At 35.3% G+C, this 144,179-nt stretch overlaps 2 protein-coding genes across 3 annotated transcripts in view; both read right to left on the bottom strand.

Moving 5' to 3' along the window:
* Positions 1–26,886, bottom strand: part of LOC136038043 (structural maintenance of chromosomes protein 1A-like) — a 122,691-nt gene extending 95,805 nt beyond the window's left edge. Inside the window, exons 1-3 of the mRNA XM_065720992.1 lie at positions 26,697–26,886; positions 15,574–15,694; positions 4,922–5,170 (exon numbers count right to left, since the gene is read on the bottom strand). Of these exons, the coding sequence (XP_065577064.1) occupies positions 4,922–5,170; positions 15,574–15,694; positions 26,697–26,808 (482 nt within the window). The 5' untranslated portion in view covers positions 26,809–26,886. The remainder of the gene's footprint in view (positions 1–4,921; positions 5,171–15,573; positions 15,695–26,696) is intronic.
* A 6,167-nt stretch (positions 26,887–33,053) lies between these two features.
* LOC136038044 (homeobox protein orthopedia-like) lies at positions 33,054–127,597 on the bottom strand. Of its 2 annotated transcripts, none has more exons than XM_065720994.1 (7): positions 127,537–127,597; positions 66,055–66,269; positions 56,018–56,188; positions 49,408–49,576; positions 46,704–46,859; positions 42,746–42,900; positions 33,054–33,536 (listed from the first exon to the last, which is right to left on the bottom strand). In XM_065720994.1, exons 2-7 carry the CDS (start codon positions 66,202–66,204, stop codon positions 33,402–33,404), a joined length of 936 nt encoding a protein of 311 aa, XP_065577066.1. In that variant the 5' UTR covers positions 66,205–66,269; positions 127,537–127,597; the 3' UTR covers positions 33,054–33,401. The 2 variants fall into 2 exon arrangements, with proteins under 2 accessions (XP_065577066.1, XP_065577065.1); XM_065720993.1 differs by lacking the exon at positions 127,537–127,597 and adding an exon at positions 85,900–86,007.
* Between the last annotated feature and the right edge of the window lie 16,582 nt (positions 127,598–144,179).

Below are 144,179 nucleotides of genomic sequence, written 5' to 3'. Positions count from 1 at the left end.
TATCCTTTTTTTGTTCTATATATTAGGTTTAGTGCCTTATATATATTTTCTGCCATTTTTTTCCTTGACTGGATGTCAAAACTAGATCCACCTGGCCCCCTTCTGGAAGGGGGTCAATCCCTGGAAGGATGTAGCACATCCCTCCGATGATGAAGAAGCCACCATGATGACAACACAGTTACAATGATTGCTGTTGATGTCATATCCCCTGGTACCAGTAAGCAATCTGATCCCAATGATGGTTACCAGCTAGTTGAAAGCAGAAAAAGAAAGAAACTCTCCAATACCCCACATGAGATTAACTCTAAGCCAGAAAAGCTAAGATTAAACCGAAACAAACCACAAAATCCCCCCTTTTGAAAACCACTTGTGCATTTCACTCCTATTAACAATCCACAACTGGTCACAACTAAAGAAATTTGTAAGTTTAGGTTCCATCCTTACAAATCATTAAAATGCTGTTTTGCTACAAACATTACAAGGAATGGAGTCCTAGATGTTTTTTTTACTGGATGTTCAAATGCCAGAAAAGCCCTACAAATCACCAACATCAATAACATATGAGTTACAGCTAGTGTGAAGTCATTATTACCAGCAGAAAAAAAAATGTGATATATAATGTACCCTCTGAAATACCAATAGCAGATCTTAAAGAAGGCCTAATGAAGTGCGAGGCCCACCAAATTGGTAAGCCAAATGAAGCTAAATTTGTTCTGAGTGAAAGTGTCCTGTTATTTTGCCTGTCTCAATATTCGTGGAAAAAATATCCTTATTTGTCCAACCAAAACCATTTACATTGTACCAAGAAAAGTCAATGCAGTGCACTAAACACATGAAGCTAGGTCATGTCTCCAAAAACTGCAACTCCACAAAAGCCCCATTTAATGTCTGACTTGAAGAGCACTCACGCCCATCCTGTAGCTCTCAGCGTAAATGTGCCAATCGCGAAGAAAATCGTAATTCATTCAACAAAAAAGCTTGCCCCAAATACCTGGAAAGACAACAAGTGTTGAAAATTACCCGGAAAGAAAACCTTCCTGTTTGAATAGTTGCAAAATCATGCAGCAGTATTCTCAAGGAAAACATCCCCACTTTAAAGAATAACACTAAGACTACACCAAGAAAACGGGCCCCTAGTACAACTAGCACACCACAACAAAGATCATCTACAAACAGTATGGCATCTGTATTGACTAGCTCTAAATCACTTCTGGTTTATTTAAATTTCACCCCTTCAGGAGTAAGCTAAAAAACTAGTAAATCTAGTTCCAAAGCTCAAGAAATGAACTTTGTCCCTTCACCATATGTAATCCCCACTTCTGCAATATCTGCCAATGCTCAGATTTCATTATCCAAGCTGATCCGGCACTTGATCTCAGTCACCTTGTTTCCCAAACAGGCATTCCTCAGCATCTTAAGGCTACCATTCTGAGAAATAGCTGTATATTTCTTGAAATCATTTGTAGAAGAAACAGGGTGTGATATTATTAGTATCCTCAACCAATTTGAGGCACTCCATTACCTCATAGAAAATAATGACTACTGATATTTCTGTCCCCTTAAAGATACAATTAATGCAATCAAACTAATGTAGTGCAGCAACATTACATTGCTACATTATTAATGTAATGCAGTAATGTTTGTAGATGATACTATTACTCATTCCCTTTGCCTTCACTTTGTTATGATTTTGAAGTGGATGTAATCGGTGTATCTGTCAAGTTAAGTTCTGGAAAACATAGCAATACTTAAATCCTTTCATAACCCACAGGGTGAAACAGATATCCTTAATATTCTTAAGAAAGAAATAATTGGAGGTAATACCCCGGGAATTTTAATGCTCACAGGACATTATGGGAAATAATAACTTATGAAAATAAATCTGGAAAAAGTAAAGAGCAGCTTCTGGTGAATGAATTGCTTCCACAAGAGTACACAATACGTGTCCACAAATCCCAAACCAAAGTATTTTAACAAAAAAGCAAATTGGTCACTTTTCCAAAATATACTAGCTTCTGAAAATTGCTCAGAGGTATATAACAAGTTGGATATAAATGAAAAAAGGTAAAAAATTATCATCATGTTTGATTACTGCTGCAGATGCTGGTATTCCAAAATATAGAAAGAAGAAAAGGTTGACTGTCGAGAAATTGCCTAAGACATGGTGGAATGAAGACTGTGAAATTACAAAACAAAGTAGAAAAAAAAAGAAAAAATTTTCAGAAACACCCCTCTCCTATCTTAAAAGAATATGCAGAAAATCAGAAGAGACAGCATGGGAAACCTTTTGCTCCCAGATAGAACCCCAAACTGCTGCAACTAAGATCGACCAACATATTAGCAAACTCGACGGCTACAATAAATCTATTGATGATAGAAAATATGATATATGTATCAATAACATGTACATTCTTAGTGAGGGTCATAAAACTGAACTGTTTGCAGAGAAACATAAAAAAGAAATCATAAGACAGACCCCCAGACGACCTCCCTTTTGTGTTCTACCAAAATCTTGCTTACATAAACTTTCCCTTGAAAAATCTTTCCTTTTTGAAGAGACGGAGCGGAAAATTGCCCTTAACAACCCAAGGTCAACTCCTGGACATGATGACATCCATATAAAGTTGATTACACAGGCTCCAGAGATATTTAAATTTGCACTTCTGCATATTTATAATCATATATAGACCCATCATAAAATTCCAAGAGCATGGAAAATAGCCACTATTAACCCCATCCCTAAGTCTAACCAGCCGTCAAACAATATTCAATCTTACAGACCAATTTCGTGCTAACAACACTAGGTAAAATACTGGAACAAATGATTTTAACTAGGCTTGAATAGTTTGTAGAAATAAACCACCTCTATCCCCTTGAACAAAAAGGATTCCGAAAGGGACACTGCTCATACGGCAATATTGCTTGCCTAGAGCATGATATATCAACTTCCTTTAATCAAGGATATTCAATCATTCCCATACTTTTTGATTCAATTGATGCCTATAGTAATGTCATTCATCAGAAATTGCTGGAGGTACTAATGAATTTTGACTTTTCTGTTAGAGTTGTGGCCCTTATTTATGATTTTCTTAAGAACAGAACATTTACTGTGCAGATTGGTAATTCCAGGAGCCATAAAAACCCGATTGGAGAAGGTTTTCCCCCGAGGAGCAATCCTTAATCTCCTTCTGTTTAATATATATAGATATCTAAGGTCCAACTACACCATACGTCGTTTGGGCTTTATACAGATGACCAAGTAATATGGAAGTCAGGCAGGAACGTCCTTAAATTATTCCGAGATCTTCAAAAAGATGTCAACATAATCTCTTGCTTCTCAGAAGTACTAGGTTTTTCTATCTCCGCAGCTAAAACCAAAGCAATCCTATTTACTAGGCGAAAACATGCATCCATACCAAATATTGCCTTGAATAGTTATCCCCTAAATTATGAATATTCAGTGAATTTGTTGGGAATTGTTTTCTATTCCAAATTAAGATGGCAGGATCACATTAAATCACTCAGGAGTAATAGTATCCAGAAATTGACTCTCCTAAAACGGTTTGCTATTTCCAAATGGGATTTATCACCTAAAACAATGATTGATTTTTATAAAGTTTTATATTAGAGCCAAGATTTAATATGGCATCCAGTTTTCTGCTAATAGTTCCTTACACCAATAACCAATTCTTAAAATCAGTATAACGGATCAGCCCTCTACAGAAAAAGCGTTGCATCAGAGACGACGGTATTTTGCCAGAGTACAAGCATATTATAATCAGCATTTTATATATAAGAAAATATTTAATAAACCACCCCCCATGGGTTCTGTATCTTCGTCCTGGAATCTCTAACTGTAGTTTCCAGAGTGGTCTTCTCAGGTGGTGGATTATTTTCCCTTTGTGATTTCCCCACCATGGGAGATGGCCTATGTTGAGTTACATATGGGGATGAAGAATAAATCATGTATCAATAAATCTACCAAAGAATCATGAATCAATAAATCTACCAAAGAATAAATCATGGTACTTAGCCCAAGATGTTAATATAATCTTTGAAAATTACGTGAATACCCATTTTCCCAATTATGTACATGTCTACACGGACGGTTCTGTTAAAAGATTCAAAAACTGGGGCAGCTGCCTGTATCCCGGACCTAAACTTGAGTAATTATGCCCCCCTTCCGAGTAATTCATCAGTAATTTCTGCTAAAATATTTGCAGTACGACTTGTATTAGATGCCTTAAATGATATAAAGACCCCTTCAAGGAACATTCTGTTCCTGTCAGATTCCCTTTCTTCAATCCATCTTCTTAGCCAAATAAATTATCATGCTGATGATCATGACCCGAAAGGGATACGCCAAAAGATCAGTTATTATTTTCAACTGGATATTCTATTGCGTTTCTTCATATTCCTAGCCATAAAGAAATTAAATAAAATTAAATGACAGACAATTTTGCAAATAAGGCAGCAGATATCCCTACCCCAAGAAATGTCAGGACGTTCAATTTTAGAGAGGTCTTTGGAGCCCGAACAAAATTGCTTACCAATGTTTTGTGCACCCTCCTTTCAAATATAAGGACTTTAATTGCTCTACTATAAGCAAAAAGCTGTAACTACTTTACTTAGTGCTGATCTTTTTAAATGGGGGATTCACCCCACACCCTTAAGGGACAATCTGCCAGAAATAAAAACAAGCTGAATAGCCTGGAAAACACAAAATAAATCTTTGTACCAGATATTTTGATAACCAGTAAGCATTTAGGGTACGTAGGCTTCAGGAGAATATTTAGTTTTTGAAGGCAGCAAGTCTTCATTAATTTACCCATTTTTCTTACAGAAAAAGTTTGGTATTATACAAATGTTTCCTCGTCAAGCAACAGAAAAGTGGTTTACGAAACGCAAACAATAAAATTACCCGCTGATTTCTTCAAAAAGAGCAGTTCTTTCTTTAGGACTCTTCATAGCAATCGACTCAACAGCCCCTTGAAAAACTAAAAAATTCTTTGCTTTGGCATTGATGCCTAGCTTTTCCAACTCTTGAAGGTAGACTTGACTGGTTACTGTTTCTTCATCAATCCGATGCTCAGAAGAAGAGCTAGCAATTGATCTTGTAAATCGCTTGATTGTACCATCAGCTAACTCAAATTCGGCAGTAACTGCAGCTCTAAAGAATAAAATGGAAAATGAATGAGAAAAATTAACAGAGTCAAAGAGCCAAACCTTTTTGCTGCTTTATTAATGAACTACAGTCAATAATAATAATTTATTTTTGACCCGCTACAAAAAATCAAAGCGGAGTATCAATAAAAGAAATAAAACAAACACTAAACAAAACAGAAAGAACAAGAAACTAAAGCAAACGAGTAAGGCCACTGTGAGCAGGCAGATACTTATAAGTAGGCTGGGGTATTTTGCCAGCAAGCTCCATGAGTTTCGACCCAATATCCGGGAAACTGTAAACAGATATGAGGTTCCTATTTCTGTACCATGGAGGCAGATACAATAGAAAACGGGAAGACCGAAAATAATAAGAACGAATTGAACTGATATCTTTTTTATGAAAAATAGCGTAAATACCAGAAATAAGCAACACCGAATGATCTGTAAAAGCCGAATATAATTTAGCAAGAGACTTTCTATTGTATCTACCTAGGTTAGCAACAATTTTAGAGTAACTTAATTGGATTTTCTTCTTGCAATCAGCAACGACGAGAGTCCGTAAGGATTTTAGTGTTTTACTAATATTAATTCTCAGCCACCGAAATGAAGAAACTGACGGGATAGAAAAAGATCCACAGATTAGAGGAGTAGTGATATTACTATTAAATGAAAGATATTCACACTTTGTAAGATTAAGAGAAAGTCCAATCGCATGAAGTTTAGATGCTACTGTTGAAACAGACAAAGAAAGCCCTTTTTTAGTCCTACTGATCAAAAGAATATCATCCGCATAGGCAAGATAAGAAATATCTACAGAATTAAGGATGAAAGTAGGTGGGATAGAGGAAAGAACAGATGATATACAAAGTTTGAAAATAGAGGGGGAGAGGACAGCACCTTGCCGGACCCCACGTCGTACAGGAATTTTACTTTCCGAAACCCTCATATCCGTTTTAATCCGCAAGAAGGAATTTGAATACCAATATCTAAGAAGAAAAATTATCGATATGCTGATACCGTGAATAAAAAGGGAAAAGATAGCTTGGGAATGCGTAACGGTGTCAAAGGCTTTGGAGAGATCCAAAGCACATAAATTTAACTCGAATCCCTTTTTAGTAGCCTCAGTAAGAACATTAGCCAAAATTCGATGGGCCTACTGGCAACTTACCCCAGCTGAAAACCCAATCTAATTTTCACCAAAATATGCCGGAAAATTAAATGATCGGAGGAGAAGATACTCAAAAATGTTGCTGATATCGCAAGAAACCGTTGTTGGCCTGTAAGATGCGCAATCAGTCGGAATCTTTCCTTTTTTCAGGATCGAAGTAACTGTTCCGCACAAAAACTTTCAGGCACAACCGAGGTGCATAAGCACATTTGAAACAGAAGTTGTAAATGTTGGACTATAGCTGGACAATCAACATTTAGGTGTTTTGCACTTATACGATCACAATCAATACAGCTAGACTAATGCTTCTTTATAGCTTGTGCTACCGAAACTAAATTAACTGGGAGGATCCGGTTCTGGCGGAGTGATATGGGAAGCGCAGAAATAAGAAGCCTCATAAAAGTAGCATGAACAAAGTGGTTTATAGTGTGACAATCTGGTTGTAATATTTGCATCAAGCAGCAGGACTAATTGGGCTACTTGTTGACGGAGAATCATCGATTTTATCTGAATTTACCACTTTTTTCCAATCTAAATTACTTGACGGGAATTTGCAAATTTTAGATTTTGCAGACTGTAAATACTTTTTATACTCTAATTTAGTTTCCTGTTTAAGCTGAAATACTACACCGCTACGTGGTTGTTCGCAAGAAACCCAAATACGTAGCCAAAATTTGGCTTTATTTTTCACTGATTTTAGACCCGGATACCATGACCATTCAGGCTTCCGCGTATTTAATTTAACACGTTCTTCGGGAACCGCCACCCTCTCAGCTTCCTTCATGCATGATATAATATCAAAATAATATTTGTTCAGAAAATTCTTATCATTTACAAATTTAGATCCAACCTGAAATAGCTGAGAAGGAACTTTAATCCTAGACAGAAAAGCCGTAAAGGTAGAAATATAAAGAGCCCAATTAGCCTTATTCCAATTTCGCCTGGTAAACCATCTACGATTCCCACGTCTAGTAGAACTATCTTGCGACAGAGAAATACTAAGCATGAAGGAAATTGGTCGGTGGTCTATATCGCTTTCTGTTTTATGTACAAAAACAGTCGAAACAGATAAATTGGGGGAGCAAAGAAAAAACACATTGAACTACAGTCAATTTGACGCATACAAAGGCAACAACTAAAATCAAGTTAGTGGATAAGGGACAGGGACGGGGAGTCCTTAGTTATCGTAACAAAAGCAGTTCTTTATTAGTAGACTTGGCCTGAAGATGACCCATATATTCTATAAGAGCATCAAAACCAGTCTCAATCTTTAGCCCTGTAGAACTATTACCCAAAAAACCTGACAAGAAAAGAAACATTCCATTCAAAGATAAGAGCCCAAAACCTTAGAAAAATACGTTCTTAAATCGAATGTTCATATTTTTATAATTCGGTCGGGATTTTCCTATTTTTGAAATCAGGGAACATTTTTGAAAACTTCTTCGAAAATCAGTAGCAGATCTAAATTTAATAGTCAATTACAAATTTGAATTAAAATCAAGTTGCCTTCAAGCCATTGCTAATTGGAGAAAAAGCCAAGACAGATAGTCTGAGTGAGAGGCAAAGCTGGCATAAACCTTTTTCAGATTTATGTAAAAATGATCTCATTTCGCTTGTCGATAGATAGTCTATCTTCCATCCATCTTTCCTAGAGTAAAACCAAGGTAAATAGTCACGGAATAAGGGTAAGTTAAATAGTCTATGAATTTCTTTGAGCCATTTGAAGGCAATTTGAGACCCCAAACACAAAAAAATATCATAGATTTATGACTGACCATGTCCACAGAACTTTAAAGACCATTGTGTAACTGAGATTCTTCTCATTATATGAGCTTTGCATACTTAGAAAGTCTACTGGAATCGCAATGGGCACGATCGAGATTTTCTATTGACTCATGACGGACAATGTCTACTGAACTTGTACGCAAAACAGAGGGACTGAATTTGTTTGGACTAATAGGCGAACAAGTGACCTAAGCCTAATGGCTCGCCCACTTAGAGTCTAAGCTGGACTACCGTGTTTTGGGATTGACACATGACCGACAAGTCCTAACACACAACACAATTTGCTTGAAAAAATTGTCTAATTGTTACTATGTCCTGAGTTGACGCGTCTTTAATTGCCTGTATTAGATTAACAGCTACCTCCTTCCATCTCTTTCTTTTTCATTTTTTTGTTATATTTTGGGTCCTTATTTCATCTCAAGATTTGAAAAAAATTCAAGATTTGTAAATATATGATTCAATACAAATCACGACGGGGGCCAGACTGCCTTTGCATAATACAAATAACTCAAGGTATAACAACGAGGAATTATTTTAAAACATTCGATTTTTTTTCTATGAATATTTCACCTCTATGTCTACAAGAGTTGATAAGAACTCACATCAATTAGATCAAAGCGCATTAAAACTTAAAATTAAATATGTAATTATTAAAACTAAAAAAAAATTAATAAAGGGAGCATTCCATGAAACAGAGGACGTGACTACAAAAAAATAAGTGTGTCTAATTTCCTATTTTGCTAATTTTTTAATAACTAGACATACCATATTTTCATTGTTTAATGTTGCCAGCTTTCTTTTTTCGTGATATCTTAAAAAATCAATCACATAAGATAAGCGACCATTTTCCGTGTCACCAGAAAAATATTATACATTAAATAGTATAAGTAGCTGATGCATTAGTAATGAAAATATATTATAAAAATGCTTAAAAGGGCATTGCAGCAACATATTTTCTTACAAAATATACAAACTCATTTTAAAGTAATAATATGGATTTGATTTTATAGCCATTAACAAATCATATATAGAGAGAGATGGGAAAAAAAAGTTTATTTAACAATCATAGCTCAATTGGCTAATTTGACGTTGAACTACAAAACATGTTATTGCGCATTATTATATAATGACGTAAAAAGGGAAAAAAGAGTTCTAGTAGCGGTTTGTCCGAGCACCCACAGGCACAAGTTTAGCTTTTGTCTCGTACGGTTGACTTTCGAGGCTTCTGGGGGGTAAAATGTCACGGTGAGCAGGGTTAGACAGCAGCAGGATAAGATACGGTTACCCAAACGGAGTTCCAAACTTTGGAGTTCCAGAGTTGCTAGGGCATCGAGGTAGGAAGTCTCTATTACTCAGAATGATCCTGGTTATCCGTTTTTGGACTGACACCAGTTTCTGCATCAGATAGGCGGTTCTTAATACTGACAGGCCCCAGACAGGACAGGCGTATTCAAGTATGGGGCGTACGTAGCACAGGTATGCCCGAAGAAGACTGTGGGCGTTGCACCCGAAGTGACGCATTTTTGAAAGGATTTGCAGAGATGCGTTAGCTTTACAGGTCACACTATTAATATGGGTAGTAAAAGAGCAATCATGTGAGAAAATCACACCTAGTATTTTCATCTCACTCACAACAGGGAAAAAACTTCAGGAGGAACGAAATCTCTCTTTAGCGGGTATCGGAGTACTGTGAACTTAGTAGATCAAAAGTGATTCCAGGGAATTGCTTGGTAGGAGTAAGAGCGACAAAGAAGATAGAAAATAGGCAAGTAAAAGCGACAAATCGTCGACAAATTTGTATTTGTCGTTATGTTCAACCAGCAAGTAGTTGATGATGGCAAGAAACTTTATTCCTGTCAATTTCGTCCCTTGCGGGGCACCGCAATTTATTTTACTCCACTATGAGTCACAGTCCTCTTCGCGTAAAGCAAATACTTTTTGCGGTTTTTCAAACAGAAAATCGAGCACAATGGCTAGCATTTGGCGTTTAGTACCCATTCGTTTCAAGTTTTGAGAGGCCACTAGGTGTGATAAGAGATCAAAAGCTTTGCGAAAGTCAATGGCTGCTAGGTCGACAAAACAGCCTTGCTTTTCAAGCCACTTCAGGATCTGATCGTACATTCTGACTAAGTACATAGACGTCCCCCATTTTGGGAGTCCGTCATATTGGTATTTGTCGATAGTCTCACTAACTTGCTCTAGTAGCCGCCACAAGATAAACGGTTCTTTCACTTGTGCTAGGCATGGCGTTAGGGAGATTGGTCTTAAATCATCAAACGACTTGGGCGATTTCACTTTTGGAATTGCACGGATGTGGGTCATTTTCCACGATCTAGAGAAGGTCCCGGATGCAAAGAACTGGTTTATAAGAACCGAGAGTGGCAGGACTAGGAACAAAGCAAATCCACGCATCAGCTTTGCAGGGATTTCACCTGGGAAAGGAGAAACGTTTGTCTTTTCTTTCCTGATTACATTATACACCTTAAATTCACTGAGTGCTATTGTGCCTTCATTGGGGCAATCATCAAGAAGCGAGGCTTTCTCCTGGGAGGTAACGGCTGGAAAAGTGGTACAAATGGAGGTGAGAAATGCATTAATGTCACTGGATCCCATTGTTCGCATATTATCGTCACATATCTTGACAGTGGTTTTCGAAACATTTCCACTCATCGCTTTGACCGAGCGGTGCCACTTTTCAGGTTCAGTGTTACTGAACAGTGATACTGAAGTGGTAATGTACCGTACGAGACTTCAAACTTGAAAAAGTTCCATTGCACAAGAACTATAGACATAATTAACTTGTTATTTCATATTTTCTAAATTTATCCTATCTATATTCAATCGCTCAAGACTCATTACAGTAGCTTTAATTGGTCAAAAAAAAATATTAAAAATTTAAAGTTTTCCCGAACGAGACTATCGGGTCTTGAATGGGACATCTCGTACAGGACATTTCTTTAATTTCAGACAATAACTCAACAATGGAGCCACAAAAAGAAGAAGTCACGTGGAGAAAATTGTAAGGAATACAGAAAAGGCCTTAAAGAGAAAAATCCAGACTATTTGGCAAAAGAACGAAAGCGTGTAGCTGAATACAGAGCAAAGAAAAAAGAAACACTTACTAATGAAGATAAACAAAACTTACGTAAGAAAGAAGCAGAACGGAAAAGAAAATACAGACAATCGAAAACAGAAAATACTTCTACTGATGTTTCAGCTACACCAAATACAAACTTCCAAAGTTCTTATCAAAGAACACAATCATTTGGAAAAGCATTAGCTCGTATCTCAAGGAATTTACCTGTTTCCCCAAGAAAAAAGAAAGCTGTTGTTCATGGTTTAGCTAAAAGAGCAGGTATAGAGTTGCAGGAACAAAAGGAACACAACTTGTCTGGTACAAGTAGAAATTACCCCAAGAAATAATTCAAGCTGCAGAAGAGTTCTTTATTAGACATGGTATATGCTAGACATATGACAAAAAAAATATGAAATTCAAAGTGCACTATGGAGTAGGACAAGTGAACTCTGTTCACAGCTACTGCAACCTAAAATGGAGAGTGTAAGACTTATTTGACATGCTCAGATACAAAGAAAAAATCTAAGGACACAGTTGCTGCATTCATTGATCACCTTTACAGTAACTACTTGACGAAGGAAGGTATGCCTGGTATTAAGTGTGAAATTATTTGGACCAATGGCCCTTCTTCGGAATTCAAAAATAAATCCATAGTCCAATTTCTTAAAAAGCTATCAGATAAACCATAAAGTCTCATTTTGCCGGTAATATTTTGCCACATGTTATGGTTAGGGAGCAGTCGATGGGATCGGAGGTAATGCTAAATTACTTGTTAGGAGATCTGCAATGAGCAAGGGTTCTAATGCTACGGTTGTGCAATCATCTAATGATTTGGCATGTGCTGCTAATGGATTGATGAATAAAATAACTGTCTGGCATATTTCAAAGGAACATATTGATTAACATAGAGACAGTAATGACTTAAGGAGAGATAAGGCACAAGTGAATGGCATTCTGAAAATGCATGTTGCACAATGGTCTTATAATGGGGTGCATTTATATGAGAATGCCAAGAAGTCTAAGCCTTTCTAATCAATGCAGCAGCTAGATAATACAATCAGCATGGATACACCAAAGTCTGCTGAAGTCAATGGCAGTCTAGCCGTTGGAGAATGGCGTCTTATCAAGCATAATGATGAGGAATTTCTTGGGGAAGTTATTAGCAAGATTGGAGATGAATATGAAGCATAATTCTTATATAGAGCGGGAAAGAAAAACTTTCAAGTGACCAACTCTAGCAGATAAGCTTCTTTATAATGGATATGAAGTTACAAAGAAACTAGAAGGTCTTCCTGATGCTGTACAAATTGGATCTCATCTTCTGCGAAAATTTCCGGACTTTAAATAACCTGAAATGAAATCCAATTCCTTCATGTTTTAACAATTTTTACTATTACATTTCTAATAGATTTATCTATGTACATTATCAAGTAACATTCATTCAATCTGGTTCATTCAATTTTACATTGCTTACCTATTTGCTTACCTCCTGATGTTGTACAGATGGGCTCTTGTCTTCTGTAGAAATTTTCTTACTATGAATAAACTGTTTTATTACTTTGTGTACAAGACTCCACAACATATTTTGAGTAATATTATATATATATATATATATATATATATATATATATATATATATATATATATATATATATATATATATATATATATATATATATATATATATATATATATATATATATATATATGTATATACATATATATATATATATATATATATATATATATATATATATATATCATGAAAAGAGAAATCCCCAATGCAACAGCACAAACACAAAAAAAAGAAAAGAAGAGAGACAGAAGGAGAAAAGGGACTGTTTTCCTAAATTAGTGATTAATATAGACCAGCACTTGAATGAGGCCTTAACCCTACTCATCCATACAATCACATAGGTCAAACAGCATAGCCATACACAATCAACCATAATAATCCATGGACAGGCAGTCATGTCGTCAATAAGTATAAGTCGTCATTTACCAAACAATAGAAAAAATAATAAAGACAAATAATTCAGAGGCAACAACCCAACCCAAGGGCTCATCAGGAGAATACACTGGCCTATATAGGGTTTCGCCACTTTAAATTCTCTACCCAGCCAAGTGTTGTGGCTACCACAGAATATCCATGGCATCCCCGTGTCAGGTATCACCCCCAGAATACATACCTATGAAAGAAAAAAAAAAACAGCAAATGTAAAACAACCAAGTAACACCAAAACAAGCTTATCCAGTTAATATATCCCTCTTTTTAGCAACAATAGGTAAACTAAATATAATAAATTTTACCAAATCACAAATATTAACACATTGCAAAAAACCTGAATGAACTAAACAATTATAGAATTCATCTTTACAATGTGACTAATTTCTAAAAAAAAATATATACATATATATATATATATATATATATATATATATATATATATATATATATATATATATATATATATAGCCAACAATGAAAAAGTTAGGCCAACAAAGTGATTTGTTAGGTTATTCATAGTAAGAAAATTTCTACAGAAGACAAGAGCCCATCTGTACAACATCAGGAGGTAAGCAAATAGGTAAGCAATGTAAAATTGAATGAACCAGATTGAATGAATGTTACTTGACAATGTACATAGATAAATCTATTAGAAATGTAATAGTAAAAATTGTTAAAACATGAAGGAATTGGATTTCATTTCAGGTTGTACTTGAATATAGTGAAGGTATTTCCAAATATCACAACAAACTCAATTTCAGCTTTCATTGTTGGCTTTCATAGCCAACTGACATTTTTCACACATTTTGGATTTGAAATAAAGTACTGTAACCACTTTTTCTTTGCACGGATTTCCTATGGTATTCGGCTTCTCCTATGGTAAGCCTCCTAGTGGGGATGTGCTTTACAAGCTTATGTAGCAGATCCTTAACTGTTAGCTGACACTGGCTAAAATCATCAAAATGAGCAAAACATCCGCTGAAGAATGGGTAAATAGTAATTATCATATCAGAACATTCCTCCCAAGTTCCTGAAGTCCTTTTTGGAATGCATTATGGACTGTATGGATGTTGTAGGTACCCATATTTAAAAGAACTGTTGTGTCTTTGTTTTCCAAGTCAAAAATTGACCGAACTATCTTATTGACAGTTGGACCATCACTTGTAAGCATCAACAGTCTTTCAAGTGGAAGTCCTTCATCTTCTACACACTGGAGGAGTGTCTTGCTCAGATCCTCACAAGTAGCATGTCCTAGATAATATGTTCTAGGATGCAAATTGATAACCAGTTTTTGCTCCTTCAACCAGTACAAGAGCCTTATTTGGAGCTCCTTCACCCCAGCACTGTATGTGGTCTCATCATATGCCAGTACAAAGTTAGACATCTGGATGTCTTCAACCAAAATTTCCCTAAAATAAGGATAAATAGTCTTTGCCAACAAGTATGTCATTTTTTTGGCATTTAATGAGAAGCCTTCCAGGCTTCTATGTTCCTCCACTGGGAACATAGTTCAAAAGACATCAGCAATGTTATTGCACAGATATGCAGCAAAAAAGGGGCTATGGTCTTCAAGACCCATATTATTTCTACCTTCAAATCTGCATCTCTTATGCAGAACATTTCAAGCTTCAACTCTTGTAGAGCATTTCCAGCATGTAACTTGTTTTTGGTTGAATTTTATCCAGTGAGTCTGAGCTGACATAGGCTTAATATTTTTTTTTTTATTTATTTGTTTCAGATCCTTAAAATTAATCATGGAGAAAATGTCATCCAGCATACATGAATTGTACACTGTATGGGAACGTTTTAGTGGAAGAATTAATATTTAGATCTGATTATATTAATTGGCCACCTCGTTTTCCTGATCACATTGGCCCCGACTTTTTCTTAGGAAGATATCTAAAGGAGAACATTTTTGTTAATAAGACCTAATGTTTAATATAGCTAAACATCACTAGATAAATAAGAGAAATGAGGATGTAACAGGATACCTTCTATTTCCTGCTCCACAATTTGAGCTCTTTTGATTACCTCTGGAGTAGCCTTTTCCAAAGTTTCCGGCCTTGTTTCTCTTATTTCTCTAATGATATTTCTCTTTAGCCCCAATATTTAATACAGCTAAAGGGACATCTCACTAGAAAAATAAGGGAAGAAACTTTGGAAAAGGTTATGGCAGAGTTAATCAAAAGAGCTCAAATCTGAGAAGCAAAAAATGGAAGGCATATGCAAGATGTTATTTTCCGCATTTAACCATATATGCTTCTCAATCTTAATAAGGTAAATGTGTCAGAGAGGATAAATTTCATTGCCTTTATTTATGATACTATAATGTCATGCACGTAACAGTTAAAATAAAAAAAAATTATTTACCTGTTTGACACAGGCCTGTTTATCGAAGCTCCATGGATCAAATCACCTAACCGTTTTACTCGAAGACTAGAAGTTTTTTCTCCCATAACAAAACTGATAGCATCCATGAAATTTGATTTGCCTATAAAAGGAAATAGAGTTATGCTAAGTACCTAAGAGTTACATATCATAGATACGTATCTTGATATGTAATCAAGATTACATATCTCGAGAAGGCATGATAAGATGGAATTCTAAAAAATAATACTAAACTGAAGGGTCATATAAAACATTCATTATATGGATAGGTATGATAGGTCTAATTACGAACCATCTTTATTGGTTCATTATTGGTTACAGCTTTGCTCTTTATTTCCACAAGAAAAACACTTTTTAAAGAAATCAATAAAAAACAGCCAACTACTGTTGACCATTTGGACAAAATTCATAAGCTTTGTCCAATATTTTTTTTTCTATCTGTGTATTCTACCATCTTTGGAAGAGCCTTAAAATGTTTTAAAGTCTATAACAAAGCCTCAAACCTGAACTCTAAACTAGTGTAAAAACTAATGTAGACTTTTCCCAACTTATAAAATTCCAAAGTTTTATGAAGAAAGTTTGATCACCCATGACTCTTACAGAGTAACATTGCAAAGAATAACAACATACAGTACTTTAATTAATTCAAGGTTTGGATAATGGTCATTCAGTCAAAGCTTGACAAAAAAAAGAAAGGGGGACTAACACTTTTGGACATCAGTGTTGAAAAATATGTCTCCCTAAAACAACTTACAAAATTGTTGAATAGCAAATAAGAAAAAAAAAACAACTACTCACGAATATCAATAAGAAAAATCAGTAAAATAAAATGAGTTTATAAAATGAGCAAGACTGAATAATTTTTCAATTTCTTAAATTTTCCAAACTACCAAGAGGCACTCAAGAGCACAGGCAGATGAACTACGCAAGCCCAGTTACTACCTTATGATCATCATTGCCCTCTAAAAGCCTGTGGGGTTACAGAAAAGAAGGCAGGAAGTCTTATTTTATCTTTAATTAATTTATTTACTCATAGATAAAAAGAACTTTGATGAAAGAACAACTTTGATTAAGGTACAAGGAACAAACAAACTTAGTACAGCAGAACTTTTGAATGTTCACAAACAGGAATAAACCATACAATTGGCGTCTACGAGTAAGTGTAACCGTAACAAATCACTGGTAGAATTGCACTTAACATAATTAGCGTCATCATTTTGAAAGGCGATCAATCAATTCTGGTTTCCTCTTCAAAACAAGTACTTCCATAGATACAGCATCATTTGCCTTTGAGACGGGCTTTTAGTGCAGCTTCCAGCATACTTTGAGCCAGATCAATGGTTAAAAAGTCCTTCTTTTCAAATGCTTTCTTCCGACATTCTCCTGCTTCTTTTACAAGAGTATCAACAATTTCTTTCTTCTCTTTAGCCATCTCTTATTTTTAATAAAATGTCTGACTCTAGCTCTGTTATTTTCTGCTTCCCCTGGACCAGGTCCTGGACTGCCAATTCACCATCTTCCTTTTCAGCTTCAAGCTTTTCTTTTTCCAATTCATCCTTTTCTTGTCCAATAATGTAAAGTTCATAGCTAGCTCTAGCTGATCTGGTCAAACAGCAGCTTGTTTCTGATTGGCATAAGCTTGAGTTTATTCTCATAGTTGCACAGAGCATCAGCAACAAAAGCTTTAGCGTTTAGGGTCTGCTCCTCTGTATGGGCTTCATAAGCTGATCTGAACAAGAAAACCCTTGCTCCAGATCAGCACTTATACGGCAGAGTAAAAGAGCTGCTCTAACTACTCAACACAAGGCCTGATATTTTTATCACCACTGGTGACTTCAGATCTAGGATCTTGTGCCAATAGCTATTGATTTGTCTAATGTTTGTGGGTGGTGACAGAGGGCCCACTGTAGTAATAACCCTTCTCCCAGAACTTTTCCTATGTTTTTCTAAAATGAAAGTTCTTTTGCAATGTAGAGAGCATAACTGCAACCCAAAGGCTGGGAATTGAGCTTAGAAAGGCTGAAGCAGCTAGGGATTTCTCAATAAATACTGTACAGCAGCTTTGACGACCTTCCTAACTCCTAGGAAAAAAAAGTTTCCTATCTTTCCAAGTCACTTTTGAAGAAGCAAGAGGTGCCAGGATCCACTCATCACACAAAAATTGCTTTAGATGTACTTCTACAGCACTGTCTACACTTTCAAATTCCACTGCAAGGTGATAGTTGACATCATTGGCATGTACAATCTGTCTGAGAAGAACAGTGCATAAGCAACTCAACTCAAAATTCAGCACATAAATTGGCTCTTGTTTTTAACACCTTGTTATTGAAACACCAGTGAATATAGTGAAGGTATTTCCAAATATCACAACAAACTCAATTTCAGCTTTCATTGTTGGCTTTCTTAGCCAACTGACAACTTTCACACATTTTGGATTTGAAATAAAGTACTGTAACCACTTTTTCTTTGCACGGATTTCCTATGGTATTCGGCTTCTCCTATGGTAAGCCTCCTAGTGGGGATGTGCTTTACAAGCTTATGTAGCAGATCCTTAACTTTTAGCTGACACTGGCTAAAATCATCAAAATGAGCAGAACATCCGCTGAAGAATGGGTAAATAGTAATTATCATATCAGAACATTCCTCCCAAGTTCCTGAAGTCCTTTTTGGAATGCATTATGCACTGTATGGATGTTGTAGGTACCCATATTTAAAAGAACTGTTGTGTCTGTGTTTTCCAAGTCAAAAATTGACCGAACTATCTTATTGACAGTTGGACCATCACTTGTAAGCATCAACAGTCTTTCAAGTGGAAGTCCTTCATCTTCTACACAATGGAGGAGTGTCTTGCTCAGATCCTCACAAGTAGCATGTCCTAGATAATATGTTCTAGGATGCAAATTGATAACCAGTTTTTGCTCCTTCAACCAGTACAAGAGCCTTATTTGGAGCTCCTTCATTCCAGCACTGTATGTGGTCTCATCATATGCCAGTACAAAGTTAGACATCTGGATGTCTTCAACCAAAATTTCCCTAAAATAAGGATAAATTGTCTTTGCCAACAAGTATGTCATTTTTTTGGCATTTAACGAGAAGCCTTCCAGGCTTCTATGTTCCTCCACTGGGAACATAGTTCAAAAGACATCAGCAATGCTATTGCACAGATATGCAGCAAAAAAGGGGCTATGGTCTTCAAGGCCCATATTATTTCTACCTTCAAATCTGCATCTCTTATGCAGAACATTTCAAGCTTCAACTTTTGTAGAGCATTTCCAGCATGTAACTTGTTTTTGGTTGAATTTTATCCAGTGAGTCTGAGCTGACATTGGTTCAGCACAGTAGATTTGTTCAGCTTGTTTTTCCTTTTTGGTGTTATGTATAAGAACTTGAAATCCTTTTTGGATCTTTTTGCATATTTTCCAGTAAAATGAACTGTTAACATCACTACTTTTGGCACACCACTCATGCACTATGTGTCCAGTCCCATCTTCCCTACGAAATCAGTTATCTGAAAATTTTGCCATACCCATCACTCAAAGTGATCTTTATGCAACTCATATCTTTATGCACACAAGAATAAACTCATAAAGCTAATAAAAGACACTTATTCCTTCTTACATTTTGATGTCCCCTAAACTTATGGGTCTTAATTTTTTACCTTCTACAGGCAATAGCCAAACACAGTAGAAAAGCAAATACTGGGACCACAACTTTAGAATCTGTGCCAAAATGTCCATCTTCTAAGCAGCCGAATTGGGTGGATGCTTAATGAATTGAAGTCTATGAGCAGCTGTGGGAGGATTACCAATCAAGATTGAACTTAACTTTTCAAGGTATTTGAATGTCCAACCTTCTGTTAGGTCACTAAATTGTAGGGAAAAAACCTTAAATATGAGCAGAAAAAAGTGACTTTAGTGACAAATTCAGTGAACAAGAGCTAAGAGCTCATATGGCACTTGCAACAAGGACAGAAGAGCCAAGAGCTCATATGGCATGAACTCTAGCAAAATTCAAGGAATCAATAGATTGATTTAAAATGTAAATCAGAGGCTTAATACCAGTCGGGATTTAAAATAAGAGCTCTGAGACACAAGGTCCTTCTGAATATCAAAATTCATTAAGATCTGATTGCCCACTCATAGGTTAAAAATACCTCATTTTCCTCTCCCTTTAGCCCCCCCCCCCAGATGGTCAGATTGGGGAGAACAACTTTATCAAGTCAATTTATACAGGTCCCTGAAACACCCACCAATTTTCATTGTCCTAGCATCTCCAGAAGCACTGAAATCGCCAGAGCACTGACTCCCCCCTAACTCCCCTAAAGAGAGTGGATCCAGTCCAGTTATGTCAATCATGTATCAACAACATTTGTTTATTCTACCACCAAGTTTCATCCCAATCTCTCCACTCTAAGCGTTTTCCAAGAATTCCGATTTCCCTCTCCAACTCTCCCCAATGTCACCAGATCTAGTCAAGATTTAAAATAAGAGCTTTGAGACGTGAGTTTCTTCTAAATATCAAATTTCATCAAGATCCGGTCACCTGTTCTTAAGTTAAAAATACCTCAATTTTTCTAATTTTTCCAAATTAACACCCCCTCCCCAACTCCCCCAAAAAGAGTGGATTCAGTCTGGTTATGTCAATCACGTATCTAGGACTTGCGCTAATTCTTCCCACTAAGTTTCATCCCGATCTCTCCACTCGAAGCATTTTCCAAGATTTCCTGCTCCTCCCTCCAACTCCCCCAATATCCCCGAATACAGTCAAGAATTAAAATAAGAGCTCTGAGACACGAGGTCCTTCTAAATATCTAATTTCATTAAGATCCAATCACCCATTTGAAAGTAATTTTTTCAATTTTTCCTCTCCCTCCAGCCCCCCAGATGGTCAAATTGGGGTAACAACTTTTATCAAGTCAATTTGTGCAGGTCCCTGACACGCCTACCAATTTTCATTGTCCTAGCACGTCCAGAAGCACTGAACTTGTTAAAGCACAGGAAATCCCCCCAACTCCCCCAAAGAGAGTGGATCCGCTCCAAATATGTCAATCCTGTATCTAGAACGTGTGCTCATTCTTCCCATCAAGTTGCATCTCAATCTCTCCACCTTAAGAGTTTTCCAAGATTTCTAGTTTCCAAGTTATCTGTTTCACCCCTCCAACTCCCTATGTCCTCAGATCTGATTCGAATTGAAAATGGACCATCTGAGACATAAGATCTTTCTATATATCAAGTTTCATTCCAATCCAATCACCCATTCATAAGATAAAGATACCTCAATTTTCATATTTTCCAAGATTTCTGGTTGCCCCCTGATGTCACCAGATCTAGTCGGGATTTAAAATAAGAACTCTGGGGCACAAGATACTTCTAAATATTAAATTTCATTAAGATCCAATCACCCATTTGTAAGTTAAAAATACCTCATTTTTTCTAATTTTTCCAAATTAACCATCCCTCCACTCGCCCCCCCCCCAGATGGTCAAACCGGGGAAACGATTATTTCTAATTTAATCTGGTGTGGTCCCTGATATGCCTGCCAAATTTCATTGTCCTAGCTTATCTGGAAATACCTAAACTAGCAAAACCAGGACTGACAGACAGACCAACAAAATTTGCAATCACTATATGTCACTCGGTAAATACCAAGTGCCATAAAAAGTGAAACAACCTGAAAAGAAAAAAGTAAAAATAGAGACTGCTGCTAGTCCCTGAAAAGGGCATATGTTGTTAAAACGTGTTGAAACCTATCCTTCAACATAGAAATAGCAAGCCAAACTATGGATTCTTATAGAAAAAAAATTTAATATTATTCTTTTTCCATGAAAAAAACTATGTCAATAAAAAACAAATCAAAATTAATTTAAAAACTTTTTCTACAAAATAAGTTTTCCAGAGAAAAGTAAAGAGCTACATTAAACCAAAAATGAGCAGAAATAAATAAGCAGATACAAGCAGAAATTAACATGAGCAGAACTGACACAACCCATACCTTCTGAAGACCAGAACATAATTTTCAATGTGTAGAGCAGGGGTAAATTGGTTGTTCTTTAGTTCTTTTCAATGATTAAATACAAAAAACAAGTTTTTTTAACTGAAAGTAAGGAGCGACATTAAAACTTAAAACGACCAGAAATTACTTCGTATATGAAAGAGGCTGCTTCCTCATCAACGCCTCGCTCTTTACGCTAAAGTTTGACTCTTTCTCTCAATTCTTCTTTTTAAAACAGTAAAAAGCTTTAGCGTAAAGAGCGGGGCGTTGATGAGGAAGCAGCCTCTTTCATATACGAAGTAATTTCTGGTCGTTTTAAGTTTTAATGTCGCTCCTTACTTTCAGTTAAAAAAACTTGTTTTTTGTATTTAATTTCTGGACGTTTTTGAATTAATGCATGTTTTGATTTTGGCTCTCCGCAGAGGAATAATTAAAACAAAATTTGCATTTTTTTTGGCTAAATGGCTTTCTCATAATTTTGAGAAAAAAAGAGCGGGGGAGGAAGCCTAGTTGCCCTCCAATTTTTTGGTTAATTAAAAAGGCAACTAGAATTTTTAATTTTTTACGAATATTTTTATTAGTAAAAGATTTACGTAGCTTATAAATTAGCTTATGTAAAGAACTTTTGTATTCTCATATTTTTATTACATATATGAGGGGGTTCGCCCCCTTGTCAGATCCTCGCTCTTTACACTAAAGCTTAAATTTTGTCCCAATTCATTAAGAATGACCCAGAATCACAAAAGCCGTAGAATAAATAGTTGAAATTACTAAAAATACTTTAGCGTAAAGAGCGAGGTATTAGGAGGGGGTGAGCCCCTCAAATGGGTAATAATTTCTGTTTGTTTTAAGTTTTAATGCTGCTCCTTACTTCCAGCTGAAAGAACTTTTTCATTGTTTTTTTTCAATAAAGCTAGTAAATACTGCGCTCCCTTCATGGAGATTTTCTTCCCCCATGACAAACTATCGATGGAAAGTTCCCCCAGCATATCCCCCTCTTCTCAACCCCTCCCCCAACCAAAAAAATCCTCCTGAAAACGCCTGTACACTTCCCAATAACCATTACTATATGTAAGCACTGGTCAAAGTTTGTAACTTGTTGCCCCTCCCACGGGGACTGTGGGGGAGTAAGTCGTCCCCAAAGACATAGTTATAAGGTTTTTCGACTACGTTGAATAAAATGGCTATCTCAGAATTTTGATCCGTTGACTTTGGTAAAAAAAAAAAAAAAAAACAAATAAACATGCATAGGAGCTTGAAACTTCTACAGGAGGGTTCTCTGATATGCTGAATCTGATGGTGTGATTTTCGTCAAGATTCTATGACTTCTAGGGGGCGTTTCCCCCTATTTTCTAAATAACGCAAATTTTCTCAGGCTCGTAACTTTTGATGGGTAAGACTAAACTTGATGAAACTTATATATTTAAAATCATCATTAAAATGCGATTCTTTTGATGTAGGTATTGGTATCAAAATTCCATTTTTTAGAGTTTTGGTTACTATTGAGCCGGGTCGCTCCTTACTACAGTTCGTTACCACGAACTGTTTGAAAATACAAAAAGGCATATGATCTATTTATAATCTATAAGATAGATCTATCAGATTAATATGATGGATTTATGATTTATATATATATATATATATATATATATATATATATATATATATATATATATATATATATATATATATATATATATATATATATTGTGATATATCACATCTATTATGATTGATTGATGTTGCAACAGTAGAATGTTTACTGCCCAGTGTGTCTTTGCTAGAGTAGTAACAGCAAACAAACCACTCTCAGTCAAAAAAATGTCAGGTGCATCTCAGGACTTTGACCATGTAACAAACTATAGACCCACAGGCTAAATGATATTGCCTTCTGAAATTATTTTAGTGGAAAGATTATGTAAACTGTTCATTAACACAGAATAAATATCTGTAAATAAGGTGATATACTGTAAGATAAGAGCTATTCAAACACCAATTTAACACTCAATCACAGACATTTCACAACGAAATTAATCAGTACAATTAACAATTCTATTGCTGTCTTTTGCCCTCCTGTGTAACCAGTAAAAACTACTATAACAATATCATACCTATAGTAACAGCAAACAAACCACTCTCAGTCAAAAAAATGTCAGGTGCATCTCAGGACTTCGACCATGCAACAAACTATAGACCCACAGGCTAAATGATATTGCCTTCTGAAATTATTTTAGTGGAAAGATTATGTAAACTGTTCATTAACACAGAATAAACATCTGTAAATAAGGTGATATACTGTAAGATAAGAGCTATTCAAACACCAATTTAACACTCAATCACAGACATTTCACAACAAAATTAATCAGTACAATTAACAATTCTATTGCTGTCTTTTGCCCTCCTGTGTAACCAGTAAAAACTACTATATCTGTTTCTCCCAGCCTCTTGATAATTTTATGCAGTGAAAATTACAATGTGCCATAAAAATATGTCAATATGTAATATGTAAAATACTTGAATCATACAAAATGGGTAAAAATCCAATTTTACAGGGGGTCCATGAAATTACAGTTAAATACCCAATTTACCATTTACAATACTCCTTTTAGGGGAGTCAAATGCATCTCATCTGAGGTAGTTTGAGGTGTTCAAACTACCTACCTCAAAGTCCATCATTAGATGACTTAAGATCTATTAAACATAGACCTGCAATCTCATTGTGCCTTGGACTTTCAGTTTTTGTCAATGCTTCAAAATCTTGATTATCTTAGTTACCAGGCAGCACATGTAATGTATCTATTAAAGCCTAGAACCCTAGTTTTATAAGCTTTACATCAACTTTCTCCTTGAAGAGAATCCTTAAGCAGAAGTCTCTCTTGAAGTCTTCCATCTCTTCTTACTTATCCCTTCCTTAAATTTTTCCAAACAGTTGTCTTTTCTTTGGTATATATGTTCATTTTGTTCAATAATCATGTTTTGGATCCTTTATATAATTGTTTCCTGCAGAAGTCTAGCCATTACAAGTATAAAGGTCAGATAGCCCTCAAAACATAGGGAACATAAGGAAAGCAGTAAAAACTACAGTGCATGATAACAAAAACTATTGAAGGAGCTGCAGTCTCATTTGGCATCCAGAAATCAATACATGGTGACTACATGGAAGGAACAAGGGCATTCAGAAACAGAAGAGCAATATCTCCATAGTCCACCATGGAGAACAAGCAAATTGATTTAGCAGCTGGAATTCTCACCAGCCTTTCACTGAAGAGCAGGAAAGATCAATTGCCAAGTACTATAAAAACATGTTCAAGAATGAACCCCAGTTTGATGACAGCAAAAGGCAGGAAATTGATCTACATGTTTGTACAAGACAATAACATTAGAATTCCTGCTATCTCATCTACTTATATCATTGCTAAAAGCCCTTCACTTTACTTTACCCTAGCCCTCCCCCCTAATGTGTAAAAACATAGCCCAAATTATATGTTTGCCATGTATTTTCTGTTTCTTGATTTTGTCAATGTTGCTTCTTTGCCATTAAATTGATTTGAACAAAAAAAAATTACATAATAAACTTACTTGCTCTGCTTAATCCTCATGTTGCATGGTATAAAGAGTATTGTCAGCATTCTCTACATGGGGAGGTTAGCAGCAAGGGCCTCTACATCAGCAGATTTCTATCCTGGTCAAAGAATTCCCCAAGACTGTCAATCCACCAGAACTTGGGCTTTCTCTTTTGATATTTCCAGCCACTAGTGACTGAGTTGAAGTCATAAAGAATCTGAGTTGGAGTGTCAGTAGAGTTGGAGTGTCACCTGTAGAAGATGTTTGAACCAGCAAAGCCTCTGCTGGAGAGCCTGGTGTGAAAAGAACAATTGGAAGTCATAAATTCATGGATATTCATTGTTGACAAAGTCTGTCCACCAGATGTCACTTAAATCAAAGAACATTGAAATGGTCCAGGAAAGATGTAGGCTAGATGTAGGAGGTCAAGTCTCAGCTCTGTAGATTGGGATCAAATAGACTGTGTCTCTAAGGATCTTCATTTTGGTAGCTTGTTTTATCACTGACTTCTTCTGAACGTGGATCAGAATTAGAACAATGGATAAGAAATACATGATTTGTGCTATACAGGCCTATTTGCACATTAAGTGGATGAGGGTAACAAATAGTGAAACACTTTAGGAATGATATGCTATAAATATTTTATTTTTTTAATTGTTTTCAGCATCAGTGTTTTTTTCTCAATAGCCCTAACTGTACATTGGGTAAAATTCTACTTTAGCTATCTTGGAAAGAGTTCAGGTTAGAAAAATGAAACTTTCATGGATAGGTCTACATGCTAAAATATGTCCTGGGAAGGTATTTTGGAATATCTACTTCTACTCTTTCTCCCTCTAGAAGGTCTTGAAATTTGCCTTCATGACAGGTCTATGCCTATTGAAATTTTGACAAACTAGCATTTTACCATAATTTTCAGATATCAGTTTCATTTTCTCTAGCTTTAGTTCTGAAAATGCAATTCCTGTTATTTGAATGGAATTTTAAGCCATATCAATGTTTTCTTTTCCAAAATTTAGGAAATGCATTTGCATATCTTTAAAACTTTATAAATTGGGATTGAGCAAAGGTGTGAAGCTGAAAACACTTTTGTTGTACTTTATTTAAGCTTCATTCTTACTATATTTAATCAAAGGTCAGAACCCTCTAGAGGGATACAGAGTGGAGGAAGGTACTTCAAAATACCTTCCTGGGACACTTTGGCCTATACATGCATCCCCAAAAGTTTTACTTTCCTAACCCAACCCCTTTCCAAGATAGCCAAAAGTAGCTAAAGTAGGATTTTACTGTACATTTGTAGCAACTTTTTAAAAAACACTGAATTAAGAACTTCACAATGTATTTTTTATTGCTAGTCTATCTGATTCCTGTCCTTTATTAGGATAGACTGCTATAAATCAGGCTATCTTAGCCTAAGAGGTATAATACTGCCAAGACAATGGCAGTGAGATGAGAACTTTCCAGTAAAATGTCCATAACCTTATATCATAAATTTACATTGCTGAAGACAACTCTAAGCTGACTAAAAAGGCTTCAATTTTAAGCTAACCTACCTGAGCCATTTGGTCCAATGACAGCTGTAAAGGATTTTAAAGGGCCTATCCTTTTGAAACCTTTGTAGCTTTTGAAATTATCAACTTCAATGTATTTCAAAAAATGAGGCATTTCCCTTAGCTATTCTTTAAGCCCAACTTTGAATATATATTTACAACATTTTTGCAACTTGCACATATTTTAGATGTCTCTTTCTTATACGTCCGCTACAACGCTATCTACTTTCAAAAGATAAGGTCAACATAACCTTTGTTTCTTTTTCACGGCATAGACTCCTTCTTAAGGATTAAATGAAAGAAAACAAGTTTTTTCGACTGAAAGTAAGGAGCGACATTAAAACTTAAAACGAACAGAAATTACTTTGTATATGAAAGGCTCCCTCCTCAACACCCTGCTAATTACGCTAAAGTTTGACCCTTTCTTACGACTCTACTTTTTAAAACAATAAAGAAACTTTAGCGTAGAGAGCAGGGCATTGAGGAAGGAACAGCCCCTTTCATATACAGAGTAAATACTGTTCTTTTTAATTTTTAATGTCACTCCTTACTTTCAGTTGAAAAAACTTGTTTTTTTTATTTAATTTCCGAACGTTTTTAAATTGATGTATGTTTTGAATTTGGCTCTCCGCACCTGAATAATTAAAACGAAATTTGCATATCAATTTTGTTTTGGCTAAATGACTTTCTCATAGTTTTCATTGGACTATCTTAAGAAAAAAGGGGCGGGGGAGGAGGCCTAGTTGCCCTTCAATTTTTTTGGTTACTTAAAAAGGCAGCTAGATCTTCAATTTTTTATGAACGTTTTTGTTAATAATAAATATACGTAACCTAAGAATCAACAAACGTAACGAAAATATTCGTTTATTTTTATTATTTAAATGAGAGGTATCTGCCCTTCGTCAGTATCTTGCTCTTTACACTAAAGCTTAACTTGTATCCAAGTTCTTTAAGAATGACCCCTGAATCACATATTTCGTAGAATTTGAAATGACAAAAAATGCTTTAGCATAAAGAGCGAGGTATTTAGGAGGAGATGAACCTCCTCGTATGCGTAATAATTTTTGCTCGTCTTAAGCTTTAATGCTGCTCCGTACATCCAGTTGAAAAAACTTCTTCGTATTTGTTCTTTCATTGTTTTTTTTCGTTTGAGAATGCTAGAAAATTCTCCACCCCGTTTACGGAAATCCTCTTCCCCCTTGATAAATCCTCCATGGAAAGATCATAACACGTAACCCCTTCCCCTCTAAACCCCTCCCCCAACCAGAAAAATTCCCCTGAAAACGTATGTACATTTCTCAATAACCATTATTATATGTAAACAATGGTCAAAGTTTGTAACTTGTAGCCCCTCCCCTGGGGACTGTGGGAAATTCAGCAAAAGGAAACAGTCATGTCTGATTTTAATCCTTCCGTCAAGTGTCCTAAATCATGGAACACACATCCAGATGAAATCCGTAGCAATCACTCGTTCGGTACTTTTAAAACTTAGCTTAAGAATTTTCTTACATTAAAATATAAAATGGACATTTAAAGTATTAATTATGATATTGATTAGTTTAATTTTAATTTATTTGTTATTGGAAGACTTATTATCAATATTACAGGGGCTTAGATGGTAGCTGTTTTTGCCCTATGCACCGGAAGGGTTAAAAAAATCGATAGGTTTTAAATGTGGGGATCGATCAAGAATTGTTGTCTCCTCTTGTTGCTTGAGTTTTTTGTATTATTGTATTAACTTAATGAAGTGAATTCTTTTATTTATTTGTTTTAAGTTTAGTGTTATTTAGCGTGCATACTACGAGTCATGGAGCCTTACAGAGACCATTGGAATAGTGATCTTGCAAATATTTGTTGTAATAATAAAAGGAACTGCTCTGAACTGAATTAACAAATTAAACTCAAAACAAATATAAATTACATAAAGAGCCGAGTCAAACTCAAAACAGGCAGAAAATCCTTTTTACTTTTAGAAAAGCCACCAGAACTTTTATTTTGACCCAAATTAGCTTCTTTAAAGGTTCATTGATATTTCTAGCTATTATAGAGTGGTGCTGTCTATGAAATTGCTTACATAGAATGCGGCTTGGAGCTTTGTTCAGGTGTTTATAAATTTCTAATCCTTCCATTGTATTTAGCATACTTACTCAAAAGTCTTAAATCATCAGTAGCAGCCAAGGCAAATGACAAAGATAACCCGCCCCATCCTCCCCCCAACTGAAACCACGGTCCAACACGCAGTGGCTCACAAGCCTTGTGTAGACAACATTAATTTAAAAACATAATATAACAGATAAGTAAAGTTTTTATTTAAAACGACATCGATATTTAGCTTCAGATAGTTGAAAACTTCACTTTCCTAATTTTAGGGAGGCAAATCGAAATTTATTTTCTCGACAATTATGTGCTATAAGGACAACTAAGTGAGATTTATCAGCCTGAGCTGATCTGAACTTGATCGAATACAATTCTGAATAAATTTCAACTTTGAAAAACTTGTCTTGCTGCTGGCTACACTTATTCTTACGGTCAAACACAATCATATCATGATCACTACGTTAGAGATACAGATATTAAGACTGTATTAGGTTCCATTTCTTACTTAGTTTCAACTTAGAAAAACTTCTCTTTCAGCTTTCTACACTTATTCCAACGGTCAAATCACATCATGGTCGCTATGTTAGAGACACAGATATTAAGACTATATTGTTTAGCTGTTTTTTTTCTTGATACAAAAAGTTAGCTTTTTCTTTTTTTTGACGACGATTGTCCAAATAACACTAATTTATTTAGATTTTGGCTCATTTTACTGTTCATCTCTCTGTATTTTGACAAAAATGGTCGCACTTGGAAGACTATGATGTAACTTTGAATGAAAGAGCATAAGGTTTCTGGTTCAGGCAACTGGAATGAATAAAAAAATTGAAGTACTGCATAATCATCAAACAGAAACAAAAACTGGATTTTTCAAAAGGCTGAACAAAATAGATCTCTTAAAATTTCGATCGGATGAGTTTTGTGGAATGATGTGCTTGGGGGGGGGCTGATGACATTCCATTTATTTTTGACTCTCAAAAAGGACACTAAAATTTCCGACTTCTAATCAAATGAGCTCCATCCGATCCAAAGGCTATGCGACCACCCGTTCCATAAAAACCTTATATGCCCCGGGGCACAACTTACAACCCTTGGCCATGGGCTCTGGGGGATTTTGTCCACCCTAAGGACATTGTAATAGGATTTTTAAGTATTGATAAACAAAATGGCTATCCCACAATTCCAATCCAATACGTTTCGGGAAAAGAGGGTTTTAGGGAGAAGGGGAGGGCTAGTTGCTCTCTATTATATTTGACTCTGAAAAGAAAACTAGAACTGTACATTTACAATCAAACAAACCTCCTCAAAACTTCACACGACCATTCCTTCTATAAAACCTTATAGGTCCCTGTTGCATAACTTACAACCTCTGGTTGACAAAATCTGGGGGATTCTGCCAACCCCAAAGGCCTGGATATATGGTCTTTGGACTATTTTTGAACAAATGGGTATCTCAAAATCTCTATCACCCATTTGAGGAAAATGAATTACGGGGGGCGTTGGGTGGCTGGCCCGATCACTCCGACTCTTGAAAAGGGCATTGGAACATCTGATTTCCAATACAATGAGCCCCTTCCAGAGTTTATACGACCACCCTTTCCATAAAAACCTTATATGTCTTCAGGACATAACTTAGGAACCTTATATTGAGGGCTCTGGGGGGGGGTGTCATCCTCAGCGATATAATTTCCAGACCTTTCAACTACGCTGAACAAATTAGTGATCTCAAAATTTGGTCACGACAACGAATGGGCATCTGAATATTTCTATCAGATTCATTCCAGGAAAATACGAGGTGTGTGGAGGGGGGATATCCACCCTCCGATAACTTTGAATATTAAAAGGGGACTAGAATTTCCAATTACCAATCCAATGAGCTCTCTCCAAAGCTTATACGATCAACCTTTATATAAAAAAAACCTTATATGTCTCCAAAGGCATAACTTACAAACCTTACCCTGACGGCTGCGAGAGAGTTGTTACCCATATAATTTCTGGACCTTTTTACTGCACCGAACCAAATGGCTATCTCAAAATTTTGACTGGATGTGCTTAGAATAATGATAGGGGCGAAGGGGGGGGGGTAGGCGCCCTCCAATCACTTTGACTCTTAGAAAGGGCAGTACAGCTTCTGATTACCAATCCAATAAGCCCCCTCCGAAGCTTACATGACTATCCTTTTTATAGAAACCTTACATGCCCCCAGGGCATAACTTACGACCCTTGTCCTGCGGGCTGTGGGGTTTTGTGATCCTCAAAAATAATTTTTGGACCTTTCAACTACATTGAACAAGATGGCTATGTAAAAAATTTTGACTAAATGTGTTTGGGGAAATGTTAGGCATGGGCAGGGGGGGTTGGTTGCCCTCCAATCACCTTAGACTATCAAGAAGGGCACTAGCCCTTTCAGTTTCTAATCGAATGAGGCCTTTTCAAAGCTATTACAACTCCTTCGATACGAAGTGCTCTGGTCTAAATAATAAAAATGAATAATAATACATTGTGCCCACATCGCACTTTACTTAGGTAGCGCTATTAAGCTGCCTATGATAATTAATCCTATAAAATATTTCTCAATTAATAGCTCAACCAATAACGCAATTATTGACAACTAATTACAAAAAAAGAAAGAAAAGAATTGAAATGGCATTTTTTCCAAAATTAAACGATTGCGTACACCCCACTGCTTTTCCTTCGTGCAAGCAAAGCAATAAAACGAAGAAAGATCAAGGATAATTTATCAACACTTAATCTGTCTGTAATTCAGTGCTGTAACCAGCATGGATACCTACTGGGCGGAAGTTAAAACTGCCGAGCCCTTTCTGTGTCAAATGAGCAACTCTTCCATGCCTTAAAACAGCCTATTTTAGAAAATGGTGGGGAAAACATTAACACTATTGAACTGTATCGATTTTATTTCGTGAATATGATGCTCTGGGATGAAATCAAATTGATGTTCTAAACTCGAGGTTTGTGATTCACTATGAAGGGTAGCACAATTTAGGCGTCGTATTCTCAATCATCAGTTTAGGCTGATAATGGCATCTTTTTCTCGCTCGCACAGTTGGTATTAGAAGGATTGACATGTGTGGAGAGCGATCAATACTTGAGCAGAATGTGTGGGAGGGCGGGTATTTGAAATTGGGATGGGAGTGCACGATTTGGTCCAAATTAGTATGTCGAATAGAGTGTGCGATTTGAAGTGTAGGTGATCATTTATTGTATGGCCTGGAGCTGTTGGAGTTGCGTTTAGGTGTTTTTAAATTTCAAATCCCTCCATTGTATTTAGCTTACTTACTCAAGAGCCTTAATCTATCTGTAGCAGCCGAGGGAAAAGACAGAGAAGACCTGTCCCACCACCCCACCCACCAAAACCCCGGTCCCACACGCAGTGGGTCACAAGCCTTTTGTACACAACACTAATTTAAAAACATAATATAAGGGATAAGTAAAGTGTTTATTTGAACAACATCAATATTTAGCTTCGCATAGTCTAAAACTTCACTTTCCTAGTTTTTAGGGAGGCAAAACGAAATTTATTTTCTTTACAATTATGTACTAAAAGGACAACAAAGCGAGATTTGTCAGCCTGAGGTGATCTGAACTTGATCGAATACAATTCTGAATAAATTTCAACTTTGAAAACTTGTCTTGCTGCTGGCTACACTGATTCCAACGGTCAAACACAATCACATCATGATCACCACGTTAGAGATACAGATATTAAGACTGTATTTTCCTTGATATAAAACTTAGCTTTTTTTGACGACGATTGTCCAAATAACACTTGGCTCATTTTACTGTTTGTCTGATCGTATTTTGACAGAAATGGCCGTACTTGAAAGGCCTATGATGAAACTTTGAATGAAAGAGCATGAAGTTAATTGTTCAGACAACTGGAATAAACTAAAAAGTCTAAATACTTTATAAACATCTAACAGATCATATTAGTTTAGAAAAGTGAGCATATTCATAAAGGAGGTCAAATAACAGACATTTCCACGTTTTATTAGCTTCTGAAGCTTGTTTCATATAGCCGTTTTATAGCAGGATAAAAATTATAAGAAATTTCAGAAATACTTTTGATTGAGTCTAATCTTGATTGAATCCTTAAATTTGATTGAATCCTTTTGAGCCAGTTAAATTAAAAATTTGATTGAATCCTTTTGAGCCAAAAATACAAAAATAGAACGAATCTTTGTTGAAAAAAAATCCTTTCCTAAGAAAAAAGAAACGACGAAAATAACTTTCCAGAATATACGATTATAACCTTTACATATAATAAATTGCAATAATTATACAAATGTTTGACAGTGAGTTATTCTTATAGCACCGCTATAAATAAAACACAATGACAATTTGCACAGTTTCTTTGTGTGCAACTTTCTATCACTTTGTAAGCATAGTCATAGCTAGGTTAGCCAAAAGAGGGATTAAAGTAGATTAACCCAGGGCTTCGACGCATTCACATTAATTTTAAATATCTGGGATGTCACCGTTCAGTAAGTATCAACATACCTCACGATTAGACCTCTTTAAGTGACATTGGGCTACTCTAGTTTTGCTATCTTTTAATGCAGGACTTGATTTGTCAGCAGATTCAAATTAAGACTAACGATAAAGAGAAGCTATAGCAGCTTGCTCCTGAAAATTTCTTCGGCGAGTTCCCTCTGATTTCCAGAATTCAGAGATTTGTTCTTCAGTAATTTGATTGGGAATACTGTTCAGAGTTGACTGGACTTCCACCTAAAAATACAGATTTATTACCTGAAAAGACACCAGATAATATATAAAAAAAAATAGGATAGGCAAGATGCATATAGCAGCTTGCTAATTGTAGCACCCTAGGACATTTAATAAATTTAATTCTGATCTTTCGGATTTCCATTCAGACATTTTTTTTGTTTGTTTTTCCGTGGAGCAGAACTTTTGAAAGTTTTTTTTATGGCATTTTCCCTCTAATAAGATCATCCATGGATACATTGTTGGAAACAAATTTGTATTTTTGTGACTTTACACTTATGGTTCTTGAGCGGGAAAGGGGTGTAGGCAATATGTCCAAAAATTTTCTCGGCTTCTAAATTATTACCTCGTAGAATGGTTCTTTGCAATAATGAAGCCATCGATATGCATTAGATGAATGTACCAGCATTTAATTTGTATTACTTTATTACCTTTTATGAAGACCAAAATTAACAATCTGCCTCCCAAGGTTTAGATCCTTCTAAGCTTCTTGGGCACCGCAATTACCAAATTACTCCCCGACCTGATCCAGGCAGCCAATCACCGACTTTGGTTTTACAGTTCAAATGCTGCATGGGATCATTGTTGGTGGCATGGAAGAAAACTTGCTACGAGCTCTTCAAAATGCATTGAGTATGCAGCTCATTATAAATTATTATATTTTTACCTTTAAATAATAATGCAAAGGGAATATAAAAGTTATAAGATCAAAGAGGAAACACTGTCAATATCTGTCATAGTACTTGTGGGGGGAGGGGTTGTATTCAGCCACCTAGGCTTGGTCCGAATGTTCTTTTAATCTTAGGAAAATTTATGACCGTTCGGGACAAAATGCCACTTTTTTAAGCATTGTCATCCCGTGAAATCTCGTGATCTCTAATGAATGGACAGTTAGTATATTTACCCATATTCGTTTTCAAACAGGACATTATTAAAAATAGGCCTTATAATGCCAAAAATGTTAGATAAATTCATCAATTTTGTTTAAAAAAAAGTAAAATACCAGGAAAATTTTCCAAGAAGTTGCAAAAAGCTAAGGCTTGGTTAGGAAGACTATTATTATACAATGTAATTCCAACTACTGCTACTCATAACTCACCACAGCACCAAGCCGCCTGAGGCCACACAGCTACGCACACTCCTCCTCTATCCCAATCTACTTAAAGCCTCTCTCTTTACACCCTCTCAGGAAGTTCTCATTTCTCTTAAATCTTTCTTTATGACATCTTTCCACCCCAACTGCGGCCGACCTGCTTTCCGTTTAGTCCTACATAGTTGTCCCAAAAGGACAATCTTCGGCAATCTGTCTTCCTTCACTCCTCAACTTTTCTCTCAATATAACTCTAGAAAGTGAGATTGAACCACACTTTTCGTATAGACTAATCTTTGAAATAAGGCCAGTCAGCCAGGTAACCAGAACAATCCATAGGCAATTTCTCTGGAAAAAATCTTGCCAATCTTCATCCACTTTTCGGAGCGCCCGTGCTTCAGAGCCACATTTGACCGATATCATCACTGTAACTTCTAATATTCTAATCTTAGTTTGTAGAGTTATCTTCCTATTCGTCCAAACTTTTTTCAACTACCAAAACTTTTTTAATACTACCAAGGTAAGTGAAGCTGTCCACCTGATTATTCTTTTCTTCACCTAACATCTCTTGTCATATTCACTTATTCCTAGCCTTATCGACTTAGCCTTCTCAACATCAATTTCTTCACTTTAGCTTCTTAACACTTTCATCTAGGATGCTTAAATGAAATCATCAGCATAATCTAAGTCCAAAAAGGGTTTTCCTTCAAATTTCATTCTGTGTTCTCTCATTGCCTTTCCTGTGCTCCTTAAGACAAAGCCCATCAAAATGATCCATATAGAGGGAGACAGAACACACCCCTACATAACTCCTGATTTAATATAAAACCAGCTGCAAAACCTCATTTCCAACCTTAATAGCAGCAGTTTTGTTCTCGTACATAGCACTAATCACTCTAATGTATTTGTCAAATATACAATATAAAAATTGGATCATTGCTAAAGCTCTTCTAAAAACAGAATCAAGCGCTTGCTCATAATCTATAAGACTGAGGACCAAAGGTGTTCGATAACTCAGGCACTCCTCAACTATTAACCTAAGAGTGAAAATTTGGTCAACACATCCTCTACCTTTTCTAAAACTGCACGGATCTTCTATTATAATATTGTCTATATTGTCTATATTGCATCCCTCACCAGTCTAAAAAGTCTACATCATCCCTCAGTCTAAAAAGTATCATATTATTAAATGATATGCTATCTACAGAGACAAAGCTAATGCCTCGATAATTACCCCCTCACTCTTATCCCCTTTCTTATACAGTGATTTAGTTACAGTCTTCCTAAAGTCGCTAGATAATTCCCCTTTTTCGAATACCATATTCATAATCCTCAGTAACATATTTGTAGTCTCAAAGCCACCATGCTCAAGAAACTCATTTACCAGCGTATCAGCTCCAGATACCTTATTATACTTTAGTGCTTTTAGTACTCTTGGTGATTCTTCCTTAAAAAACAAATCTTCTTTTACATCCAAGGTATCGTAAACTTTTTCATTTTCCTCTATATCCATTCCTGCAACTCTATCTCGGTTTAGCACGGTGTCAAAATGTTGTGCTCATCTCTCTTTTAATCTTTCCTTATCACTAATTGCGACCCCGTTCATACCTTTAACTAGTACAAGTCCGGACTGACTACTCCCTCTCAATTTATTAACATGCCAGTAGAATATTTTACTTTTATGTACTCTAGCTGCATCTTCCGAATCCTCGACAGTTTTATTCATGGTCTCCACTTCACACCTCCGTAGTTAATATTTTAAGACTTTCTTCAGCTTCCTTACACTCCTCTTGTTTTTATATGACCTATGCCTCATATCATTTTTGTACAAGCCCTTCTCCTCTCTAATAAACATAAAGTTTTTTCACTTATATTATTAGCTGCGCTCCTAACTTTCTTCCCCAAGACAACATCAGAAACTTCACAAATTGTTTTCCTAAAATTATTTCATCCATCTTCCACATTGCCAAATTTTAAACTCTCCAGTTTAGTATTCAACTGTTATTGGAAAGTTTCTCTGAAATTCTCATCCTGGAGTTTACCAAAATCACTACTTCCCGGGAGGTAGTTACCCTTCCGAAATTGCAGCTTTAAATTAACCCTAGACACTACTAGATGATGATCTTTACTTTTAACATCAATTGCAGCACTCCTATACACCCTAGTATCTTGTATTGATCCTCCTAGTCTTCAGTTTACAATAACATAATCAATAAGGTTCGCTGTCTTACCGTCCTGTGAAAGCCGCGTTAACTTATAGGCCACAGTATGGCCAAACACTGTATTGATTATAACTAGACTGTTATATCTACAAAATTACAAAAGCATGAAATGAGCGATTAGTATTCAATTATTAATACTTTCCCAGCCTAAAAAAAGGCTAGGGAGCCTCCTTATTCATCATAAGGCCCACTCCCTGTCTGTATACCCATCCTTCCTGTCTGAGTTTATACAATCTATATCACCTAATTTATCCCTTACTAGGCTATAAATTCCTAGATAACTTCGAAGACCACACTGCCTTTCCACGACGAAAGTAAAACAGTTCGAAATAGGGATGAAACCTTTTTATTGACACTGAATAGATATGCAATTATTTAACTGGATATTTCGAACACATATACAGTGTTCATCATCAGCAGTAAAACATCTGCTGATGATCAGAGTTTTACTGCTGATGATGAACACTGTATATGCGTTCGAAATATCCAGTTAAATAATTTTATATTTATTCACTGTCAATAAAAAGGTTTCATCCCTATTTTGAACTGTTTTACTTTCTATAAATTCCCCGAGGAACGCCACTCCTCAAGTGGGAATAGAGTTGACCGCACGGTCCCAAGTCTTGCAGGTACCCTGACAGGGTCGAGGTAGCCCTTTGTAGAGGTCTTTGTCCATAGATCTTCATTTTACGCTCTTCCGCAGTTGTCCTATAGAGGATCCTCCCACAATAGTGTTTTGCATCACCATATAATTTAACTCATTACTGGGAGAAGGCTTGTAACTTACAGGACCTGTCCACCCACCAATGGGCCCTGCTGAGCGTACATATGAGGGGTCTTCTTTCTCCTCTGCCTGTATTTACGGCTCCAGGCGAGGGTGCTCCAGTTTCAATTATGTACTCCCAGGGACAAGGTCTCCATTTGGTCCGTGCCTCCTATGGAGGTATCCTATGCAACTGTAGGGCTAGAGCGTTCCTCTATCACAACCTGGGGACCAGTCTTGGAAATTCTGTCGTCAGACCAAATTATTGATCTAAATATTTTAACTAGAAGAATTATAAGAAATAACATAAAAAAGCAATACTTGTAGAAAAATCTGTTTTTTTTATTTATATTAGCATTAATAATTTCACTAATAGCGCGTTCTTCATACGACCTTCAATGGTTTTGTCGCTTTGAATAAACTATTCATCATTCAAACTCATAAAAAGGAGAAAAATATTTTCAATCCAAAACATCTCCTCAAAGATGTTAGGCATACATTTGATGTATCCATAAATAAGAGGCTAGCCCATGTGTTCTCCCCAGAAACAAGTAAAAAAAAGTAAAAGAACAAGTAAAAAGAAACTTATAATTTTAACAGGAAAGTGAAATCACCGCTATTTAGCCTTTTGCCATCAACTTTATTGTTCAACGAGTAGAACGAAAAAAAATATGCAGAAATTAAAATGCGCAGCCATATATCTGCATACGGGAAGTGTCAGAGGGCAAGTTTATACGATTTGTTCCTAAGCAACCTGCTGCTTGATTTCCCATTTAATTCGACTATTCTGGGACCTTTTCCAGTAGTTTCAGCGAACCATTTACCAACAACCACTAAAAACCTCAAAAATCTACCATCAGTTCATCAATAGCTGGTGACAAGCAACGCCAATAAGATAGTGCCAGTTAAATAAAGCCAACCAGTGTTAGTTACATTACTATATTGATTCAAAGCATTCTTATCTTGACTGTCCGGAATTTTCCTATATCCTAACAGAAAAAAGAGCAAAAATGAAGACGAAAAGGACTTACTAATCTATCATGAGTTCTAATCTATAAACATTAATGTATGAGTTATATATAAAGACTAATCTATAAGAAAAGATTAATCTATAAGGAGTTCTAGTTATGGTTATTAAAATATGAACTGTATTTCATTATTAATTTTATAAAAACAAGAAAAAAACAAAAACAATAACCATTCATTTTTTTAAAGTTCGGATACCTCTACCACTAATTCGAGTAAGGTATCAGGTTAGCAGCATTTTCCAATTTTCAAAACAACACGCAACTGAACTGTTTGATTTCTTTTTAGAGATAAAAAAGGCATTTTTTAGAAGTACAATATAAATTTCTTTGATTTTTCCACAAAAGTTTTGTCCTGCCATTCTTGATTTACTGCTTTATTTAGATTACTAACAGTCATCCTTTTAGCTTCTTTTTAATTGGCGTTCAAGTTTCATATTGTGACCCATGCATGAAAATTGCCGTCCATCCTTAGAGAATATCACCTTCTTTGTTGATTGTGTGTGGGACCTTTTTGTTCTTCTTAAGTATACCAAGATCAGTATCACTTGGGGATACAGAGACTTTTTTAAAGTTCCAAGCTTGATAAGTTTCATTTTGAGACCCATGCATGGAAATTGGTGTTCATCTTCAGAGAATCTCATCTTCTTTGTCGGTTGTGTATGACATTTAATTAATAATACCATTCGAGGTCTACAATTTGAGCTTTGTGAGCCCAAGCTAACCCACAATCTTGATCCATGCTAATCCAAGTTTAACCTCCATCCAGAATAAAAACGACGCGGAATTTCATGAATTTCATCAAACCTATATTCGCTTGGAACAACCAGGGACGTCAATATTTATCGCTAGATTTGTTTTTTCCTACGATTTTCGATCGCAAGATTTAGCAAAAAGAAATCTTTAGATATCACAATCAATCAGTAGGTATGGAAAAAGGTCGCGTCTCGGGGGGTTACCCGGATAACAATTACATCTATTAAAAAATAGCTCTATTGTTAGACCAATAAATACTAAGGTGGTGCACATAAGCATGGATATATCTTTCTCTTTTTTCTTTAAGAGAAGAACAAGGAATTTTATGGAGGTCCGAAACTATAGAAAAGTACTTTTTTTTCACTATTTGAAAGAGACTCATCCATCCATGAAACGTTTATAACTATTTCAGTTTAGGCGTAAAAGGTATGCCCCAAAATTTTCCTTCAGTACATTAAGAAGGGCTTGTCTCCTTCTATATACTAACAAATAAATAAATAAATAAACAGCTATTTATCCCAAAGGAGAATGTTATTATTTGGCAAATATTTTGGCTCTCACCATCTCTCCATCTTCTTGGGAAGGACCGCTTACATTGATAATTCAGGCCTATATTTGTATTGATTGGAGGTTTGTACCCCTATTTAAGTTTTGGTATGATCTTTTTCTTCTCCCAAGGGCTTTAAGATACCAACAAAAGACGAAAATTTTACTATTACTCTATAGCTGAGATTCAGTTCTATCCATCTACTGGATTATATTTTTAAATTTAGAGTATAGGATTTCTTTTATACTAATCGTTGGTTGAAAATCGTTGTGAAAAGAACGAATTTCCTATTTTTAATCAAAGTTAGATCCTTCTCTCAGAAAAATTCTAAGTATACTGGCATAATACTGGCGAGGTGAATGAATAGATCTGGAACTTGCTATTGCAACGACTACAGTACTTTGTCCTTTTAGTGGGGGGAGGGGTTGGAGTGGATTATAGGGCCGGAGGGAGGAGCGGATTGAAGGTGTTGGAGTGGAGGGAGTTGTATTTGGGTGAGGGTTGTTACCCAGGGGGTGTTTGAGAAGGTGATTGTCTTTTTTTCTTTTTTTTCCTTTCATTATTATATTAATTAGTGCAGGATGTTTCTTGGAACATTTATGTAGGTTTTTTGGTTATTATTTTTAATTTATGATGTCTTTAGGAATGTTTATGCAGTTAATCGCTAAGCGTTAGCAAAGTTTAAATTTTTCTCTAGCGTAGTGGTTTATATCTGTAATAGTTTATATTTTTGTTTACTATGTAAATAAAAAGTCAAAAAGTACCCGTTACGACTGAAGGCTTGTCGCAAAATTGCTTGTTTTAGAGGGAATATCAAACAGTTCGTGGTAACGAACTGTAGTAAGGGGCCTATAGTATGACTTTTAGGGGGAAACACCCCCTAAAAGTCATAGAATTTTAACGAATCACACCATCAGATACAGCGTATCAGAGAACCCTATTGTAGAAGTTTCAAGCTCCTATCTACAAAAATGTGGAATTTTGTATTTTTTGCAAGAAGGCAGATCACGGATGCGTGTTTATTTGTTGTTTTTTTTCTTTTTGTTTTTTTCCTCAGGGGTGATCATATTGACCCAGGTTCTAGAATGTTGCGAATGGGCTCATTCTAACGGAAATAAAAGTTATAGTGCCCTTTTTAAATGATCAAAAAAATTGGAGGGTGCCTAGGCCCCCTCCCACGCTAATTATTTTCTCAAAGTCAACGGATCAAAATTCTGAGATAGCCACTGTATTCAACGTAGTCGAAATACCTTATAACTATGTCTTTGGGGACTACTATCTCCCCCACAGTCCCCGTGGGAGGGGCTACAAGTTACAAACTTTGACCAGTGATTACATATAGTAAAGGTTTGTGGGAAGTGTACAGACGTTTTCAGGGGGAGTTTTTGGTTGGGGGGGGGGGCGGGGTTGAGGAGAGGGGGACATATTGGGGGAATTTTCCGTCGATGAATTTGTCATGGGAGAAGAAAATTTTCATGAAGGGAGCGCAGGATTTTCTAGCATTATTAAAAAAAACAATGAAAAAATAAATATGAAAAAGTTTTTTTTCAACTGGAAGTAAGGAGCAGCATTAAAACTTAAAACGAACGGAAATTATTACGCATTTGAGGGGATAACCTCCTCCTAATACCTCGCTCTTTACGCTAAAATATTTTTAGTAATTTCAATTATTTATTCTACGGCTTTTGTGATTCAGGGGGTCATTCTTAATGAATTGAGACAAAATTTAAGCTTTAGTTTAAAGAGCGAGGTACTGACGAGGGGGTGAACCCCTCATATATGTAATAAAAACAAAATTTAAGCTTTAGTGTAAAGAGCGAGGTACTGACGAGGGGGTGAACCCCTCATATATGTAATAAAAACATGAGCTAATTTATAAGTTACGTATATCTTTTGCTAATAAAAAATTCGTAAAAAATTAAAAGTTCTAGTTGCCTTGTTAAGTAACCAAAAAATTGGAGGGCAACTAGGCTTCCTCCCCCGCTTCTTTTTTTCTCAAATTCATTCGATCAAAACTGTGAGAAAGCCATTTAGCCAAAAAAATAAATATGCAAATTTCGTTTTAATTATTCCTCTGCGGAGATCCAAAATCAAAACATGCATTGATTCAAAAACGTTCAGAAATTAATTTTAAAAAAACAAGCTTTTTTAACTGAAAGTATGGAGCGATCAACGCCCCACTCGTTACGCTAAAGTTTTTTACTGTTTTAAAAAGAAGAGTTGAGAGAAAGAGTCAAACTTTAGCGTAAAGAGAGAGGCGTTTATCTAATATACCTTAAGACCAAAGCTTTTCTTCGGTATTCATGAGTATAATTCACCTTTCCATATGAGTTGGAGATTGTATGTGGGTTTTCAGAGGCTACCTCCATGGCAGTATTCAGGATTTCGTTCGGGGGGGGGGTACAAAAAATAAATAAACATAAAAAAATTTGTTTATGTGAATTTTTGTTACATTTTTAGGAGTCGGAAAAACATTTCAAGGTGCTCAAACCCACTACTCCCCCTGGATACGGCCTTGCAAACCACACTGAAAGAAGATTCGGGGTACATACTTGAATGTGAATTTGTGGTACTGTTAAACATTAGTTAACCCAATTGCGAAAACTGAAATATCACTAGAAAAATTTGGTGATTTTAAAAGAAGTACAGCAAACAAGGACTTACTTTTAATGTGAATCAAACAGGCATTATGAAGCCTCTCTGGTATGGTATTTTCAGTGTCTAGCTTTGAACAAAAATCATTTTGGAAGAGATTATCCAAATCACTTACAAAATATACTAATGTTGTACGCACAATAAAATAAATTACCTGAGTAGCAAAATGATTTAAAGAAGAAACAGATTCTGTTGGTGATGGCGTAGTTGATGCTATACTTCCTGGTGGGGGAACCTGTGGCAGCATATTAGATCCATAATGACTCGTCGGCACAAAACCATTGCCAAAACCCCCACATAGAGTCGACCCTGGAAAAATTGATGGCAGGTTATACCGGTGCGTCTAATAAGTCGATATGGATCAACTGTCTTATGTGAAATTGCTGAGTTTGATCAACATAAATAGAATGGGCAAATCATACAGCGATGAATTTCAAATTTTTTACTTTAGATACTACAAGTTAAAAAATTGCAAAAAATTAAATGTGGCTCAGATAATTTACAGACTTTTCCACCCAAATCCACCTAAACTATAACTTTAACTTCAAATTAGGCTATAACTTGGAAATTATGAACTTCAATGAAGCTGAATTGATTCCAATTCTGAAACTCTGAAATAAAGGTACCTGACATTCACAGTGCAACTGTGCTTTGCCCTATTTTTCTAGAACCTTGATGCTAGCATCTATGCCGAAACACGATAATCATTCCAAAACCATCCCCTCCCCCCAAAAAAAACACACAGTTTCTTTCCTTCAATGCTTCCATCTTTTATTTATCAAGCAAAACTTCAGCTTTCAGGAAGCTCCTTTTTTTTGGCAATCATACGCAGTTCGATTGGCACTCTAAAATAATTGCTATCTCTTCTGTATTTCTTGAAGTTACTTTTAGAAAAGCCGATCTCGAATGCCAAATCTTGGTTTTTTGGTTATTTTCTGAAGTGAATTTGATACCCTTTTGAATTTTAATCCCATAATACAATAAAAAGTACGTAAGATAAAGTCAATAAATTAGAATTTTACCAAAATGAACATGACCCTATATTGAAAACACCTTTGTTAAAATTCTAGTTTAATGACTTCTTGCTATATTGGAAAGGGGTTAGGTTAAGAAAATTCAAGGGAACTTTCTGAGATACTGTAGGGAAGGTTGTTTTGAATAATAAAGCTGACTTGTTTCGTTTCAACTTCTTCAACCTGATGAACAAATGAGCTCCCCGACAAACTTGAAGAGATTTTTAGCTGGCCTTTTAAGATCTTGGATGGATGGCATAGATTTGGCTTGGATGGATGTATAAAATTGCTTCGTTCACTCGGAGATAATTCTCAAAGTTGTCATGATACATATAAATATATATTTTTTTTTAATATCTTTGAGGTTGTTTATTTCAAGACAAGGTAGAATTTTCTTTCTGACGCCGATAGACAGATCTTGACCTTCTATGAAGTAGAGCTGACGTTAATTTTCCAAAAACGAAATTTCTTCTAACATTTTTTCTATTTTAAAGTTTTGATTTTCCGAACACTCACCATTTTGTCAAAGTAACTATCCTAGATTAGAACCGAAGCTTCTAGAAATTAATACAAATAGGACCTCATATTACATCTTCGAGAACCCTAGCAGAATTTTTGTATCTCTCGTAAATTATTGGAAAATAACACCTTAAATCCAAATTTTGAAACATGAAAATTTCAATTTGGACGTTATATTTTACATCTTTAATTCCATGAAAAGTTAACAAGAATACGTGTACTCTACTCTATCCTAAAACAAACAGTGGACTAAGAAATAGTTTCCAAGGTTATCATAGCGCATAAGTTCCTTGATATTCTAGTGGTAATTATTTTTTTTCTAGACAATGTAGAATGTTTTGTCCGATAACCAGACCTCGACTTGTCTATCTGAGAACTGGAGCTTACATTGCTTTCCATAAATAAAATTGGTTTTGTGACTTCTTTTTCTATTTTGGAGTGCAATTCTATGAATTCCACACAGCTTGTCTAAGTAAAATGCCCTAGCTTCGAAGTTTAACTTGAAAAAAAGTTTGAATACTGATAGTAATTCATATAATGCTTCAAAAACCTAAACAAATTTTTCTAATCTTTTATAATTTTTTTAGGGGGGGGGGGTTAATGCACGAAATCCTGATTTAGAAACATGAATTAAGTTTTTTTCCACAGTTTAAAATTGTGGTGCTTATTATATTTTAGACTTTTAATACCATGAAAAGTAAGCAAGAAGACATGCACTGTTCCATATCCAAAAAAGAACCGTACATGAAGAAATAAAAGTTTACACGAAGAACCTTTCACGGATGTTTATTATCCGCAGTAAAAACCATAGCAATGCGGATACAGAGTCGGATCGTCTATTGATACAAACATAACTTATTTAAGAAGTTTTCTAATTAAACACTGACCTTACCAATCATAACTTACAGTAATCATAACTCATCTGCAAAGGTGAGACTGGAGGAAGCACATTTATTGCACGGAGATACAGTCACATATATTGCTCAACAACTCTAACCAATAGGACGCAGTTGCAGGAATACTCTATGAGGCTTTGACAAAGGAGATCTACTTTTCCTCTGAATTACAAGATGTTAGATTAAATAAGAAAGGAACTATAATATTTTAGATTCTTTACATAACTAAGAGTATTTTGCTTCACTTTTATATTGATACTGATATTTCACATTTCATCGATACTGATGTGCACATACGATACATATCGATACAGATGTACAGACATTTCGTCAATAAATACATTTTTTTTTTATCCTAAATAAGAATACCAACATTTCAAAAAGTGATATTTCATAATTCTTATATTATCTTTTTAACATATAAAATTGCGCTGCATAGTAAGGGAAGAGATTAGGTTCCTTAAGCATCTGTAATACCGTATGCTCATGTATTGCTCATGCCTAATCGTTTGATTGAAAGATTTTTTCTACTAAAAACAAACTATTAGCTAACAAGCTTAGCTTAGTTTTGGTTCCCCTTTGTCTCCTACTTTAACATTTTGCTGCAATTAAAAATTCAGATATAAACTTTGCACTTAACTACTCGCTTTAGTTTCCAGGTGGAAACAAACCTGGGGATTAGTTAAGCAGTAGAGCTAATCAATTTAAAAATTTTTTAAATTTCCTGAACTTGACCAGAGCTTATTACTGTTCAGGAGAAAAGGTAATTTTGGCAAAGATTAGCAGTCTTTCAATAGTACTAATATCCTGGCAAAAAAGCTAATCGGTGTAACTTGGCCAAAATTTGCCCGAAAAATCGTTTTCCATAAATCCTATGAGAAAAAGAATTATCTAGCGAATTTTCCAGCTGAAGCAATCTTCATCCGTTCGAGAAAAATCACCATTTGGTGAAGCCAGGGCAGCCATAGAATAGTGCTTAATTAATCTTCGGAAAGAATAATTTAATCTAAATTTATCATAACGAGCCTGAAGATTTTCGTTTTATATCGCTTCTTTGAAGAAAAAGAAGTCCTCCGGATATTACAGGCAATTTTACCCGGAACAGCTTTATTAATTAAAAGACGTTTGTATTTTTGTACTTTTCTCACCTTTCTCGTGTAATTTGACAAGTTCATGTTTACTGTGCTTTCAGAGTCACCAGTTTTTACATTCTTTATCCGAACGGCTAAATTTTTATAAAAAAAAAATTGGTTTTGTTGTACAAACGCTTTTGTCTGCTTGAGATTAGAAAATTGAGATTTTAAATTAATTGGTGCTTGGAGTCTCGACAGCAAAAAAAAATAAACAGTAGACACAGACAACAAGAAGAAATAGATAAAAAATGAGGGACATATCGCTCTTCACAATGTTAGTAAGTTGCATGAAATACGAATGTAGCAGCAAGCAACATAAAATGTGTAGCGTTATCCAGCTCATTAAAAAATTAAATGCTGATAGAACTAAAGTTACGTTTAGTTGAGTGATATAGACCAAAATTAACAAAGCATTTACTGGAAAATGCTAGATCTTGCAAATTTTTTCTTTCTCCAGCCTTATAAGTTTTTCAGAGTTTTTGGGTCATTGCTTGCAAATAACATGAGAAAAGACAACATTTTTGATACCCGATTAAGGCATTATAACTCACCTAGATTACCAAAGCCATAGTGTGACGGATAAATAGTACTGGGTCCAGAATTGGAGGACATGGCAGATGCTAAGGAGCTTGTTAATGGGGAACTTTGGCTCCATTGGCCAAATTGACTCAGTGCACCAACACCTGACTGACTTAACTGACTTATGCCTTAAAAAAAATATTAATTTAAGCCAATAATGGTTATCAACTTTGATAATAGTCCAAGTAGAGGTTTGAATGGTACTAATGACAATGAGAAACCAGAATACAGCGTTTGACAACCTGGATGCACAGTGAATTTTGGTTTAGTCTAACTTTTTAATGAGCTTTCCTTTAAAGTTTCAACTTAATACCGTAAGCTGTTTGTTAGATACTGCAGATATACCATTTTGAAAAACTGGATGTACTTACAGTTATTTAATCTGGCTAGAGATACCCCTCAATATTTCTTGAAAATTTCAATTTAATACACTTAGACATTCCTAAGATATTGCATATACACTATTTTGACAGCGTGGATGACAAGCTTTTGTTGGGCGACAAGCTTGCTACTTGTTCCTGTAAAAACACACAGCAACTGAAACGTCAATTCGACGCCCTATGCGCCAGCAATGGCTCTGGAGGATCTTTATCCTTTTTTTTTGTCCGAAAAGTTTCAGTTTAAAACATATAGCCCATCTCGAGAAATTACTGATAAACCCTTTTGACAACATGCATGAACATGCCATTTCTTTTTATTTAGTACAGAATCCCCCCAACTTTCCCTGTAAGTTTTACATTCTTACCCTTAGTCCTTATGAACACCCAGGATCAAACAGGCCCTTCTTTTCCAATATTAAAACTTAAATGTAAGAAATCTACAGCTAGCATAACCACAACCCTTGCCCCAGGGAGTGTAAAGGTCATCTAATTTCGGAGACATAGTTATTGGCCCTTTGGACTGCTCGTATTTCGGACAGAATAAGTGTCTCAAAACTTTTATTAGATGTCTTTTGAAGTTGAGGGTGCGGGGTGCAGTTAAAAAGGGCATGGGAGTGGGGCTGGTAGCACCCATGCACTTCAGAATTTAAAAAAGAGCAAAAGCACTTCCAATTTTTAATCGAATGAGTGTCTTCCGAAGCCTTAATGACATCTCCTTCCCCATGAGCTGGCTTAAGAAAAATGAAAATAAAAAAATGAAGCTATATAGCTCTTTACTTAGACAGTGTTGCCAATGAAAGACAACCACCATGCCACTATAAAAATAGATTACAGCAGCAACGAAAAACTGAACATTTTATATAACAAAATTTAAAAAGTAACTTAACTACATCCCCCCTAAAAACGTTCCAAACCACTACCAATAACTGGGATACTATAATGTAACCGTTAATAAAACCGTAAGTACATTCTACATAATAGTCATACATTTTGTATGGGTTGTGTATATGTCCAGGAGCGTGGCACCATGTGGCAGTAAGCCCGTTGAAACTGGGAAGATATTAATAGAGCTTTTTTTATAGCTTTGAGCCGATCTGGTATCCGAAAATCTTCGGTCAACGGTATTTTGGCCATGTTCCAACCTGAACAGGATGCTACAATTTTCATCAAGATCACACTCCTTTAGGGGGTATTTCCCTCTATTTCTTAAATTTGTTTAAATTTTATCGGGCTCTTAACTTTTTATGAGTAATTTGAAACTTACTTGGATCTTATATATTCAGAATCGTCATAATAAGAAAATTCTCGTGACATACTTATTATTACCGAAATTCCATTTTTTTTTAGAGTTTCAATTACTGTAGAAACGTGTCGTCTATTGATATAGTCCGCTATTATGAAATGCTTGAAAGCTAAAATTCCTCCAATTTTACAAAGAGCCTTGTATAATACAACAAGAAAGAAACGACTGATTATTTTAAAGCTTTTAACTTTACCATCCCTAACGATCCTTGAATGTTTCTGAGTAAAGGACTGTGCATTTATATGAGGTTGGGAAGAGTGGGGATCCCATTAACCTAAGCGAGATCCCAAATTAAAAAAAAAAAATTATATCCTTTCCATTTCAAAAAGATGCAGCAAGTCCAGCTTTTAGCATGCAGCATTAAATTTTATTCGTAGTTTTTAACTTCACTTTTTTTAGACAGTTAGATACTTTCTCTGAAACTAAGTAATTTTTGTATGTGTTAAATGGGTCCTGTGTAGCTAGAATATCTTGAATTTCAAAGCGTAAGTCGAAAAACTGTAATAAGCCTGGTAATTTGTAATTATACTTTATTGTTACCCAACAGAAGGCAAGAGCCCAACCTGATTTCTTGCAATTATGAAGACTGCAATTCCTTGAGAGATTTCGATTTCAACAAATTTTTGTAAGTTTGATTTTTTAATTTTTTGAAATTTTTTAACCTTATCTCAGTAAAGTGTTTTTATTCAAATTTGCTCCGGGGGCATAATAGCTAGTAGTGCCTTTTGATACTTGTTAGAAACCACTTTTGGAGCTCTCCAAGAAAAGAAGAGCTTTCTTCCCAATTTGAAGTAGTTTGATGTGACAAAGTATGGCGAAAAGGTGGCACTGGGAGTGCTCAGTAAATGTTGTAGCGGATAACCACTTGTGACGTGAATTTTAAGGGCTGTCATTGATTTTGATCTTTGCTTTGCTTTGTTCCATTTCCGTCGGATTCGTAAAAATTAGATAAAAGATAACAATTTAAGCCAGAAAAATCTCCAAGAATCTTACTCTGTGCCAATCCCCATCTACCATCTTGACTAAACACAGATCCAGGAACCATTGCGTCCATAGGGCCAAAAGGATTTAAATTGTGTGGAGGCATTACGCCTCCTGACCTTAAAGGGGAGCCAGTCTTTTTGCGTTTCTTCCATTTAGCACGTCTGTTTTGAAACCAAACCTGAAAATATTCAAGATTTAGCAAATTTTCTTCACTGAGACACTACTTGAGACCTCATCAACGGCTTTTCCTCCTCAACGCCTCGCTCTTTAAGCTAAAGTTTGACTCTTTCTCTTAACTCTACTTTTTAAAATAGTAAAAAACTTTAGCGTATAGAGCGGGGCGTTGAGGAAGAAAAGCCCCTTTCATATACGGAGTAATTTCTGTGCGTTTTAAGTTTTAATGTCGCTCCTTATTTTCATTTAAAAAACTTGTCTTTTTTGATTAATTTCTGGAAGTTTTTGAATTAATGCATGTTTTGATCTTGGCTAATTAAATTTCTGTTCGTTTTAAGTTTTAATGTCGCTCCTTACTTTCAGTTAAAGAAATTTGTTTTTTATTTAATTTCTGAATATTTTGAATTAATGCATGTTTGGATTTTGGCTCTCGGCACATAAATAATTAAAACAAAATTTGCATATCTTTTTTTTTGGCTAAATGGCTTTCTCAGTTTTAATCGGAAGATTTTGGGAAAAAAGGAGCGAGGGGGGAGGCCTGGTTAGCCTCCAATTTTTTGGTTACTTAAAAAGGGCACTAGAACTTTTAATTTTTTACGAACATTTCATAAGTAAGAAATATACGCAACTTTTGAATTAACTTCTGTAGCTAACTTCTATATTCGTATGTTTTTATTCCGTATATGAGGGGGCTTACCCCTCGTTCTTTACATTAAGGCTTAAATTTTGTCCCAATTCCTTCAGAATGACCCCTGAATCACAAAGGCCGTAGAATAAATAGTTGAAATTACTAGAAATACTTTAGCGTAAAGAGCGAGGTATTACGAGGAGGTAAACCCCTCATATGTGTAATAATTTCTGTTCGTTTTAAGTTTTAATTCTGCTCCTCACTTCAGGTAGAAAAAAATTTTCATATTTATTTTTTCATTGTTTTTTTAAAAATAATGCTAGAAAATCTTGCACCCCCTTCTTTGAAAGTCTCTTCCCCCATGGGAAGTTCCTCCATGGAAAGATCCTCCCATGTAACCCCCCCCCCCCCCCAAAAAAAAAAAAATCCCTCTGAAAACGTCTTTACACTTCCCAGTAACCATTACTATGTAAACGCAGGTCAAAGTTTGTAACTTGCAGCCCCTCCCACGAGGACTGCGGGGGAGTAAATTGTTCCCTAAGACATAGTTATTATGTTTTTTGACTATGGTGAATAAAATGGCTATCTCAGAATTTTGATCTGGTGACTTTGGGAAACAATGAGCGTGGGAGGGGGCCTAGGTGCCCTCCAATTTTTGGTTACTTAAAAAGGACACTATAAATTTTAATTTCCGTTAGAATGAGCCCTTATGCAACATTCTAGGACCACTTGGTCGATACGGTCACCCCTGAGGAAAAGAGAGAGAGAGAGAAAAAAAAAACAAATAAACACGCATCCTTGATTTGTCTTCTGGCAAAAAATGCGAAATTCCACATTTTTGTAGATAGGAGCTTGAAACTTCTACAATGAGGTTCTCTGATACGCTGAATCTGATGGTGTGATTTTCGTTAAGATTGTATGACTTTTAGGGGGTGTTTCCTCCTGTTTTCTAAACTGAGGCAAATTTTCTCAGGCTCGTAACTTTTGATGGGTAAGAATAAACTTGATGAAACTTATATATTTACAATCAGAATTAAAATACGATTCTTTTGATCTAACTATTGGTATCAAAATTCCATTCTTTAGAGCTGCGTTACCGCGAACTCCTTGATCAGTATGGATCTTAACTTTATGGATTTTAATGCTTAGTAGGTAACTGAATTTAACACAAATAAACAAAATTCTGGTGAATGAACTTGGAGCAAAAAAAAAAAATGTGTCAAGTCAACCCAATGAACAAAAATGTCAATACTTAATCGACCATTAGTTATAATTTAGGAAATCATCAAAACTCATTAAAGTTTTTCATTAAATTGAATGTTCAGCCGCGAGAAAATACAAACAAATCCAATGTATCATTCTAATCTTTAATTCAAAGCATCGAAACCCATTGGATACAAAATTCTTAACCTCGCAGAAAACAACTCTCCATCCATACAGATTCCCGTTTAAAATTCAGCTGAACAATATATTCTATAATCCTCGTTCTGGATCTGGAGACAACAACAGCACAAATCCTTATCAGCCAAAATTACAAAAAACTCTTAGTTGTATCAAATCGAAGTCCAAATTTTCAGTGTTCATGGTTATGATGCTAAAATTACAATATTTCCACTTAGAATCAAAAAATAGCTTATTCCATATATTATTCATTAATACTTCCGGTTTCTACAACATTTTCATTTCATGAGCCTGTTATTACTAGTTTAACATTGCAACAGAGATATACACACTCAAGTCACTAAATATCTGAAAATTCTAGCTAAATCATTAAAAAGTACAATTCCCAGAATATCCTTGTGTCTCATTTCTTTTTCTCAAACTTGGCTCTGAAATTGATATATATATATATATATATATATATATATATATATATATATATATATATATATATATATATATATATATATATATATATATATATATATATATATATATATATATATATATATATATATATATATATATATATATATATATATATATATATATATATATATATATATATATATATATATATATATATATATATATATATAATGATATATATATAATAATTATTTATATATAACTTATAAACAAATAATTATATAATATTTTTTTGTATAACGGGATACCATTACTTTCAAAAGAAGGTGACTAGAGAATGACGAGGAATAATGGAAACTTACCTATAATGTAAGTGCATAAGATTTGTACACAAGGTTACACAAGTAAGTGTGTTGTGTATTATATCTTTTTATTACTTGCAATTTGCGATCTTTATGTCAAATTTATTCGGAATTATAACTTAGCAGACTAGTCTATTTGTCTCCCTTCAATACTGGGAATTTTTCCATTTTTTATGCACGAATATTTGAAATTTCATCAATGTAAATAAGGCAGGAAAAGTATTGCATATTCCATAGATAATGCTATTCCCATGACATTTTCTTCGGCAAATTACGATTCAGCAGTTCATAAAAACAAGATACAATACATGTCGGCTCAACGAAAAGCTACCTAACAAATAAGTGTTGAATATGAGTCGGACACCTTTTGGTTTTGGGTGGTTTGAAGTTGCCACTGTGTGAAATCTTGTAAAGATGACCGACTGATGTCAAATGTTTACATTTGAATAATTTAGCTACTTGAAGTAACCATAATCTGTAATTTGTGTACTCAGTTGGATGCGCCAAAGTCAATAGTCAGTAGTAAGTGAAAAAATTGCATGATGTTGTAAGAATGAAGAAGAGGGCGAATTTAAGATGAAGAATTTAAGACCACAAGTACATATGTACGTCAAATTTTTCAATCAAACTACTAGTGATTGATTACCTAGAAGAGGAGGGCAGACATACATTTGCCTGATTCTCGTGGATGACCAGAAACATGCGTAAAACACAAATGTCCAATATTAAAAAAAACATAGTGCCTTCTTCTGTAAGAATTTTTTTCCTCCCAGAGCCCCCCCCCCTACAAAAATATATGAACGATGATGTCCAGGCTAACCCACTAGCCAACATTATTCTTAAGTAAAGGAAAAAAGAATCCCCCATAAATTGCCCTATAACTGTTACCCCATATACAATTTACTCCACAAATTGCCAGAGAAATGTATGCTGTTTCTGCCTGAATAGCCTATTTCCTTCCCTAAGCCCCTTGAAATCTATTTTAGAACCCTCCCCTGGAAATGCCTAAACGGTGAGGTATATTACGAAACTGCTTTCTGGCGAAAGTTTCTATCTCAATGTAATTTCATACCACAAATTAAAAATAAATTGGGATGCTTATGATTTACCTAATGTATATACCTTGGCGCTTTGATAACTTTGACACCTTAAATGAAACATTTGATAAGGAAGTAACATTTATGGCAAAACAATTAATCTTTTTTTGCCCCCCCCCCCCACAAATTTTAATAGCTTTTCCTGTAAATGTAGAAACAATGACTTCCAGGTTAACCCACGTGCCCGAGAAATAACCCGAGTTATTTCCAGAAGTTTTGTAGCTTTTGAGCTTTTTGATCATTTCCTCAATTTACGATCGCTTCGTCTTAGCGTGGTGTTGTCATCGCTTCTTGTCCAGATCCAGTATGCCTGGTAATTACCATCATCCTTTAAAAAGCCGACACATCTTCTTCGAATCTGAGTGGTGCATAACCATCTTCTTTCTCCGTGTCTTTTACCATTCCGTCCCAACATCTCTAACAGTCTTAATGAACCGATTCACTGAATTTGATTCTGCAACATCTAAAAGACAGCAGCCTACTGTTCCCAATTGCTGATTCCGTAAGTCAATTTGATGGTCTCTTTAGAGATATATTTCTGAATTTTTCGTTTTTTAGTCCCTTCTTATCCGCTCCTTTTCATATTTTTTTGGTAGACTCTTATCCCTCCGCAATATCAGTTTCCAGGGTCTTCCAAGTGAACCGACATCAAAATACTGAGCTGTTTGGACGGTTCTATGCTCTATTACTCTGGAACTAGTTTCCGTCTTCGATAAGATTTTCGCAGAGGAGGCTAGAACAATAAATCCCATTACACTCAAGAGTCTTTGGCATTCCTTTTCTATAGGCAGTACTCAAGTTTTTTTCCCCAAGTTGTATAATATCTTATACTTTAAGTTATATTTAGTAGAAATTTGACAGACCAAAATGTATTAAGAATTAAGAAGGCAAATATTTGAAACTCAGTCTGCTCTTTTATTACCAATAGGTTTTATAACAAAAAAGGGGACTTGTTTGATGATAGGCGTGTGATGGCATTATTATGTATATGAGGGGATTTGCCCCCTCGTTAATATCTCGCTCTTTACATTAAATCTTTAATTTTGTCCCAATTCTTTCAGATTGACCCCTGAATCATAAAAGCTGTAGAATAAATAGTTGAAATTACTAAAGTTACCTTAGCGTAAAAAGCGAGGTATTTAGGAAGAGATGAGTCCCCCATATACGTAATAACCTATGTTCGTTATAAGCTTTAATGCTGGTCCTTTCTTTCAGTGGAAAACACCTTTTTATATATTTATTTTGTCATTGTTTTTTTAATAATTCTAGAAAATTCTGCGCCCCTTTCATGGAATTTCTCTTCTCTCATGACGAATTTCTCCAAGGGAAGATCCTCCTACGTAGCCCCTCTCCTAACCCCCCCCCTCCTAACCAAAAAATCCCCCTGAAAAGGTCTGTAAACTTCCAAATAACCATTACTGTATGTAAACGCTGGTCAAAGTTTGTAACTTGCAGCCCCTCCCCCGGGGACTGTGGGGGAGTAAGTCAGCCCCAAAGCCATAGTTATTATGTTTTTCCACTATGCTGAACAAAATGGCTATCTCAAAAATTTAATCCGTTGAATTTGGGAAAAAATGAGCGTGGGAGGGGGCCTAGACGCCCTCCAATTTTTTAAAGGTCACTAGAACTTTCAATTTCCGTCAGAATGCGCCCTCACACGACACTTTAGGACAACTTGGCCGATACGATCACCCCTGGGGAAAAAAACAGACAAACAAACAAACAAACAAATAAACACGCACCCGTGATCGGTCTTCCGGCAAAAAATACTAAGTTCCACATTTTTTTAGATAGGAGCTTGAAACTTCTACAGTATGGTTCTCTGATACACTGAATACGACGGTGTGATTTTCGTTAAGATCCTATAGCTTTTAGGGGGTGTTTTCCCTTATTTTCCAAAACAAGGCAAATTTCTCCAGGCTCGTAACTTTTGGTGAGTAAGACTAAATTTAATGAAACTTATATATTTAAAATCAGCATAAAAATCTGATTCTTTTGATGTATCTATTAGTATCAAATAGAATTTCGAAACTTATAGCTGTAAGCCCTTTGGTCAAGAGGAACTTAATGAACAAAAAGATTCTTCAGGGACACTGTCCCTCCAAAAAAGGGGCCTTAAAAAGGGCCTTGTAACTGTTTTCCTGATCGGCTCGAAACTCATCTCCTTAAGTCCTTAGGGCAACAAAACAATTTTATTTCCTACATTTTGTTTCGTACGAAAAAGTACCTGCAATTTTTTATTGAAAACTATTGAAAGCTTTTGTACGAGTAAGCTATTGTCAAAAGGGAGCCCTTATGAACAGAAAAAAAAACTGGAAAAGGTTTGTTTAAGGAAATTTGGTCTAAGGAAATTGGAGGTTACATTGATATTTATTCATTTCATTAATATTAGCTTCAGTTCGTTTTAGATTTGAATTATTATACAACTTTATTTCTGCCCATCAATTAGTCATTAATTAAAGATTCGTTATTTTTCAGACTTAAATGGTGATTGTATAATAGATTGACAATAAAAAAAGTGAATAAAATTAAACGAAATCCACTCCTACTTGAACACGAGATTCTGTTAAGCCTATTCTCATGGCAACTTCTTCTCGCATAAATATGTCAGGATAATGGGTCCTGGCGAATGACCTTTCCAGCTCGGCTAGTTGAGCAGGGGTAAATCTTGTTCGGTGTCTTTTCTGTTTATTTTTGTCTGCATCCATTTTTGATGTGTACTAGAAAAAAAATACTTGCAATAAGTTTCATAGAGCTGATCATATATAAGAAGTAAAAAAAAAAATTTGAAAAAACACATTTCCAAGATTTTAACCCCATTCGTTCCTTTGTGACGTACAGCTAGTCTTGAGAATAGATATTCCTATAAAATCATCAATAACTCTCCAGAGACAAAATTACTCCCCAAGATAAGGGGCAAAAATTGATTTCATACTTATCATATGTAATCCGGTGACAGTGTCAGAGGCAACGCTATAGCCTTGCCTACAGTGAAGGCCATAAGGTTCCAATGTTTTATTATTTATTAAATAAAAAAAACTAATTTTTTTAGCTGAAAGTAAGGAGCGACATTAAAACTTAAAACGAACAGAAATTACTCCGTATATAAAATGGGTTGTCCCCTCCGCAATCCCTCGCTCTTTACGCTAAAGCTTTTAATTGTTTTAAAAAGTAGAATTGTGGCAAAGAGTCAAACTTTAGCGTAAAGAGCGAGGGATTGCGGAGGGGACAACCCATTTTATATACGGAGTAATTTCTGTTCGTTTTAAGTTTTAATGTCGCTCCTTACTTTCAGCTAAAAAAATTAGTTTTTTTTTATTTAATTTCTGAACGTTTTTGAATTAATGTATGTTTGGTTTTGGCTCTCCGCACATAAATTATTAAAATGAAATTTGTATATTAATTCTTTTTTGGCTAAATGGCTTTCTCTTAGTTTTGATCAGACGATTTTGAGAAATAAGGGGTGGAGAAGGAGGCCTAGTTGCCCTCCAATTTTTCGGTTGCTTAAAAAGGCAACTAGAACTTTTAATTTTTAACGAACGTTTTTATTGGTAAAAACTATACGTAACTTATAAATTAGCAACTTACGTAACAAAGTTTCATAATCTTATATTTTTATTATGTACACATGGGGGTTTGTATCCTCGTTAATACCTCGCTCTTTACAGTAAATCTTAAGTTTTGTCCCAATTCTTTAAGAATGACCCCTGAATCAGAAAGGCCGTAGAATAAATAGTTGTAATTACTAAAAATACTTTAGCATAAAGAGCGAGGTATTTATCTCCTCCTAAATACCTCGCTCTTTATGCTAAAGTATTTTTAGAACCCCTCATATGCGTAATAATCTCTGTTCGTTTTAAGTTTCAATGCTACTCCTTACTTTCATTTGAAAAAACTTTTCATGTTTATTTTTCATTGTTTTCTTATAGTAATGCTAGAAAATCATGCACCCTTTTCCTTGAATTTTCTTCCCCCATGACAGATTCCTCCAAGGAAAGATCCTCCAACATAGCCCCCTCCCCTCCGCCCCACCCCCCAAACAAAATAAACTCCCCCTGAAAACGTCTGTACACTTCCCAATAACCATTACTATATGTAAACACTGGTCAAAGTTTGTAACTTGCAGCCCCTCCCCCAGGGATTGTGGGGGAGTAAATCATCCCCAAATACATAGTTATTATGGTTTTCGACTATGCTGAACAAAATGGCTGTCTCAAAATTTTGATTCGTTGACTTTGGGAAAAAAATGAGCATGGGAGGGGGCCTAGATGCCCTCCAATTTTTTTGGTCACTTTAAAATGGCACTAGAACTTTTCATTTCCGTTAGAATAAGCCCTCTTGGGACATTCTAGGACCACTTGGTCGATACGATGACCCCTTCTATGACTTTTATGGGGTGTTTCCCCCTATTTTCTTAAATAAGGCAAATTTTCTCAGGTTCGTAACTTTTGATGGGTAAGACTAAACTTGATGAAACTTATATATTTAAAATCAGCATTAAAATGCGATTCTTTTGAGGTAAGTATTGGTTTCCAAAATTCTGTTTTCTTAGAGTTTTGGTTACTATTTAGCCGGGTCGCTCCTTACTACAGTTCGTTACCACGTTCGTTACTTACTACAGTTCGTTACAACTGTTTGATTAGTTGTTTAGTTTTTGTGGCACTTGATATTAACCAAGCGGTCCCAGTTTTGCTAATTTAGGCCCTTCTAGGTAAGCTAGGACGATGAAATTTGGCAGGCGTATCAGGGACCGGACCAATTAAATTAAAAATAGTCCTTTTCCCAATTTGACCATCTGGGCGGGAGTAGGGGGCCGGTTAATTCGGAAAAAATAGAAAAATGAAGTATTTTTATCTTACGAACGGTTGATGAGATCTTAATGAAATTTGATGTTTGGAAGGATATCGTGTCTCAGAGCTCTTATCTTAAATCCCGACCGGATCTGGTGACATTGGGGGGAGTTGGGATGGGGAAACCTAAAATCTCGGAAAACGCTTAGAGTGGAGGAATCGGGATGAAACTTGGTGGGGAAAATAAGCACAAGTCCTAGATACATGATTGACATAACCGGAATGGATCCACTCTCTTTGGGTAGCTGGGGGGGGGAGAGGGTTAATTCAGAGAAATTAGAAAAAATGAGGTGTTTTTAACTTACGAACGGATGATCGGATCTCAATGAAATTCGATATTTAGAAGGATGTCGTGTCTCAAAGCTTTTATTTTAAATCCCGACCGGATCTGGTGACATTGGGGGGGTTGGGGTTGGGGGGAGCCTAAAATCATGGAAAACGCTTAGAGTGGAGGGATCGGGATGAAACTTGGTGCAAAAATAAGCACAAGTCTTAAATACGTGGTTGACATAATCGGAACGGATCCGCTCTATTTGGGGGAACTGCGGGGAGGGTTAGTTATGCAAAATTAGAAAAATTGACGTATTTTTAACTTATGAAGGAGTGATCGGATCTTCATGAAACTTCATATTTAGAAGGATCCCGTAACTCAGATCTCTTATTTTAAATCTTAACCGGATCTAGCGTCACTGGGGTGGGGCGGAAATCTTAGAAAATACGTAAAGCGGAGAGATCAGGATGAAACTGGATGGGAAGAATAAAAACAAGTCTAAGATACGTGAATGAAATAAGTGGACCGGATCCGCTCTCTTTGGTGGAGCTGGGGGTAATTTGGAAAAATGAGGTATTCGTAACTTACGAACGGGTGATCAGATGTTAATGAAATATGATATTTAGAAGGATCTTGTGCTTTAAAGCTCTTGTTTGCTGACCAGATCCTGCGACATTGGGGGGAGTTGGAGGGGGAAACCGGAATTCTTGGAAAACGTGAAAATTGGGGTATTTTTATATTACGAATAGGTGATTGGATCTTAATGAAACTTGATATATAGAAGGATCTTATGTCTCAGATGCTCCATTTTCGACTCGAATTGGATCCGGGGACATAGGGGGTTGGAGGAGGGAAACAGAAATCTTAGAAAACGCTTAGAGTGGAGAGATCGTGATGAAACTTGATGGGAAGAATAAGCACAAATTCTAGATACGTGATTGACATAATTGGAACGGATTCGTTCTCTTTGGAGGAGCTGGGGGCGTTAATTTGGAAAAATTAGAAAAATTGAGGTATTTTTAACTTAAGAACTGGTGACCGGATCCTAATGAAATTTGATATTTAGAAGGAATTCATGTCTCAGAGATCTTATTTCAGTGCCCTTTTTAACAGAGATTTAGTGCCCTTTTTAACAGTTAAAAGTTACAGGAGGGCAACTACCCTTCACCCTCTCAAACCCTTTCCCCCCAAATATATCTGATAAAATTTTGAGGTAGCCATTTTGTTAAAAATAGTTTGAAGATCATATTAAAAAAATTCTGGGTCCGACAAGCACCCAGGGGCAGGTGTTGTAAGCTATTCCCTAGGGACAAATATGGTTTTATAGAAGGGATGCTCGTATAAACTACGGAGGGCTCATTTGATCGGAAACCAAAAGTTACTAGTTAAATTTTTCAGGGTCAAAAGTGATCGGAGGGCAACTAGTCCCCCCCCCCCTACGCTCTTTTTTCCCCAAATACATCCGATAAAAATTTTGAGATAGCCATTTTGTTAAAAATAGTTCAAAGATCATATAACAAAAACTCCTACGTTGATGACCCCCCCAGGGCCCGAGGCAGTCGTTGTAAGTTATTCCCTGGGCAAATATGGCTCTTATGTAAAGGATGCTCGTATAAACTTAAGAAAGGGATAATTTGATGATAAAAAAAACTCCGGGGTCGACGCAACCCCCAGTGCCAGGGGGCTCTCTTTTTAAGTTTAACCCTGGGGGCATATAAGGTTCTTATGAAAAAGATGCTTGTATAAACTTTAGAGAGGGCTGATTTCATTGGAAAGGTGGGGCTCGCAAAATAATTTTTAAATATCGAATATTCTTAAGAGGAAGAAATTTAAAGAATAAAAAATATTTGAATCTCAAAATTCCGAACGACTATTCCTTGAAGTGCCCCCTACCCTCCTGTGCGCAAAAGTTGAGCTCCACCAAATATAGGTTAATGCTCTCACTCTTTATAATAGAAGCTTTTATTAACTCAATATTTTATAATAACCAATTAAAAATGCATTTTCTGAATAAGATCCAATAATAATGCTCTTGGTATATATGATATGCTATCCATAGCCTTTGGGAAAAGGGCTGTAAGCTACACAACTTGGTCCTATAAGAACAAATAGATTGAATTCGATCAGCTACCGTATTTCAGTTACTAGCGCGTTAGGCTTTGACTCAGGACGGCAAGGGTTCACTTCCTCAATCAAACATTTTTATTTCAGTCATGGTTTTCTGCCTTATATGATTATTTTTCAGCTAATTGACTATTTTTGTTAATGTTTTTTATGAACTGTGAAATGTCCCATATACAATTTTTGGAATAAATTACGCCCCAGGACCCATACCCCTTGGGGTCAGAGAAGTGTAGGCATCTGGAATCACTCGAAGTTGTATCTTCAAAGAAGGATTACTTATTATTACATTTATTAATTCATATTATTTTCCTTTTTTACTATTTAATTGACAGAATAGAACTAATCGTAATGTATACAGAGAAATCATAGCACTAAGAACCTAATAGCGTTTTTTTTTCTGTGATATTTTTTTGGTTGCCAGGTCACATTCCAACTTTCTTTTGTGAATTGTTATTCCGCACCAGTATGGCTAATGTTTTTTGGTGTTTATCAGGGGGGAGGGGAGAGATGTTTAGTGAAATAAATTAGACGTACCAAAATTTGGCTTAGGTTTTGAAAACCTTAAAAGTTTTCTTTAGAAAATAGTTACTCTTTCCTAACTTTCGAGGTTGACCACCTTCAAAAATTGTGTACACCATTTTGTGTAGCATGGATTTCTTGGTATTATTTGAAAAACGAACAGATATTATATAATTTTTCTCAACTGAAAGTAAGGAGTGAAATTAAAACCTAAAAAGAACAGAAATTACTCCGCAAACGAGGGTGTTGCCCCCCCTCGCAAAAATTAAAAAGATTGTTGCAGTGTTGCTTCTGCATTAAATTTCAATTAAAAATAGGCAAAGATACATTTAAAAGAGAAAATTTTTTGAGGGAAGTATAGAGCGAAGTTGAAACTTAAAACGAACAAAAATAATTGCTTCACATTCTATCTAACATCAAACAGTTCGTGGTAACGAACTGTAGTAAGAAGCGACTCGGCTCAATAGTAAACGAAACTCTAAAAAACGGAATTTGATGCTAAAAGATAATCAAAAGAATCGAATTTCCATGCTGATTTAAATATATAGGTTTCATCAAATTTAGTCTTTGTCATCAAAAGTTACGAGCCTGAGACAATTTGCCTCATTTTGGAAAATAGCGGGAAACACCCCCTAAAAGTCATAGAATCTTAACGAAAATCAACCATCGCATTCAACATATCAGAGAACTCTATAGCAAAAATTTCAAGCTCCTATCTACAAAAATGCGGAATTTCGTATTTTTTTTTGCCAGAAGACAGATCACGGGTGCGTGTTTATTTGTTGTTTTTTTCCCCAAGGGTCATCGTATCGACCAAGTGGTCCTAGAATGTCGCGAGGGGACTCATTCTAACGGAAATGAACAGTTCTAGTGCCCTTTTTAAGTGACCAAAAAATTGAAGGGCCCCTAGGCCCCTTCCCACGCTCATTTTTCACCAATGTCAACGAATCAATTTTGAGGTATTAACGAGGGGACAAACCCCCTCATATAGTAATAAAAATATAAGAATATAAAAGTTAATTCTTAAGTTACTTATATTCTTTACTAATAAAAATGTTTTTTAAAAATTTAAAGTTCTAGTTGCCTTTTTAAGTAACCGAAAAATTGGAGGTTAACTAGGCCTCCTTCCCCACCCCTTATTTCTCAAAATCGTCTGATCAAAACTGAGGGAAAGGCATTTAGCCAAAAAAAAAGAATTAATATGCAAACTTCATTTTAATAATTTATTTGCGGAGAGCCAAAATCTAACATGTATTAATTCAAAAACGTTCAGAAATTAAATAAAAAACTAGTTTTTTTTAACTGGAAGTAAGGAGCGACATTAAAACTTAAAACGAACAGAAATTACTCCGTATATGAAATGGGTTGTCCCCTCCACAATCAGTCGCTCTTTAAGCCAAAGTTTGACTCTTTGCCACAATTCTACTAAAAAACTAATGTTTTTAGCTGAAAGTAAAGTGGGGACATTAAAACTTAAAACGGACAGAAATCACCCCGTATATGAAAGGGGCTGTTCCCTCTTCAACACCCTGCTCTTTGCACTAAAGTTTGACTCTTTCTCTCAACTCTACTTTTTGAAACAGACTTTACCGTAAAGAGCAGGGTGTTGAAGAGGGAAAAGCCCATTTCATATACGGGGTAATTTTTGTCCGTTTTAAGTTTTAATGTCACTCCTTACTTTCAGTTAAAAAACTTTTTTTTTAATTTAATTTCTGAACGTTTTTTTAGTTAATCCATGTTTTGATTTCGGCTCTCCGCAGATGAATAATTAAAGCGATATTTGCATATTTATTTATTTGGCTAAATGGCTTTCCCATAGTTTTCATCGAATAATTTTGAGAAAAAGGAGGGGGAGGAGGCCCAGTTACCCTCCAATTTTTGGTGTACATAAAAAGGCAACTTGAACTTTTAGTTTTTTACGAACGTTTTCATTAGTAAAAGATATACATAACTTACGAATTAGCTTACGTAACAAACTTCTATTTTCGTCAGTTTTATTATGCATATGAGAGGGTTCGCCCACTCGTCAATACCTCGCTCTTTACACTAAAGCTTAAATTTTGTCCCCTGAATCACAAAGGCCGTAGAATAAATAGTTGAAATTACAAAAAATACTTTAGCGTAAAGAGTGAGGTATTAGGAGGAGGTGAACCCCTTATATGCGTAATATTTTCTGTTTGTTTTAAGTTTTAATGCTACTCCTTACTTTCAGTTGAAAAAACTATTTCATATTTATTTTTTCATTGTTTTTTTAAATAATGCTAGAAAATGCTGCGCCCCTGCATAAAAATTTTCTTCCCCCGTATCTAATTCCTCCATGGAAAGATTCCCCCACATAACCCCCTCTTCTCAAACCCTCCTCCAAACCAAAAAATCCCCTGGAAGCGTCTGTACACTTCCCGATAATCATTACTATATGCAAACACTGGTCAAAGTTTGTAACTTGCAGCCCCTCCCACGGGGACTGTAGGGGAGTAAGTCGTCCCCACAGACATGGTTATAAGGTTTTTCGACTATGCTGAATAAAATGGATATCTCAGAATTTTTATCCTACGACTTTGGGAAAACAATGAGCGTGGGAGGGGACCTAGAGGCCCTCCAATTTTTTGGTCACTTAAAAAGGCCACTAGAACTTTTCATTTCCGTTCGAATAAACCCTCTCACAAAATTCTAGGACCCCTGGGTCCTGGGAAAAAGAAGAAGAAGAAGAAAAACAAAACAAATAAACACGCATCCATGATTTGTCTTCTGGCAAAAAATACAAAATTCCACATTTTTGTAGATGGGAGCTTGGAACTTGTACAGTAGGGTTCTCTAATACGCTGAATCTCATGATGTGATTTTCGTTCAAATTTGACGAATCTCAACGATTCTTCGTTAAGAGTAAGATTCTTCGTTAAGATCTTTTAGGGGGGTTTTCCCCTTATTTTCTAAAATAAGGCAAATTTTCTCAGGCTCGTACTTTTGATGGGCAAGACTAAACTTGATGAAACTTATACATTTAAAATCAGCATTAAAATGAGATTCTTTTGAGGTAACTATTGGTTTCCAAAATTCTGTTTTTTAGAGTTTTGGTTACTATTTAGCCGGGTCGCTCCTTACTACAGTTCGTTACCACGAACTGTTTGAAAACAATAAAAAACTTTAGCGTAAAGAGTGAGGGATTGCGGAGGGGACAACCCATTTCATATATGGAGTAATTTCTGTTCGTTTTAAGTTTTAATGTCGCTCCTTACTTTCAGTTAAAAAAACTAGTTTTTTTAATTTAATATATCAATAAAGCTAGTGCAGACAAATCATATTTCCCTATGTTTGTAGGACAATAGAAAACTAGTGCTTTACTGAAAAAACAAAGAAATATGAGTTTTAGTACAGTTAAAGTAAGCCGATTAAGGCCAATTTCACAGTATACAAATAAAAAGCTTTTCTGAGTAATGCTAAACTATATTTCTTATAATTTTAGATTGTTTATTGATCACAATTGGTATCATAGCTGGTGAGGCCAAAATGTTACCTGACAAATCAATCCAATATTTCTGTATGCTGTTCAATGACTTTGCGGTTATTAAAAAAGGATTTATGCTTATGCTTTTAAATAGTTTTAACTGTGTACTGAAAGTTACTGATATCACAGCTGCTGTAAGACTATGAAAAGCTTTATAGATTAGCTTGTTACTGCCAGGCTACATACTCACTTATAACTAATAAGTCAACATCCTTGTTATATATGCTTGGTTTCTGTGTTTTCAGTAAAGCGCTAGTTTTTATAATCCAACAAAAATAGGGAAAATATGATTATTTGATTTATCTGTACTAGCTTTATTTATATATGTTAGGCAGACTGTGAAGCAATACTTTTTGCTCGTTTTAAGTTTCAATTTCGCTCTTTACTTCCCTCAAAAACTTTGTTTTTTCAAATTAATAAGTTAATAGGAGGCTGCTGCAAAAATACAGTTAAAAGCACATAACAGCTAAAAAGGAGCTATATCGAAGATATTTCAGAGGAGCCAAAGCCATTGGCCTTCTGTAGCGCACGTACTTGGTCCCCAGAAAATAAGATAACATTTATTAATGGGAAACGGCCATCTGAAGCCCAAATGGGTCGGATTCGCACTTGGCATCAATAGACAAGACAGAACCAAACATAAACTATAATGAAAAATTATAAAAGGTTCAATGTCAAATACGTAAAAAGTAAAAAACAATTAAAACCCCTAAAATATTAAAAGATCAACGCCAAATCAGCGAAATGTCCAAACAATGAAAACTCTTAAAATTAAAAAGGGAATAAATAGTTAAAACAACAACAGTTTAGTTATGCGACTTAGAAAGCTCGAAATTTGCCAAGTGAACGTTAAAATTATAAGGTAAAAAGGAATTATGGGGGGGGGGGAGGAGGAGATTCCCTTATTGAATGTCAACTATGAAAGGGATCAAATTTTTTCTATATCTTTCAGTGAAAAATTTTATTGGGGCAAGACGGGGTTTTTTGTTGAAGCAGAACAAGGGAGGCGGGGTCGAAGGGGTGAATATTGACTAGGGAATGGATAGTTTCCCGAGGGTTTATGAACGGCAATGTTAGCGAAAAGTTAGGAAATTTTGCTCTCTTTTCCTTGAGGGTGGCTAGATCAGCTTTCCGAAGAAGAGAAATATAAGGAACGTCACCCTCATTGAAGATAATTCTTGGGAACCTTTTTTGGACTGCCTCTATTCTGTCCGACAATTCATTGGAGAAACCAATGCCAATGCCCTTGGTGATACTATAAGAATTGACAAGAAACTTGACTCGTTAGTAAAACATTAAAACACCTTATTTATTTACCTGTTGGCTGCTTGAACTTTCCAGCGCTGGATTGCAGCCTGGCGAAATATTTTCGTATGAACCTTGACTAGTTGATGACACTGTTTGAACGCTATTTGAATTTGAATCAACAGGTCGTGTTTCTCTTCCTCCCATATAAAGAGGGATCATCTTAGATGATGACAAGTCAGCAGGACGCACTCCTAACCGTGCAAACAATTCCTCATTTCTCGATACTAGAAAAGAAAGAACACGACTGATAACACCAAAAATTCTTATTATCCAACTGCCAAAACCCGTAGTAAATTGCAGTTTCTGTCTGATGAGCACTTATGCTTGGTTTCCTTATGCTGATTTACTGTTAATTTTACTTCTTTACTAATTCCTTTGCAACATCTAATTTCACAAGAAAACAACGTTTTTGCGTAAAAGGATAAGAGGGAATCAAAAGTTAAAGCTGGCAGATATCGACTTATAAACAAAACTTAGCCTAAATTTAATTCTAGCCTGAAAAAAAAGGACAACTTTGGATGTATATATAAGAAAAAAAATCAGTAGTACATTTTTTACCCAAGGTTTGATATATTTGCATACAATCTTGTAGGCCAGAAAAACAGATTTTTAAGCTATGATTCAATACAGAAGTGAATGAAATATTTCTATATAGCGATTTTTTCATCATAGAAACTGAAATCTGACAGCCTAAGCAGAATTTGACTCCGGTCAAAACTTAGCCTAAATTCAATTCAAGTCTGAATTGAACTTTTACAAAACTTTTACAAAATTTTACAAAGTCGCCATATAGAAGAAGGGACTTTTACAAAATGTCAAATTTACGAACGAGCAAAAATTACTGCAAATGAAGAAATAGAACCAAAAAGAATTACAATAAACAATGAAGCCGTGCTTCGGACGATGTGAAATTACTACAAACAGCTGTAGTATAACTGGTCCCTCGTAACCCCCTAAATTCTAGCATAACTTTCGCGTTATCGAAAACTAAAGAGATAGCAACAGTGACTTCAATTTGGGGCAGTGGCCCTAAAAGATTTTCCGCCTCCTCACTAGATTTTGAAAAATGCCTTTTTAAGGTATTTTCAATTAAAAAATGGTTTTTATGGTACTTCAACCCCCCCCCCCCTAGACCTCTAAAAATAAATATTTGCCACCCTCAATTTCCATGAATAGTCGCCATTAAATAGTAAAGATTAAAAGGCAATATTTGGAAAGAAAATAAATGAAAACAGTACTTGAAATAAAACTAGGCTAATTTTAAAGATGGGCATACAAAAAAAAATAAAAAAAAAATAAATAAAAAAAAAATGATTGAGCTTTGGGACGATTCATCATTTTTTAGTGATATAATAAAGAAAAAAAAATATTCAGTAAACTGCAAATAATGTTTCTTTTTTTTTCTCTCACTGGAGTGAAAAGCAAGGTTGAAGCTTATTTAAACAAAAGTTATTACTCAATTCATTATCCAAGATATACCTACAAAACTAGCTGAAATAGATTGACTTGTTATATTTCTCAATGTATGTGAAATTTTAAAACTTGATTGAAAGCACAAAACGAACCTCCAAACAACCGAATATTTGCTTACGGGTAAAGAATTCTATAAGCAGCCTGCAGACAATAAAAAAACAATGATGTTTAAGGCTTACAGAAGTGTTTAACAGGCTATAATAACTTTTAGTATTTATAGTTTTTAGAAAATCTAAGCAAGCTCAGTTTTCAGTTAAATAATAGTTTAAAGAACTTTACAAATATCGGATGCTAGCAGGACCTGGTGTTTTTCCACCTCAACTGACAACTGAAATTTTGATCTTACGTGGGAATTTGATTAACCATATGCTCCCCAGAACCAGGGCTCTTCACTTTACTCTTTACTTCCATAGGGAAAACTGTGCTTTTTCAACGTAATTTTGGCCGTTGAAAAAACACACAATTAGCCTTACAAAAGCATTTCTGTTTAATTTAGATGATGGAACGAACAAAGTGAAAATGAATTTTGTTAAAATAACACAATAAATATAGGTTTTACGTCCTACCTCCCTTAGAGTCCGAAGGAAAATAGCGACGAAGACCACACTGCCTTTCCATAACAAACAAATACAACGTAGAGACAATAGGGAAAATTTCAAGACAGTGGAAATTATTTCTGTTGATATTTCGGCCCTATGTCCAAGGGCCGTCTTCAGCACAATACAAGAATAAGAGAGAAACTATATATATATATATATATATATATATATATATATATATATATATATATATATATATATATATATATATATATATATATATATATATATATATATATATATATATATATATATATATATATATATATATATATATATATATATATATATATATATATATATATATATATATATATATATATATATATATATATATATATATACAGTTTCTCTCTTATTCTTGTATTGTGCTGAAGACGGCCCTTGGACATAGGGCCGAAATATCTACAGAAATAATTTCCACTGTCTTGAAATTTTCCCTATTGTCTCTACGTTGTATTTGTTTGTTAGAGTCCGAAGGGGGTTTTACCATCAGTATCTTTGACAAATGAAACTAAAAATTCCATTATCTTCATGAAAATTAATTAAAATAAATGACATTTGTTGCCACTAAGCAGTTTTTTTATTCACTACGTATTTTTTAATTTCCGATTACTAGAAATGCTGAGAGAATGAGCATACTAGAGGGGGGATTTAAAGCTTCCAGTTAAGAATTTTCAAACATGGAGATAATTATGGTACAATCATTGTGTGTTCCAGCCTTTCGAGTCTAGAATATGGTACGTTACGATGGAATTATTACGACGAACTTATAAGACACATAGCTCTAGCTTTTAAGAGAGCCATTAAACATGCCATTAGCCATAATTAGCCATTAGCCATAAAGAAGTAAAAGATGTAAAGCCATAAACTAAGACATTAGCCATATCCGCAATCTTGAAGCAACCTGCTGGCACAAGCAGAAAAAAAAATTAGTAATAAATAATGAGATGCATGATAACCATACAAAAAGCGGTTTTCTCCTTGTTCATCATACTAATACTACTGGCAGTCTGGCACTAACAGCTCACCGCAGCACCAAGCATCCTGAGGCCAACACAGATTCGCACGCTCCTCCTCCATCCCAATCTATTCAAAGCCCCGCCCTCTCTGTACACCCTTCCAGGAAATTCCCATTTCCTTTAAATCATTCTTTATGACAACCTCCCACCCCAACCACGGACGATCTGCTTTTCGTTTAGACTTAGAAGGATGGCCGAAAAGGACAATCTTCGGTGATCTGTTATGCTTCATCCACAGAACGTGTCCTAGCCATCTCAACATTTCTCTCATTATAGCCCTAGAAAGTGGAATTGAACCACACATTTCGTACAGCCTACTGTTTTGATTACGGTAAGTCAGCCGGGTACTCAGAACAATCCGTCGGTAATTTATCAGGAAAAATTATAAACAAAACAAGTTTTTTTAACTGACACTAAGGAGCGACACTAACACTTAAAACGAACAGAAATTACTCCGTATATGAAAGGGACTGTTCCCTCCTCGGTGCCCTGCTCTTTACGCTAAAGACTGACTCTTTCTCTCAACTTTACTTTTTAAATAGTAAAAAAAAAATTTAGCACAAAGAGCAGGGCACTGAGGAGGGCACAACCCCTTTCGTATACGGAGTAATTTCTGTTCGTTTTAAGTTCAATGTCGCTCCTTAATCTCAGTTAAAAACACTTGTTTTTTTTATCAATTTCTGAACGTTTTTGAATTAATGCATGTTTTAATTCTGGCTCTCTGCAAATGAATAATTAAAACAATTTGCAAGTTAATTTTTTTTTGGCTAAATGACTCATAATTTTGTTTGGATGATTTTGAGACAAAAAGGAGCGGGGGCATCGCTGCCCTTCAATTTTTTGGTTACTTAAAAAGGCAACTAGAACTTTTAATTTTTACAAACATTTTAATTAGTAAAAAATATACGTAACTTACAAATTAACTTACGTAACGAACTTCTATATTCGTAAGTTCTTATTACGTATTTGAGGGGGTTCACCCCTTCGTCAATGCCTCGCTCTTTACACTAAAGCATATATTTTGTCCCAGTTCCTTAAGAATGACCACCGAATCACAAAGGCCGTAGAATAGAGGTTAAAATATCTAAAAATACTTTAGCCTAAAGAGTGGGTATTAGAGGAGGTGAATCGCTGATATGCGTAACAATTTCTGTTCGTTTTAAGTTTTAATGCTGCTCCTTACTTTCAGTTGAATAACATTTTGCTGTGGCAAGACGTTTTTTGTTACTTATACATTTCATCCATCTGGTGACAAAAAGCCGATGGACCATCTGGTCCATCGGCTCTAATGTTTTATTATTATTTTTTTTTCCCAGTGACACTTCATATGGAAGGGGTAGTCGTATATATATTTCAAAGAGGACTCATTCGATTGAAAGTCTGAAGTTCTAGTCCCTTTTTTAAGAGTAAAAAATAACCAGAAGGCAACTAGCCCCCTCAAGCTCTTTTCCCCTAATACATCCGATACAAATTTTGAGATATTCTTATTGTTAAAAATAGTTTAAACATCATTTAACAATAGCTCCGGTGTCGACACAACCACTCAGGGCCAAGGGACGGGCGTTGTAAGTTACACCCCGAAAAAATTTAAGGTTCTTATAGAAGGGGTGCTCGTATAAACTTCAGAGAAGGCTCATTTGATTGCAAATTGGAAGTTAATTCAGAATCAAATGATTAAGATTCAAACGAGTCGGTGATTAAGAGTCAAAAGAGGCCGGAGGGCAACTAGCCCCCACGCCTTTTTTAACATATATTCAGTTTAATTTCATCAATTCTTGCTAAAACCGTTAATTTTTTCTTTGAAATAAAAATTTTTGAAATAGGGAATTTGAAAAACTTGAAACTTTGGCTATCAAAAATAAACAGAAATTAATTTAAAAAAAACTTTCTGAATAAAAAATTCTCAAAAGAAAAGCAAAGGACATATTATAAGAAGAAATAGAAACCTACTATTACTCAAACTTGAAATAACCAGAAATTGCTATTAAAGAATAAATGAAAACCAAAACGTATAGAAATTAAATAAACAATCATAGCAAAAAATACAACAGGTAGCCTACTAACATAAATGAATAAATAAATTCTAAAATGAGCAAAGCTGGGGGGGGGGGGCTAGTTACCCTCCTTAGCTCCACTTATACAATAATGTTTTGCCTGTTTCAACTCATCATCGAGTGCTTAGGAAATATTGATATACTACTAAATGATAATCTGTTTTTTAGTTTTTATTATTTCTATCGCTTTCGCCATTTATATTATCGTTAATATTATTCAAATTTACACTATTTAATTCGCAAGTGCTTTCTGAGGGCACTAGACACCCCCTCCCCCGATGAAAATTGCCCTCCCAGGTGGAAATTTTCCTCGATAAATTCTCTCCTCGCTGAAAATTTTCCCTTGACAATTTCCCCGCAACATTATCTTCAAACGTAAAATTGTACATCCAAAGAGAAAGAAAGACAAATAAAAAGAATTCTTTCAATGGAACCAGGGAAATTCTTTCCAGATTTTTTTTCCTCGTTGAACATTTTCCCGTGGAAATATCCCCCCAAGCACACACAGAAAACTCCCCTCCTAATTCAAACGACTTCAGTACATTCCCTGCAAATGGCTGTTGTTTTCGTCAAGAGAGGCGTTTAAGAATGTATGAACTCTTCATTTCAAGTCTGAGACTAACAGTGCACATAAAGGAGTTGGGTGATCATATTAAACCTGTACCCTCAGAATCTTGGGATAGGGCTCATTTGAAAGGAAATCGCTTTTCAGGTTTTGAATAAGTTTTTCAGTTATTAATGTATATTTAATTTCTATTCGTTTTGGGTTTCATTTATTCTTTAATAGTAATTTCTGGTCATTTTGATTTTGAGTTGTTGTAGGTTCTATTTCTTCTGATCATAAGTTTAATGTTGCCTTTACTATTCTTTAGAAAACTTCTTTTTGGAAATTGTTTTTTTAATATTTACTGAAAAAGCTTAGTCATTACAGGAGCATTCACGTTATTACCAACTGATGGGTTAGTCATACAAATGGAGTTGCTTTCGGCTTTCATGTCATATTTTAGATCTGTTTTTCAAGACTAGAGGGGGGGGGGTTGAAACAATTTTGTCTAGGATTTTAGACCGTAAAAAATCGATTGTTTCTCCTATATTTTGTATATTGGTGCTCGTCTGAAGTCTTCTCTAATCCATTCTTGGCGCATGCAGAGCTGACTTCACGTACCTCTGGATATCCGAATAGCCACCGGAGAACTAAATGCACCTAGGGATGGTTGGGTTAGCCGCTCTCCTCCTGAAATTCATTGCTACGAATGGAAATGGAAATACAGCCTCGGATGCCCCACCTACTTTCCCAAATGGACCCAGGCCTGCCCAAGGACGTACCCCTTTGAACATCACTGACCAAGGTGGCATTAATGTTGCAACCTGGAATGTCCTGACACTGAACCAGCCTGGTTCTAAGTTTCTTTTAGCAAAAGAACTAAGTACCCCCGCAAGGATCATCTCGGACTTCAATCCCTCGGAAAATGGCTGGAAACGCCCTCGAGGAAGGCCACGCACTAGATGGGTTGATGTAATAAACCAACGCCTGCTCAATCGCAACATCAACCCAAATGAGGCCCCATCCTTAGCCCTGGACAGGGCTACTTGGAGAAGACTGACGGCGTTGTCAACCAGTTCCCTCTGCGCTGGTGACCCTGCTGAGCAAGAGCGTTAAGTCAAGTAAGTCATGTTTTGTATTCTCCGGCATTTTGACTTTCTTTGGGTACAAATTGATGTTTTGTGGTACAAAATTACAGTAAACACCATTTCGGTCTAGTATATCTCTTGCTTTTACTTAAAAAGGGCATTAGATATGGCGATTTTCTTTCAAATGATACCCTGTCCCAACATTCTAAGACTATAGGTTCGATATGATCACCCCCTGGGTGAATAAAAGAAGAAAAAGGAGACATATCAGTGCTAGCCATGCAAAAGTGGTTTTGCTTCTTGTTCAAGGCGGGGGCTGTGACTTTCCTAAGAAGAAATACCATTCTTGAATCTGCTGTAAATAGCAATTTTCTGCAAAGGCGTGTTTTGAAACTTTTGATTTGGTCTGTCTTCCGCTGCAGCTGTCGCTGCATCCGTGATGTTGCACTGTTCTTAAATAGAAAATAAAAAATTCTTAAATAGATACCCTGGTGAAAACCGACTTCTTTTTGTAATATTTGAACTGACCCTATTTTGATTTCGGACTTCTAGGTAGCAATGTTAATCTTAGATCTGAAATGAAGAGCTCATACATTCTTAAGTGCCTTTGTTGACGAAATCCACGACCATTTACAGGTAAATGACTGAAGTCGTTTGAATTAGGAAAGTCGTACTATTGCTTTGGCGAAACGAACGGACATTTTTCGCGGGGGGGGGGGGGGGTTTCTGCGAGGGTGGGAGGGGTATTTCCACGGGGAGAATGTTCAACGAGGAGAAATTTTTCTGTGAAGAATTTCCGTGAGAGTTATTTACAGAATTCTTTTTATCTTTCTTTCTTTCTCTTTGGATGTACAATTTAACATATGAAGAGAATGTTGCGCGGAAATTGTCAAGGAAAAATTTTCAGCAGGGAGGGAGTTTTCCGAAGGAAATTTTTGCCTAAGATGGAGAAATTTTCAGGGGGGGTCTAACACCTTCAGAAAGCACTTGCTAATTAAATAGCATAAATTTGAACAATAATAACGATAATAACAGAAATGGCAAAAGCGATAGAAAAAAAACTTAAAAACAGATCAACAATTAATAATTAATGAATATTTCCTAAGCATTCGATCATGAATAGAAACAGGCAAAACATTATCATACGTGTGGAGAAAAGGACTACGGTTTTGGAAAGGGCATGAACCCAAGGGTCTCACTTTAGCCCTTGCAATTGCCACACTTTTAATAAATTGCATCTACGCAACCTGTGTTTTACTTGGCCTATTTGCATAATTTGGGGCCACTGCATGAGCTACGGAGCTCTTATCACCCTCTGAGCCACTTTTTTTCACATATAAATCTGTGCGGGTGACCGGGATCAGCTAAATTAGCTACTCGCAACTGGCCAATGAGAAAAAAAAACCAGTTATAGCTGATTTAGGAATGGCAACTCATGTCTCGATTAATCTTTGCCCTATATTAAATATAAAAAAAACAAGTTTTTTTTTAACTGAAAGTAAGAAGCGACATTAAAACTTAGACGAACAGAAATTACTTCATATATGAAAGGGGCTGCTTCCTCATCAACGCCCCGCTTTTTAAGCTAAAGTTTGACTCTTTCTCTCAACTCTACTTTTTAAAACAGCAAAAAACTTTAGCGTAAAGAGCGGGGCGTTGATGGGGAAGCAGCCACTTTCATATATGAAGTAATTTCTGTTCGTTTTAAGTTTTAATGTCGCTCCTTACTTTCGGTTAAAAAAAAACTTGTTTTTTTTTATTTAATTTCTGAATGTTTTTGAATCAATGCATGTTTTGATTTTGGCTCTCCGCAGAGGAATAATTAAAACGAAATTTGAATTTTTTTTTTGTTGCTAAATGGCTTTCTAGTAGTTTTGATCGAATGATTTTGAGAAAAAAGGAGCGGGGGAGAAAGCCTAGTTGCCCTCCGATTTTTTGGTTACTTAAAAAGGCAACTAGAACTTTTAATTTTTTACGAATGCTTTTATTAGTAGAAGATATACGTAACTTACAAATTAGCTTACGTAACGAACTTTGTATTCTCATGTTTTATTACGAATATGAGGGGGCTCACCCCTTGTCAGTACCTCACTCTTTACATTAAAGCTTAAATTTTGTCCCAATTCCTTAAGAATGACCCCTGAATCACAAAAGCCGTAGAATAAATAGTTGAAATTACTAAAAATACTTTAGCGTAATGAGCGAGGTATTAGGAGGAGGTGAGCCCCTTATATGCGTTATAATTTCTGTTCGTTTTAAGTTTTAATGCTGCTCCTTACTTTCAGTTGAAAAAACTTTTTCATTTTTATTTTTTTTCATTATTTTTTTTAATAATGCTCAAAATCCTGCGCTCCCTTCATGGAAATTTTCTTCCCCCATAACAATTACATCCAACGAAAGTTCCCCCAACATACCCGCCTCTTCTCAACCCCTCCCCCAACCAAAAATCCCCCTGAAAACGTCTGTAGACTTCCCAATAACCATTACTATATGTAATCACTGGTCAAAGTTTGTAACTTTTAGCCCCTCCCACGGGGACTGTGGGGGAGTAAGTCGTCCCCAAAGACATAGTTATAAGGTTTTTTGACTACGCTGAATAAAATGGCTATCTCAGAATTTTGATCTGGTGACTTTGGAAAAATAATTAGCGTGGGAACCTAGGTGCCCTCAAACTTTTTTGGTCACTTAAAAAGGGCACTAGAACTTTTCATTTCCGTTAGAATCAGCCCTCTCACAGCATTCTAGGACCACTAGGTCGATACGATCACCCCTGAGAAAAAAACAAACAAACAAATAAAGACGAATCCGTGATCTGCCTTCTGGCAGATCATTTTATGACTTTTAGGGGGTGTTTCCCCCTATTTTCTAAAACAAGGCAAATTTTCTCAGGCTCACAACTTTTGATGGGTAAGACTAAACTTGATGAAACTTATATATTTAAAATCAGCATCAAAATGCGATTTCTTTGATTTAGCTATTGATATCAACATTTTATTTTTTAGAGTTTTGGTTACTATTCATCCGGGTCGCTCCTTACTACAGTTCGTTACCACGAACGGTTTGATTCGTCAAAAAAATTGTTCAATTTCAGTTTCAATGGCGGAAATAGTTAATATTGCTAATATTGTAAAGTCATTAAATAATATTTATTCATATAGATTAAACAGAAATTCAAACCCATAGCTCTTTCCATAATTTTACAGGAAAGCAAAAAATAAGAGTTTAAAATTTTTACGAAAAAGAGGCAGGTCCCTTAGAATTTAAATATGAAAAATCTTCGAAAATTGCGTCTGCTTGTATTTCAGCGAAAGGTACTGAAACATTTGCCACCATCGCTAGCTTATCTTCTTATCGCTTATTTTCTTTTTCGGAAGTAAGAAATACATTAAAATAAAGAATTTTCGTTGGGGGTTTTCCAATGCCCGTTCTATTTCAGGCTTTTACCGTTCCATTCTCTAGTGTACGTAGATGTTTACAGGTTTCACATTTCCGGAGTGTCCATATTATGCTTTTGGGTCTTGAAATCAGTGAAATCTGTTATCGCCCTTGCAGACACAATATCTTATCTAACAAAGTATAACAGATAGAAAAACTATGACTTTTCAATTAAAATTGTCGTGTTGAGATTGAGGGAGGTCCAAACTGAACTGGTGGCGGAGAGCCGAGTTTTACACATAAGAACAGTTGGTAAATACCCAACTAGAATTTTTTTTTTACTTTTTTCTCAGTTTCTAAAAGTATATGTGGTAGTCCCAGTTGTTATGAACACGAGAAAGCAGTAGTGTCGACTGAAGGGGGACTAGTGGCTACATTTCTCCCCTAGGTTTTGAATGATAACGTGTTTCAACATTTACATTGAGAAATGCCCACGTGGTATTTTCATTAAAAAAACTGAAAAAAAAACAATGGAATTTCCCTCTTAGAATTTTAAAACATACATTTTACCCTCCTGCCTAATTTTCATTAATTGACAAGTGCGAGAAACTGCTTTGAGATAACACTTTAAACTTCTGAAGCAGCTATTCCACTCTTCAGAAAGTTGTATATTTTAGTTGTGTCATATAAGTTTCGTATGACATGCGAAGTACGTTAGATGTATTTTTCAAATAATCATAATATCAAGCATGTAAATTAATCACAAAAAAATTTACAACCTTAGACTCACATTCATCCTGAGCTTGAAAGAAAGAGAAATTCTTTGGGGAAACGTTATGCAAAGCACACGTAGGACTTATCGCCTGATTTTGCACATATACCCGCCCCCTAGGGTTAGTCACTTGCATTCACACTACAAAAGGTATATTGAAGTAATTAGCACGTTTTTGTCTTCAATACCATATGCTAAGTTCACCAGATCACCTAGGGAATAGATTTTACGCTTTACAGGGTGAAGGAAACCCAAGACTTGTTTAAGAACCGTTAGAAAATACCGGAAGAGCCCCTATAGTTTTCAATGGACACTAAAGTAAACCTTATAATATTTCCCAACGAGTAAGAAAACAAGCTATTTCATGGGTCTCAAAGAACTATTTTTCTGCTTTTGTTTCATTATTTTAGATTTAATAATTCTCACACAGTTCAGGGTCTTGGGGGATCTTGATCCCCATTCTTTTACATCTCAGAATTTCTTAAGATTCGAATTTGTCCTGTAATGTTCATATAATGCACTTTTTGTTTAGGGGTTCTACCTGTGCTAAACAATTCAACCCTTCGTTCAAACGAATTTCTGCTTATCTGCCTGGTTCATAACATGAACAATTTAATCAAGCAATTCCTGGTATCGAACTGTTAGTAAGAAGCGACTTGGACCAATAGTAAACCAAACCTCTAAAGAAGAAATTTTTATAACAATTTTAATACGTCAAAGGAATTGAATTTTTACTCTTATTCCAAATATATAAAATTATTAAAGTTAATGTTAGCATATCAATTGCTACGAGTAAAAGAAAATTTGGGTGCTTTTAAAAAAACCTAAGAATTCAAGCGATCTTGATGAAATAAAGAAAAACAAGTTTTTTTTTAACTAAAAGTAAGGAGCGATATTAAAACTTAAAACGAACAGAAATTACTCCGTATATGAAATATATAATTTTATATATTATAATTATAATATATAAATTTTTATTATAATTTTGATCGGACGATTTTGAGAAAAAAGAAGCGAGGGAGTAGGCCTAGTTACCCTCCAGTTTTTTTGGTTATTTAAAAGGCAACTAAAACTTTTAATTTTTTACAAACGTTTTTATTAGTAAAAATATACGTAACTTACGTACTTTACGAGTTAACTTACGTAACGAGCTTCTATATCCGTATGTTTTTATCACGTATATGAGGGGGCTCCTCTCCCCTCATCAATACCTCGCTCTCTGCACAAAAGCTTAAATTTTATCCCAATTCCCTAAGAATGACCCCTAAATCACAAAGGCCGTAGAATAAATAGTTGAAATTAATAAAATCACTGTGGCGTAAACAGCGAGGCATTAGGAGGAGGTGAACCCCTCATATGCGTAATGATTTTTGTTCGTTTTAAGTTTTAATGCTGTTCCTTACTTCCAGTTTAAAAAACTTTTTCATATTTATTTTTTCATTGTTCTTTAAAAAAAAATGCTAAAAAATCTTGCGCCTCCTTCATGGAAATTTTCTTTTCCCATGAAAAATTCCTCCATGGAAATTTCCCCCCGCATAACCCCTTCCCCTCAACCCCTCCCCAGCCAAAAGAATCCCCCTGAAAGCGCCTGTGCACTTCCCAATAACCATTATTATATGTAAACACTAGTCGAAGTTTGTAACTTACAGTCCCTCCCACGGGGACTTTGGAGAGTAAGTCGTCCCCAAAGACATAGTTATTAGGCTTTTCGACTATGTTGAATAAAATGGCTATCTCAGAATTTTGATCCGGTGGCCTTGAGAAAAAAATAAGCATGGGAGGGGGCCTAGGTGCCCTCCAATTTTTGGTTACTTAAAAAGGGCACTGGAAGTTTTAATTTTCGTTAGAATAAGACCTCTCACGACATTCTAGGACCACTGGGTCGATACGATCACCCCTGGAAAAAAAAAACAAAAAATAAACAAACAAATTAAACACGCATCCGTGATCTGTCTTGTGGCAAAAATGCAAAATTCTACATCTTTGTTAGTAGGAGCTTGAAACTTCTACTGTAGGGTTCTCTGATACGCTGAATCTGATGGTGTGATTTTCGTTAAGATTATTTGGCTTTTTAGGGATGTTTCCCCTTATTTTCTAAAATAAGACAAATTTTCTCAGGCTCGGAACTTTTGATGGGTGAGTCTAAACTTAATGAAACTTATATATTTAAAATCAGCATTAAAATGTAATTCTTTTGATGTAACTATTGTTATAAAAATTCCGTTTTTAGAGTTTCGGTTACTATTGAGCCGGGTCGCTCCTTACTACAGTTTGTTACCACGGATTGTTTGATGACACTACTAGATTCAGCATATCAGTGTAGATTTTCCTGTAGATTTTTCAAGCTCCTACCTACAAAGTGTGAAATTTTGCTTCTTTTTTTCTAGAAAAAAGATCACGGATGAGTGTTTATTTGATGTTCTTTTTTCCCCAGGGGGATGCACATTTGAACGCAAATAGAAAGTTCAAGAGCCCTTATTCATTGAACAAAAAGATTGAACCACTGGAAATTGGCATTTTCTGCCATTTTTGGTACTAAGCTACGATTTTACCCCACAAAGGACCAAGCTGCTACCGATTCGAAAATTCTGAGATGGGCAATCGTTTTAAAAGATTCAAAAACCATGCATTGAATTTTCTAGTTGCAGAGGAAGCAATTTCGTATAGTGGAGCATTCGTGCCTCAAAAATCACATTATCAATGCAAGATATAAGGTTGATATAGGGATGTATCTTAATGCTTAGTTTTCCTCATTTGATTCACTTGATTTTTCATGAAATTCTGTTTAATGATATACAGTTACGCATCAGCTTTTACGAAGGTTAGGCGACGGATCATTGTGTAGCCGGGAGGGGGGGCAGATGCCTAAAAGAGCTCATTTCAATCCTCATAATATTAAACTCTTCATGATACTTCAGGTAAATAGAACAGGTAATGGGGGGGGGGGGTAGAAGTTAGCATCCTTTCATTTAGACTGAGCCCGGATAAAGGTACTCTGGGGTGATATATCTCTTCTTATTGAAGAAAAATGTTTCTAACATGTCTTTAGTTTGATTTAACTAAACGGATTTGCTTCATAGCTCATAAAATTACATACGGTGATGTACAAGCACACATTTAGGTGGGAGAGGGTAGACGCCTCAAAGAGTGCATTCTAATGCCCAAACATCCAAATTCTCATTGAGCCTTCGAATAAAAAAAAAATATAGAATGAATTTTGGGAAGGGTTGGGGAGAATTTCCATCCATGTGAACAATAATACGCTTTTTCTTTCACCCCAAATTCTATAGTAAAAATGCTATTCCGGAAAAATTGAGAATTCAGTAGTTCCTAACCCATTCATGGTAAGATTCAAGTAAATTGCAATGCTAGTTAGAGCCAGCATCGAAGTTCATTTATTTACTAAAGAAATTACTTGAACATTATGGAATATTTAGTTAATGCCTTATGAAGAATCTTTGGCTGTGATAAAAAGCCAACGGTGAGGAACAATTGTAATTACAGTATATTAAAAAGGGAAAGCTTTTTGATAAGCAATGAAAACTAAAAATGCTTTTTCAATATAAAATAATAATCTTTCTGTTCAAAAACCTCACCTTGCCCTAGTTCCTTAAAATGTTGGTTTTAAGCTAGGGCACGACACATAAAACTTTTTTATAAAAAAGATGTTTCATTCTGCTAGAATCCTTCATCAGAAGACAATTTGGACAAACAAAACCATCCGTAGAGCAAACATCTTACCTTGTTCCTTCATTGTTTGTGCTTTGGTGCTTTATCATGATGAATTTTGTTTAAATGCAAGTTTTTCCATTGCTTAATTTTTAGCTTTTATATGATTTTTTGTGATTTTCCTTATGTTATGTTTAAACTATTTTCTTTCGCTTTTCTCCGTTGATAAAGGCTTCCAGACGCGAAGCCGAAATATTCAGACTTTTATTATTATTTTCTATTTACAATTTTTTTTAACTACTTTATTAAACAAATTTACCCGGCTTTAAACACAATTTCATTAAAATTTCAAAATGAAAGGTTGTGTGGGCTAAGAAATTATTCTACAGTAAAAATTCATGATTTGAATTAGTCAGATCCAGCCAGTCAGCACCTTTTGGGATCGTGTGCAATACCAATTTGCCGGGCCCCAGTGAGCATTACTACAAACGGTGGAATCGTATTTATGTCATTCATTGAATTAAATCTCATTGTGTATGTATTTTTGTGGTTTAAAATTTAATTTCAGGGTGTATTTTCGTCGTGCAGCATGGAAGATAATTCTTGACGGTATTTCAATGATACACAAAGATGGCTGAACATTCGCGCGGCCTTGCATTTTTAAATCATGCCTACACTCAAATGCGGAGCCCTTGGTGGCGCGGGGCCCAGTGCATACACATAGGTTGCACATGCCTAACGTCGCCTTTGCCACTCAGATCATTCGTAAAGTAGACATTGTGATTGCTAGAATCCTAGCATTAGCTCTGTGCTATTTAAATACCGGAGCCCTTGGTGGCACGGGGCCCAGTGCATTGCCACTGCCACTCAGATCATTCGTAAAGTAGACATTGTGATTGCTAGAATCTGAGCACTAGCTCAGTGCTATTGAAATATCGGAACCCTTGGTGGCGCGGAGCCCAGTGCATACACATAGGTTGCACATGCCTAACGTCGCCACTGCCACTCAGATCATTCGTAAAGTAGACATTGTGATTGCTAGAATTTGAGCATTAGCTCAGTGCTATTGAAATATCGGAGCCCTTGGTGGCGCGGGGCCCAGTGCATTCACATAGGTTGCACATGCCTAACGTCGCCACTGCCACTCAGATCATTCGTAAAGTAGACATTGTGATTGCTAGAATCTGAGCACTAGCTCAGTGCTATTGAAATATCGGAGCCCTTGGTGGCGCGGGGCCCAGTGCATACACATAGGTTGCACATGCCTAACGTCGCCACTGCCACTCAGATCATTCGTAAAGTAGACATTGTGATTGCTAGAATCTGAGCACTAGCTCAGTGCTATTGAAATATTGGAGCCCTTGGTGGTGCGGGGCCCAGTGCATTCACATAGGTTGCACATGCCTAACACATTGTGATTGCAAGAATCTGAGCACTAGCTTAGTGCTATTGAAATATCGGAGCCCTTGATGGCGCGGGGCCCAGTGCATTCACATAGGTTGCTCATCTAACGTCGCCACTGGCACTCAGATCATTCGTAAAGTAGACATTGTGATTGCTAGAATCTGAGCACTAGCTCAGTGCTATTGAAATATCGATGCGAACAGACCTTTAAACCTGTACTCAGAATTTTCCTTAAATAACTGGTAAAGGAGCAAAACAAAGTCCAGATTCACGCGGTCACAGTTAGATGAAAATCCAAATTGATCTTTGATTTTTTTTTTTTTTTTTATAGTGTCAAAGCAGAACCTTTAAGAGATTAAATAAAAAAAACAAGTTTTTTTAACTGAAAGTAAGGAGCGACATTAAAACTTAAAACGACCAGAAATTACTTCGTATATGAAAGAGGCTGCTTCCTCATCAACGCCCCGCTCTGTACGCTAAAGTTTGACTCTTTCTCTCAATTCTTCTTTTTAAAACAGTAAAAAAATTTAGCGTGAAGAGCGGGGCGTTGATGAGGAAGCAGCCTCTTTCATATACGAAGTAATTTCTGGTCGTCTTAAGTTTTAATGTCGGTCCTTACTTTCAGTTAAAAAACTTGTTTTTTTATTTAATTTCTAAACGTTTTTGAATCAATGCATGTTTTGATTTTGGCTCTCCGCAGAGGAATAATTAAAGCAAAATTTGTGTTTTTTTTTGGCTAAATGGCTTTCTCATAATTTTGATCGAATGATTTTGAGAAAAAAGAGCGGGGGAGGAAGCCTAGTTGCCCTCCGATTTTTTGGTTAATTAAAAAGGCAACTAGAATTTTTAATTTTTTACGAATATTTTTATTAGTAAAAGATTTACGTAACTTATAAATTAGCTTACGTAAAGAACTTTTGTATTCTCATATTTTTATTACATATATGGGGGGGTTCTCCCCCTTGTCAGATCCTCGCTCTTTACACTAAAGCTTAAATTTTGTCCCAACTCATTAAGAATGACCCCAGAATCACAAAAGCCGTAGAATAAATAGTTGAAATTACTAAAAATACTTTAGCGTAAAGAGCGAGGTATTAGGAGAAGGTGAGCCCCTCAAATGGGTAATAATTTCTGTTTGTTTTAAGTTTTAATGCTGCTCCTTACTTCCAACTGAAAGAACTTTTTCATATTTATTTTTCATTGTTTTTTTTTTAATAATGCTAGTAAATCCTGCGCTCCCTTCGTGGAGATTTTCTTCCCCCATGACAAATTATCGATGGAAAGTTCCCCCAGCATATCCCCCTCTTTTCAACCCCTCCCCCAACCAAAAAAATCCTCCTGAAAACGCCTGTACACTTCCCAATAACCATTACTATATGTAAGCACTGGTCAAAGTTTGTGACTTGTTGCCCCTCCCACGGGGACTGTGGGGGAGTAAGTCGTCCCCAAAGACATAGTTATAAGGTTTTTCGACTACGCTGAATAAAATGGCTATCTCAGAATTTTGATCCGTTGACTTTGGTAAAATAATTAGCGTGGGAGGGGGCCTAGGTGCCCTCCAATTTTTTTGGTCACTTAAAAAGGGCACTAGAACTTTTCATTTCCGTTAGAATGAGCCCTCTTGCAACATTCTAGGGCAACTGGGTCGATACGATCACCCCTGGGAAAAAAACCAAAAAAACAAAACAAAACAACAAATAAACACGCATCCGTGATCTGCCTTCTGGCTAAAAATACAAAATTCCACATTTTTGTAGATAGGAGCTTGAAACTTCTACAGTAGGGTTCTCTGATACGTTGAATCTGATGGTGTGATTTTCGTCAAGATTCTATAACTTCTAGGGGGCGTTTCCCCCTATTTTCTAAAATAACACAAATTTTCTCAGGCTCGTAACTTTTGATGGGTAAGACTAAACTTGATGAAACTTATATATTTAAAATAAGCATTAAAATACGATTCTTTGATGTAGGTATTGGTATCAAAATTCCATTTTTTTAGAGTTTTGGTTACTATTGAGCCGGGTCGCTCCTTACAACAGTTCGTTACCACGAACTGTTTGATAAAACCATGCATAAAAGTTCCTAAACCTTATATTTCGAGTATTTTTTTATCGGGTTTGATCAAATACGTGACATTTTTTTTTGCATTTTCTGCCCCCTCCCCCAATAATGTGGAGAGAAAAATTTTATATATCACATGCCCCTTGACTATCTAGATATGGATCCCTCTTGTCCCCCTAGAATAAAATGCGGGAGATTCACCCCGGGTATCAAGAGTTATCAATGCTAAAGCTAAAGCCAAACAATAAGTTGGCACTGTTTTAAAAAGGAACTTTCTCCCGACATTAAGGCTGTATCCAGAGGAGGGGGCAAGGTAATAAACCCCCTCCCAAAAACCCACTTGTAAAAACGCAACAAAACCATATATATATAAACAAATTTTGATATGATTTTTGAAGTTTTTGGAATTGTCGGTTATATAATACACACTTGAGAATTTCGATCGCAAATGATAGCGAAACATAAGACAAGAAACTGGTCATGCATCTTCTTTATACAAGACAATTAGCTTTGGCTTAGTTGGAAAATAAATTGTAAGTATATTTTATTTAAGTATTCAGTTGGTATTTTGGTTAGGTTACGTAATTAATATACGCTATGTTTTATCCCCCCCCCAATATGCAAGTATATAGCCCAAATTTGTTTAAAAACTATTATATTTTCATGGTATTTTGTTTTATTTCATTCTCATTAACCAAACTTACTTCTCGAGTGTGTATTATATAACCGACAATTACTGTTATTTTGTAATCCAGGGGGCTGAGGGGACCCGTCCCCCAAGATTTTTCCAGGCGTACTCATTCCGTGTTTTTTTTCTGTTTTTACTCTTTTTTAAAATAGACTTATCAATTTGGTTAATTATTGGCGCCCTTGTCACAATTCCCCCTCCCAAGATTTTGCTCTAGATCCGCCCTTGTCTTCCACAACAGATTAATTGGTCCTATGCCTTTGTTTAGAGTTCTGAATTTAAACCCCTTGTTTCGATGTATCAAATTTGAGCTCGATCTATCGAATCTTTGTTTTTACATAATAGTAATACTGATCATTGGCAGAGAATAGAATAGTTACAAAGGCAAATTATCGCTGAATGATAAAAGTTTATTTTTGGATTAAAAAAAAGAACATCAATACATCCTTTTTTCTAGAAAATCACGTTGACAGAAGGGGTCCTCTCCATGAGTTCTTGTTCAATTGACTCGTCTCCCCTGCCTCGTCATAGAGCCCCCTTATCTATTGGTATACCTTTAATGCAGTCCATGTTGTTAGCGGGTCCAGGATTTTGTTAGCGGGGAAAGGGGAGTACAAAATATTTTACTCCAATAAACTTGCAAACAAAGAAATACCAGCAATTTAAAAGGCACATCAACGATTATAGGCCTACTCCGTAGGTAGGTTGTGGAAGTGGTAGTAAATTTAACCTAAAATTTGCTGAAGTTTAAAGTTCTAATAAGTCTGTTGGAATTAAAATGGTGTAAAATGTTGATACAAAAAATATAAGTTGTAAAAACTACCCCACCATAAAATTATGAAAACTTGTTCAATCTCTACGAAAAAATATGATATTTAATATGGCAACATGATATTATCCCCAAATCCACCACTACGTTTGGTGTGGGGGGGGGATGCCCCCCCCCTGGATTCGCCACTGATGCAGCCCCAAACAGTCATATAAGCACAACAGTCTTACATTCAGTGTGCCTACCTCTCAGATTTGAATTGGCTTTATAATACTAGTCACTTCTATTTAACCATTCACGTTATTAAACATAATGAAACCAATTTGATGCACTTACCAATCGTATTACCACTTAGTGTTCCGTTAGATCTTAACATTACTAATAAAAACTAATGGGAGTATAATCAATTCCTAACAAGAATAGAATGAACTAAACTGCCTAAAACACAATGTCTATAGCATCACGAATGGAACTAAACAGCAGACCAATGAAATTAGATTACAATATTCCAACCAATAGAAGAAGGCCTTGCTTGTATCTGCAATTAAATACGCAATTGTTTGAAATCAGCGTATTAGTTTTAACTAGCAACTTTAAATATGAAGTATGATCTATTTTTTTGTTATTATTTTTAAAGAATAAAATATCGCTTAAACACACAGAAATAATTTAAGGATTTATGATTGGTTAAAAAAGGAACCAATGGGATTTTAGCTATTATATTGCAGTAGCTCAAATGTTTTTCAGGTTGATTTAGATTAGGCAGATACCATTTCACGGTTAAATAGTATTCTATTAGTAGGATTAGATGATATTACTACGACTTATAGAAAAACAAATTTCGAAAGGTGTTTGTGATAGCCAAAACAAGACACCGGCAAATATGAATACGCAAGACTTTTTGTTATCTTCATCAGAAAATATCCCCAGGAATGTTGAGTAACAAACAATTGCAATAAAAACTGAGGGTAAAGGGGTATCAAAACATAGTGCCTGAGGACTGATCAGTAGGGACCGGGGTATTTATTGCTAGTTTGAAGCCTAAAACAGACTTTTTGTGGGCTTTAGCCTCTATTGGAGAAAATACTCCAGATGCACAGTATCAGGAAAACGTAAGATTCAGAGCATAGCAGTGAAAATTCTGTGTTTGACCCACCTCCTCAATCTTTTGCCCGACTTATATAAAAGTAAAAAAACAATTACATGAACAACTTTTAGCTGTGTTTTTTCAGCGTTATTTTTTTAGCCCCCTGTCCCACACACAGACAAAAACACCCCTCCCCTGATCCAAAATTCTAGATATGGCCAGCGGCGGATCGATAGAAAAATCTGGGGGTGGGGTGATTTGAAAAGGGCGCCAATAATTGATCAAATTGACGAATTTATTTTAAAATAAGGGTGAAAAAAGAAGAGCGAGGAATGAGGGTGGCAGAAAATCCTTGGGTAGCCCAGGGTCCCCCACCCTCTGGATCTGCCAGCCTTGTATATTGTACACATTTTCAAATTCCTGATCTTTTATTCACTGTAAATGTAGGGTCAAAATTTCCTGGAAAAACAAAAGACACCGTTTATGTGTTTTAATATTACTTTTTCGTAGTCTAGTGGTATGACGCATCCATATACGAATACTCAGAGGCTTCTTGCCCCTATTCCCCAAGACATAAGATTTGTTCAATTTTTCGGTATTTGTCTCTATTTTTTGCCTAATTAATATCTCTCGTCGTTTAAATGGAATTTGACCCTTCACCCCACCAACACATTACTACACGAGTGCCTGGTAGGGGACACATTGGATCAACCTTTTAGTGTCACAACATAAATTAGTATTAATTAGTATAAAATCACAACATAAATTAGTATATTAGTATAAAAAAAGCAGCCACCTCAATATTACATAATAATTGAGACATTGATGTCAGCATGGTCCTCTGTTTTAGCAGTTTGGGCTAATTCTTCCGTAAGTGATTGATTAAATCATACTTACTAGATGTTCAGACTTTTATTTTTGTGTTTGTATGTACGTTTATTACAACTGTGTATGTACTTACAGCCCGTCTGAGGCTACACGGAAAACAGGTCGTCCTTGTCTTGGTTGGGAGGATGTCATAAATAAAGATTTAAAGGAAATGGGAACTTCCTGGGAGGGTGTAAAGAGGGAGGATTTAAATAGATTAGGTTGGAGGAGGAGCGTGCGTAGCTGTGTTGGCCTCAGGCGGCCTGGTGCTGCAGTGAGTTATTAGTAGTAGTAGTTTATTGCAACTTCTTAATTAATGAAAGAAAAGACTTCATCCATGTATAAGCAGTTGTTTATTTTCCTGATCAACTATACCATAGTCTATGGAATGCTCCCCACGTCACTTTGTTCACCTCTTAACCGCAACACATGTAAACGTAATGTTTTACACAGCACAGAAAAAAACGTCGAAATGAGAGGGGCACATCTCTTGTACCAATAATAAAGGGTTACACTAACAAAAATTCTTGGAATCAAAAGGGACTAAATATAAATTTCTACCCATCTATTACACAAAATTCATTTTACATGTATCTGAAGGCTCAATGAGAGTTATTTGGGCAGTAAAAGCTCTAGTTTGGGCAGTAAAAAAAATCTCTTTGTGTTTTGCTAAATCTGTTTTTTAATACCTGTACTGAGGACATTTCCTCCAATTTTTTCAACCACATTAGACCCTAACTCCCCCACTTAGCCTCCTTAGCAATCCCAACTTGCTGTTCGATCCATGCTGTTACTGAGAGGTTCCAAAACAGTTTTATCTCCTTTATTCTGGAGTGCCTCAATAATTTTGATATCTGTCCTGAACATGATTAAATAAAAAAAAAACTAGTTTTTTTTTTAACTGAACGTAAGGAGCGACATTAAAATTTAAAACGAACAGAAATTACTACGTGTATGAAAGGGGCTGTTCCCTTCTCAACGCCCCGCTCTTTACGCTAAAGTTTGAATCTTTCTCTCAATTCTACTTTATTACACAGTACAAACTTTAGCGTAAAGAGCGGGGCGTTGAGAAGGGAACAGCCCCTTTCATACACGTAGTAATTACTGTTCGTTTTAAGTTTTAATGTCGCTTCTTACTTTCAGTTAAAAAAACTAGTTTTTTTTTTTTAATTTCTGAACGTTTTTGAATTTATGCATGTTTGATTTTGGCTCTCCGCAGATAAATTATTAAAATGAAATTTGCATATTAATTCTTTTTTGGCTGAATAACTTTCTCTTAGTTTCGATCAGACGATTTTGGAAAAAAGGGGTGGAGGAGGAGGCCTAGTTGCCCACCAATTTTTCGGTTGCTTAAAAAGGCAACTAGAACTTTTAATTTTTAACGAACATTTTTATTAGTAAAAATATGCGTAACTTAAGAACTAACTTACGTAACGAACTTCTATGTTCTTATATTTTTATTATGTATATGAGGAGGTTTGTCCCCTCGTTAATACCTCACTCTTTACACTAAGATTAAATTCGGTCCCAATTCCTTAAGAAAAATTCTCAACCCCCCCCTAAACCAAAAAAATCCCCCTGAAAACGTCTGTACACTTCCCAATAATCATTACTGTATGTAAACACTGGTCAAAGTTTGTAACTTGTAGCCCCTCCCCCGGGGACTGCGGGGGAGTAAGTCATCCCCAAAGACATAGTTATTATGGTATTCGACTATGTGAAGCAAAATGACTATCTCAAAATTTTGATCCGTTGACTTTGTAAAATAAATGAGCGTGGGAGGGGGCCTAGGTGCCCTCGAATTTTTTTGTTACTTAAAAAGGGCACTAGATCTTTTCAATTCCGTTAGAATGAGCCCTCTTGCGACATTCTAGGACCACTTGGTCGATACGATGACCCCTGGGAAAAAAAAACAAATAAACACGCCCCCATGATCTGTCTTCTGGCAAAAAATACGAAATTCCACATTTTTGTAGATAGGAGCTTCAAATCTTCGCTGTAGGGTTCTCTGATACGTTGAATGCGATGGTGTGATTTTCGTTACGATTCTATGACCTTTAAAGGGTGTTTCCCCCTATTTTCCAAAATAAGGCAAATTTTCTCAGGCTCGTAACCTTTGGTGACAAAGATTAAAGTTGATAAAACTTGTATGTTTAAAATCAGCATAAAAATCTGATTCTTTTGATGCATCTATTAGCATCAAAATTCCATTTTTTAGAGTTTCGTTTACTATTGAGCCGGGTCGCTCCTTACTACAGTTCGTTACCATGAACTGTTTGATATTTCGTTTGTATAAAACAAAGCGCAACGTTTTAAACAAAGAAGAATCAAACTAACCTAAACCAAAATAAAATCTAAAACCAAAAAACAATATATACAATTGTTTGTTGCTAGTATAATTGAGCACCACAGAAGCTAAATAGAGTTGCTTCAATGAATCCACCGAAGCAACGAAACCAAGTTGACTTCATTAAAGCAACTCTATAGATCTTCTGTGGTGCTCAATCACAGCAGCAACAACTGTATATTTTTTTCTTGGTTTTAGTTTTTATTTTCTTTTAGGTTATTTTGAATTCTTCTTTGTTTTAAGTGTTGAAGACGGCTGGTTATGTAAAGGCGTAATACCCGTGTCATTTTAGTTTTTCTTTTTCTTCTACTGGCCGTAGTTCCGTTTGTTTTTCTTTTTCTTAAGATTTTTTTTTGTTTTTGTCATGGCTGGCAAGTTTGCCTTTAGACCTTTCAGTGTTTGACTTGGAATATAAATTCGGTGTTCTTTTTTTTTCTTTCAGCCTGTGATAGCTGTTGGTCATAAAGTGTTAGTATTTAATACCTAAAGCTTGTAATAGCCTTTAGAAAACAAACTTTATCTTATCTCCCTTATAAAAAGACTTCCTCCCATCTTTACATAATAGCTGATGCGCACACCTATGCATCCCGTATATAATTTTATGAAGTATAAACCAAATCAGTTTAGTTGAATGAAGGTTTAAAATAAATATCAGATGTATTTCTCTACAATAAGAAGGAACGTATCACCCAAAACGACCTTTACGGTTTAGTCTTAATGAAGGAAAATGAGAGACTAATTCCCCTTTGCCCTTTTTTATATTAATCTGAAGGCTCTTGGAGAGTTAGATCATTTGTACATTGAAATGGGCTGTTATAGGCATTTGGCAATCCCCACCCTACCCATACAATGACACAGTGCCCCTACTTCCTAATAGCTGATGTGTGATTACATATAATGAAATATATTTCCATAAGAAATCAAGTGAATCAACATAGTTAAATCAAGTATTTAGATAAATGTTCATGTTAATCATTTATCTTGTATGAGTTGGATTCCGGTGTATCCCCTTCTTGAAAATTTCTACCATTTTCCCCTGGAAATTTCTCCTAGGATGCAGAATTAGAGAGTCAAAGGGACATTAAGACAAATGAAAAAGAAGAAAAGGAGAGATGATGGAAATTTTACCTAAACTCTTAAATACATATAGAATATAAGGAGTAGAATTGAACAGTTTGTGGTAATGAACTATAATTAAGGAGGGGCTCAGGCAAATAGTAACTAAAACTCTAAAAAATAAATTTTATTAACAGTTAATAAATGAAAAAAAATAGTGTTTTATGTTGATTCCAAATATTCAACTTCGTCAAGTTTGATATTAAGTATCAAACACTACAAGCCAGAAAAATTTGCGATAAAATCGGGGAAACAAACCAAAAATGGGAAATGATTGTAATGAAAATCACACCATTATATTTAGAATATTAAAGAAACCAGCTGTAGTATTAAGCTTATATCTCTGAAATTGTTAATTGTTTTTGTAGAAGAAAGATCAAAGGATGCGAGTTTATTTATCATTTTTTTCAGAAGTAAATAACAGTAGATTCATTCATCAGTCGGTGACCAGCCTATCTGTAAAATCTGTTATTCCCCCCTCAAACATATTGGCTAGTGACGCCTCTAGTCAGTACCTGGCCATGTATATTAAAATTAATTACTCTTATTCTTAGTTCCAACCTGTTATCTCTGGTCATCAAACAATTCGTGGTAACGAACTGTAGTAAGGAGCGACCCGGCTCAATAGTAACCGAAACTCTAAAAAATGGAATTTTAATGCCAATAGCTACATCAAAAGAATCGAATTTTAATACTAATTTTAGATATATAAGTTTCATCAAGTTTAGTGTTACCCATCAAAAGTTACGAGCCTGAGAAAATGTGCCTTATTTTAGAAAATAGGGGTAAACAGCCCCTAAAAGTCATAGATCCGTAACGAAAATCACACCAATAGATTCAGAGTATCAGAAAACCCTACTGTTGAAGTTTCAAGCCCCTATTTACAAAAATGTTAGTTCCAACCTGTTATCTCTGGTTATCAAACAGTTCGTGGTAACGAACTGTAGTAAGGAGCGACCCGGCTCAATAGTAACCGAAACTCTAAAAAATGGAATTTTAATGCCAATAGCTACATCAAAAGAATCGCATTTTAATGCTGATTTTTAATATATAAATTTCATCAAGATCAGTTATATCCATCAAAAGTTACGGGCCTGAGAAAATTTGCCTTATTTTAGAAAATAGGGGAAACACCCCCCTAAAAGTCATACGATCTTAACAAAAAGCACACCATTAGATTCAGCGTATAAGAGAACCCTATTGTAGAAGTTTCAAGCCCCTATTTACAAAAATGTGGAATTTCACATTTTTTGCCAGAAGACAAATCACGGATGCGTGTTTATTTGTTGTTTTTTTACCAGGGGTGATCGTATCGACTCAGCAGTACTAGAATGTCGCGAAAGGGTCCATTCTAACGGAAATTAAAAGTTCTAGTGCCCTTTTTAAGTGACAGAACAAATTGGAGGGCACTGAGGCCCCCTCCCACGCTCATTTTTCCCAAAGTCACAGTCACCGGATAAAATTTCTGAGATAGCCATTTTATTCACCATAGTTGAAAAACCTAATAACTATGTCTTTTGGGACAACTTACTCCCCCGCAGTCCCCTTGGGAGGGACTGCAAGTTACAAACTTTGACCTGTGTTTACATATAGTAATGGTTACTGGGAACTGTAGAGATGTTTCAGGGGGATTTTTTTTTGGTTGGGAGGGGGGTTGAGAAGAGGGGAGTATGTTGGGGGAACTTTCCATCGAGGAATTAGTCATGGGGGAAGAGAATTTCCATGAAGGGAGCGCAGGATTTTCTAGCATTATTAAAAAAAAACAATGAAAAAATAGATATGAAAAAGTTTTTTCAACTGAAAGTAAGGAGCAGCATTAAAACTTAAAACGAACAGAAATTATTACGCATATGAGGGGCTCACCTCCTCCTAATACCTCACTCTTTACGCTAAAGTATTTTTAATAATTTCAACCATTTATTCTACGGCTTTTGGGATTCAGGGGTCATTGTTAATGAATTGGGACAAAATTTAAGCTTTATTGTAAAGAGCGAGCACCCCCTCATATATGTAATAAAAAATAAGAATACGGAAGTTCGTTACGTAAGCTAATTTATAAGTTACGTATATCTTTTACTAATAAAAATATTCGTAAAAAATTAAAAGTTCTAGTTGCCTTTTTAAGTAACCAAAAAATCGGAGGGCATCTAGGCTTCCTCACCCACTGCTTTTTTTCTCAAATTCATTCGATCAAAACTATGAGAAAGCCATTTAGCCATTTGGTTGGGGGGAGGGAGAGTTGAGGGGAGGGGTTACGTGGGAGGATCTTTCCATAGAGTAGCTTCTCATGGGGGAAGATACTTTCAATGGAGGGGGCGCAGGATTTTTTGGCATTATTTAAAAAACAATGAAAAAATAAATATGAAAAGTTTTTTTTACTGAAAGTGACGAGCAGCATTAAAATTGAAAACGAACAGACATTATAACGCATATGAGGGGTTTACCTCCTCGTAATGCCTCGCTCTTTGCGCTAAAGTATTTTTAGTAATTACAACTACTTATTCTACGGCCTTTTTGATTCAGGGGCCATTCTTAAGGAATTGGGACAAATTTAAGCTTTAGTGTAAAGTGCGAGGTATCGACGAGGGGCGAGCCCCTCATATACGGAATAAAAACATACGAATACAGAAGTTCGCTATGTAAGTTAATTCGTAAGTTATGTATATTTTTTACTTATGAAAACGTTCGTAAAAAATTTAAAGTTAGTGCCTTTTTAAGTAATCAAAAGATTGGAGGGCAGCTAGGCCTCCTCCCTCGCTCCTTTTTTCTCAAAATCTTCCGATTAAAACTATGAAAAAGCCATTTAGCCAAAAAAATAATTTGCAAATTTCGTTTTAATTATTTATGTGCGGAGTAATTTCTACGGAGTAATTTCTGTTCGTTTTAAGTTTTAATGTCGCTCCTTACTTTCATTTAAAAAGCTAGTTTTTTTGTTTAATTTCTATCATAGGTCAACTCTTTAACAGTTGCCAGTAATTCCAAATTATTTTCCTTATTTATTATCTTAACATGCTATGATAACTACCCCTCCCCCCAAAAAAATAACATACAAAAGGATTTACAATCAACAAAATGTGAAAATACATACTACAGAATATTCTACCCCATACATTCTACCTGTATTTTGGAGTATAGAATGTTCCAAAATGCATTCTTTGCTTCATTGTTTTTATTGGTCAAACTCTCTTTTTAGCTGCTCAATTTACCATATGGGGGGGATAGTGTGATAAAATCACACTACCACCAGTTCGATACGACCACCCCTAAGAAATAACAAAACAAACGAAAAACGAATAAAGACGCATCCGCTGTCCTTCTTCTCATAATTCTACTTTTTGTAGATAGGAGCTTGCAACATCTGCAATAGGGTTCTCTGACATGCTACATCGAATCTTCATGAAGATCATTGCCTGTTTGTGATGTTTCTTCCTTTTTCAAAAATCAGGCAAATTATCTCATGCTTGTAGCTTTTGATGATAAGATGGAATTTAATAAATTTGAATTATTTGGAATCGGCGTAAAAATTCAATTCTTTCGAGACATCAGTTGTTGTCAAAATTCTTTTTTTTTAGAGTTTCCGTTACTATTTGCCGAGCCGCTCCTTACTTACAGTTCATTACTGCAAACTATTTGATAGCTATCTGTGTAACGGAAAGTGGGACCACTAGAAATAACGTTTCTGAAAAGATATGATAACAGGATTTATTTTAAGGAGGGGGAGTTAAATTGAAAAAAATGCAAACGTAGATAAATTATATGAGAATGGTGAGAAATTATAGGGCCAAATGTTGCTATGTTGGAGAAGAGTACAAAAGCCATACGGTTGGCGTCCGAAAAAGAATAATTTAAATCGAATTTGAACCAAAGTTTCAAACTGCTTATTGGGAAATATATGTTATTTACTATTAGCATTAAGAATCAACACTAATTGGGAAGCAAGTCACGCTTTCGTGGATATCAAACTGCAAGTAAGGGACGGCCCGGCTCAATAGTAATTGAAACTCTAAAAAACAAAATTTCGATACCAATAGATACATCAAAAGAATCAGATTCTTAGCGAATTTTTAATATACAAGTTTCATCAGCTTTAGTATTAGTCATCAAAAGTTATGAACCTCATAATATTTGCCTTATTTTCGAAAAAAGGAGGGAACATCCCTACAATTCATAAGATCTTAATAAAAATCACACCATCAGATTCAGCGTATGAGACAACCCTACTGTAGATGTTTCAAGCTCCTATATGTAAAAATGTGGAATTTTGTATCTTTTTCTCAGAAGAAAGGTCACGGATGCGTGTTTTTTTTGTTTTGTTTTTTCCAAGGGGTGATCGTATGGACCCAGTGGTCCTAGAATTTTACTAGGAGCTCATTAGAACGGAAATTCAAATTTCTAGTGCCCTCTTATAGTGACCAAAAAATTGGAGGGCAACTAGCCCTATTCCCGCGCTCATTTTTTTTCAAAAGTCACCTGATAAAAAAAATTGAGTTTGCCATTTTGTTCAGCATCATCAAAAATCAAATAACTATGTCTTTAGGTGTAAGATGACCCTCCACAGTCCCCAGGAAAGGGCTACAAATTTTGAACTTCGTCCATTCTTTACATATAGTATTTGTTATAAGTATATATCCATTTTTTTCTTGTGGTGTGTGTGCTTGGGGTGGTTATCTATTGGTGAAATTTTCCTTGGGAGGGGAAAATTTCTAGGCAGCAAATATTTCATGGGAAATGTTAAACTTGGGGGTTTCGACAGAATTACTAAACGAAATTCTTTTTAATTGGCTTACATTCTCTTTGCCAAATGTTTTATGTGGAGATGTTTCGGGAGAATTATCCAGGGGCGCTGTTCCCCGTGTTTTGTTTTCTTAGAAATCATGTCCATGGAAGGGGGTATTTCTAGAATGATCGTGAAATCGATTAGAGATTAAAGTCTTTTTCAAATGAAAGGATGCTAAGGAAAATTTTTCCGGGTGAATCGTCCACAAGAAATTTTAAGGGGAGGGAAATTCTCAGCGAGGATAGAACTGTTTGGAGGGAATGTGACGGATGGGGAGTTGCACTTTACGTTGGATGAAATTTCCACGGAGTTGTTTTCCGTGAGGAGGAAGGGTATAATTTACAGTGGGTGAGCCAGATTTACTGCCATCATTTGAAAAACGAACAGAAATTATGCCACATATGAAGTTTTGCCTCCTCAATACCTTTCTCTTTGCGCTAAAGTTTGACTGTTCACTAAAATTGAAACAAGGGGGGCATTTAATTAGAATAGGAAGCTTGTTTTTAAAAAATAGATCCGAAATAAATCTGCCAAAATTAATATACAAATTTCGTTAAAATTTTTCAGGTACGGCAAACCAAATTCAAAGCTACATTAGCTGAAAAACGTTCAGAAATTAAATTAAAAAAAAAAAAATAACTGAAAGTAAGGAGTGACATCAAATCTTAAAACGAACAGAGATTATTTCGTATATGAAAGGAGCTGTCCCCCCTCAACGCCTCACTCTTCACACAAAAGTTTTATTGTCTTAAAAAGTACAGCTGGGACAAAGAGTCAAACTTTAGCGTAAAGAGCGAGGCGTTGAGGTGGGGACAGGTCCTTTCATATACGGAATAATTTTTGTTCGTTTTCAGTTTTTATGCTGCCCCTTACTTTCAGTTAAAAAACCTTGCTTTTTTTATTTAATCAAGGAGGCACACTCGTGCCTCTATAAAGAGGCGACACACGACAATGTTAAGCGATCTTCGGTTCCAGTGGTCGCAGACGGATGGGGAGGGATGCATTTCGTAGCCCGAGCTCCAACTAAGAAACCTGCAAAATTTCATCCCCCTCCAACTTTTTCTTCATGGGGAAAATCTGGCCGAAAGTTTCGACCTGTCAACCCAAGCCCCCCTTTAACGTTGTCCGATCGGGCTGAAATTCACAAGTTAAGGTCCCCTAGGGCCCAGGAGCTTATCCGCGAAATTTCAGCTTGATCCGATAACTCCTTCCCTGTTTTCCAGAAACCACGCATAGCCACTTAAAATTCATTTACTTTTTTTTTCGCCACGTCTACAGGTCACATCTGACATCGGATCTGGGTGTACGAAGACTCATTCGATGCGGAATTCTCCGAGTAAGTGCCCATGAAAGTTTCGTAGGAAAATCTTAACCCCCCGAAAGTTTCGACCCTCCAACCCCCCACCCCTTTTAACGTTGTCCGATCGGGCTGAAATTCACAAGTTAAGGTCCCCTACGGCCCAGGAGCTTATCCGCGAAATTTCAGCTTGATCCGATAACTCCTTCCCTGTTTTCCAGAAACCACCCATTAGCTATTTAAATTAACGGATTTCTCTCCATAAGAGCCCATGTTAATTTGAAATTTTTAAAAGCTATTGAGAAGTTATATTTACACACATGTAAGTTATTAGCTCAGTTGGTAGAACGTGAGACTTTTAATCCTCTGGTCAAGGGTTCAAGTCCCTTACGGGCGATTTTTTTTCACAACATCAAAAAAATTTTGATAACACCTGGACAGCTTATCATTTGAGAGATAACAGAATATTAGCTTCTTATGAGCAAAAGAAACATTTCGGTCATTCTATCTATTTTTTTTTCTATTTTATACAATGATTTAAAAGCGGGGGTGGGTTCCTCTCCTAATTCCTGTACGAGGAGTACAGGAACTATTAAATTACATCCACCATGGATTGTAGAAAAACGTACAGAATTAATATGAAAAAAAATTAAACCTGTACAAAAGAGTCTTTAAAAGCGGGGGGTTTGCCTCTCCTAATAGTCTTCTTATAGTCCTAATAGTCTAATAGTCCCATGTTAATTTTTGAAATTCTTAAAAGTTACGAATATCAACATTCAAGTACATCAAAATAATCAGCTCGGCACGGCGAGAATGACTGCAAGCATCATAAAAATCCAGCTCCATTCCAGAAAAATTTTTGATAACACCTGGACAGCTTATCATTTGAGAGATAACAGAATATTAGCTTCTTATGAGCAAAAGAAACATTTCGGTCATTCTATCTATTTTTTTTCTATTTTATACAATGATTTAAAAGCGGGGGGGGGGCGGCAGCCACCCAAGTTCCTCTCCTAATTCCTGTACGAGGAGTACAGGAATTATTAAATTACATCCACCATGGATTGTAGAAAAACGTACAGAAATAATATGAAAAAAACTTCGTTTTCTTAAAGAGTTAAAGAGGCTGCGTCCCAAAGTCGAACCTTAAAACGTACAGGAATTAGAAGAGGCAGTTGGGGGGCTGCCGCCCCCCAAACCCCCAGCTTTTAAAGACTCTTTTGTACAGGTTTTTTGTTTTTTTGCTAACCCCCAGCACTTGGCTTCGGAAAGGCCCTCTTTTAATTAACAAAAAATTGAAATGAATGAATAATGGAATAACTTCGAAAAATGTTAAACACAAGAGGACAGGAGAATCATTGCGCCGAAACTAGTAATTAGTAACAATGAAGTCCCCCCCCCCCAAAAAAAAAACCTGTACAAAAGAGTCTTTAAAAGCTGGGGGTTTGGGGGGCGGCAGCCCCCCAACTGCCTCTTCTAATTCCTGTACGTTTTAAGGTTCGACTTTGGGACGCAGCCTCTTTAACTCTTTAAGAAAACGAAGTTTTTTTCATATTATTCCAAACAAGATAGAACAGGTCAGGTAGCGGTTCTCCGTTTCTCACGGTAGTTTAAAACTCAAGGGATATTATAATGTAACACCATGGCCGAATCTTGACAAATTTCCTTACTTTGTCGGATACCGTCAAAAATACACCGGCTCTTTAGAATCACACGGATCTCAAACTATTATCTAGGGATCTAATATCAGTATATCTTTCAGAATTAGGAGTAATACGATAATGAATATGAGACACAAGTTAAAACAAGGCTTGAGAAGAGATTCTTGAGCAGAGATTAATTTAAAAAAAAACAAAGATTTCTGAGGGAAGTTAAGAGCGATATTGAAACTTAAAACGAACAAAAATTATTGCTTTTCAGTCTTTCTAACTTATATCAATAAAACTAGTACAAATCAACTAAATAATCATATTTCCCTATGTCTGTAGGATTATAGAAAACAAGCGCTTTACTGAAAACACAAAAACCAAAAAAAAACAAGGATGTTGATTTATTAATTAAAAGTGAGTATGCAGCCTGACAACAACAAACTAATATATAAAGCTTTTCATAGTCTTACACCATCAGTAACTCTCAGTATACAATTAAAATTATCTTAAAAACATAAGCAAAAAAATAAATATTTTTTTAATAACCATAAAGTAACTGAACAGCATACAGAAATATTGGATTGATTTACCAGGTAACATTTTGGTCTCACCAACTGTAATAGTGTAATAAGTGTAATAAACAATTTTAAATTATATAAAATAGGCTTTAGTATTACTCAAAATGAAGATCAAATAAGCCATAATATGGACTCTTTAAGTGTGGTAATTTATCTCCATGCAGCAGAAAATAACAAGTTATGATAAACATATTAAAGCTAACCATTAACTGGACCGATTCATTGTGCAGAATTGTTACCAAATTAAAGGAAAAGAAAAATTACAGAACAATCCTAAAATTCTCTATTTTTATACTGTAAAAGGTGTCCTTAATTGGTTTGCTTTTACTGTACCAAAATTACTGTGTTATCTTGTGTTTTCAATAAACAATCCTTTGTTTAATATAATCTTACACACGTAGGAAAAATTAATTATTTGGTTTATTTGTACTAATTTTATCGATATATGTTAGATTGACAGTGAAGTAATAATTTTTGTTCGTTTTAAGTTTCAACTTCGCTCTTTATTTCCCTCAAAAATGCAGAAACAACACTGCAATGACTATTTTTTATTTTTTTAGGAGGGGGCAGCAGCCCCCTCATATACAGAATAATTTATGTTCCCTTAAAGTTTTAATTTCGCTCTTTACTTTTAGTTTAAAAAAAAATCTAGATTTCAGACTGTTTTTTTAAATAATGCCGAGAAACCAATGCTACACAAAATGATGTACACGATTTTCGAAGGTGAGCTGCCTAGACTGTTACGAAAGAGTAACTTTTTTTCAAAAGAAGATTTCTAAGGTTTTCAAAACCTAAGCAAAATTTTGATAGAAAAATATCACGGAAAAGAAAAGGCAAATAGGTTCTTAGCATTATCATTTTTCTATATATACTACAAATAATTTTATTCTGTCTATTCAATAGTAAAAGAGAAAATAATATGGATAAATAAATATAACAATTATTAGTCCTTCTTTGAAGATACAACTTCAATTGGTTCCAGAACATATGCCTACACTTCTCCAGCCCATAAGTGGCAAGGGTTTTGGGTTCCGGGGCGTAATTTGTCCCAGAAAAGAGTGTGGAACATTTCACAATTCAAAAAATAAATTAACAAAATAGCGAATTAGCTGAAAAAATAATCAAATACAAGGCAAAAACCATAATTAAAAAAAATGCCTGATTAAGAAACTGAACCCTTGCAATTCTGATTCAAAATTTAACGTGCTAGTAACTGAACTACGGTGGCTGATGATCGAATTTAATCTATTTGATCTTGTAAGATCATAATTGTGTAACTTTCAGTCCTTTCCCCAGAAACTATGGAGATTTGTGCCATCACAAGAAGCATAGTTATTGGACCTTATTAAGCAAACAGATTTGTAATTGGCTATTATAGAATACTGTGTCGATAAAAGTTCCTATTAGAAAAAGTGAGAGAGTAGTATTCCCTCAACAGTTCCCAGAAGGCCCACAGCCACTACTCTATTCTTCCTCAGTAGGGCTCCGATTCCTCCTGTATATATACAACATTAGCATAACTGCATTAGCACTAAATTTGGATGAATGACCTACATATTCGTGTCAGGACATGATTAGCATTTGTTCGACCTTCACTGAATAAGAAGAATGATCAGTTATTATAATACTCAATATTCATGTCATGAAAATTGTATGAATTTTTTTGAGTTGTATGAAACTGGTCTTGACACGCACTTGGGTAAAATAAATCGAAAGCAATTTATAATACAGAACGAATTTTAGTGAATCAAAAATCGACAAATCTGCTACATCTTTTTCCTCATGATATGCGCTTGATAGGAAACCAGCAAACTTATGTTCCCGAATGAATCAATTGCTAAGAAACATTTTAGAGGGAAACTATTGTCATCCATGTTTTACCTCTGAGAGCAACAAATACCTCTCCCCCAGCTTTTTGCCCCCTTCCATTTTTTGAACTGAGAGATTCTTTCAATTTTTTTTTAAATTTGTCATAGGCCAGAGTATTATTTTTCTCAATCACATTCTAATATAATGGGAAATTACGACAATTGAATGTCTCGTTGTTTACGCTAAGAGTTTTTTCATTATACGAAATAAAAATTCGCAATCCTTTAGCTCATACTTCAAAACAGTAATAAGCTGTAACTTCTTCTCGAAACAGCCCATCAGGTTATTAATTTGACGTCTTAATAGGGGTACAGCTAAATACGCTATCTTAAGATAACGTTATAAATTTGTGACGCTATTTTAAAAGATAAATAATTTTAATGTTGATTTATATGTTTTTAATAGCTTGATTGGAAGTTTTCTTAGCAGAATTTTTAGTCTAAATGAAAGTGGTCCGTCCTTCCCACATATTTCCATATGTTCTTAACAGCCATGACTATTAATTTTTGGATCTCCACTCGCGAGTCATATGAGACGCATTACCTCCTAGACTGTGGAGCTGCTGGACTTAAAAAATTTTCGATTAGCCCAGATTTTATCCCTCCCCCCCGTCAATTTGAAGTAAACCCTCTTTATACACTTCACTGGGTTTTGGCCTAATAGGTTTTTTTAGATTTCCTAGAAGGTTCAATGCCCAGAGTTTAACTTTTTCTAAACGACATTCTAATCAAACAGTTCATAGTACCGAACTGTAGTAAGGAGCGACGCGGCTCAATAGTAACCGAAACTCTAAAAAATGGAATTTTGATACCAATGGTTATATCAAAAGAATCTCATTTTAATGCTACGAGCCTGAGAAAATTTGGCTCATTTTAGAAAATAGGGGAAAACACCCCCTAAACGTAATACAATCTTAACGTAAATCACACCATCAGATTCAGCGTATCAGAGAACATTATTGTAGAAGTTTCAAGCTCCTATCTATAAAAATGTGGAATTTCGCATTTTTTGCCTGAAGACAGATCACGGAAGCGTGTTTTTTGTTTTGTTGTTTTTTCCCCATGGGTGATTGTATCGACTGAGTGGTACTAGAATGTTGCGAGGGGGCTCATTCTAACGGAAATTAAAAGTTCTAGTGCCCTTTTTAAGCGACCCAAAAAATCGGAGGGTATCTAGGCCCCCTCCCACGCTCATTTTTTCCCAAAATTCCACATTTCGGCAAATAGGAGCATGGACCTGTACAGTAAAGTTCTCTGATACGCTGATCCTGACGGTGTTATTTTCATTAAGATCCTTTGGCTTTTAGGGTATGTGTCTCCCTTTTTTTAAATCCAACCAATTTTCTCAGGCTCGTAGCCTTTGATGCGTAACTGTAAACTTAATGAAACTTATATATTTGAAATCAGCATAATAAACCAATTATATTGATGTCAGAATTCCGTTCTTTAGAGTTTCAGTCACTATTGAACCACTTCGCTCCTTATAGTTTGTTACCAAGGACTGTTTGATCAAAAGCTAAAGGAAGAATAAAGTAACTCAAGTAATTCATGCTCAACAGGAACAGAAATTACAATGAGTGAATAAATGAAACAAAAAAGACAAACACAAAAAACATGAGATTTTAGAGAAGACAAACACAAAAAAACGCAAAATTACAATGAGTGAATAAATGAAACACAAAAAAGACAGAAACACAAAAAAAATTGCCACAGATAAGAGGAGGGCTACGTCCTCTAAACCTTCCAAAGGTCCGAAATCATTTGTGCTTTACTAACTGACAGCGATTTTTTATTACAGCTTTTTTTTTTTACTAGTGAGGGTTGAGGAAGGAGCATCCCCTCCTTACATGTGGAATAATTTCTGCTCATTAAGTTTCAATGTTGCTCCTTAATTTCAGTTGCACATAATTCGCATATATATAGACCAGAATGTATGTTTCCCTTTCGTCTTGCCATACGGAACTCTTTTGTTTCAACTTAGTACCCGTAAATTGAAGCAACGAGTAAGTAGTGGCATAGGTATAACAGGAAAGATGCAAATTATTTTTATTCTTTGAATTACTTTGAAGTGCTCCTGAAATAATAATAATAATTTTATTTACAAAGGGAACATATTACAATAGCAACACACAATAACTATTAAATCTCCATGGTCCTCTTCAACAAAAGAGTTCTGATGCTAAACCATTGATCACGCTATTAAAACTAATCACGTAATCAAAATCATTTGGTGTAAAAAATATCCGCACTTCTAAAAAGTAATTTTGCAAGGCTTTTTCCATTACCTCACGATAGTACCAATTTTCATCATTCCTCTATCAACTTGTCAATTTGACATTTTGTCATCAGACCCCTCCTGGTAAACCAATAATCCCAGTGTCAAGTTTTTAATTTATTCTATGAGGATGTTTACAAAAAAGAAGCATTATCGCCTTGATACTCTTTCTTTTATCAGTCAAACTTTTATTGACCCCCGGAACTTCTTTTTGTCGGGGACACACGTCACTGGCAGCATGTCAGGAGCAGTCTTCTCAATGCCATTAATGCAACGCTAATTAACTGTATTTTCAAGGTTATTTGAAATTTATTTCATTTGATAGAAAATTGTAAATGGCAGTTTTGCTAGACAAGGTGCCACTCCCAGTTAAATTAATCGAAAACTAGATGACACAGAGACAAGCATGATTGCAGGAATTTATATCGGATGGGAAATTTTTTTTCGAGGGGCGGGAGAGAAGCAAATTGCGTGAAAAATAGAGCTATGCAGGGCCATATTCAGGATTTTTTTCGGGCTTGGGGGCTTATAAAAAAAGATCGAAAAATGCATCAGAAATTTGTTTATATTCATTTTTCACTGTAAAAATAACTGATTTCCAACAAAATATTTTGCTAGACTTTAAACAAGTAAAAAAATCCGATTTTTATGTTGAAATTGTGACTTGCTCTTTGAATTCCGACAATTATTGGAATTGTTAATATTTATGTACTTTTCAGTAAAAAAAAAAGTGTTATTTTAACATAAACAGGTTATATTAATCAGCTTTTTTTGGACTTCAAGAGTATTTTGAAATTTCTTCAATTTAGAATTAAATTTGACTACGGGATCATTGAAAGTAATTTCAATGATCATTGACTACGTTCAGTATAAAATTCAATTCAAATATTGGAATTATGCAAGGGAAAGGCGGATGCTTATTGTCCTTTTGAGTTTAAAAAGTTAATATAGACATAAGCAAACAAAAATTTACTTTGAAATGAGTTAAATTTACTTGTCTACAAGAATAGGCTTTTTACGTGAATTCCAAGTAAAATTAAATATAAAAACAAATTTTTTTAACTTGAAGTAAGGAGCGACATTAAAACTTGAAACGAACAGAAATTATTCGGTATATGAAAGGGGCTGCTTCCTCATCAACGTCCCGCTCTTTACGCTAAAGTTTGATTCTTTCTATCAGCTCTACTTTTTAAAACAGTAAAAAACTTTAGCATAAAGAGCGGGCGTTGATGAGGAAGCAGCCCCTTTCGCATACGAAGTAATTTCTGTTCGTTTTAAGTTTTAATGTCGCTCCTTACTTTCAGTTAAAAAACTTGTTTTTTTTTATTTAATTTCTGAACGTTTTTGAATGAATGCATGTTTTGATTTTGGCTCTCCGCAGAGGAATAATTAAAACGAAATTTGCATATTTTTTTTTTTGGCTAAATGGCTTTCACATAGTTTTGATCGAATTATTTTGAGAAAAAAAGGAGCGGGTGAGGAAGCCTAGTTTCCCTCCGATTTTTTGGTTATTTAAAAAGGCAACTAGAACTTTTAATTTTTTACGAATGTTTTTATTAGTAAAAGATATACGTAACTTATAAATTAACTTACGTAACGAACTTCCGTATTCTCATTTTTATTACATATATGAGGGGGTGCTCGCTCTTTAAAGCTTAAATTTTGTCCCAATTCATTAACAATGACCTCTGAATCACAAAAGCCGTAGAATAAATAGTTGAAATTACTAAAAATACTTTAGCGTAAAGAGCGAGGCATTAGGAGGAGGTGAGCCACTCATATGCGTAATAATTTCTGTTCGTTTTAAGTTTTAATGGTGCTCGTTACTTCCAGTTGAAAAAACTTTTTCATATCTATTTTTTCATTTTTTTTTTAATAATGCTAGAAAATCCTGCGCTCCCTTCATGGAAATTCTATTCCGCTATGACAAATTCCTCGATGGAAAGTTCCCCCAACATATCCCCCTCTTCCTCACCCCTCCCCAACCAAAAAATCCCCCTGAAAACGTTTGTAGACTTCCCAGTAACCATTAGTATATGTAAGCACTGGTCAAAGTTTGTAACTTGTAGCTCCTCCCACGGAGATTGTGGGGGAGTAAGTCATCCCCAAAGACATAGTTATAAGGTTTTTCGATGACGCTGAATAAAATGGCTATCTCAGAATTTTGATCCGTTGACTTTGGGAAAATAATTAGCTTGGGAGGAGGCCTAGGTGCCCTCCAATTTTTTTGGTCACTTAAAAAGGGCAATAGAACTTTTAATTTCTGTTAGAATGAGCCCTCTCGCAAGGTTCTAGGACCACTGGGTCAATACGACCACCCCTGGGGAAAAAAACAAAACAAAAAACAAACAAAAAAACAAATAAACATGCATCCGTGATCTGCCTTCTGGCAAAAAATACAAATTTCCAGATTTTTACAGATAGAAGCTTGAAACTTCAACAATAGGGTTTTCTGATACTCTGAATCTATTGGTGTGATTTTTGTTACGGTTCTATAACTTTTAGGGGGTGTTTACCCCTATTTTCTAAAATAAGGCACATTTTCTCAGGCTCATAACTTTTGATGGGTAAGACTAAACTTGAAGAAACTTATATATTTAAAATTAGTATTAAAATTCGATTCTTTTGATGTAGCTATTGGCATTAAAATTCCATTTTTTAGAGTTTCGGTTACTATTGAGCCGGGTCGCTCCTTACTACAGTTCGTTACCACGAACTGTTTGACAATATCATTAAGTTCAATGCCACCCATCAAATGTTATGGCCCTGAGAAGATACGCCCGACTTTTGAAAAAGGGAGAAATACCCCAAAAAAAGTCCATTAATCTTGATGTAAACTACACCATTAAATTCAGCATATTAGAAAACTAAATCGTAGGGCTTCAAATCTCATAGAACCATATGATTCAACATCAAACAGTTCGTGGAAACGAACTGTAGTAAGGAGCGACCCGGCTCAATAGTAGCCAAAAGTCTAAAAAATTGAATTTTGATATCAATAGCTACATCAAAAGAATTGAATTTTAATGCTGATTTTAAATATATAAGTTTCATTAAGTTTAGTCTTACCCATCAAAAGTTACGAGCCTGAGAAAATTTGCCTTATTTAAGAAAATAGGGGGAAACACCCCCTAAAAGTCATAGACTGTTAACGAAAATCACACCATCAGATTCAGCGTATCAGAGAACCCTACTGTAGAAGTTTCAAGCTCCTATCTACAAAAATGTGGAATTTTGTATTTTTTGCCAGAAGACAAATCACGGGTGCGTGTTTATTTATTTATTTTTCCCAGGGGTGATCGTATCGACCAAGTGGTCCTAGAATGTCACAAGAGGGCTCATTCTAACGGAAATGAAAATTTCTAGTGCCCTTTTTAAGTGACCAAAAAATTGGAGGGCATCTAGGCCCCCTCCCACGCTCATTTTTTCCCAAAGTCAACGGATCAAAATTTTGAGATAGCCATTTTGTTCAGCATAGTCGAAAACCATAATAACTATGTATTTGGGGATGATTTACTCCCCTACAATCCCTGGGGGAGGGGCTGCAAGTTACAAACTTTGACCAGTGTTTACATATAGTAATTGTTATTGGGAAGTGTACAGACGTTTTCAGGGGGGTTTTATTTTGTTTGGCAGGTGGGGCTGAGGGGAGGGGGCTATGTTGGAGGATCTTTCCTTGGAGGAATCTGTCATGGGGGAAGAAAAATTCAAGGAAAAGGGCGCATGATTTTCTAGCATTACTAAAAGAAAACAATGAAAAATAAACATGAAAACGTTTTTTCAAATGAAAGGTAGGAGTAGCATTGAAACTTAAAACGAACAGAGACTATTACGCACATGAGGGGTTCTAAAAATACTTTAGCATAAAGAGCGAGGTATTTAGAAGGAGATAAATACCTCGCTCTTTATGCTAAAGTATTTTTAGTAATTTCAACTATTTATTCTACGGCCTTTCTGATTCAGGGGTCATTTTTAAAGAATTGGGACAAAACTTAAGATTTAGTGTAAAGAGCGAGGTATTAACGAGGATACAAACCTAATAGATAGCGAGGATAACGAGATTTCCTTGTATACATAATAAAAATATAAGATTATGAAAGTTTGTTACGTAAGTTGCTAATTTATAAGTTACGTATATTTTTTACTAATAAAAACGTTCGTTAAAAATTAAAATTTCTAGTTGCCTTTTTAAGTAACCGAAAAATTGGAGGGCAACTAGGCCTCCTTCTCCACCCCTTATTTCTCAAAATCGTCTGATCAAAACTAAGAGAAAACCATTTATCCAAAAAAAGAATTAATATACAAATTTTATTTTAATAATTTATGTGGGGAGAGCCAAAACCAAACATGCATTAATTCAAAAACGTTCAGAAATTAAATAAAAAAAAACTAATTTTTTTAGCTGAAAGTAAGGAGCGACATTAAAACTTAAAACGAACAGAAATTACTCCGTATATAAAATGGGTTGTCTCCTCCGCAATCCCTCGCTCTTTACGCTAAAGTTTGACTCTTTGCCACAATTCTTCTTTTTAAAACAATTAAAAGCTTTAGCGTAAAGAGCGAGGGATTGCGGAGGAGACAACCCATTTTATATACGGATTAATTTCTGTTCGTTTTAAGTTTTAATGTCGCTCCTTACTTTCAGCTTAATAAATTAGTTTTTTTATTTAATTCTTATAAAATCCACCATAGATAAGCGCCAGATGGCACTAAAAACGGCATATAGATATAGTTTCTTTTTTAGTTTTTCTTTTTTTTTAGTTTTGCAGCTTTTTTAGTTTTTTCAGCTTTTTTCTTTTTAGGTTTTTTCTTTTTTTTTGCTTTTTTCGCGCCATATTTGTTACGCACAATTGTAGTTGTGTCCCTGTGTCCCACCTGTGAATATATATATATATATATATATATATATATATATATATATATATATATATATATATATATATATATATATATATATATATATATATATATATATATATATATATACTAGCTGTTGGGGTTGCGCTTCGCGCCACCCCAACACCTAGTTGGTGGGGGCGCTTCGCGCCCCCCCCCCCAAGCCCCCCCGCGCGCGTAAGTCGTTACGCGCCATATTAGTTAGGCTACGCGCCATTGTAGTTGTGTCCCTATGTCCCACCTGTGAATATAGATATATAGATATATAGATATATATATATATACTAGCTGTTGGGGTGGCGCTTCGCGCCAACCCAACACCTAGTTGGTGGGGGCGCTTCGCGCCCCCCCCCCCCCCAAGCCCCCCCGCGCGCGTAAGTCGTTACGCGCCATATTAGTTACGCGCCATTGTAGTTGTGTCCCTATGTCCCACCTGTGAATATAGATAGATATATATATATATATATATATATATATATATATATATATATATATATATATATATATATATATATATATATATATATATATATATATATATACATATATGTTTTTAACTACGTAAAACTTGCGAATATACAACATTCTTTGCTGTCCCATTGTCTGTGCATGTAAATAGATTGTCAGGTTTACCGACTCTTGAACATGCAACATATAATGGTCCATGGGAAAACAATCCGTATTCAGATCTATACCTCATGATTCTAATGATTGCCCTTGAGTTTTGTTGATGGTGATTGCTAATCGACCATTCCCTGAGTCGCCATCGTCATTTATATATCCCCCTGTGCACCCCGGCGTCCCCTTTGTAGTTATGTCCCTGTGTCCCGGTCGTCATTTATATTCCCTGTGTCCCGGTCGTCATTTGTGTCCCGGTGTTCCAGTCTGTGATTTCTCTTTGAGTGTCCCGGGCGTCATTTATATTCCTTGTGTCCCGGTGTCCCGGTCGTCATTTATATCCCCCTGTGCCCCCCGGCGTCCCCATTGTAGTTGTGTCCCTGTGTCCCGGTCGTCATTTATATTCCCTGTGTCCCGGTCGTCATTTGTATCCCGGTGTCCCGGTCTGTATATACATTCGTTTTTTAGTTTTGTTTTTCTCCTTTATTTTTTTCCTTTTTTCTTTTTTTTCTTTTTTAGTTTATTTAGATTTTTAGATTTTTTAGTTTTTTTTATTAGTTTTTAGTTTTTTTGTAGTTTTTACCATTTTTTTAGTTTTTTTAGTTTTTTTTTTTACTTATGTCCTGGTCGTCATTTATACTCCCTGTGTCCCGGTCGTCATTTGTGTCTCGGTGCTTTGTTGATTGCTAATTTATATTATATTTATATTTATATTTTTTATATTTATTAATATTTTTTTAGTTTTCTTTTTCTCTTATTTTTCAGTTTTTTCCTTTTTTTTTAGTTTTTTCTTTTTTAGTTTTTAGTTTTTTTTTGTTTTTTACCTTTTTTTAGTTTTTTTAGTTTTTTTAGTTTTTTAGCTTTTTTAGTTTTTTTATTAGTTTTTAGTTTTTTTTTAGTTTTTGCCTTTTTTTAGTTTTTTCAGTTTTTTTTAGTTTTTAGTTTTTTACCTTTTTTTAGTTTTTTTTAGTTTTTTAGCTTTTTTAGTTTTTTTTCTTTTTAGTTTTTTTTGTAGTTTTTACCTTTTTTAGTTTTTTTTCTTCTTTTGTATTAGTGTGAAATAATTCAGACGTCATATGCGGACAAACACGACGTCACTCGACAGACAGACAGACAGACATAACCCACAAACAACTTATTTTTATATATATTTATTCATATTTTTTTAGTTTTCTTTTTCTCTTTTATTTTTCAGTTTTTTCCTTTTTTTTAGTTTTTTTCTTTTTTAGTTTTTAGTTTTTTTTAGTTTTTTACCTTTTTTTAGTTTTTTTTAGTTTTTTTAGTTTTTTAGCTTTTTTAGTTTTTTTATTAGTTTTTATTTTTTTTGTAGTTTTTGCCTTTTTTTTAATTTTTTCAGTTTTTTTTTAGTTATTAGATTTTTACCTTTTTTTAGTTTTTTTTAGTTTTTTAGCTTTTTTAGTTTTTTTTTCTTTTTAGTTTTTTTTGTAGTTTTTACTTTTTTTAGTTTTTTTCTTCTTTTGTATTAGTGTGAAATAATTCAGACGTCATATGCGAACAAACATGACGTCACCTGATCCATCCACAGATCCACAGACAACTTATTTTTATATATATAGAAGATATATATATATATATATATATATATATATATATATATATATATATATATATATATATATATATATATATATATATATATATATATATATATATATATATATATATATATATATATATATATATATATATATATATATATATATATATATATATATATATATATATATATATATATATATATATTTTTTATACTAAAAACTTATATATACAACATTCTTTGCTGTCCCATTGTCTGTGCATATAAATAGATTGTCAGGTTTACCGACTCTTGAACATGCAACATACAATGGTCCATGGGAAAACAATCCGTATTCAGATCTATACCTCATGATTCTAATGATTGCCCTTGAGCTTTGTTGATGGTGATTGCTAATCGACCATTCCCTGAGTCGCCATCGTCATTTATATATCCCCCTGTGCACCCTGGCGTCCCCTTTGTAGTTATGTCCCTGTGTCCCGGTCGTCATTTATATTCCCTGTGTCCCGGTCGTCATTTGTGTCCCGGTGTCCCAGTCTGTGATTTCTCTTTGAGCGTCCCGGGCGTCATTTATATTCCTTGTGTCCCGGTGTCCCGGTCGTCATTTATATCCCCCTGTGCCCCCGGCGTCCCCGTTGTAGTTGTGTCATTTATATTCCCTGTGTTCCGGTCGTCATCCCGGTATACATTCGTTTTTGAATTGGTATATGATGAAATAAATTTTTAATTTTTTCCCTTTTTTTCCTTTTAGTTTTTTTTTATTGGTTTTGACCTTTTTTTAGGTTTTTTAGTTTCTTTCTTTTTCTTTTTAGTTTTTTTTTTAAGTTTTTATCTTTTTAGTTTTTTTACTTTTATTTATATTTTTTTAGTTTTCTTTTTCTCCTTTATTTTTCAGTTTTTTTCCTTTTTTTAGTTTTTTTTTCTTTTTTAGTTCTTTTAGTTTTTACCTTTTTAGTTTTTTTTAGTTTTTTAGATTAAATTTTTTTTTAGTTTTTCACCTTTTTTCTTTTTAGTTTTTTATTGGTTTTTACCTTTTTTTTAGCTTTTTTATTTTTTTTTCGTTTTTTCTTTTTACTTTATTTTTAGTTTTTATCTTTTTTTTTATGTTTATTTTTAATTTTATTAGTTTTCTTTTTCTCTTCTATTTTTCAGTTTTTTCCTTTTTTTTTAGTTTTTTTTTAGTTTTTAGTTTTTTAAGTTTTTTCCTTTTTTTAGTTTCTTTAGTTTTTTTAGTTTTTCGGCTGTTTTATTTTTTTATTAGTTTTTATTTTTTTTGTAGTTTTTGCCTTTTTTTAGTTTTTTCAGTTTTTTTTTAGTTTTTAGTTTTTTACCTTTTTTAGCCTAGCCAGGATTTGAACCTGGGACCTTCATTCTCCGTTCTGACACCCTCTCTCACCGAGTGACTACTCCAGCATGTTCATTTTGGTGTTTTAAATGGTATATTATTAACCAAATTAATGTGTTTTACAATATACTAAGCATCGTCATAACAAAAATGACGACAACTAATTTCATGACGTCAGCCGACACAGAAACATGACGTCACCTGATCCACGATCCACAGATCCACAGACAACTTATTTTTATATATATATATATATATATATATATATATATATATATATATATATATATATATATATATATATATATATATATATATATATATATATATATATATATATATATATATATATATATATATATATATATATATATATATATATATATATATAAGATATGTTTTTAACTACGTAAAACTTGCGATTATACAGCATTCTTCCCTGTCCCATTGTCTGTGCATATAAATAGATTGTCAGGTTTACCGAATCTTGAAAATGCAACATATAATTGTCCATGGGAAAAACAATCCGTATTCAGATCTATACCTCATTATTCTAATGATTGCCCTCGAGCTTTGTTGATGGTGATTGCTAATCGAACATTCCCTGTGTCCCGGTCGTCATTTATGTATCCCCCCTGTGGCCCCCAGCATCCCCTTTGTTGTTGTGTCCCTGTGTCCCGGTCGTCATTTATATTCCCTGTGTCCCGGTCGTTATTTGTGTCCCGGTGTCCCAGTCTGTAATTTCTCTTTGAGTGTCCCGGTCGTCATTTATATTCCCTGTGTCCCGGTCGTCATTTGTGTCCTGGTGTCCCGGTCGTCATTTGTGTCCTGGTGTCCCGGTCTGTAATTTCGTCAGTCGACAAACATGACGTCAGTCGACAAACAACTTCATGACGACATAATTCTGAATCCTTATAATGACGTCAGTCGACAAACATGACGTCAGTCGACACACAAACATGACGTCAGTCAACAAACACACACAAACAAACAACTTATTTTTATATATATAGATATGATTTCCTTTTATAATAGACAGAAGAAAACTATTTATGATGTATATACAGAAATCATAGCACTAAGAACCTATTAGCCTTTTTCTTTCCTGCGATATTTTTCTGGTTGCAGGTTACTTTCCAACTTTTTTTTTATTGCTATTCCATACCTGTGTGTCTAATGTTTTTCGGGGTTTATCAGGGGGAAAGGGGATGTATAGTGAAATAGGTTAGATGTACCAGAACTTTGCTTAGGTTTTGAAAACCTTAAAAATCTTCATTAGAAAAATAGTAACTCTTTTCTAACGGTCGAGGTTGCCCACCTTTAAAAATCGTGCACACCATTTTGTGTAGCATGGATTTCTTGGTATTATTTGAAAAACGATCAGAAACTGAATAATTTTTTTCAACTGAAAGTAAGGAGCGATATTAAAACTTAAAAGGAACAAGGACTATTTCGTATATGAGGGCGCTGTTCCCCCTTCCTCGAAAAACAATTTAAAAAGATTATTCCAGTGTTGCTTCTGTATTAGATTTAAGTTTAAAACGGGCAAAGTTTAATTTAAAAACAAAAGTTTTTGAAGGAATTAAAGGGCGAAGTTGAAACTTAAAACGAACAAAAGTTATTGCTTCACAGTCTATTTAACATATACCAATAACGCTAGCACAAATAAACCAAATAGTCATATTTACTATATTTGAAAGATTATAGAAAACAAGAGCTTTCCTGAAAACACAAAACAATATGAGTTTCTGTACAGTAAAAGTAAACCGATTAAGGCCACTTTTTACAGTATACAAATTTATCCCTTTTTGAGTAATACTAAAGTGTATTTTTTGCAATTTATGATTGTTTACTACTTACTATTGGTATTATTTCTGGTGAGTTATCTGAAAGTTCCAGGTTTATAATCTTAGCCTTTCCTGAGATAAAACAGCTACACCCGTTTGACAACCGGGATGGACATACTGTTTCAAAGTTCAACGTCCTCCTCAATATTCCTTGAAGTTTTCAGCTTAATACCCTTCCCTAAATGTTCTTCATTTATTGAGGGTATCCCATTTTTGTAGCCTGAATTCATTTAGTGTCTTTTAATATCTCCCTTGACATTCCCTGAAAGTTTCGATTTTATACCTATAGCAGTTCCTGAGATCAATATAGATATACCACGATTCGCTCTTTGACAATCTGGATGTACCTAATGTCTTGTACCAGTGTTGCACCTAGGACAACACCCCTCAACATTATCTGATAGTTTAAACTTGAAACCCTTAAAGTTCCTAAATTTTCCAACTTGACAAACTTAGCGATTCGTAAATTGTTGCAGATCAGCCCTTTTGACAACCTGGATGCACTATGCCGTATTGACATGCAGGTTGCAATTAGAATCTTTTGATTTAGTTCAACAGTTCTAGCCGTAGAAGTAGTAGCAGACGCAGTAGCAAATAGTTGCAGTCGCTGTCACAAATTGTCGCATTTGCATTTCCAATTGTTGCACAGTTGCAGTTACAGTTTCAAGCAGTTTCAGTCAAGAATAGTGTAACAAAAATGTTTAAATAAAACAGCGAAGAGGAACTGTTCCAGATATTCCAAAAAAAGTTTTACTTAATCGGGTTTGACAAGACTTTTCAAAATAAGGCTATCAAAAAGCAACAGCACTGTTTAATAATTATAAAAAAAATTAAATAAAGCAAAGGCTGTTTTGAATTAAATTGAATAGTTGTGGCCATCAAGTCTTGTAGAAAAAGCCAAGGCAGATATTCCAATTGAGTGAGAGGCAATTCTGACATTAGCCCCCATTATTAAGATTGTATAAAAATGATGTTAGTTCATTTGTTAGATGGATATGTCTATCTATTATCCGTCAATGCGTCATTCCTAGGGCCAGTAGAACTAAGGTAGATAGTCATAGAGCTAAGATAGTCATAGAAGCTATAGTTTTCCAAGTGTTTGGTTAAATGGCACGGGTAAGCGGCGGGAGTAAGTGTGCCTCTCTTACTGACCAATACTTGTTTGTTATCTTTTAGCAAGTCACGCCTGCCTAGAGTCTCAGTCAGGTTGACCAAGAATTTAAAATTGATATAGGACTATTAGATTGCATGGAATGAGAGGTAAACAAGGCACGCCTACCTATGGTCTTAGACAGGTTGAACCAAGAATTTAGAATTGACACGGGGCCGTTAATTTGCGTGGAATGACAGGTTGCAACGGTGTGTGCCTTAATACAAACGGTCAGTTAGCCAGTATAACTAGTTTGAGGCATTGCTTGAGGTATTAGCACCAAAGAACTGGATTGGCTCTTAGCTTTGTATATTCACGAAATATTTCCTTATAATAAATATGGATTCAAAAAAGAACGAATAAAAAAAAAATCGAAAAATCCTGGGCGTTGGTTCCCAAAAGGGTATATACATCAACAACAAAACAAGATTTATTTATTCTTACTTGCCCTACAGATGGTTGTATTGACATGTTCATCTTTACCTCATGAACAGTCTATATGTACAAAATAACTAAATTTGCTTACTCTGTTAGTAAAATAAGCTGTTTAGGTGGTCTCGTGGACCTTTTAGCACCTTATATAATTTGATCCACGTGTGCTTCGTTTGCGATAAAAGCTTATTTATTTACTAAATTGATCCAATTATCCGCCTCATTTGCAATTAATTTACTTCGATTGAAACCTACAGCTTCTATCAAAGAGTCTTTGTTTAAAAAGTGAAGAACTGTACTCCTTATTTATCCTTTTAAACATTTATAAAGAAGCTTCTAAATACTAGGATCAGCTTTAAATTAATGGGCTGTCCTGCTCGCCGCCTTCCTCAAAACCCAGGATTTAGTGACTTTTTTGCTATTATTTTTTACTTTGTCTACTTTTCCATGATTTTTGACTTTTTTTTAATGTGCATGCACATTTTATTTTTTTTTAATGCGCATGTAACTCACCCCTCGTTTAGGTCAAGCTGCGTAAGTCAGCCCCCCTTCAACTCAACCCCTATCAAAACCTACCCCATTTAACTCAACCACCGTGCAACTAAACCCCATTTAATTCAGTCTCATGCAACTCAACTTCAATTTCACTCAATCCCCATTCAACTCAGCCCCATCCAAGCTAACATAACTAGTTGGATGGGCTGAATTAAGGTCGAGTTGAATGGGCGTTGAACTGGACGAGGGTTAAGTTGCATGGGACTTAAGTTAAATAAATTTGAGTTAAACAGGGGTTGAGTGGTAAAGGGGCTAATTAGAATGAGGGCTGAGATGAATGGGGCTAGTGTAGACGGTGAAAAAACCCCTAAATGAGCGAAATGTTTTATCACAGGCTGCGTAATAATGCTGGCTAAGTAAAGAGCGATGTGGGCACAATGTACTATTCGTTTGTTTTAGAACAGGGCCTTTGGTATAGAAGGAGTTGTCATAGAAACTTCGAAAGGATTTCATTTGATTGGAAATGGTACGTTTTCGTGCTCGTTTTAAACGTCAAAAGTGATTGGAGAGTAGCCAGCCCTTCCCTACGCCAATCATTGTGCCAAATCCATCCAATCAAAATTTTGAGACAACCATGTTCACTGTAGTTGAAAGGTCCAGTAATTATGTCTTTAAAGAAGACCCTCCTCCCCCCAAAAGCCTTCATGGCAAGGGTTGTAAGTTATGCCCTTCTAAGGGGTATTTAGGGTTTTTATGGAAATATCGTAAAAACTTTGTAGGGGGATCGTTGGAATGGAAATCGTAAGTTCTAGTGCCCTTTTAAGATTCTAAGTGAATGGAGGAGAGCTATTCCCCTCTCTCACGCCCTACTTCCCCAAAATTTGTCCGATAGAAAATTTGAGATAAAAATTTGCTCAAAAACATTCCACAGATCACAAGGAAAGGTCTTTGAGGCTGACCCAACTCCCCGGGAGTCTGGGGGAAACGGTTTTAAGTTAATAACCCGGGGTCATATAAAGTTTTAATGGAAGGGGTGGCTGTGTGAACTTTGGAGGATGATCATTTGACTGGAAATTTAAAGTTCTAGTTCCATGTAAAGAGTTAAAAGTGATGGAGGGTAACTAGCCCCCTCCCTGACACCTTCTTTTCCTCTAACGCATTCGATAAAAATTACGATCTGACAATGCCTTTAGGGTAAACACAACTTACCAGGGTCCAGGGGCAAGGGTTGTAAGTTGTGTCCTGGGGTATATAAGGTTTTATGGAACGGGTGCTCGGATAAACTTCGGATATAACGGGGTTCATTTGGTTGGAAATTCGGAAGTTTAAGTGCCCTTTTTAAGAATCAAAATTGAATAGAGGGCAACCAAGCCCTCCCCCACAAGCCTATAACCCCAAAACATCCCATCAAAATTTTAAGAGAGCTGTTTGGTTCAGCATTATTTAGATAAGTCATTTAGATAATTTATCTAATATAATAATTGTGATAAGGAAGAATTTTATATTTGTATTAAGTATTCCCTTTTTTGTGATAAGGAACAATTTAAAGAAAGATGGGCGGACAATTTTGAGACTGTGCAAAACCAAGATACAGTTGCAGGAAAAGATATAAATGAAAATGAAAAAGTTTGTAATACCTTGGATGTGAAGGAAGATTGGTTTTGTGAGGAAGAATTAGCGACAGTACTAACAGGATTAAAAAAATGATAAGGCTCCAGGTGCTGATAGTGTGATAAATGAGTTTCTTAAATATGGTGGCTCTGAGGTTATAAATAAGCTCCTGAAGATTATGAATATGATTTTCGAAAAAGGGGAAGTACCTAATGATTTTAGATAAACCTTAACTAAACCACTGTATAAGAAAGGTGAAAAGAGTGAATGTCGTCATTATCGAGACATTAGTCTGGTCAGTCTCTGTTGGTAGCAAATTACTTAGTAATATAATACTTTTTAGACTGAGAGATACTGTAGACAAAGTTTTAAGGGAAGAACAGTGTGGTTTTAAAAAAGGTAGAGGATGTGTCGACCAAGTTTTCACTCTTAGGTTTAATAATTAAGGACTCCCCTCGTTGTCAAACATCTTTGGTCCTCAGTTTTATTTATTATGAACAAGCTTTCGATTCTGTTGATAGAAGAGCTTTACTGAAGGTCTTATCTTTATATGGTATACCAGAAAAATACATTAAAAGTGTTTTGTGCTATGTACGAGAATAATCCTGTTGCGGTTAAGGTTGGAAAAGAGGTTAGCAACTGATTTTGTATTAAATTAGGAGTTAAGCTGGGTTGTGACGTATCCCCCTTTATATGGATAATTTTGATGGACTTCGTCTTAAGGAGCACGTGGATAAGATATAGGAAAACAAATTAGTGGTGGAGTAGGCCTGTCTTCTTTTGGTCTTCTTTTGAATTCTAATGCCAGAAAGATGGTGAAAGGAACGAACAATTGGAAACATGTTATAAATAGCAGTAATAACAAGTTGGCCTTCGTCATCAACTAAAATCTTTTAGGTCAGAATTTTTTTTGCTTGTTATCAACTCTGGAGTTCTGAATCTCCAATGGAAGTTAACTGCTTGCTGTTATGGTAACGCATGGATACGTTTCCAATAAGATCCCCATTCATGCATGTTTCGAAGTTCAAATATTTCTCTATGTCAGCATTTACTGCTACGATAGCTTTATCATATACACGCACTTTCTTAAAATGTTTCATCTTCACCTTTTAAATGAGATGTGAGTATTTATCTTTCCAATGAACAGTTGATGCTGTTCGGAAAATTTCAGTAAACTAGCTATTGTCAATTTTCCACCATATATTACCATGGAGCAGCCTCAAAAGAAATCCCAAAGTCAGTGAAAGGTTGAAAATGCCATACGGGTGATAAGATGTATCACAGGGATGCAATGGGCTACCCATATATAGCCATAGTGGCGTGAATTACCTTTGACTAAGACTTTTTACAGCTTAAACTTAAGCTGAGAAATGTTAAAAGAATTTTTTCGATGGAAGGGCGACTGAAATCTAGCACCCAGTCAAAAAAACGGGGTATTTTAGTAAAAGCTCCCAGAAATATCTCTTAATATGGCTTAAATTTATCTCTAATAATATTCCTCTCCCTCTGTAATTGCTTGCTAGGCTGGGTAGCCAAATATTGCAGCGGTGAATTGTATATACATAGCCTTTGCTCAAAGAAACACAGCATTTTCCTGAAGGCCTCTCAGAAATAACTCTTAATGGTTATTAAATTTATCTAAAATAAGAAGCGCCAACCCTCTAGAATTACTTGCAGCGTGGTGGGCCAGCCATATATTGTCACGATGGCAATGCATAGTGTTGGTTCAAAGAAACGTGGCATTTTCATTAAATCTCTCGTAAAAAACTCTCAAAATGGCTTAAATTTATCCCTAATAACAATCTTCGCTTCTGAAATCGGTTGCTAGGGGGTACGCAAGCCATATATAGTCATGGTGGCGTAAAATATGCATATTTTTTGTTCTAAGAAACGTTGTATTCTCATTAGAACCGCTCGTGAATAACCGAATGCAAAAATGTGTCTCTTTTAGCAGGTGTGTCTAATAGAGCAAAAAAAACGATTCATTTTCACAAAGGTCTCTCAGATATACCTCATCAAATGGCTTAAATTTACCTCTAATAACAATCCTTCCTCCCTGGAACTAGTTTCTATTCCCCCTGCCTTTCTTTAATTCATGGTTCTTTGCTTATATTTTATCCTTTGTAAGATTTTTTCAAGTTCTGTTTTTCCTTTTGTTGATTTTTGAATTACTTCTTCTGTGTTTTAAGAATGCTTGTAAATTTGTTTCATTAATAAAATTTGTATGTAAAAAATCTTTAATTCTTTAGATTTTTTGTTCCAGGACGAATCTTCAAACCGTAATCATTTGCGCAATGAAATATCTAGAGCAAATGCTTTGTAACATCTCACAGATATAACATCTAACTTAACCTGTCTAGGTAGCCTTAGAAAATTAATAATGCTGTAATAGGCAGATACATGTAATAGAGCAAAAATCAATAGTATTGGGATGCTTGTGCTCTCATAACAGTAAGGGTTGGAAACATGCGAACAATTTAATCGTTCTTGTAAGTGGCACAAGGGGTTTCAGCTTGCGTCGAATAGGTTATCAACGCAGAAAGTATGCCTAAATAATGACGGTTTGATAGTCCACCTGTCCAGCGATCCATTCCCTTGAGGGAAAATCACTTTTCAAATCCTAATGCAGACAAAAGTCTTTAGACTATAAAGGTTCCTTGAAAAAAAATCATGAAAGGAAAATGAAATCCTGAAAAAAAACGCCTTGAAAGAAAATGAAATCCCAAAAAAACAACTTGACAGAATTTAAAATCCCAAAGAAAAAAAACACGTTGAAAGAAAAAAGTAAATCCTTAAGAAAAACGAAATCTTGAAGAAAAATCTCTTAAAGCATTATGTAATACCCCGCTTGTTCATCGTCATTACGTAAAACCCTACCTGTGTACTGTCATTACGACATTCCCAGTGAATCTACCAAGTCATGCCAGATTAAGTGACCCCCAATAAATATATCAAGTCACGCAAGACTACGTAACATCCAACGTGTGAACCGTCATTGTTTAACACCCACGTGCGTGCCCCCCTCATCTACAATCGGAGATTTCTGCTTGACTAGCGGACTCTAAGAAGTCTTATTACGTAGCAGCCAAACCCAATTACACAACAAGCAAAGAAATCATTTGCATATGCAAAACATACCCTATTACATAACAACCAATGCAATCCAAATTTGGCAGGGCCCTGAAGGTTTTTTAAAGGTTCAGAAAAACCATCATGTAACAAGCAAACCCATTACATAACAACCGTAGAAATCCTGATTTGGCGGGCCTCCTAAATATTTTTAAGAAAGAAAATCCAATGAAATCAACCAGCCAAACCAATGGTGTAAAAACCAAAGAAATCTTTTGCATTTGTAATATAGTGTCTGCGTTACCGGAACTTCCCTGCTTGACAAGCGGACTCTAGCATGTTTTACTACGTACCATCCAAAGGAATCATTTGCATAAGTAAACATCCCCGATTACGTAAAAGCACCTACATCCGTTTGCATAAGTAAACTCTATTACGTAATAACCAAAAAAATTTGCAAAAGTAAACAATCCCCCTACTGCGTAACAAGCGGGGCCAACCTGAATCTTTCAGAAAAAAAAACCTTTTGTGTAACAACCAGACAGATCCTGAAGTAAACAATCCAATACAGGTGCATTGTACCGTTGCGGTGCACTTTAGTTTTGCGTAAGACCCATGTGCACGTAATAAAAACCTTAGGGACAAGTAGCTCCAATAATTTTATAATTTGTCCATATAATTTTAACAACCTGGATGCACCCGGTATCGTTTGAGTTAGTTCAACATCCCAACAAAATTACCTTAAATAATCAACTAAACACCATTAGTCGTTCCTTAGATATTGCAGATGCGCCGTTTTGACAACCCAAATGCGTTTAATAGTGTTTTCATTAATTTCCGCATTCTCCTCAACCTTCTCTGAAACTTAACCTAAATGTGGATTAAAAAAAAATAACAAATAAAAAAATATTTGGAAAAACCACAAATCCTGGGCATTGGTTCACTAGATGGTATCTACATCAAAAATAAAATAAGAGTTTTTCTTCATTACTTGCTCTACGGATGGTTTTATTGACAAGGTTATATTATCGACCTCTTGAACAGTCTAAATATAGAAAATAACTGAATTTGATTACTCTGTAAGTAAAAATGGCAGTTTATGTGGTCTCATTGACTTCTTAGTACCTTACATAATTTGATTCACTTGCGCTTCGTTTACGATAAAAGCTCGTTTGTTTACTATATTAGTCGAATTATCCACCTCATTTGCAATTAATTTCCTTTGTTTGAAACTTACAGCTTCCATCAAAGAATCCTTGTTGCAATAGTGAAGAACTGTACTCCATATTTATCCTTTTAAACATAGATAAAGCAGCTTTTAAACATTACCATTGGCTTTAAATTACCCCTCATGAAATAAAGCAATTGATGTAACAACATACAACTTCTTCAATTTTCCTTTTTGTCCTAATGGACTTTTCATTATATGAAATAAAGGATGAAACAAGATTATGATTCATGCACCACGTGTGTGCTGTCCTGCTCGCACCCTTTCTTAGAACCCGTGATTTAACGATTTTTTTATTGTTATTTCTTAGTTTGTCTACTTTTCCTTGATTTTTTTACACTTTTTAAAATTAACTAGAAAAAGTACATTAGTTATTTTTGTGTGCAGGTAACTCAGCCCTCGTTTAGCTCAAGCTACGTAACTCAGCCCCCCTTCAACTCAACCCCTGTAAAAATCTATCCCATTTAACTCAACCACTGTGCAACTAATCCTCATTTAATTCAATCCCTTGCAACTCAACTTCACTCTGACTCAATCCCCATTCAACTCAGCCCCATTTTAGCCTAACATAACTAGTTGTCTGGGTTGAATTGAGGTCGAGTTGAATTGGCGCTGAATTGAGCGAGGGTTGAGCTCCGTGGGATTTAAATTAAAAAAGTTTAGTTGAACTGGGGTTGAGTGACAAAGGGGTTAAGTTAAATAGAGCTGAGATGAATGGGATTGATTTAGACGGTTGAAAAACCCCTAAACCCCTAAATGGTCTTCCATTTTGTTAGGCTTCATCTTAAAAGTTCTTTTTCGAAGTGTTTTCTGTTTTGATACGTTTCACCTTAAAAGTCTTTTTTTTTCAGTGTCAACTGTTTTTTTTTACCTTTCATCTTTAAAGTTGTTTTTTCAACGTGTCTTCTGTTTTTGTACGTTTCACCTTTAAAGTTTTTTTTCACAGTGTGTTCTGTTTTGTTACGTTTCACCTTAAAAGTTTTGTTTTTTTAAGCGTCTTCAGCTTTGTTATGCTTCACCTTAAAGACTTTCTTTAAAGTGTCTTATGTTTTGTTACGTTACACCTTAATTTTTTTCAAAGTGTCTCCTGTTTTGTAAAATTTTGCCTTAAAAGATTTTTTCAAAGCGTCTTCTGTTTTGTTAAGTTTCGGCTTAAAAGTTTTTTTTTTCAAAATGTCATCTGTTTTGTTAGGTTTTGGCTTAAAAGTTTTTTTTTGAAAGTGTCTTCTGTTTGGATAGGTTTCACCTTAAAAGTGTTTTTCAAAGTGTCTTCTGTTTTGTTAGCTGGGACCCTTAGCCTAACATAACTAGTTGCACGGGTTGAATTGAGGTCGAGATGAATTGGCACTGAATTGAGTGAGGATTGAGTTCTGTGGGAGTTAAGTTAAAAAAAAAGTTGAGTTGAACAGGGGTCGAGTGCCAAAAGGGTTAAGTTAACTAAGGTTGAGTTGAATGGGATTGATTTAGACGGTAGAAAAACCCCTAAATGGGCGACATGTTATATCACAGGCAGCGCAATACCGCTGGCTAAGTAAAGAGCGATTTGGGCACAATGTATTATTCGTTTGTTTTAGACCAGGGCACTTGGTATAGAAGGAGTTGTCATAGAAACTTCGAAAAGGTTGTAGTGCTCTTTTTAAGAGTCGAAAGTGATTGGAGGGTAGCCAGCCCCTCTCCACGCCCATCATTGCTCCAAATTGTGAGATAGCCATTTTGTTCACTGAAGCTGAAAGATTCAGTAAATATATCTTTAAATATGACCCCCCCCCTCAGCCTCCATGGCAAGGGTTGTAAGTTATGCCAAGGGGGCAAACAAGGTTTTTTTTTTAAAGGACGTATGCACTTTGGAAGAGGCTCGTTGGATTGGAAAAGGGAGTTTTAGTGCTCTTCTTAAGATTCTAGGTGATCGATGATAGAAATTTTGAGGTAACAAGGCCTTTGGGATTGAAACAAATCCCCAAGAGCCTCGGGGCAAGGGTTGTAAGTTTTTCCCCAGAGGCCTATAAGGTTTTAATGGAAGGGGTGGTTGTGTGTACTTTGGAAGAGGACCATTGGATTGGAAATTTAAAGCTCTAGTTTTCTGTAAAGAGTCCAAACTGATAGAGGGCAACTAGTCCCCCCTGACACATTCTTTCCCCCTAACGCATCTGATAAAGTTTGTGACCTGAAGATGTCTTCAGCGTAAACACAACCTCCCAGAGCCCAGGGGCAAGGGCTGTAGGCTATGCCCCGGGGCATATAAGGTTTTATGGAACGGGTGTTACTTCCGGTTGGATGGGGCTCATTTGAATGGAATTTTAAAGTTTAAGTTCTCTTTTTAAGAGTTAAAAGTGAATAGAGGGTAACCAGGACCTTTCCCACAATCCTATAATCCTCAAAACACATTCGATCAAAATTTTAAGAGAGCTCAAAAGGGAATGAAAATGCTCAAAAGTTAATACTTGCATCCTACCACCACTGCTACAACTACCATCACTACTACTGCTAACGCTGCTACCACTACTACGACAGCGAAATTTTGTTTTAGATGAATACTATAAAATAATTAAGAAGGGTCCCATTAAATAACACAGTCATAACAAAGCTGGTGCAAATGTTCAGATGGGGTTAGATTGACGTTGCGTATACGACTGCGTAAACTCGTACACGTAAAACTCGTTGCGTAAACTCGTACACGAGTTTTTTTTAAATATTTCTTTTATTTAATCGTTGGATTTTTCTGTATAAATACATCTTAATCACTTAATACATCACTTAATGCATTTACTTACTTAATAAATACATTAATCACTTAATACATTTAATAAAATACATCTTAATCACTTAAGTCGGTTGTTATGAACGATTTAAGCAAAATTTTTAATTATCTTTCGTTTACAGAGCTTAGTTCCAAACTTCAAACACGACGGCGAGCCGTAATCTAATAATAGACCGCTTGAAGTCATTGCAGTTTGGAATATAGGTTGATGGTACAATATTTCCTTCAGTGTTGTTACTCAATTTATCCCATTAAGCTGGTAATTTTAGGACCAGAATAAAATTTAACCCCAAAGAAGGAAAATAAAAGTTATAGCAGGATGGGATCTATCTGTCCCAATACAGCCATATCCACTACTTTGTTCTTCCTTAGCGATTCAAGATCATGAAGAAGGTTTACTGGCGATTTCTAAAATACAGCCATCTTCATAATCAGAGTCGTAGATGGTGCTCTTGCTAACTACAGTTATAGATGGTCACATTTTTTTTCCCAAAGAAACACTTTTTAGTACCTTCTAAGCAGTTTTCCATTGACTTTACTAAATTTATGTCTGATGTGTACAAATAGAACGTGATACCCTTGATTTCATATGGTAAAAGAATGACATGCTACTCGAATTAGCCAAAAAGCCATTGAAGATACAATTTCCTTAAAAATACATTCTAGGTAATAAATGCATTATTTCTGGGACTCTAGCCAACTGATGCAAAGCGTCAAAATATCCTAATAAATTATTTGTTCAATAGATTCCTCAATTGGAGTTTTGGTAAGTGTTATCAGTCATCTGTTCCTGGGCACTTTAGGCATCGTTACGAGAACATGCAAACCACGGTGATTTGATATGTTTACTGGACAGACAAATTCTTTTGACAAATTCCGTAAGAATTCATACCAATCGTAAGCAACACATAGAAAGCCAGACAAATTCATAAAAACCAACGCCAACCCTAGAAAAAAAACACTAGAAATCATGACCAAACCATAGAAATCAAGACCTAACCTTAGAAATCATGGCAAAGCCTAGTATTCAAGACCAAACCATAGATATCAAGACCAAATGTTAGTCATCGCACCCAACTTCTAAAAAATCATAACCAATGCATAAAAATCATGATGAATTTATAAAATAATTCACCAATACATAGAAATTCGGAAGAATTCATTGAAATCATAAGCAATGCATAGAAATCCACACCAATTTATAAAAATCAGGGTCAACCCTAAAAATCGCAACCAAACCAGGGACATCAAGGCAAAACTGTAGAAAACATGACCGATCCATAAGAATTCAGAAAATCCCATAGGAATCATAATCCATGCATAGACATTCAGGGGAATTCATAAAAATCATAACCAATGCATAGAAATCCAGGTAAATTCACAAAAATCAAGAATTCATAGAAATCATAAGTAATGCATGGAAATCCACTCAAATTCACGAAAATACAGGATCAAACCTGAAAATCAAGACCAATCCAAAGACATCAAGAACTGTAGAAACTATAACTGGTTCAGGAAATCCTAAAAAATACCCATAGAAATCATACCCAAAGCATGGAAATTCAAGGGAATCTAGGGAAAACATAACAAACACATATAAATCTAGATGAATTCATAAAAATCGGAGCTAACTCTAGAAATAAAAACCATACCATATAAATCAAGACCAAATTTAAGAAATCATGCGGAACCTCTAAAAAATCTTGAACAATACATAGAAATCCCAACAAAGTCATAAGAATCAAGACTAAACTGTAGAAATTAAAAACCATCCTCATTAAATCCGGGTAAATTCATAAAAGTCAAAACTAAAGTGTAAAATCAGGGCAAACCCTAGAAATCCATACCAAATATTAGAAATCAAGACAAAACTGTGGAAATCACGGCCAACCTAAAAAAATCATAACCAAGACATAGAAATTTGGACGAGTTCATAAAACCATGACCAATGCTGTAGAAAATAAAACCAGTCCATAGAAATCCAGATAACACCACATAAATTATAATCAATGCATAAAAATTCAGGGGAAACCAATGCATAAAAATCCAGACGAATTAATTAAAATCAGAAAATATGTCACTATTTATAACCGTAGTTAAAAATAACGCTATCTATGACTCTGGTTATATAGATGGCAGATTGGGGTAATCGCCGTTAAACTTTCTTCGAGATCTTAAGATGCTAAGGAAGAAGGAAGTAGTGGATAGGTTCTATTGAGACAGATAGACCATATACTACTAGTTATATTCTTTAAAACTTGCATGTATAATAAGATGTATTACGATCCCAAAACTTTAGATTACAATCTTGGATTTTTCATTTTAAGAAACGAGTTTAGCAGTTCGATCCAAATAATAGCTTATTTTTGAAGTAAGCAAAGGATGGTTCCCTTTATAGATCTTGATAAGGTTTTACCCACAAATTTATTTTGATGATTAGGAAGAATTATGAGTGGTTTGGAGTCTAGTTAGAAAAATGAAATAATTCTGTTAGGAACAGAATTACATGATAAGGAAAGGGAATTATGAAAACTTGATATTTCGGAGGGTTGGCAGAAAATTCGTAGGACTTCTGCTCATTTGGTGGTTTTTCGGATCAATTTATAAACACTGAGAGGATGAGCACCTTGAGGCAGGCTCATAGGTACAAGATGCTCAGTTTGAGGCACTTAAGAAATTTTCGAGGTCATATGACCAACGTATTTATAGAACTCAGTCCCCGTATGGCTCAAACCATTTGCTCAACTTTCATTCAACCCTTCCTCTACTCAACTTTCATTCAGACGCAACTCCCGTTTAAGTCGACCGTTTAGTTAAGACCCATTGTAACCTAACCCTCATGCAGCCCGATTTTCATTCAACTCCATTCTCCTGCATTTCAACATTCATTAAACTCGAACCCCTCCAACAGATTAGGCTAGATTGAATGGGGTTAAGTTGAACGGGGGTTTAGTTGCATGAAGGTTGAGGCAATTCCAAAATTTTCTAACTCTTACGCAGGTTATTGCGTAATTCCATTGCACTTCCTGGCTGAAGGGCCAAGAAACGGAGATCAGCACCGCCGGTAGGGACTGTAAAGTCTAATGCCGTATCCTTTACCTTTACCTTTTTTACGGAGGTTATTCCTATTTCATTGAGGTTAATTCTACAATACTCTGTCCTATTTTACACTCGCTTACTATTCAATGACAAATGTTCATAATGTTCAAAAATATCCTGCTTCGTAGGTGAAGTCAAACCATTCATCCGAGTTGATTTGCTTGATTCATTGAACATTAATTTTAATGAAAACTACATCTTGAAAAGGCCTCAGGTTTGTTTTTACCATTGGAAAAAGGGTTGAACACACAAAAATGAGCTTGGGAGTTTTGACAAAAAGGACAAATCCAGATACGGCTTAGAGCTAGTTCCTCAACTCATCACTTAAGACTCTTCGGAAAAACGTATTATAAAAACAATCCTCATCTTTTTCTGTTCAGGTCGCTTCATGGTTATTAGTATATTTTAATATAAATGATAAACATATGCTTTTAGCAATCCCCCCTTTCTTTAACATGGTTATCCACATCAACAAGGGAGCAGGTTAGGATTCCCCTCCTCTAGAAGAGAAAAATTCACGCAAATATACAATCGATAATCTATAAAATATAACACTGATTCGAAACTTTATTTTTTCGAACTTTTACCTTGGAAATGTTCTGCAGGCACCGAACTTCCTTCCTTCTGATATATCTTTCTGATAACATCAAATTAAATACGCGCCATTTTTCTTCTTTTATATTACCCCTCTCCATTCCAGTTAATAAACGTCAAGTCTCCATTATTGGATGTTTCTTTTGCTAATAATATGTTAGGATTGTAGCAATCAATTTCGTGTTACGTGGATACTGTACCTCATCCAAAAATCTGATTAGCAAAGTATTTGGTATAAATCCCCTCTCGTCCGACAATATCTTTCGAACAGGTGAAAAAAGAATATGTAGGCCCTAGACACTTCAAATTAAGTTGGATAAACTCTTGTAAATGGCATAGAATACGTATTACAGCCATTGATTAAGGAAAGTGAAAGGCTTTTATTAACTTGGATATAAGTTACAAAAGTGAAAACCGGATGAAAATAAGTTTAGCAAATAAGATGGTAAATTTGTTCATGCCAGAGAAGTATTACCTTCTCAAGTTGTCCCATCATTTCCATGCACATTGCCGCATCTAGACTCTTCTTTAGTCTGAAAGTCTAAAAATGACAGCCTATATAGGCCTTAAAACCAAATTAATGTGGATAAACACTTGTACACAAACTTAGGATATTTATTACATCAAAGGATTAGGGAAACTGAAAGGACTTTTATGAACTTGAATTTCAGTTAAAAAGAGCAAAAGAGATCAAAATCAATCTAACAGATGAGATATTACATTTTTGTTTTCCGAAACAAGGTAAACCCAAATTAACTCAGACCCATGTAGCTCAACCCCATTCAATTCAATCTGACATAACGTGTAGCTTACGCCAAAACGGGAGCTGAGTTGCAAGGGATTGAATTGACCTGCAGTTGAGTTGCATGGGGATCAAGTTAAACGGAGGTTAAGTTGCATGAGGTTGGATTGAGTGGAGGTTGAGTTGCATGTGGGTTGACTCAAATAGGGTTAAGTTCAAGGGTGGCTGAGTTGGATACGAATTGGGTTTAATGGACAGAGTTGAATGGGATTGAGTAGCACAGAGTTGAGTTCAAGGGGTTTAAACTGCACAACGGTTGGGTTGACTGGGTGTTGAGTTGAACAAGGATTAATTTAAAGAGGTTGAGTTGAATAGGAGCTAATCGGGAGTTGAGTCTGTGTATATTGGCGCAGCTAGACATGAGGTATAAATCCCACTTTGGTCAGGAAATTATTTTTTTGCAGTTACATTTTATATTTTAGCAGTTTACAAGTTCACTCCGTTACTTTTGTAAAGTAAATAGAAAAACAAATTTTTTCAACATAAAGTAAGGAGCAACATCAAAACTTAAAACAAACAGAAATTATTCCGTATACGAAGGGTGTCCCCCTCCTCAACACCTCGCTCTTTACGCTAAAGACTTTTAGTGCTTTTAAGAAATCTTCTAGTTATTCTAATTAAACGAGCCTTGTGTTTCAGGGGTCATTCTTAAAAATTTGGACAAAATTTGAACTTTAACGTAAAAACCCAGGTGTTGAGGAGGGGGCACCCCTTCTTATACTTAATAATTTATATAGCTTCTTACTTTAAGTTGAAACACTTTTTTTATGTTTAATTTCTGATACCTTTCTTAAATAATCCCACGAAATCTGTCTCCACCTCCGCGGAAAAATCCCTCCTCTTCACGGATATACCCTCTAGACAATTTAATCCTGGTAAAAATTTACCTTAGAAAATTACCCTTAATATCTCCACTTGTAAAATTGATTCGACAAAGAGAAAGGAGGACATAAGTAGAACTTCGTATAGGGATTCAGGAAAATCCCCCAGTGTATAGTTTCTTCTAAAAAAAAATCCCCCCCGGAAACTTCCCTCACCATGGAGAATCCTCCCATCAGAAAACTCACCACTCGAAAAATACATGTATACTTCCCAATAACAAATACTACACGCAAACAAAGGGCAAATTTTATACCTTAGAACTTAGAAAAAAAAATAGAAAAAGCACGCATCCGTGATCTTTCTTCTGGCAAAAAAATAAACATTTTTACTTTTTTGTAGATAAGAGCTTGAAACTTCTACAGAAGGGTCCTTTGATACGCTGAATCTGATTTTGTGATTTTCATTCAGATTCTATGACTTTCAGGGGATGTTCCCCCCTATTTTTGAATACCAGGTAAATTTTCAAATTTCCTTCTTTAGAGTTTTGGTTACTATTGAGCTGGGCCCCTCCCTCCTTACCTACGCAACATTAAGACCTAAACCAAACATGAATTATTCCTTAATTGAGAGGGGGGCCGTCCCCTCCTCAACCTGTTGCTTGCTACGCTAAATTTTTTATTGCTTTAAGAAAGATTCTTTTTCCATTTAAAAAGCCTTTGTGTTTCATGAAGTGTTCTTAAAGAATTGGGACAAAAAGCAAACTTTAGTGTAAAAAGCAAGGATAAAAAGGATGAAGCCTCCCTCATTTACAGATTTATTTCTGTTCGATTTGGATTTTAACAGATCCTACTTTCAGTTGAAAAAATTGTTTTGAAATCGCCGCTGGACAATTATTCCTACGTTTATTTGAATTTTTAAATTTTTCTTTAATTTCTGACCATTTTTCAAATCATACCTGGACTCCCCCCTCTCCATGGATTACCTGGAATTCTTCACCCTTCCTTATACTGTATGTAAAAAATGGGCAAATTGCAGAATTTACAGTCCTCACCCTCATAGTAAATTTTCCCAAGAAACTTCACTACCCACGGAAAATTCTCCCCGTAGAAAATACCCTGCGGAAAATTCCCCAGAAATATTTTCGTATTAACATGGGGAGAATGGATTGAAAAATGTGAAAATCCAGAAAGAATTGTAAGAAAACGTATGAAACTTGGATTAAACTAAAGCCACCTATAAAATAACATTTAGTAAAGCTATATTGATAAAAACAAAATAAAAAAAAACAATAGTACTGTAGCTAGCCTAGAAGGGAGAATGTTTGAAATAAATTAACCTTCAAACTATCTTATTTTTTAATGTTTTTATGTTTTATCCAAATCAAGGGAGGCAAAGTGGTTATGGTTATGGATTTCTCCTTAAGAAAAGTTGACCTATCATTCGAAAGTTTAACTAGTTAAAAGAAAGCTAAAATCATTGCTTTGTAGGTCCGATCAAACAGTTACCGGTAAGGAACTGTAAGTAAGAATTGACACGGCTCAATAGTAACCGAAACTCTTAAAACAGAATTTTGGTATTAATAGATACATAAAAAGAATCGGCTTGTTATGGTGATTCCAAATAGTTGAGAAAAATTAAGTTCTATGTTACCTATCAAAAGTAACACGTCTGATAAAATTTGCCAGATTTTCGTAAATGGGAAAAAACACCCCTAAAAGTCAAGGAGCTTAATAAGAATCACATCATAACATTCAACGTATTCAAGATCTTTATTGTAGAAGTTTCAACTCCAATCTGCAAAAATAAGGAATTTTGCATTAATTTTTTTGCCAAAAGATAGGTCACAGATGCGTGTTTATTTGTTGTATTTTTTTTGTCTGTTTTCTCCAGGGGTGATTGCATCGAACCAACAGTCCTAGAATATCGGGAAATGGCTCACTTGACCGGAAATTAAAAGCTCTAGTTCCCTTTTAAAGTGACCAAAAACATTGCAGGGTGACTAGCCCCTCTCCCACACCCCTTTTTTCACGAAGTTGTCCGATCAAAACTTTGGGACAGCCATTTTGTTCAGCATAGTTGAAGGACCAAATAATCATGGCTTAGGAGATAGCATTACCCCTTACAGCCCCTGGGGAAAGATATTTTTAAGTTACAAAATTTGTCCATATTGTACGTAGCGGACGGGATTTACACCCTCCCCCCCTCGGAAAATATTTCCCCATGTAAAATACCCCCCGCGGAAAATAATCCCCAAGGAAATACCTCTCCAAAAAACATCCCCCCTACCGTAAAAAATAGGGCCTTCCAAATTTGAGAATTTTATTAGGGTTTTGTTATTTTAGTTTCCGTAGGAGGAAGAAATTTTGGTACTTGTGTATTATGCGCCACTCACTCAAGTTTACGCTGATTGTAAATCTCGTGAGCAAACTGTTTTTTTCTTTAGTTTCTTCATTACTTTAGAAACAAATTTTGGCTATAGATTTGCAAATTAAGGGAGGGCGTAAAGTATAGCGGGTCCGCATGCAAAACGTGTTAGGTACAATTATTCTGCATATTATGAAGTAAGAATTGTTTTCTGACTTCAAACTGTCCGAATACTGTGCACCCTTCCCCCTTAATAAAAAAACTTTTTTCAAATGAAAGTCAGGAGCAACATCAAACCTTAAAATGAACAGAAATTTTACTTACATTAGGAGGCTCCCCTCTCCTCAATACCCCACTCTTTACGTTAAAATTTGACTTTTGTCCCAATTCTTCAAAAACGACTCCTGAAACACACCTAATTAGAATAATAAGTTTTTTTTTAAATGTCCTTAAAAAAAAAATTTAACGTAAAGAACGAGGGATTGAGGAGACGGCAGCCACTCATATAAGTAATAATTTCTCTTCGTTTCAAGTTTTGATGTTGCTCCTTACTCTCAGTTGAAAAAATTTCTTTTATTTAATACTATAAGGCACATTCAGCATATTCATAGTTTTATAGAAAAAAAAAGGATTTTTTCGGTTTCCGCAGGAGCAGTATTTCTTAAGATTTAAATAATTAAAAATCTAAGCCAATGATAGGTCACTAAGTAATGTTGTTTTATTTCGATAAACAGATATAAAAATCGTGTGCTATTCTTTCATTTAAATATATAACCGTATTCCTTAAAACAAGCAGGGCTAGCGTCCCCTACCTCACATGGACTAAATGAACCTCTGGGAAGTATTTTTGACGTAGCGCCTAAAATTAAGTACCCTTTTTTCATATCATGATGCCTTTCTATGACAAAAAAACAAACATTCAAATGGGGATAAATCCATTTATTGAGAGTGAAAACAGGTACAAAAGTCTAGATATTTTGATCACATAGAGCGACCGTCATCAGAAATACTAAACCCCTCCAAAACTAAAAAATGGTGTAGAATATGTGTCCCACGTTCTGGTTTTAATTTGGTTCTGATTACAAAAGATATATTTCCTAGTTAGACCCAAGGTCATTTACTGGAGCTTTATAAGGCGGGAACATGGTTTGAAAATCCCTTTTTTTTCTGAAAAGTAGTGGATTTTTTTCAAATGTAATTTTATTGAAAATCTTGTATACATTTCTTATCTAAGATAGTAAAGGGGGAGGGTAGTTTGTCTTCAAAGAAATTAGAGGAGGAAGGAATATAAGAGAGAGGGAGGAATCAGTGAGTCTCCCCTTCATGTGCACACTAGTGGCTACATCTCTCCTTCCAATATTGGATCCAAAGTACTCATATTCTGATAGCAACAAAAAAGAAAAGAAATACATTGTTTTAAAAAGCAGCACTGTATTTTTATTTGAATATTAGGTTTCCTTTACTACAATTCTAAATAGGAGGAAGTTGAGTAGTTTATGTCAGAGTACAAGTTCCTTATAGGGCAATAAATTCTGTATCCGTTTTATTTGATGTCGCTTTTTCAAAGTTCACACACCAGAAACTAATCCGAGTCATTTATTTCGTTGGCTTGGACCTGTCAACATCGAACGGACCTAGGCTATTCTGCAGCTAATAGAAGGGATAGTTTTCTAAATCCTGGTAATATGTGAGCCAAGGGAAGAAACATGCAATAATGGACCTTCGGTTGTTTATTGTACTAGGCTTGGAGGGAAGTTAATGCCAACGTTACCCTGGGGATGAAAAAGAATGGAAAGGAAATACAATAGAGGTTGTTTATTAAGTTACTATTAATATTAGTATTCAGAAGAAGAAGTAGTCAAAATATCGTTGGTTGTACAATTATATTTAGGCGTTGTTTCTTGTGTATAAATCATATGCACCAAGTCTAGGATTTTTCATAGAAGGCCGAAACTCACTATTTTTAGTTTACTCGATATCAATGCTGAAAGAAAAAATGTTTAGAGTGCCATCCAACATTTAGCATTTCACACATTGGAGAATGTGTCACTGTCCTTTAGTAGTTATCCCCTAAGGAATCCTTGGGAAACCTATAACAAGGATGTCATAAAAATCATGGCAATGTTGTCTTCCGCCACAGGCCGTATAAAATAAAGTATACATGAATAAAACCCCTAAATTTATGCTTAATGCAATACCTGCGAAAAGTTTAGTCGTTTTTGCTACGCAACCGTAAAGTAATTGTCAACCCTGTTTATTTCCAGAAATTAGTCATGTTTCATTCTTTTAAGTTAACACGATAGTTTATTAAGTTAATCATCGACTTTACACTAAAGAATGAGCTGTAAGAAAAATGAAAGTTAATCCCATAATTTAAGTCTATGATGAAAGAAATGGTGATATAAGTAGCATCCCATCTCTGCTTTTAAGCGCATAGGTACCCCTACTCTTTTCTTCCTTAGTGGCTTAAGATCACGAGGAAGGTTTAACGGCAATTCTCTCAATGCTGTAACCAAAGTCATAGACGGCATTTTTGAAACTAAAATTATAGATGGTGACACGTATATTTTTCTAATGAGATATTTTTAACTTCTCAGCAGTTTTCCATTGATTTTATGGAATTTACGTCTGACGTTGAATCAAACGTGAGTCCCATAATTTCCTTTGGTAAAAGAACGACACTAATGACGGAGGCAACAAGTAATCAATGAAATCACGTTCTTAGAAATATATTTTAGCAATAAATGTATTGTTTCTGGGACACTGGCAATATGATATTAAGCGTGACAATATCATAGCAAGTTATTTGTGCAATCGATTATTCAATTTGATTTTTGGTAAGTATTATCAGTGATTGGTTTCCAGGCACTATTTTTTGGCATCACTCCAATGAAATTATGTACAACAGCCATTTGAGATGCTTGTTGGACAGACATATTATTTTAATGGTTCACGAAACTTGGTATCTCCAAAACTGTAATGACTGTACCCGGCCAGGTATCCATTTTAAAATTTAATGGTTTTGATTACACTAGTTTTCCATTACCGGGGCTTGTGCAAGAGCTTGGGTCTCCAAGTTTCCCTTCAGGGCCCAATACCCCTACCAGGGTCCCAAGCCCCTCTCTAAGGCTCCAAGCTCCGCTCCAGGCCCCCGACTCATCCTCCAGGGCCACCTCCTGAGTTTATTTTTATAAATTTGTCCAGATTTAAGAAGTGGGCCTTGATTTCTACGACTTAGTCTTTATTTTATGAATTCGTTGGGATTTTTATGTATTGGTCTGGATATCAATGGTTTGGTCTTGATTTCTATGGTTTGGTCTGAATTTCTAGGGCTGGCCCTAGATTTTATGAATTCGTCTACATTTTTATGCATTGGTTATGATTTCTATGAATTCCCCTGAATTTCTATGGATTGATTATAATTTCTATGGGATTTTTCTGGATTTCTACGGACCGGTCATGTTTTCCACAGGTTTGTCTTGATGTCTCTTTTGGTCTGGATTTTTAGGGTTGACCCTGATTTTAAGCATTTTTTGGATTTCTATGCATTGCTTATAAATTCTAGGAATCCTTCCAGATTTTGAGGTACTGGTTATGATTTTTATAAATTCGTCACGATTTCTATGTATTGGTCACATTTTTCTAGAGGTTTGCTTTAATTTCTACAATTTGGGCCTGATTTCTATGGTTTGGTCTTGATTTCTATGGTTTTGTCAGTAAATGTGCGTAGACACTTACCGAGGCCAAATGAACCTAACTAAAAATCAGTTAACATAATGTAACCAAAGTGAAAAATCAGTTGTGGTGTAATCTAAAACTCAAAATCATTGCTTTTAACGAGCGCCAAGTGAAGTAAAAACCCACAGGGAATTGTTAGGTTTCGCAACAGTTTTTTTTTCAAGCGTGTTCGGTTTTGCTGTGTTTCACCTGAAAAGTTTTTTTTTCAATGTGTTTTCTGTTTTGTTAGGTTTTACGTCAAAAGTTATTTTCAAATTCTCTTCTGTTTGTTACGTTTCACTTAAAATGATTTTTTTTTATCAAAGAGTCTTCTATTTTGTTACGTTTCACCTTAATCTATTTTTAAGTGGCTTCTATTTTGTTACGTTTGACTTCAAAAAGTTTTTTTCAAAAAAATTTCTGTGTTGTTAGTTTTTTTCCAAACCGTCTTCTGCTTTGTTAAGTCTCACCAGAAATGTTTTTTTTATGGTTAAGTTTCACCTTAAAAATGTTTTTTTTATTCAACGTGTCTTCTGTTTTGTTAGGTTTCACGTTAAAAAATTTATTCTGGTGTCTTCTATTTTGTTATGTTTCAAATTAAAAGTTTTTTCGAAGTGTCTTCTTTTGTTACGTTTCACCTTATAAAAAAATTTCAGTGTCTTCTGTTTTGTCATGTTTCACCTTAAAAAATTTCTTCTAAAAATTGTCATCTGTTTTGTTAGGTTTCGCCTTAAATTTTTTTCGCAGTGTCTTCAGTTTGTTATGTTTCAAGTTAATTTTTGTTTTCAATATGTCTTCTGTTTTGTTATCTTTCACCTTTAAATTTTTTTTGAAGTGTCTTCTGTTTAGTTACGTTTCACCTGGAAAGTTTTTTTTCAAAGTATCTTCTGTTTTTTTAGACATCACCTTAAATTTTTTTCTAAGTATCTTCTTTACTGTTACGTTTCACCTTAAAAGTTTTTTTCAAAGTGTTTACTGTTTTTTAAGGTTTCACCTTAAAGGTTTTTTCAAAGTGTGCAATTTTGTTAGGTTTTACCTTAAAAGTTTTTTTAAAGTGTCCTTTGTTTTGTTTCGTTTGACCTAGAAAGTTTTTTCAGTGTCTTTTGTTTAGTTACGTTTCACCTTAAAGGTTTTTTTCAAAGTGTCTTCAGTTTTGTGACTTTTTACCATAAAAGTTGTGGATGAATGCATAGAAATCATAAGCATTGCATAGAAATCCACACAGATTCATAAGAATCAGGGTCAACTCTAAAAACCTAGACCTAACCAAAGACATCAAGAAACACTTTAGAAATCAAGACCGGTCCATAGAAATCCAGAAAGATCTCATAGAAATCATAACCAATAAATAGAATTCCGAAAGAATTTCTAGAAATCATAAGCAATGGATAGAAATCTATACAAGTTCATAAAAATCAGGGTGAACCCTATTAATCCAGACGAAACCAAAGCCATCAATACAAAACTGCAGAAATCATAACCGAACCATAAAAAATCCAGAAAAATCTCATACAAATCATAGCCATTTCATAGAAATTCAGAGTAATTCCTTGAAATCATAACCAACTCGTAGAAATCCAGACAAATTCATAAAAATCAGGGCCAACCCTAGAAACCAAAAACAAACCATAAAAATTAAAACCAAATCATAGAAATCAGGACCAAACTGTGGGAATGATGGCCAACCTCTGAAAAATTATGACAAATATATAGAAATCCCGACGAAGTCATAAAAATCAAGACTAAACTGTAGAAATTAAGGCCATCCTCTTGAAATCCGGACAAATTCATAAAAATCAAGACCAAACTGCAGAAATCAGGGACTGTCCTAGAAATCCAGACCAAATCATAGAAATCAAGACCAAACTATAGAAATCAAGACAAAACTGTAGAAATCATGGTCAGCCTCTAGAAGATCATGATCAATACATAGAAATCCCGATGAATTCATTAAAATCATAACCAAATACACAGAACTCCTGATGAATTCATGAAAATTATAACCGATGCATAGAAATCGGAAAGAATTAATTGAAATCATTAGCAATGAATAAAAATCCATAGAAATTCATAAAAATCAGGGTCAACCCTAAAACTCCAGACCAAAACAGAGATATCAAGACAAATTTTAACATGACCGGTCCATAGAAATCCAGAAAAATCCCATAGAAATCATAATCAATGCAAAGAAATTCATGGGAATTCATAAAAATCATGAACAATGCATAGAAGTCCAGATGAATTAATAAAAATCAAGAATTCATAGAAATCATAAGGAATGCATATAAATCCACACAAAGTCAGAAAAATCAGAACCAAACCTGAAAATCCCAACCAAACCAAAGACATCAAGACAAAACTGTAGAAATTGTGACCGGTCTAAGATATCCAGAAAAAAATCCCATGGAAATCATAACCAATACATAGAAATCTGGAAGAATTCATAGAAATAATAAGCAACGCATAGAAATCCACACAAATTCATAAAAATCACGGTCAACTTTAAAAATTAAGACCAAACCAGAGATGTCAAGACCAGGGCTTCCACTTTTAGGGAGATTACCCTATTTTAGGGAAAAATCACTTCTTTTAGGGATACTTATTTTGAATATAGGGACAGAATGAAATATGGGGTAAAGTAAGGATTTTCAGGGAAATCTGGGATAAAGTGAGGACTTTCAGTGCAAGTTTGATTTTTTTCAAACAAAAGGCTAAAAAATTCATCATTGTAATATTTGTTAGTGAGAAAGATCTAAAACTGCATGTTGAAGTATTGGACATGGCTAAGTGTAGGGATGGATCAGCTGAGGGTCTGACTAACTGCATCAAACAAGTCATTAAAATAAACTCGATTCCCTGGCAAAATATTGTTGGATTTTGTGCAGATACTACTAACGTCATGTTTGGAGCCAATAAATCTGCTTCAACGCATATGAAAGCCATGGTGCCTCACATCTTGAACGTGAAATTCTCCTGCTATCTTATTCACTTATGTTCATCCTATGCATATTTGTCACTTCCCAAGACACTAGAAGACTTGGCACGAACTATGTATGCCCACTTTTCCAGAAGTGATTCCAGGCGAGGTAAGTATGCCAAATTTCAGAAGTTCTTTGAATGCAAAGCACTCCCAATTCTTGCACCAGGACAGACCTGTTGGTTGTCCCTTCAGGCCTGCATAAAGAGGCTTATTGATCACCAGGTTGCTCTTACTCATTATTTCATATAAATCACGTTTGAAGAGCCAAATATAACCACTGACCTTATCTTGTCAACCTTACAAAGCAAGTTGACAAAGCCATATCTTGAATTTATGGACTACTCTCTTGGCCTCTCTAATGAATTCAATACAGTTTCTCAATCTGAACTTCCACTTCTTCATTCCCTAAAGGCAAGTGTCAGCAAACTTGTGAATGATGTTGCATCTAACGTCATGGAACTGACTATATTCGCAGCGTTGGTTTGTTTACCAAACTGAATCCTAATCAAGCAGATTCAAGACTGTTTCAAGTTTGAAGACGAAATTCATGACATTTCGGCATTTGTTGAACCAAGGAATGAAGGAAACTTGAAGCCAAAATATTTAAGGCCACTATTTGCAAGACTTCCTGTTCTAACAGAAGTGTTGCGTCCAAAACACGGACGTAGAGTGGAGATCTTAGGCAATGACTGATGTCACTGAGCTTCATTTGGGAAATGCCCAAGTTGAAGACCTGTCAGTTGAGCAGTACTGGATGAAGATTCTTAGTCTAAAGACTTGCAGTGGTGAAATCAAGTACCACTTATTCTCACTTATTCTCACTAGTCTCACTTATTCGAGTCAGCTACTGGTTGAAAAACGAAGATAAATCTTCATCAACTGTCAGCATACCGAAAGCTGTTCCGGCTTCAAGACGAAAGCAAACGCTACGAGTGATGAAGCGCTGGAGATGACGCTTACTTGAACTTTTTTATGTGTTCTCGATTGTGTAAAAGATTTTATGTATACCACTATCTGAAGTAAAAAATAACGCTTTGATTTTCGTGTAGATTGTATGGAAATCTAAGGCAAAATATATCTTTTTTCTAGGGAGAAAAATAAGGAGAAATCAGATCTAAAGACAAGGAATTTTAGAGAAAATTGATATAAAAAAAGGGAAAATTGAAACTGAAAAGTGGAAGTCCTGATCAATACAAAACTGTAGATAACATGACCAGCCTATAGAAATCAAGAAAAGTCCATAGAAATCATTAGCAATACATAGAAATTTAGAGGAATTCATAGAAATCATAACCAATGCATAGAAATCCAGACAAATTCATATAAATCAAGGACAACACGAGAAATCCAGACCAGACCATAGAAATTGAAACTAAACCGTAGAAATCACAACCAAACTGTAGAAACCTTGATAAACTTCTAAAAATTATGACCAATACATAGAGATTCCGAGCAATTCATAAAATCGAGACAAAACTGTAGAAATTCAGGCCCTCCTCTTAAAATCCGAACAAATTCATAAAAAAGAAAAAATTTGGGAGGCGAAAGCTTTGGAGGGGGCATTGGGGCTCTGGAGGAGAATATTGGGCCTGAAGGAGAACTTGGGGCCCTATAGGGAGACTCGGGGCCCTGGTGGGGGTCATGGGGCCCTGGAGGGGAACTCTCAGACCCAAACTCATGCATAACAATTATATTATAAAATAAATGCCTGGACGGTTAAATTCCCTACAATTTTTGAAGATTGAAACAAGTTTCATTAACCATCAAAAACATATGTTTGTTCAGCAAGCATTTCAAATCACTGTGGTACGCAAATTCCTTGGAGTGATGCCAAAAAATGGTGCCTGAAAAATAATATCAAAAATCTAACTGAGAAATGAACTGCGAATATAACTTGTTACGATATTATGACGCTTAATATCAGTTGGCCAGTACCCAAGAAACAATACATTGATTGCCTTGATTGTATTTATAATAACATAATATCATCAATGACTTGTTGGCTCAATCAAGTGACATATCGTTCTTTTACCATAAGAAATCATGGGTTTCATCTTTGGTTCATATATCAGGCGTAAGTTTCATCAAATCAATGGAAAACTGCTTAGAAGCTAAAAAATGTGTCATTAGAAAGGAAAACGTGTCACTATCTATAACTGTACTTCATAATAGCGCCATCTTTGTCTCTGTTTATGTAGATGGCAGCATTGAGGGAACCGCCGTTAAACCTTCCTCGTGATCTTCAACCATTAAGGAAGAAAAGAGTAGGGAGTAAGTGGGCTCTTAAAAGCAGAGATGGTATACTACTGATATAGTTAGACCAAGTATTACGGATGAAGAACGGTCCACTACCAGCAATTGCGCATTTTGGTAATTGAGGCTGGGACCCAGCAAAAAGTAAAAGAACGACAAATAGGGAAGGAAGAGGTTCCAAGAAAATTCGATTCTTAACGTCTACCTGGTCGGGGACTTCTTTCCGTAACTATTTTTTTAGTTTGACAAACCAAATTAATAGCAGGGTTTGTGCTCTAACTCAGAGCTCAAGGACCCCTAATGTTCTCAGGGAAATATTTAGCTAGGCCTTCTGTATCTTCTAATGTGAAAAAAAACCTTTAGCAAAACCTTGCATAAGATACATTCAAAACTTGCATTGTCGCCAATTTTGGAAATATAAAACTCAAGCTTAGCTAAAATCTAAGTTAGGTTGAATATAGGTTTGTATAACCAGTTGGAAGCATGCTTAAAGCATTAACCGATTTTTTTTCTTTTTATTAGTTATTTGAGGCGCTTTGACAATTTTCCAGACAAATGTTTGATTTTTTTTATGTCATCGATTTTTGGTCAGGCCCAAAATTGGCATTGTTTTTTCTGTGCAAAAGTGCAATTTTTTGTCATCAAATAAAATATCACTATTTTTATTTCCCATTAGCACAAGCTCCGTTTTTGTCATCAAAAAGTGTCATTGTTTTATATGTCAATGACGAAATTGTCATTACAATTATGAATAATCGTCAGTTAAAGTTAAATTACATCCTCAAACCATCAAAGAATATTTTCCTCCTTCACCAAATAGTCTCACTAAGGCCACGATTCTTATGATCTCAGGGAGCGAAATATGAGCCCAGAAAACCAGAACCGGTGAAACAGTACCAATAGATAAAAACAAACAAACAAATAAAAACAAAGCTTTGCCCCATGACATAAAATAATGGCATGACAATAGCAAAAAATGGCGCTTAAGCAGGTTATAGAAAGAAACAGCGACGATTTTTTCAGTTATACCTTGGCAAGGACCAAAAACAGCATGACAAAATGGTCTAGTGACAAAGTTCTTAGTGCAGGAAAAAAAAATTAAAAACAAATTTCATCAAAGTAAGAAATATGAGAACCTATTGACTTATTAGTATTTAAAAAGCAATTTCATTGTCATCTCAGTGGAGAGAGATAACAAAAAAAAGAGGTGGCATTTTTTCTATCATTCTTCCATCTACATTCAAAGCCGCTTAAGACCGTGGTTTCACTTTTGATTCCGACTCAATAATATCGTTCTTTGCATAGCCTTACATCATCAACCTGTTAATCTTTGAGTATGAATCGAATTCCATACAGATGACAAATTATCTCCTTTTCCCTCTATTACTCTAAATATTATATCATGTTAACTTCAAATTTATTGATTTTTGGACACTTAACATTTTTTTTTACCACAGAGCCCCTCACTACTCCGGCAATCACACTGGCAATGGATTGAATTCTTTAATCCTATTTCCAGTCGGCTAATATCGGCATACTTTTTGTTTTAATGACAGTATTGGAACAACATTATTCTCTGAGTCCTCATCATACTCCAGACAAACGGCTCAAGATATTTTCAAAAATAAAATAGAACGCCAAATGCAATAGTCTCTCAAAAATATTTTTTCTAGAATATATATTATTCTTTGGGCCTGTAGTCATCTTCCAGAGCATACCCCGGGCTCTCCAAAATTGCACTCCCTGTCGAAATTTCCACACTCTCGTGCCCTACTTGGGGAACCTATCCCATATCTCCTTTAAATAAGTACTAAGAATTTTATGCAACATGATTAGCAGCTATCAGCCTTCTCCTTTGTCTGTTTTAGACTATTTTCTATTCCCAAAAGGTGAAGACATTCTAAAATAATCCGAAAATGTGAAGTCATCGATCCACAATGAAACACGGGGAAGCACTCCAAGTGAAATTCTCCAGGGGGTCAGACAGGTGAGGGCCCCTAGGAAAAGCCAACTGATAAATGATTCACTCCCGGGGAAGATTCATCGTGGTATCAATCAGGCAAGGGCGAGTCTAATTGATAAAATATAGTGCTTTCAACATTGAATTTGCATTTTAGAAACAAAAGGCGGCTAAAAGCATTATCAAAAGAGCACACAACTCAAGGATATGCGTAGAAAAGGGGAAAATGACTTTTAAGGTTATATCAAGATATGTCAGCTTCTTTTTAAATAAGGCTAAGTTTAGTTGATCTTTGTTATATAGATCATTAGCAATAATCGGTGTAATGTGCGTTTTATGGCAAAATGTTAAAGATCTGGGTGGGGCTTCACTGGAAGTTCTCGCTGCCATGGCCATGACTAGTCTTTCGCTTTTTAGTCTTTTCACAAAAAAAAATTGTTGTTTAACTAAAAGTAAATTTTGTTGTTTCATTAAAAATAGTTATTTCTTCTAGGACTTTAGTAAGAAAAAATAAGAGTGATAATTAAAATGTGTAGCTGAATAACGGGACCCGAATTTTGTGCTTAAAATACGTTACGTGTTTATGGGCTGGAGTTACAGCCCATGATTCCAATGATGGATAGTTTTGCTATGAAGTATTACGCCCCCCCCAATGGTATCAAAAGATAATACCCAATAAGAGGAATCTTTCAAAAAAAAGAATGAGATTCACCCCTCTGTCTTGAGTACTATATCTTCCGAATTAATCACTCACAACATATTTTGGGTTCGATCTTGGAAGACATGTTTTGCGTGTTTATTCAATCGATAAGGGGGGGGGGAGGAGAATGTTCCGTCCGTTTGAGAAAAGTACATGGAAAAACTACACTGCCTCTGTTCCGGAATTCAAGTTGCGCAAAAACGGGACCATTTAAAGCATCAAAACGTTGAACTTTACTCAAATATGTTCCGCGATATGTTGAATTGAGTTTAGAAATATTTCATAACTTGTGGTCTTCGGAATACTCAGGAAATAAAAATTAAAATCACAATAAAATAAGCCTTTCAGCGTCGGAACATGTTTAAATATAACATCATGGGCCATTGAACAAGTGTGAATTGGATACAAATAAGATATTTTTGCAACTGAGTTCCGTTTAACAAAATTATGGGCTTCT

This window comes from Artemia franciscana, chromosome 17, assembly GCF_032884065.1.
Source record: "Artemia franciscana chromosome 17, ASM3288406v1, whole genome shotgun sequence".
NCBI lineage: Eukaryota > Metazoa > Arthropoda > Branchiopoda > Anostraca > Artemiidae > Artemia > Artemia franciscana.
Note: the sequence above shows the minus strand (reverse complement) of the source record. Positions and strands in the feature narration are given on the sequence as shown.

Bases quoted from the DNA above. Each gene is read 5' to 3' on its own strand.
- LOC136038044 (XM_065720993.1), bottom strand. From the start codon at position 85,939: ATGTTAAGATCTAACGGAACACTAAGTGGTAATACGATTG. The intron at 56,189-66,054 runs GTAAATAAATAA...TTTTTTTTCTAG, and splicing joins AAAGTTCAAGCAGCCAACAG to TACACATCAAAAATGGATGC. The intron at 46,860-49,407 runs GTAAGATTCTTG...ATTTTTTTTAAG, and splicing joins TAGATGGGGATTGGCACAGA to GCATAAGTCAGTTAAGTCAG.